This window comes from Tyto alba, unplaced genomic scaffold (assembly GCF_018691265.1).
Source record: "Tyto alba isolate M040663 unplaced genomic scaffold, T.alba_DEE_v4.0 Super-Scaffold_3, whole genome shotgun sequence".
Classification (NCBI taxonomy): domain Eukaryota; kingdom Metazoa; phylum Chordata; class Aves; order Strigiformes; family Tytonidae; genus Tyto; species Tyto alba.
Genome location: NW_024881304.1, coordinates 14,032,478 through 14,141,963, shown reverse-complemented (window position 1 = coordinate 14,141,963; position 109,486 = coordinate 14,032,478). Strand labels below are relative to the sequence as shown.

At 40.2% G+C, this 109,486-nt stretch overlaps 1 protein-coding gene across 1 annotated transcript; it reads left to right on the top strand.

Annotated features, from left to right (window-relative positions):
• The first annotated feature begins 8,030 nt into the window (after positions 1-8,030).
• TAFA4 (TAFA chemokine like family member 4) lies at positions 8,031-91,918 on the top strand. Its single transcript, XM_042799611.1, is given in 7 exon segments — positions 8,031-8,377; positions 33,918-34,016; positions 34,019-34,049; positions 37,144-37,259; positions 75,931-76,086; positions 85,521-85,645; positions 90,000-91,918. Coding segments are annotated over 7 exon segments (624 nt in total). The 5' UTR covers positions 8,031-8,292; the 3' UTR covers positions 90,012-91,918.
• The last annotated feature ends 17,568 nt before the right edge of the window (positions 91,919-109,486 follow it).

Genomic DNA, 109,486 nt, shown 5'->3' with positions numbered 1-109,486 from the left:
GTATCTTCTTCCTTGCTTTTATAGTAACTCCTGTTGCTGAATGTAGTGAATGCAATTGCTAAAATGATAGTGCCTGTATAAATTATTAAAATTACATAGAGTAATAAAAATGTGTATAAAAAGATACAGAACAAGGCAGTAGGATTTGAGCTTTTAAATTACTTCAGAAAATTATCTAGTATCTCTAATATGGACAAGCTATACATTAAAAACAGTTGGTTTTTTTTCTTTGCATGTTTTCTAAAGCAAAATGTTTGGATGCCATACTTCTAAGGCTTCCAGCTTTCTTTGAAGAAAATGAGATGGTGAGAGGTCTGCTCACAGGTTTTTGATAGTTTTGGAAAGCATCTTGGGTTGGATGCTTAAAAACATAGTGTCCAAAATCATAAGTCACTTCTGAAAACGTATGTGGGATATTTATAACAAGTAGCTCTGAAAAGTTTTAACTGCATGAAGTTCACTCTGTATCTAATACATACATTAATTAATTTAGTGCATAATGTCTGTTATCTTTTTATTAAAACACAGAATTTCTTGAGAATCAATGAAATAAGTAGAGCCTCTGTCACCTACTGGACCCTTGACCTCATAGTAACAAAAATAAACGGTTTGAGTTTTTCTTTTCTAGTAGCAGGCACTCAGAGACTGGGTATGGGAAATGCTATGGAAAGTTGGAAGGAGACACTAAACAGCACAGATGTAAGGTCGGTGTTATATGAAAAAAAGAGTACAGTGCATAATCTCGGCCCTTGATGGAGAAGACATGGTGAAATGTTAACTTTAATTGCCATGGGACGTAGATTAGCAGATGGTCCCATGGATAGACTGCTCTCCATATCTATAAATAGCATAAGTTAATTTATGCAAGATCTTTTTTTTCTTTTATAGCTATCTCCCAATGTGTCAATATCTTTCTGGCAAGGAAGTATCCAGCACTGGAGCTAGAATATAGGTCCTGTTTAAAGCCCTGGTATCATGCGATTATGTTACGGCAAAAAAGCATCTGATCAAGTAACTCGTGATTGAAAAGACAGGCTGTGACAGCCTGATCTGAACGCACCTTCATTTCAAAAATAACTATCGGATATCTGCAAGTCATCTGGAATAATAGCTGTGAGAAGTGGGGAAGGCAGCACGACTCCGAACGGGGTCAGGGAGCTTCGTGCAGTTCCCCATCTCAGCCCGGCTGAATGGCGTTTTGTTTTGCAGATCTCATCTGCCTTCAGCTTCCACCTCCCCACCGTTGGATGAATTTCTTTACTCGCAGACAAATCTTGTTGCTGCAACCTATTGTTTATAGCTGCTTTTTCTAGCCAGTCCCGCACAGCTTTGATTGCCTCCGTCCTCTTCCACTGCCAGCATGGTCAGGTTTTGGGTCTGGTCCCCGGGGAAGCTGCAGTGCTGGGGGATGTTTACCTAGTTTAGGGCAGGCAGGTTAACCGAACTCAGCCGGGGTCCTGCTGCTCCTGGCCAGCAGTCCGATGCTCAGCGGGCCCAGCGCCCGCTCCCGGCCGTCTCACGGGCCCGACTCTGGCTCTGGAGTGGCACCGTGGGACCAGCCACGATGGGAAGAGGTGAGGGGTCCTGCCGAAGCCGGTGGGAAACGCCACATCCCCAAGTTGCCTCCTTCGCTCAGGCTGAGCTCCGGGCTGGCCGTGCGGCCCCCGCTGCCGTCCCTGGGCCCAGCGGCAGCCAGCCTGCGCTCTCCCTGATTTGTGTCCCAGATTTCACCTCCCCGACACGTAGAGCCCGGGTGGTGCACGCAGCTGCCTCACAGCCCCTTCTTATAGCAAGAGCTCGTCTCCCTCGTTACGGGGCTTCCGCAGGCCTCCCTTTCAGTGTCTCTTTGTTGATATTTCTGTAATGGAAACCTCACTTTTTGGTTCATAGCTTTGGCTTCTCTGTTGTTCAGGAAACCTCACGTTAGCAGGCTTGGCTGCAACTGTTACCTAGCATTTGGGTACCAGATTTCCACTGATATTTATGCTTTGGTGTTTTTTTGTGCCAGTTGTGCCTCATCCAAAGAACTCTTAGGAAAAAACCCACTTTTAAGCAAATACTTCCACCATGGTGTAATATTTAACATAATGAATCCACCGAGTCCAAGCAATCTTTACATCCAGTTGTCCCTTGCTATTACATTGAGCTAATGAAGTACTAGTAAGCAAGAAATAAGCAAGGAATTTGCTAAGCTGCATGTGTAAGTACAAGGAACATTTTAAGAAAGAGCACTTTCTTTTCCCAACAGTAGCACAAGACTACTCAGCAGGAAGGCTGAGCCGTCCCTTTGCTCACTGCCTGAACAGGTAAATGAAAACCTAACAGAAGACCTGAAGAGAGAAGGACTTTGTGCCATCTCGAGCATGATGCCAGTCAAAATTGGCCACCAGAAACATGCATCGAATGGTCAAGGTCCGGATCCTGCTCCATGATAAATCTAATCCCCCTTTGGTTCAGTAGGGATAGTCTGGATTTACCTACATGTAATTTAGAGCAGATTTTGGATCCTGCTCATGAGCAGTATGCTTTTCCCTACAGGAAGGAAGATTGTTTCTGACCTTACTTAAACTAAGCAGCTTTAATCATTCAGTATGGAAACACCAAGACTGGGCTGGGGGCTGGGGACAGACATGGGAATCCTATAATCTTTGGTTAAGTTGTAATGAAATTGTCCAGGATGAGAAGGCAACAGATGGATTCTGATTAATTTCTCACAAGTGTAGACCTCAGCATCCAATGTAACATATGTGGTGAGCAAATGTCACTCATGCCTCCAAAGTGCAGAAAATATCACTATTGTCAGGATATATTCATTGGCATATTGGCTGCTGAACTCCCAAGGGTGTAAGGATGCTGTGCATTACATTTAGCCCTGAATTAAATATTCAGAGGCAGAGATACCCTACCCTTTCCTGTATGCCTCACTGGTTATCACAGTTGAACTTAATGAATTGGAAGAGGGAGGGGAAGGGAGATTTTCCCCTTCCTTTGTAAATTGTTATTTACTGTGAAAGGAATATCAAGATGGCTTGATATTTCTGCTTTACAGAGTTCAGTTGACTAGTAATACAGCATGAGTTAGGGAAAATAATGCAGCTTTGAGCTGCAAATGAGCAACTACACTACTTTGATCTCATACTGATAGAAATCAGAGCCCAGCTCTGTGTTTGTGGAGTTGTTCTGGATTTTGTCACTTCTATAATCTATTTCATGTAATTGCATATTTAAAAAAGAATGAAGTTCATTTATTTTTTGCCACTATATTGTTTAAGGCAGGTAAAATAAGAGGCTAAGCAACTTGCTTCTTGTCTCCATATAGTCTTAGGATGTGGAAGAAGCTATGCACGTGAGTAAAGTCAGGCCCCATCTGCGCCAAGGTAAGAGATTCATTACAGCTGACTTGTCCTGTTAGAATTACTGCCCCAGACTGTTTCTCGGAAAAGGATGTCACTAAGATAGCTATTAGAGTATTTCATCACCAAACTGGGCTAACGAATACTGAGCAATGGGGCTCCCGTGTAGCTCAGGCTCTGCCCCTAGTTCCCCCCTTTCAGTCAATCCCTCCGCAAAATCAAGCAAGGTGTATCTTAGTAAATTCTCTTCTAAAAATGAATTCCTCATTAGAAAAATGGGAAAAAATAAGCATGTTGCTCTCTGCTTCTCTGTATGCTGAAATTATATCTGTCTTAACTTGTACATTTCCTTCTGCCCCTTTGGCAAACACTCCTCCAGCTCACATTACGGGCTGGTTAGTTTGTCTTAGTGATCTCTTTTTCAATAAAAGAATGTACATCACCCTTTGGGAAAGCTGAATCACCTCAAAAGGAGCTTTATTTCTGATTGAGGAAGATGTAGCTGATAGGTCTAGGGAAAGTTTGAGACACCCACACATTAGCCACTGTCATAAACAGGCTGAAGCATGCTCGCTTGCTTTCTCATGCAGCATTTTGTTTTGTTCTAAACTGAAGATGCAGCAAATCTCAGTAATAGCTGGGACTATGCTAAACAGCACCCATCTGCTAGAGTCATAACCTTCATTTTAATTAAGACCCCTAGTTTTGGAACACTTGACCCAAGCTTCTTGTTTCGCTTTTTTACTGTTTAATGTTGCAACCTCTATTGGCCTACAGGTTCCTCTCAGCTTGTGAAGTACAGAAGTATTTTGTTTGACTTCTTTGCTCATTAGAGCCAACTAGTAGTCTCTATGCTTAGACCTTTAAAAGTTCTAATAAGACAATGAGACTGATTCCTCAGGAAGCTGATATGCAACTGAGTGTTGGTTTTGCAGAAATTCCCGATTTTTTAATGAAATTAATTGTTTCCAACAGTTTTCACCTGTCGCCTTAATTATGTGTCAGAACGCAGGTAACATTGTGCATCTGCAAACTTTTTGAACAACCGTGCTATCCTTTGTCAGTTGGAAACTTCTGTTCACTTTTTCTGTTTTTCCCATGGTTCCTGACAATGCGTCGGTTGTAGTTCCCTCCGTGAAGCTGTGATCAGTGCCGATAGGACTGGGTTTGATCATTGCTTATTGCATCAAGACTGCACAAGGCAAAATCACGTCAATTCTCTGCTGAACTCCAAATTCACTGAACAAGACCAGACTGCCTCTTTTTCCCTTGTTTTATCACATGGCACTGGAATTTCCTTGAAATGTATAGTCCTGTCCTCTGCCATCTCAGAGACTAGAAGCTGTGCTGGGACTCCTTGGCCCATAATGTTGGTGACATTGCAAAGCTACCTCAGGATTTTTTGACCCACTTTGTGCTGCCTGAAAAACTCAGAGGCTCACGATGCCATCCCAGCTAAATACGTGTTTTGCTGAATGAACCTACCCGCTGCTTTGCTTGGCGGAGGTTTTTGTGGATAACCAGGAAAGCCTGAAGCCAAGGAGAGACATGGGAGATGGGTTTATAGGGAAGATAAAATGGTGGGTGTGGAGATTTGTATTAATTAATTGCAAATATGGAGAAAATGAATATAGAACCAATACAGAAATAGCTTGTGGCTGAAAATAGCTCCCTACATCAGATAACTGAGAATATTCTCAGTCAAATGAAGCCATTTTCAAGGTGCAGCATGATGGGAGCGGGACGCGAGCGCACGTTGCCTTTGTCTCTTCAGCTGAGGCATCGCACACGAAAGTCCCAATTGCTGCTTCCTGTGAACAGCAAACCAGTATAGATATTAAATTGGGGCATAATGATGAATGAAACTGTGGGATGTGTCTTGATTATCCCAGGTTTCTAATGTATAATTGAATTATTTTGGTAAGTATATTTCAAGCCCTTTGATTTCTGGCCTCTGTTTTTAATTACTCAGCCCCATCTTGCCCTTGTGCATTATTATGCTACTCATTAGCATTCAGTGAGACTACAGAAGTTTGACTTCTGAATAAAGTAACATACAAAAGAGAAGAGATGCTTTTTATCTTACCACTTAATAATTTAAATAGAACCCTTTTCTTTAATCAATGTTTAATAGTACAATAGTTGTTTATTTAAACTGCACATTGCCTAATATTGCAAACAAAAAAGAGAGGAAGGATAAACACATTTAGAAATAATAAGCTTTGTAACCATTGTAATCTTCAAAAGATTTAAAATATCTACAGCACTTATAATGTCAGTTCATCTTGACAAGACAGTAACATGGGCCTTGAATGTATCTGTATCATTTATGCAGCATTAAGTAGTACAAGCCTATTTTTTTTATTTGAGGGAAGCAGAAAACATTGCTAATTGCAAAACTGAAAGCTACTCAGCAGCGTTAATATTGTTGGCATGACCGCCAGCTGTGATGATTAGGATGTGTGACAGAGGGAGAGATAATTTGATCACAGGCCTGGGGACTAGAAGCTCCTGTGTCCTGCTCCTTCCTAGTACACCTACAAAGGCAAGGAAAATACAGGAGGAGATTCAGTTCAGCTCCACAACACCCACGTTTTCTGGTGGAGTTCTGCAGGGCCCAGCAGATGCTAGAAATACATGTGTTAACACCAGGTTGCAGGAGGGGATGGGAGCTCAAACCGAGGCATTAACTTGTCAAAGGAAATAGCTTTATAGGGGGTTGGTAATCAGGTGTGGAGGCGCTGCATGTATAATGCTTGTTCTATGGCATCAGCAAAATGTGGCTTTGGATGTGACTCGATCACTGTGGGCCAGCAACTGGGAGCCTGAGCCGTGGCAAGGTCAGGGGGACCCGCAGAACCCAACATAAAAGAGATGGACTAAAGCATCCGTCACTCTGCTCGGCTTCCTCATCTGTAAAACAGGAATTGATCAGGGATATCTTGAGGATTTAGAGATATCTGGAGACCGCTTTGGAGGCATTAAAACTAGTGAGCGTAATATCTGCATTTCAAAGTGCTCTTTGGACATCACTTAATTCATTTTGACAGCAACCCTGCGCAAGTAATGTGCCTGTCTCCGTCGTCTGGATGGGAAAACTGAGTCTAAGAGTCAGGCCCAAGACAGAGGTGGCTGGGGAGGGGAATGTGGGCGCAGGACTGCACCAGGTCAGGGAGAGCTGTGAACTCCTGTCTCCGGCAGCAAAGCAGCCCGGTTGCGAGAGCACCCCTGGCAAGAGAACTGCTCCGACCACACGTGCTGGGGGGTGTTGATCCTACATAATCCATGTCTGATGCGTTGGCTAGCCTGCTTCCAACAAATTGTTCCCCAGGCAGCAAGACCAGACCTTTTTCCTGCTGATTTGTGTCTCCTGTCCTCTAAATCTGTCCCCTTTCCCACCAGTACACCCAGCCCTTTCCCTTTTCCCCAGATCTACTTTTCACAATCCTTTGTGCAAGCTTGGAGCTCCTTTCTTTCTCTGCCTTTTCTCTGTTCCCTTTTCTAGGCTCACTAGAAGTCTGGAGGGGCGTTAAGTGTCAGGAGCACTAGGCAAGAAGATGGTAGCTCCACATGTGAGGAATGAGATAGAGATGTGTTCTGATGCTGTGGGCCTGTTCCCCCCTATTTTTGTATCATAGCTCCTGTTGATTAAAAGAGCAGAGTTATGCTAACATGAGAGGAGGGAGAGCTAAAGCTGGGGGTTTGGACTCTTTCTTTCATGCTAAATGAATTTTTCCAAGATGTGAGTCTGCTACTGTATCATTAATTTACAATGAACCGTGGTGTGAAAGCTACTGAGATTTTTTACTGTTTTTCACACGTGCACTAAAAATGTTGCACATGGACAACTGGAAAAGCAAGATGCAGTTCCACATCAGTAGCCGATGAGTGATTTCCTGTGATAAAAGTAACCTTCCCTGTTCCACAAGGCATATTTTCAGTGGTTCTTCCAGTTTGAGGAACGTTTGTCCACACTGATGGTGATTTGTATCACAATAGCTTCCAGGGAAGGTAGCCAAGAGCAGCCTACCCCTGCACTGAGCTCTGTGGTCACTTAATGGTGAGACATTGCCCTCTTGCACAGAAATGGGACTAATATCTATAGATACTTAAATGACTGACTCCCCCTGAAGCACATATTTGGACATCACTGTTTAAGCAGGCACCAGAGCTACAGCAGAAACTGAGGGTGTAAGGCGAGGTGATAAATGTTGTACAGAAAGTCAGTGTCAGAGCAAGAAACAGAATCCGTTTCCCAGTGGCTGCTGGAAAGCCTCTCGAAGTGACCCTGGAGTGAAACACCATCTTTCACATTTTCCATTTAAACTAAATTTTTGAAGGTGATAATTTATTGATAACTCGTAGGCTGGTGGTGTGCGGGGCAGCAGCGATCAGCTCTGCGATAAGAAGCGGGGGGAGGCTGTGGCCCTGACCCTCCGCGCCCTTCTCAAGTTGCGGCTGTCTCCAAAAGATGCTGCAAACTCCGGCCCGGCTCCCAGCTGAAGAACCAGCTCCTTTCTCTTCCCTCGCCTGAGCGGCGACCGCTCGGATGCTGAAATAAGGTCAGGGCTCTGTTAGGCGGTTAAAAGCCCGGGCGGAGCGGGGCGTGGGGCTCTGCGATCTTCTCGGTGCAATCTCCCCTGCAGCATCCTCGCTGCCCGGGGCGGAGGGAGAGGGCACTTGAGCTCCGCGCTTAACGCGCGCGGAGGAGCCACGCAGTAGGGGGGAAAGCGGAGGGAGGGAGAGGGGGGAGCCCCGCGGAGGTGGCGGAGAAAGAAAAGCCGTAACACTGTGCTTCCTCCCCCCCCCGTCTCTGAAGAGGAGGAGTGGGAGGGGAGCTCCAAAGCCACTTTGGGCGATGCGCCGCTCCGCGCGGGAGCCTGTGCGGAGCATCCTCCCGGCAGCTTGAAAGCCAGGTGCGCTCCCCGCTCGCCCGTGGATGGTTTCCCCCCCTTTCCCGACACGCGTGTTCCTGCCTCCGTCGCGCTTCGGCGCAGCTTCTCCTCGTCGGAACCGGCGGGCAGGTAAGCGGTGCCGGGGGGGGGGGGGGGGTGGGGGGGCGAGCCGGGGCTCCCCTCGGGCGGGCTTGGGGGGGGGCGGGGGGCGATCCGCGCCGGGGTGGGGGGGAGGCAGCTGGAGCTTGTCTTTAGGAGCGCAGCTGCGGGGAGCGCGGTGGGTAGCAGTGACTTCTCCGGGCCCGAAGTGGGCGGCCGCGGGTGGGAGGCAGTGGGCTCCCCTCCGCGCAGCCCGGCGCCGGGCAGACCCCCCTCGCCGGCAAGTGCCTGGGATATTTGTGCTTTTAAGTACGTTTTTGGGCAGTACCGCGGGCTGGGCAAGCTCTGGGAGCATGGCTGTGTGAGTGTCAGTCCGTAATACTTCAAGTATTTATGTTATAGGTAAATCTATCTATGGACGAGTGTGCTTGTCCGTAATTAATTTCTTGCCATAGTTATCCCAGTGATGAGGATGTCACTAGCAAACGGTCAAGCTTGCTTTGTAGATATCACTCTTATATTTTTTTTTTCCTTTAAAAAAATGTTTTTAATTTCAGTTACAGATTTTGCAGCTCCTGAAATACTTTTATTTCCCAGATCAGGTGGTTTCTCACCACTGGCACTTTGATCTTTTTGAGTGGGAGATCTTGAAGATTTACTTTCTTTAAAATAAAGCTACAACAATACCCACTCCTTTCAGTGAGGCATGTGTTATTTCCTGACCCCACCAACTTCACTTTGACAAAAAAAAGCTGGAAATAATCACTTAAGAGATGTGACTTTCCCTGTTTCAACAAGTTGCTTTATTCTCTGCTCTGGTAATTTCCTCTAAGACTCGCGTTCATTGTCGTTATGTAGATGATGCGGTGATATGTGTGATGTTAAACCTGCAGTCACTGGGGATTAATGCCTGGGCATGACATCATCGACAGCCAATGAGGTGATGGTTTTGGACACGTACTGACCCAAACTATCTTCCAAACTGATGTGGTGATCCTGCCGTGATCCTAAGGAATAACACAAGTTTGGACAGGCGGGGTGGTTTCCTAGCACGCTTTCATTGTGTTTCTGTCCTGTGCCCTCCTCTGAGATAGGCATGGTTCGTTAAAGGGCTGCATGCGTGTGGTTAGTCTGGTTGATGAAAGGTTTCACTTCTCGGGAAGAAATTATTGAAAAAGGACTTCTTAATTTCCTGATATAGAGAGAGGTGATGTGACCGGGCTGGTTGCTGGCAGAATATAAACAGCCAAAGAGTTCTCAGCCCTTGTGGCAGGAAAGCTGCCTGAGCAACCTGTTTTAGCACACAGTGGATTTACCTGTAGTAGATTGCCTCCTCTGCCTTATTGCTTGGAGTAGAGCTGCTCACGTGGAGGTGGGTGCGGAGTGTGTGTCAGGGGAGCGAGGAGGGAAACCGAGCAGCCAGGTGGATGCTGCCGTAGCTGGCGAGGCAGGAAGGGGCGCGTTCCCCCGCTGTGCTGACGGCTCCTGCTGCGCGCCTGCCTTCACCCCAGGACCTCGGTGCCTCCGTGCTGCCAAGGTCTAGCAGGTTTGAAGTCCTTGGCCTCAGATCCTGTTACATTGCTGTAGGGTTACTCAACAACTCAGCTGTCTTGGGTAGCTTTTGCAGAATCACAACAGATGTTGCCAAGCACGGTCTGGCTCCTGAAATGTGCATTTCTGAGTTCAGGCTGCCTCTGCTGTCTAATGCTTCCTTAACCTTCATCGTTTTGCAGCAGACTCATTCAAGACCCCCGCAGGTCACTCGGGGGCTTTCCCACAGGCTCTGTGAGACCCTTTGTGTCACTCTCACAAATATTTGCACACGGATCACTTACATTAGCTTAACCATTTTCTGTTTGCTAGAGTTCTTAGTGTTGAATGTAAATGCTTGGGTCCAGAGCTCATCCCTGAAGTATTTTAATATTTTTGTTTGTAATTTATATGTGCGTACACACACACACTCCTTTATCAGCACCATTGCATCGATAGCCACTTAGATGGAGGGAACCACATAGGATATTAGCAGTACAACTGACATGCCCCAGAGGTGTGTATGATTCTTACGCACTCGATGCCAATAAGACGTGACAGGATACATCTAATGAATTACCTTTAAATTAGAAAGCAGTAAACAAGCCATTATTGGATTAGAGGAATATTAAAATTAGAAGAACGTTACCATCTTTTGATATCCTGTGGCACATTTTTACTAGCTAGGAAATGACACGGGTTACTGCAGAGAGAGAGAAGGTCTCTAGAGAACTGTAATGATTTTCATCTGTGTGAAATAGATTTTTTTTTTAATGCTATTACTTACTGTCTTATGTTTAGATGATGCTGTAGCAGAATGTTTTTTTTCTTGCCTTCTAGTTTCACATTGATGTTTGCTGTATTTTTTTCTGAGTGACTTCAGTGCTTGTGGAAGGTACAGGTTTGATGTATTCTGATAGATAAAAGTTCCTAATTACTGAAGAAAAAACACACGCAAAATGATACAAGAGGCTTGTTGATAGATTTCAGCCCAATACTGAAGAGCTTTCTGCCTTGCCAGGGTGCAGAGACAGTCTGGGTCCATGCCATTCATTCCATGGACCCTTTGCTCGGCTGCCTAGAAGGCTGCTCCAGCTCTGGTAATTCTGGGATATAATTTAAATTGCACAAAAAGATTCCCATTGACTTCACTTAGATTTATATAATTTCCTAAGAACTAGATTACATCCACCGGTTGTCCTGGTTATACGTCTCACTGTGCAGGCGTTACCTGGTATTGCCTGCCAGATGTGACTGCTCTGGATTCGATCTGAATTGGCAACCCGGCGGTGGTACTTGTGTGGAGCAGCTCCTGGTCTCCCCATGCCAATCTTTTATTAACCCAAGGCCAACACCTGCTGTCCCCTCTTGGGCAAGCTGCCCAGTTAAGGACTGGGCTTTGAGTGAAAAGGAGAGAATTTGGCCAGTACTCCTCAAGTGTTAGAAAAAAAGTCCATTTAAGAGGTAAACAGTAAAATATTTGATGGAAAGCAGTTAATTCTCAGGTTCATGTAAAATAAAGTTTCTTATGAAATCTTGAAGTTACTGCACTCTTGCAGTGCCACGTACCTCTGTTGGCCAATGAAAAATTAAACTCTTACTCTAGAAGTAAACTTGAATTTGTGGGTGCAAAAAATTGTTTTGTTTGGAGTATTGATCTTTAATCACACTCTAGGACAAATATTTTATTCTTTTAAACTCACTATCAATATGAATATGGAGCAACAAGATACCTTGGAGTGCTAAGCCTAATTCCAGTCTCCTGAGGAAGGTCTTGATGATACTGTTTTGGCCTGGATTTTGGAAGCATATTCAGAATAAAGAGCTCTCCTATATATATACTTTTCATCCAAGATATTGGATTTTCCTTGTCTCACTCTCACAGTTTATGGCCCTGGGACTCCTTGCCCCGTCTCAAGGTCTAGTAGGAGAACTCCCTCAGCATCTCTTTTTGCCTTTGAAAAATTTGATAGCCATCATGCAAGCGGTTGTTTTGAAGCTAGTGCCAACCCTGCAGATCAGAAGATCACAGCACACTTTCACCTGAGGTTAGGCAGTGTGATGTGAGCTGCTTTGCAGCGGCAAAGCATCCTGAATACTTGCAAGCTGTGGGGATTTCTATTGGTCTATGAGTCACTGAAGCCTCTTTGCTATTCTAAAGAGGCTTATAAGGAAGAACAAAGGACTGCAGATTTCACCAATTTTGCTTTATTTTATATTTTCCAGCAATTATTTTGGAAAGGCTGTGAGCTGAAAGGCTGATTTTCTCAGACTTGGTACAACTACGCCAGAGTAAATCTCAGATGAAGGAAACTAGTATCAGGTATCTCAGTGACTCAAAAGGTGACCTGTTGTTTTTATTGCCCCTTCTGCTGTGTTTCAATTTCAGTTACACTTTACAGGGAACATCTATGGAATAAAAACTCTGGTGGGGTCAGGCCTTTTTCCTTGGACGATATTTCCCTCTGCACAGCGTCTGTACAAGTTTTTTCCCTCCCTCTCTCCATCCCTTCCTCCTTCCTCTAAAACAACACTTGTGTCACAAGCGCTGCGAGATATAACAACCAAGGATAAATGCATTAATGGGCAGCAATCCCAGCGTTGGTGTTATATGTGGTAAAGTCTGGATAAAGAACTTAATCCCCAAGCCTCGATGCAGAGCTCTTGCCCTTTTCTGTTCTCCAGCCAGCCACTCGCCAAGCAGGACCCAGTCGTGCGTTACGTCCTTCTGAACCAAGGGACATGGTCTAACTGGAGTCAGCCCGGACTTGCTGGTCCTGGAAGCAGCCAACCCCTTCGAAGGAGAAGAGCAGGACTGTGATGCTCTTAAAGCATTTGTAGGCTTTTTTTTTTTTTTCCTAGAAGCATCTGATTAATGCCTGGACATGGATAAACCAGTTAACATTAGCTCTTTTAGCTTTTTAAAACAAATTGCATATCTCAGGTTCATATTTACATAATTCAAGTTATTAATTAATGAGATTGCTTTTCCTAAACTGTGCCAAATTCCCATTTGGTGCAAATTTCAGAGTGTTAATCTCAGTGTAATGGGGGAAAAGGAGGAAATTTAGTTGTCGTGGGCAGCACTGAATGGTGAGTGATTTTTCTTTTCAACAAAATTAAATGAGATTCTTTTTCTCTGAGTCATTTCAGTGCCACCTCAGGTATTCAGTGGGAAATCTGAAAATTCTTAATTGATAGGGTACCCCGTCTTTCATATGTGCATCTCTGGGATTTATACATATTCCAAGTTAATAAAGCTTCCAGCATACATTCTGTGCATGTGTAATTAAGGAATGACTATACTTCGATGTCATTTGCTGTGTTATCTAGATTCCAGTTACAGGAATGATGGCTTTTTATGTTGTTGTATGCAAGCAGGAACATCCCTGCATGAGTGAATCTGTTTGAAGAACCAGGCTGTGGCTGTTTTAGTCTAGAGAACATAGTTACTCTCAGATTTCTTTGCTGCTTCCATTATTCAATAAGAATTATGTGTGTTATGATAGTCCGATCAGCAAATAGAAGTGCCTTGCAGATGTAGATATATTGTGAATTACAGCGGTTTACATTAATAGGAAGGATTTATCTTGTTGCAGTATTGAATTTATGATGCTAAGCTGTGATATTTTCCTGTTTCAGAAATTTTATATTGTAGTGAGCTGATATCAGGGTGATAAAATAAATGTTTCTTTAATTTAAGCCACTGTAACATGCTAATAATTTTGGAGACAGGAAGAGAAATGCTTTATTTCAGAAATGAATATAATGCATCCGTATTACAATTTCCTAGCAAAATTAATTTAACTTGGACTCCTAAATGAAACTTCTTGTTTCGTTTAAACTACTAAACAAATGTGATTGAGGTCTTTAATGGAAGTATGTTTTCGGACACAAGCTGTGGGGTTAATATGCCCTGCTTAAATTAGTCTTTGGGACTCTTTGTTCCCTGTAATTCGGAAAAGGAAATAGAGAAGCCATAGCTGTTGGTGACGGTCCTTTATCTGGGCACTCAGGCAGCCCACACTCCTCACTCATTTCTTTCCAATTTCCTGGCAAATGCTCAGCAGAAAGAGTTACTAGAAAGAAAGGAGGGGTTGTCTCTTCCCCTTTACTGTCTTGTCTTCTGGCCATTGCCGGGGACCGTGGCAATGCCAGAGCTGTATTCAGGATATCCGTTTGCCCTATTCCTAGAACATGCGATTGAGTGTGAGCGAAATCTTCGCGATGCCCCACAACTCTCTTCCACTGCCACCTGCCCGCTCCACGCATCAGCCCCTGAGGGGGAGTGGGTGAGCCCTCCCCGCACGGCTCAGGTACGCTGCCCGGGTCCTGCCTTGTCGAGGACGCAGGGAAGGGGCTTCTCCTCCGCCACGCTCGTGCGTCTGAGGGGAGAGAGAAGGTGGTTGTGGCTGGCCTGCTCTGAAACCCGGCTCTGGGGCCACAGCACTGCTTCCTCCCCAAGGGAGAAGCGGGGATGCAGCGAGCCAGTGAACTTCATGTTGGTCAGCTGGTGGTGCTGCTATGAGGCTAAACCTTTTCCTCTTTGTCTGTACGCAGCTGTGCCTCACTCCACGAGTGTTTTATGGGTTTCACTGGAATTGGCCCAGCATGAATATGGGTAGCTGTAGAAGACTGATCCTGCCTGCGTGGTGGGCTCGTGTTGACTGCATTACAATTTGTACTGAGCGCTGTCAGTTTAATGACTGTGAAGCACCATGGTTAGAAGTCAAGTGCTATAAAATTTTCCCCAAACACACATCTACAGCAGTGAGTGGACTTGCGCATAAAAGAGGCCATTGAACCTGAAAGAAGATTAGTAATTTTGTGGAATATAGAAATATTATCAAATGTGTGTATTCCTGTTACATTACTCAGTTAAACAGTGTCTCTGAACCTTTGAGTTAATATTCATTATTTGGAAGATATCAGAGAGTATTTGACATTGTCTTCTTTAGCTGAAAGGTACTACTGGAGTAACAGTTTAACTGTGGAAATACTTACCAATTATAGGGTATATAGGCTTAACTGGGGCTGAAGGGGAAAAAATCAATTATTTTGATACTAAATTGTTGCCATATTTTTCATGTGCTGCTAAAATGATTCTTTTTGCTTTTGTTTAATAATAGATCTGTTTCTGTTCAGGCACCATTAAAAGAGCAAAATTTTGCTAGAAAAAATTACTTTTAAAAGCCTGCACTGATTCTCTTAATTTAAGAGAGTACTGGGTGAAAAAGATTCTCCCTCCTTTTCTACACCACATTGATGTGGAGGGATGGATCTGAGGTGAAGCAGGGCAATTCCTGACAGAATTAGTGTAACCTTCCACCTGAGAAATGAATAGGTTCATCTGGTTCTTTAAGTCTTAGAAATTAATTGGTATTGAGCTTATCCACATACTTAATAACATTTCCCTCCAGAACATTTCCTTCCTATAGATGTTTCTAATGTATTTTTGTGATATATATTGTGGTTTAACAATAGAGACAGAATCCCTACACCTTTAAGAATAATTACTAAGTCTGAAAAAGGCGCAGCAACTTTAAATGCAATTACTTACTCTGCCAACGTGCATCATTCCCCTGTGACACGTTTCAGGTCATGCTTGCTCTCTTGCTGTGCCCTAGGCCGAGGTGAGCTGTGGTGATGGGGGGATGAAGGGGTACCTGCATGCAGGTGGCTGTAGGAGTGAGAAGGAAACCAAGATATTTTCAGGAAAACTCTTGTTTTTTGCATGTGTTACATGTTCTTCTTCTTAAACAGAATCTTCAGCAGTGAATAAACTATTACTGTTGCTTCTTGCTTGGAAATGTAGTGGAGACTGGCAGCTATTTGTAATTAGCACATTTGGAATATACATAATAGTATTACGGCTGAAAACTTGATACACCTTCTGTGTTTTCCTCATCTAGGAGGAAAAATAAAGGCTGAATAAAGCCAAACTGGTTTTGCTTTAAATGCTTCTTTTCTACAGAAGTAACATCTTCTGTTACAGTTAATAAGCACTGTTGTCTTTTGTTTAAATTCTTTGTTACAGAGGCTTAGAGAAAGAGGGCTTTAATAATAAAAAGACCTTCTCTGGAATGTCTGTCTGATAATAGCCTGTAAGATTTAAGAATAATACTGTAAAATAATTGGTTTTCAAATGAATAATTATGTATAACTAATTGGAGGGCAAATGGAAAATGCGCATCCTCCAGACAAACGTAGTGTGTCTCTTTAAATACCAAACAATGTTTTCTTCTATTTTTCCCATACTCAAAGACAAAAATAATATCAAATCTTGTTCAGGTTGTACTTAAATATGACCAAACTGATAACTGCATTATTATAGAGAAGGGCAGGATAGCTGGAGGATATGTACAAGGTGCATTAGTACCACAAATAGAAGCTGATTTACTTATTGATAGTAGAGACACGTTTTAGTCACTTTATAGAATTAACAATTGATCAGCTTGTTAGGTTCTAGTTCTTCATAAGCACAGCATGTTTATTCATTATTGTCATTACATGGTGCAAGCAGCTGAGGTCATGATTAGTAAGGTAAAATCTAAAAATATTTGAACTTGCCTAAATTCAACTTTTACAACAGGCAGTTTTTGAGCAGTGCACTGATTCTCACTTTTCAGAAATAAATATGACTTATACCTGCCTGGTTATTTTGCATTTCATTTACATTTTTCAGAACCATCAGGTCTATTTGTTTTCCAAATGCCAGGGATTCAGTCTTGTAAAAGTGTAATAAGATGGGAAACATAAAAGCATTACTTTCAGATTGCCTTGGTCACTGTAAATATATATCGATATATAGTATTGCAACTGATAAACATGCTGCTGGAGGAGAATGGAAAGCTGTTATTCCAATAAATATATTCATGATTGTTTGTTACTAAGTGTAAGTTATATTTTCTAAATCAGCATTGACTTAAGCTTGAGTAAACTCGATAGCAAAAATTCCCACAGAGGCTTCTCCTGCTACATAAGACTAATATATTAAAGAAGATAAATAGTCATTTTTAAAATTTATTACACAGTAGGATTGAACACAAGAGGAAACCATTTTACAAATCTGAAAGTTAAGGTCACCCTGAGAAGAAAAGGACACTTAAGATGACTAGAAAAAGTCTGCTTCCTCAAGAAATTGAGATTCAAAGTTTACTTTTTTCACTGTGTCTTTTATAAAGCTTTAGGATCCCAAGTGTAAAACCAGAGTCTGTTTTGATGTGCAAATATTTCAAAACTGTATAGTGCATAGGCATTTAGACCCTCGCATCTAACCAGTGTTAGAGCTTCCAGTCTCTTAGTTCATTATGTACTATGAAGCTTTTTGATAGTGTTTTTTATAATATAATTCAGTATTAGGGATGGACTCTCTAAAACATTTAATTGAACTTTTCTAATAGTTTTTAGTATTTTTTTCCCTTTTCTTTTTCTATTTATAAGCTTTTTTAAAAAAAATCCATTATGTATATTTTAGTCATACTGAACACCACTAAGCTTTTGGTTCATAATTCAGACTTCTAGGAGTATGATGATGTGTTCAATAGTATTTTCTTAGGACTTGTTAATAAAATTAATGAATTATTTTTCTATTAGGCTGTCTTATCTTAGCTAATACTGCTCACTTGTTTGAGCTGTAGAGAATCAGGACAACATTGATTTTCTTTAAGAGATGAATAATGAAAGATCTACATTCTTAAATATGTAGATAAAGATAAGTGACTTAATTAAAAAATTATCAGTGGAAGGTAGTAAGGTGAATTAGCTGTTTCAATTTGTTATATATGTCAATATGCTGTAACATAACCTGGAGTATTACATAAAATCCATTTATGATATCTTTTTCTTTAACTTTCAGTGTGATTTCATAGTGTCTTCAGTTGATTATTCTTCTGAAAATTGCTCATGTGTTGGGAATGTTAAATTCTTGGAACTATCTGCCCCAACTTCAGCTTATGTAGGCCTTGACTCTGCAGATGTTTAATGTCCAGTGCAGTGCAGCCTGATGAAAATAGTTCCACTCTGATCAATAGTAATGTTTATGGGCTTTGTCTTTAGTGGTGGAAGTCAGGTTGCAAGCCTGATTGTTTTTCCAGTGACTGGCAAATTCTGCTTTTTGATCACATGTGCTATGAATATCAGAGTTGGCAAAATTCCAGGCTAAATTGCTTGCTATTTTTTGACTAGCTTTACAAATTATCCGTGATGAAAAAAGGACATCTTGAGGCCTCCATCTTTCATTCAGTGTTGCTTTTTATATCATATAGATCTTGTCTAGAGTATAGAGGAGGAGCTGTTAGGAGGAGCTGCTCTATTAAGACATGGTAGTTGATATTATTAAAGGAGGAGATAAACAGCCTTCTGCTGGAAGGGCTGTTGTGTGTCACAAATTCTTTGGGGTTTTTTTGGTCTCACGTAATAGAGCAAGCACCCACACAAGTTCCATTGGTGGATTCCCTGCTGGGAATAATTATGTATATAGTACCGTGCCTTGAATAAGACTTTCACAATTCTCATGCTTAAATTCTAAGTGCCTCTCAAGTCATGCTGGTTTTCAAGCTTGAAGATCCTGTTTTTCAGAATATATTTTTTCCAATCTCAGTGCAGCTACAAATACATCATGTGACAAGCATATCTGAGCTTCTGCTTCAGGCCCTTGGGTCACTGCCTTTCTCTTGCAAATGCATTGTCCAACAGTTGTTTTGAAGGATAGATATTCCTATCTTTTCTAAAAATCTCTGATAGTTTTCTAGGGTAAGACAACAGCTGGTTCAGAAAGATTTTTATATTTTGCCTTTTCCTAATGCTAGACTCATGGCTGTCCTGTTTGAAGTAATTCAGTTGGGTCATGAGAAAGAGGGGCATGTTGTTGGTAGGTCATACTTACAGTGGGAGGGAATTGGAAATAGACTAGAAAATCTCTGGGAAAGGTATTGGTTGGTAGATAGGACATGAGCTAAGAAGTCTGTTAGGATGTCTCTGTAGAGCTTCCATGGGATGGTTTGACAATACAGTGTGTGATTTGAGCAGACAAATTTAACTCTTTGAGATTCTACCAGGAAACGCCCTGCCAAACTGTGAAACATTGAGAATAGACCCGTGCTTCAGGCTGTACTTTGTTTTGTCTTGGTTTTATTCATTTTGTCTTGCTTCAGCTTTTGATTAAACATAATACTTGTGTCAATGAAATGAGTAGCAAACACCTGCCATGTTATGGATTTTGCTATGTTAGGAGTAACGGACGGGAGCCAGTGTTTCTTGTTTAGAAGAGGAAGACTGCCAGAATCAAAGATGTAAATAAGAGCCAAGGAAAATTAATTGCAAACCTGTCAAGTCTGGTCTGTCTTTATTTTTATTACATGGTGCTCAGCAGATCTTTTGTAGAGATGTTTTTTTTTTTTTTTTAAATAAACCTGCTCCTTGTGCGAATTCAGCTGAAACTTAACCAGTCACAGCAAAGATTCTGTTACTGGTCTTCTGTGCCAGGGGAACAATATCCGGAATTTTGTTTTCACTCTGAAACATATTTGCTCTACACTGTGCAGCACACGGACAGGATGTGGCTGTGGTTCTGTACTCTGGGACACGAGACTCAGGAGGCAGGTGGGCCAGAGGTGTCTGGTGGATGAAAGCTCCAAGGGGTCCCAGATAGCTTACAGCTGTGTCTAGACTGTTGCAATGGGGTTTAAGCCAGGCTTGAGCACCATATTCAGAGAGCTCTGCTAACATAACATAGATCCAAGCATAGAGCAACAATGACAGCACCAAACCCAGCCTACTATCTCCTCAGTGCAACACTTCTGCCTCTAGCCTGAATGCTGACAAATAATACGCGGGTCTTGGCTCTTCACGCGACAGCCAGCCTGCTCTTGATCTCTCCCTGCACTTCTGGGTGTCTGCTGGAAGAAGTTGCACTGTCGTTGAATGATCTATTTGACACTAAATCCTCCTGAGTGGAGAACAGGAAGCTTCAGAAAGTAATACTTTCCAGTTAGGGCGACTATCATAGGAATATTCCATGATTAAATTAGAAATTTTTCATATTCTTGAAGACCAGATATTGAGACCTTCAGGTTAAAGAGGCAATAGATTATTTATGCAATATGGCTATTCTCAGGTAATAAGTTGTATGGTGCTATTGCAAGCAGAGAAATAATTAGGAATTATTGTACAATTGAGTAGTCAAATTAAAAAGGACAAAATCACGGTTTAAGAAACCAGCTGTCTTTGGCTGGAGTGCAAAAATAATTTAAAATGATAAACCACACCCTTCACTGGGCCATTTATTCTGTTTTATGCAGTAGTGTCAGTATACCAGGCAAGTTACGCTGTCTTTCTGACATATAGATGTTATAATACACTTCATACTCACAAATACCTTCTCAAAATCATACACTCTGAATGAAGCTGAACAGATAAATATCCAAATATTTATTCTATTTGTTCAAAGCCATCATCTTAGAAAAAGATAAAGGACCAAGAGGGTAAAATAAGGATGGTTGCACCCTCTTGAAAATGTCCTTTGGGTGCCCACCAGTGTCTGTGAGCAGAGAAGGGAATTTTGACCATTGTCTGTGAATTCCAGGGCAGGATAGAGGTGGGCAGAACTTCATCCCTGGTTGAAAAGCAAAGTACTCAATTGGCAGTAGATAGCTATGTGAAAATAAGTGGGGTTTGCCTGAATTAGTGTGAGGCACAGCTCTAAATTAAAAGTCTGTATATTTCTTTTTGGATGCAGTGGTACCCTCTGGTGAGTGAAAGTTTGGTTATCTGCAGCCTCTCTTGCTAATCTTGGCCAAAATGCTTGTTGTCTGCAAGGAAGGGGTTTCACTTGGAGGGAGGAAAATATAAACCCAGCAAGAGATTTTTTTCATGCCCCACCTTTGTTTTTTTTCTTCTTTTTAAAATTAATGTTGCTATTTTTCATTTAATTAGTGACAAGTATTAAAGTAAAAGACCTAGCAAATTCCTGCTATGGTCCCTGAGATATAGTGCATTTTTAATAACAGCAGTTTTTAATCTAAAACAGTCCTGTCATTGTCTCTGCTAATAGCCGGGTTTTTTTCAGTCTCTGTGGCTGTCTTGCCTAATGCCAGGCTAAGGAAATGCTTTGTGCAAAACCCCTAGAATTTGAATCCGTGATGCAACCACTCCATAGACCTCTTTAAAAATGTATCTCACAGTGCAGGAGGCTCAGATGGGAACAGTTAAAGTGAGAGAGTTTCACTTTGTGTTCCAGTTCATCAATCTTTAAAAAGACACTAGTAGGTCAAATGGGTCTAACACTAATCGATTTACAAGAAAAATACCTTTTTAAAGCGAATAACAATTCATCTCCAATGGGCAACTGAAAAAAACAATAAAAAGATAAAATTCGGCCACGGGGGTCCTGGTGGGGGGTACTTAATTAGCTCAGCCCCTCACACACTCTTTAGTTAGTCATCCACTAGAATCCATAATCCAGTCTGATATATTTTTTATAGTCCGTTACATTTTTGTTCAGTTATCTCTTACTGAATCTGAGTACTTGACATTTCACTAATGCCTACCCTCAAGAAGGGCATCCCTCCTTGGCTTTGAGGACAGGATCCCTGCAACGTGATAACCACAAAGCGTGTCTGTCTTACAGTCTGCTTACCTAAGGCTGCTTGCTATTTAACTGCACCTTAAGAGCACACATCAGGTATTGCCTGGTCACCACCCCAAAATGCAAATATCTGTTGAACAGCACTTCAACAACAGCACAACAGAACATCAGCAGTTGTCTCAGGATCTAGCAAAGTGCTCATGACTGATTTTGTTTTCCTGTAAGGATGGGTGACTGCATTTGAGTTACAACCAGCCCACTGGCAAAGGTGTATGTGGTAACAGGGTGGAAGTAAATGAGGCATGTTGAGGGTATATTTTCATGCGATTATCACTGGGGAAGACTTCTGGAAAGTTTTATGTGAGATGGAGGGTCTGTAGTTGCCTATCAGAAATCACAGAGAGGTAGTATTGACTGAGACATTTAATACCTGCTGCTAATTCTAATATGATTGAAATTTGGAGGTTGCTCTCTTTATTATAGTTAAGTTTGACTATTGTTTCCCCCAGGACAGTATTTACTGTTCATTTACTATGAAATGAAAAAAATGGGTATTGTGGAGATCTGAAAGACAAGATTCTGTGAATAGTCAGAGATATGGAAGACTCTTGCAATGTGTTTCATTTAAAAAAAAAAAAAAAAGTTCCACAGAAATAACTGAGTGTCCACCCCAACGTAGCTGAAAATACTAGTTCTTACTCAGATTCCAATATCCATAACATCATACAAGCTCAAGAAGCACAATCTACAGAAAGAGAAATGGTGGTTATTTTCTTTAACTCTGCCATTGTGAACATGAGTGAAGACAAATTATATCTGGGAGACGTGAGGGGAAACAACTGTCAATATGGGAGTAAAACTGGAGGCTGTTGTAAAAGGACAGTGCTCTAGGAAACAGAAGGTGGAGAAAATCTTCAGAGAGAGATTTGTAAGGGGGGGAGAGCAGGCCAGTGTTGGCTGTGACAAGGTGTACGAGTCAATCGACACTCAGCTTAGTGGGTGACTACCTGTGGCAGGCTTTGTGAAAAAATACCAAATATGGTTCCGTTTTTCATGTTTTGTTTCCTCACCTCTCTGGCAAACAGTATCTCATTATTGTAAGAGTGAACTAACTGTGCCACTAAGTTAACATTTTTTCTGTGAATCTTGAGATTTCTTTTCACGAAGTCCCAGTTTCCTGGATGAAAATAATTGGAGGATATTTTCCTTTTATGTTTTCTAATTATTTTTAAGAGAGCTAATAGCTCTCTAGTGGTGATGAAAAGATTATTAAAAGCTGATTCTTGTCTACCCTGAAAATAAACAAACAATCAACAATTTATTACTTTCAACAGATCTCACGTCTTTAAGGCAATCATAATTGCCTTCAAGTGAGGCAGGGAAAGTGTGTGTGGGGGTTCCATACCTCATTTCCAACCCTGAGCATTTCAAAGTCTAATCAAAATTATGCCATGTACTCTGCCCCCAGCTCCTCCCATCAATCATGTACATGCTTATGTGATCATGAACTGGCTCGTGCATGAATGAAGGAGCAATAGAAAAACAAAAATCCATCCTAGCCAGATTGGGAAATGGAAGCCTAAAGTTCAGCCTTTTCTGACCTTTGTGAAAAAGAAAATTTTTATTATTATTACTATTTTTTAAACAAATAATGAATAAAGTTTCTAACTTTAGCCATGAAGAAGACATGTTCTTACTTATTCGAAGCGTGGCTGTGGTCTTATTTGAGTCAGAGTAACTGATTGATCATCCTGTATGGAAACATGTCATTACTTCAGCTGTGGCAGATACTGGAAGGAGGACCCTCTGACATTTCAGGTGTCTGAGGGAGAAATACCATGCCAACACCTTCTCTTACAGTTTCTGAAGAGCAGTTATCAGCTTGCTGTGACTGCTGCTGACCTGTCTGGGTAGTGCAGGGACAGGAAGGTGCCTAGGACTAGTCTCATTTCCAATCCCTCAGCACCTTTTGAGGTTTGCTCCTTTGTCACTGCAACAGAATCCAGAGCTCAATCGGGCTTCTTCATGCCTGTGAAGGGATGAAAACAGCAGGCAGCAGACAATTAACCTGCTCTAAATAGGGAGACTTTATTTCACCATTGATCACTATGTAACTTAGGTGGGGTCTCTTTCTCTACTTCCCAGCCATTCTCTCGATGCTCACACACATGCTGCTGCCAAGCTGCTGAACTTCCCAGAAGAGGCAGGGAGAGATGTTGTGCAAACAAGAAACAGAGAGGGCTGAGAAGGGTTGGGGAAGGAGGCCTGAAGAATTGGGCTGGAAGAGAAAAGTATGAAGGAAATCCCTTCTGGAGGTGAGGAAGCAAATTGTAATTTATGGGACTTCTGAAATTCTTTTGCATCAGAGCATGCGGTAACTGGTACTGCTGAAAATTAAAATACCTGAGAGAGGGTGTTTCCTTATGTATTCATATTGGAATTTTGAATTTCTCTAGTTACAAGGAGAAAGACAAGGGTCTACAGGAGAAAGGTAGAGTCCCTGGTCAGTGGTCGTCCAGGGCAACTAAATCAGCTAGGGCATGCTGCTTACACATCACAAATGTTGCATCTTTGAGATCTGTCCAAGTTTTGAATTTGCCTTTTCTTCTGGCAGTCTAATATTGATTAGGCCACAGGACTGGTGACTCAGGAAATAATCAACAGATATATCTATCTGCTCATTTTTCTTCTTGACTCAGTAGTAGGCTGCTGTCAGGAATTAGAAAACCTTCTATGACTCCTGGTACCTGCACAATACAAGCAGTGCATGGCTACAGGCTCACCCCGATCTCTCAAACTCAATGAGAGCTAAATGCCCATACCGTGATTGTGGGGCTCCAGTTAGCTCCAAACAAGCAGATACTTCTCCATGGTGCAATTCTGAGCAGAGATCAGAGTTCAGGACTCAAGACCAGTGCTGTCAGCGCTGGAATAGGAATTAAGTTATCCCTAGCTCAGAGAGTGCTGTGTACGTCAGTGCAGGTGCACTGTGGGATGGTCAGTACTTCCATTCAGCATGATGTTTTAAAACCAAAGACAAGCAAATACAACTTTGGGATTGGTTCTGAATATGCTTTTTTTCCTTTAACTAGGATCAGGATTGAACAACATTGGGTTCTCCTTTAAAGTGCAATTGTTTATTGACCCAACTCCAAGTGTTCATGCCATACGAATGCCTTGCTAGCTTATTAGCAGTATTTTGCCTCTGCCATTCAATTATAGAAAATGAGGAATGATATTATGCTTTATTTAGTAACAGTTCCTGAACTGATGGGCCAGGAACCTGGTTCTGGAATTTTCCTATTCAGTAGAGCAATGATTTTTTAAAGTAACTTGAGGAACAGGCTCTGATAAGCAAACAGTGTTTTCTAACATTGAGAAAAGATCTCCTCTCACAGCATGAAAGTCAAGTGACAAAACAAGATCGAGAAGCTGGATTACAGCTCTTTGGTCTGTGTCTCATCCTCCCTGTGCAAGTTTTGTTCTTCTATATTGCCACAATAAATTCTGTATGCTGGGGGCAGAATTTTCAACCAATCCCCAAGATGACTGTGTTGTCTTTGTACAAAAATGGGAATATCAAAAATGTTACCTTTCAATTTGTTAGTAGTTATCCTATGTACTACCCTGAGACCGACAGAGCGAAGAGAGATAGCACGCTACAAGATATTTTGTTATTGGCTTATGTAGTTGATAACACAGGTATTAAAAATGTGCATTCAGTGCATAATTACACTTCTGGAAATTTAGTGCTGTATTTATGAAATGCTTTTCCTTAGAATACTTTAATAATTGGCTAATGAGTCCCAAGTGGAACAATTATCCCATATACTCAGACAGTTGGGATTCTTCATCAGCCCATGTGCATCCACTGCTCATAAAGCATGTTTCTGTTCTAAAAACAAAACTAGCTATTCTGTGCTTTCCTCTTGGATTGTTTCATGAATTGAAACAAAAGTGGATACCAGATTACATTGGTGACACAGAAATGGACAGACCTGGTTGCAGTCAGGGCCTAATACAGCTTAGGGAAGGGTGAGTGGACATGCTATAACTATTTACTGTGAATGAGGTGTTTTGAGGAATAATAAGAGAATATAGTATTCTAATGCAGTAGAGTTGGAAAGAACCAGATTTGGATGCATAAGGACCCTGAGAACCACCAGAAAGGTATCTAAATATAACACAAGCTGACCCTGTCTGCATGAGAAAAAAATCAATGTGTGTAGGAGGTATTTTCAGTTTCTTTCTGCCACAGTTTTCCTTCACTAACCTCTGACTTGTTGACTGTCTGTGACAGGATACTGAGGATGACATTGTGAACAGTGACTACCTTGCATTTATATTCCAGTTTGTTTTTTTTTTTTTTTTTTTTTCTCCAAGCCGTAAAGAAGATGTAGCCCTGTTACAGACCCTGAGCAAACATGCCATCCAGTCCTATGGCTGGAGAAGGGAACCTTGACCATCCCATAGGTGCTCAGCCAATTTTAAAAAAGAGCCTCCATCGAAGCAGGCTCCATGAGTTTTCTGAGCAGCTTGTACCACTAGTTTCCCACACTTAGATACAGAAAGTTTCTCCTCGTGCATACACCAAATTATCTTTGCAGGGCACTTAGTTTATTTTTATGCTATTTGCAGTAGCTATAGTGAACCACTTAGTCAGTGATGATCTACTACTTGCATGTGAGCCCTGGGCTGGCCACCAGGCACCCAGAACAGGTCTGGGACCTCCCAGTGCATTATCCAGAGGCACAAACTGACATGAGGTCCCCTCCTTGATCCCTTCCCTCCCTCCATCCTTCCTTCCCCTGAGCAATCTCTGCAAAATAACCTACCACTTCACCTGGATCCCTGGTGAGTGGGAAGAAAGTTGAGTGACCTGCTCTATAGCATGTCAGTTATGTTTTTCTTCCATGGGAGAAATTAAATTCCTCCATCAACTCAGGGTATAAAAACCAGTGTCTTACTGCTCGAGATGATCTGTGCAACAACTTTACTGCTTTGGTACCTGGCAGGCAAATTTTGCAGTAGGGGAAAATGGTTATTTGCCTTGTCTGAAACATCCTGCTGAAGAGATTTCCTTCAAAGATGCTTCTTTCCATATTTTTTAACGTGCTGCCTGCTTTGTGCAAGTACTGCTCTGCTTCTGGGAGGTCAGGTGGGAGTGGAGTGGGGCACTGTTTCCACTCTGCCTCCTCTTTGAACAGGGTTGAAGCAATTCTTGTGCTTCCTTGAACACAGTGGTTGCAAGTCTGCCCATCTCTTAAGCAGGCCATACACGAGGGGGTGGGGAAGATTCTGAGCAGTAGTGAGGGACTGAAAGAACCTGGATAATCACAATGAAAAATTCTCTCTGATAAATGTAGTTGAAAGAGTTGAAACGCTGGGCTGTAATGAGGAGATACGCTACGTTGGCTGACCAAGTTGGGAAGTCTGTTTGTGCAATCTTAAAAAATGAAACCTTGATAGCAATATTTACCTCTTCAGGCGTTTACTTTGGCAGAAGAGTTCTTTGTAGGATGGTGATGAATAATAAATAATGCTGCATGGAGAAAAGGGTCTATTCTGACTCTACTTTACAGCTAGAATAGCTGTACTTTACTCTGGGCAGTCTTGTTGGTCTAGGCTGAATTTTTCCTGGAGAGATGTGGACTCAGTTTGAGTTGAGAGAGCAGGTGCTAAACATTTTCCTAAAATTGAATTTTCTAAATGAGATTCTATTTAATTTAGGTGATCCTCTCATACACAGAGATTATACTTCTGAACTGTAAGTGATCAATTATTTGTGCCAGCATAACTCATATCCTTCATTTGCAATGTGACTACTTCTTGTCATGTAAATACATTTGAAAACTGTGAGTTCTGGTGACTACAGGTCCCCAGAATATACACTGGAGTTACTGTATATGAAGAACCTATCATTCTCTTGCCTGGAGGAGACCTGAACTAGCCCCTGTAGTTTGCATTGCATCAGGTTCTGAGTAGACAACTGACTCGTTCTGCCCCAGTAGAGAAGACAACAGCTTCAGTTTCAAACTCTTCCTTACATTGTGTGAACTTGAGATCTTCTGGCAGTCTTCTAGTTATCACATTCAGTTCCTTGCTTGGATTTTTTTTCTGATTCTGTGCACTGTTGTTATTGCTTCTGTGTGACCTGAACTCCACAGGATTAAACTTGGTGGCCATAAACTTTCACTTAAAATGAGTCCAACTGAAAAAGGCTTTCCAACAGAGCATACACTCAGCTCACTATTCTCACACTGGCAGAATTACCTGAAGAATGCTACAGTGACTGGGGCAGAGAATTAGGGTAGCTTAGGCATATTTCACAGTCCTTCCAGCACATCCTCTTAACATGCCCACAATGGAAGGTTTGTCCTCATCTCCGAAGGAGACAGTGAAGACAGATACACCCTAGAGAACTCCAAATGCTGGTGAAGACAGACACATTTCCCCCAAAACACATGGCACATAAGATGTCTCTGTGTGTGGATGGTCCAGCTGCTGATGTGTTCAATACCTCATGCTATGTGGATATAATAGCAGTTCAGTACTCCCTTCTTAGGAGGCTGTGGGTTTTATTTCCTTTAGCTCTCATTGGCATTATTTTCTTTTCTTCCCCACCTCCTCCATTTGCCTTTAAATGAGATTTTGAAATATTCCTGTGGAAGGGACTGACTAATGGTGACAGACTTGGTGGCCATCAGTGGAGACCGATGTCATAAATGGGAAGTGGTATTATTGAGAAGCACTTACAAAATTGCAGATGAATCATGTTGGGAGTCTGCTGGGGTCTGAGAGGTGCTGGAAACTGCTGCAGCCCCTCTGTGGTTTTTAGGCTACATGCCTGTCTTAAAAGTGAGGAAGCAGTCTTGCAGTTTGGTAATACCTCGTTTAGCCAACTTTCTTGCTGTCTGAAGAGCCTTCTCACTTCAGTTTGCCTTATGCTGTGGAGCTTGGTGTGATTTGGCCTCCCTCAGTGATAACTGTGGAAGAGTAAATGCAGCAGAAATGTTGATGTTGCTTCTGGGAGTAAAGGGTAGAGGAAATGGGCTCAATAAGTTTTGCTTTCTTGCACTGTGAGAATACTCTTAATGTTACTACATGCAAAATTTTGTGTCCTTTCTCAGTTTGCCGAGTGCCTTCCTACCTGGTGTACCTGTTACTTTTTGTGAGCAATGATGGGCGGAACTGAGATGTTTAAGTGCTTTACTTGTCCCCATGTGATGTGTCAGCCAGGTAGACAAGCAGGATATATGAGGAAGGAACACGAGGTACAAGCTAGAAGGTTTGTTACCTCTGCTTGTTGTATTGATAAAGATCATCTTTGGTTACTGTACCTTCTGAGGTTCACTTCAGAATACCTGATGTTAAGAAATTGGCAGTTGTGATAAATAATAGAAGAATTTTGCTTTCGCTAAAAGTAATTAAACAATTGCTTCTTAGGCTAAAGCTATTATTAGTACAGTGATCCAAATTTTAAGAAAAATAAAAGACTTTACTACTGGGAAAAGAAAAGGGGGGAATTGATCTGAGGAAACACCAACCCAACAGCCCCCCCCCCTTGGGATGCTCACCAGATGATCCATATCAAAGGGTGGTAACTCCGTTGCAATGGAATGAGAAAGAACAGAATGGGCCATCTCTGGTATCCCTTGTCCTTGAGATAAGAGAGGAGCTGAAATCACTGAGCCATAAAAGACAAAGGAGCTGCAAATTGGCCCAGGCTTGAAGGACAAGGTGTATGTTACCACAGGACTGAAGAAAGAAGAAGATAAGATTGTAGAAGAAGCCAGGAGGCGTGCCGAAGGTGTTGAAACCGGTAGCTGTGTGGAGAAAAGGGGGTTTGAAAGTTAAACAATTTGGTGAGCCTGGACGGAGCTGCGACTCCTCGGCCACCCCAGCACTGCATTTGGTCTCTTACCTTGATAAAGATTCATTAATCCATATTTGGATGTGATTTTCCTTAATCTACCTATAACAGCAGTGATGCAGAGAAGAGCTGCATGATGGATTTAATAGTGCAAAGCCTTCCAAGGAGAGGCTTCCTCCATCCCACGGATGTGGAAGTTGGGGACGTGATGGTGGGCTGTGAGCAGCGAGTGTGGGCAGTGATACTGGAGAGCGGAGGGCGCTTTCTTCTCTCAGCAAGAAACCTAATGAGATCAGATGCCTAGAAGCAGAAGCTGGACAAACTCAGATTAGAAATCAGGTGCAGTGTTTGAAGTGAGGTTAATTAACTGTTGGAATAATTTAGCTGTGGTGAATTTACTGCCACTTGAAGTCTTCAGATCAAGCTAAAGTTACGTGACCTGATGCAGAGATTTCTGGGTGAGGGCTGAGGGACTGAATTCAGACTCTAAACCCCATTATTTCCCTCTGGCCCGTTTCTTTAGGCTCACCCTGAGGAGGCAGGGACTGGCCGTTGAGATGGAGCGGGAGGCCACCAGCCCAGCACCACCTCCTGTGGAGGGTGAATGAAGGAATCCTGCGACAGCAATGTGTTAATATGATTAATGACAAAACTTAATTTGCATGGACAGTTCATTCCTGCACAAAGGAGCTCTGGCAAATTAAAGGCTTCGCGGCAGGCGGGGCGGGGGGGGGTGCCTCGTCGGGGATCACTCTGAGGGCCAGGCTGGCTCCGGCGGGGAACAATGAGAGGGGTTCGGCGGAGAAACTGGTGCACGTTGTACAGAGGAGATTTAATGAGATTCCCGGGTAGTGACAAAAGTTGGAAGTGTTTAATATCTCGCCGCTGAATTATGCATGCGGCCTGGGCCGGGGGCAGCTCCGCCGGGCTGTGGGGCTAGAGCGGGCGGAGGCGGCGGGCTGCCGCCAGGGGGCAGCAGCGCCACGCCGCAGGGCCGGCGGCCGCCCGCCGCCTTCAGGGAGGCCGGGCCCGCGCCGCCGCCTCGGCGCGCTTCGGAAACAACGAAAATAAAGTTACTGCCCACGGGCAAAACGATTTCCCCACGCACACCCGCGGCCTCTAAACTGCTGTGGGACTGCCAGGCCGGGCCGAGGAGTGTCACTTTTCATGTATCGGCTGTACCGTGAGGGGCAGCGCCTGCCCACCAGCCTGCGGGCCAGGGGCGAACTGTGGGATAAAGGGGCTTTTGGAGGGATATCACGAAATATACGTCCTGTTTATAGTCATATAGCCCCGGTGTGGGCGGTCTGCGTTAGTTCGCTGGTGTGTAACAGGTGGAACTGGCCAAGCAGGTGTTGGCTCTAGCTCGTCTCTTGATTTTTGTCTATTTCCCCTCAAACTCAAACAGTGGCACTTTTCAAACACACACAGTGAACAGACTAGATCTCTTTTTTAAACTCTGCTAAGAAATTTCAGATATTACTCTGTTTTCTCTCAGTTCTTTATTCAGTAGGATGTATGAGTTTAACAGGTGGTGTTAAACTCACTCTCAGGCAGGCAAATCGCCCTGTGAGCTATGTGGTACCCATACTTGCTTACATTGTTTTACAGAAGAGTCTTTTAAGGGATGCGCTGCCTTTATTTTCAGTGAGGAATTATTGAGAATGGAGAAATTAAGGCCTTTTAAATATTTAATGGATGAAGGTTTTCTAAATTATTTAATAGCTTATTATAAAAGATGGCATAAAATGGTTTTGTAATTTATTCTTTACAGAAAGTAGCTGTAAGAAGAATTTTACAACATGTAAATATTGGTAGGAAAAGTACCTAATTTAAAATGCTATCTTATTCCAGCTGTCAAAGGAATTATACAGTGCCCATACACTTTTAAAATAACTTTAGACCTTTATTGTTTCTGTTCTTGAAATGCTTCTCTGGTGTAGGGAAATGCAATTTATACCCATTTTACTGGAGTGCAGAGGCACAGAGGCAGGTTGTGCTGGGACTGAGGCGCAGCAGATCTGACTATTGCAATTCTCTTTAGAATCCACAGTCGTGGTTTGGACACGTGGATGCCTTAAATACTGACACAGCAGAGTTGTGGGGTCTGGGGCAATTTAAATGCAGAGCAGGGATTATTCATGGTCAGCCCATGCATAAATACTGAGCGTGGAGCCCTTTGCCTCTCCCCCTTCCCCCATCCTCCATTTATTTTCTATAGCTTTGCTAGAGATGGAGGTGGGCATTCAGTTGCCTCCTGGCTAGAGCTTGTATAAAAACAACCCCTTTCTTCATAAGACTGCTTTCCTTGGGTAATTTCTCTTGTGTAAATTAGCCCTGCTGCACTGAAGTCAAGGACTTCAAAAAAAATCCAGTTGTCGTCAGACATATTGTAGTCTCTTAGAAGGTGACGCTGCTGTTTATTCTGTCTAAAGCGGCGCTCAGCTTGCTCATAGGTGGCCAGTTGAGGGGACTGGTGGCCAGTTGGGAGGGCTGGTGGCCAGTTGGGAGGGCTGGTGACCGCTGGTGGGAGCAGCTGCCCTCGAAGGCCATGCTGTCTCAGCAGAGCTCCTGGCACAGAAGGTCAGGAGTGATTTGCTTGTTTGTGCAGCCTGCACAGAAGCAGCTCTGCTCTCCAAAGTAACGCTGTGCCCTGAGATGAGGCAGGGACTGGCAGTGAAACCACTGATCACAAAATACACACAAAAACATGGTTTCACCCTGAGAAGCCTGGATTTCCTTTTACCATTATTAATCAGGTGAGCCTCTCGCTTCTGTTCTGATCTGCCTCCTTTATTGATGTAAAACAGCTGAATCTCTGACTTAAAGTAGCACTTAGGAGTTCACCTTGCAGTCCCCTCAAACAATCCTATTTTCTTAAGAGATATCACTGCCAGGAAAGCACCAGAAATCCCCAAGATGTGCTGGTGGCTGTATAATCTGCCACTTTTGCTGTATCCATTTAACTAGAATGAGTTAGAATAATCAATGCTTCCTTGTCTTTTACCAGTGTTTAACATGTGTTTACAGAACAGGTTACACTAAAGTTAGTATTTACCTGTAATTGCATCTTTTTTTCCTCTCTAATAAAAATTATGGAACAGATAAGCAAGAAAACCTGAGTTACTGTATTGCAATATTGATTTCTACAAGAGCATTGTAAGAATATATTTATTTATCTGTCCAATTATGAAATGGATAAAAATGTCCCACACAACCATTTCAGTCATTATTATATTGAAAAACCTGTTTGTTTGTTTTTTCTCAATAGGCCTTTCGAGGCAAACTGATTTTTTTTTTTTTTTATTATTTTATTTTATGTGTATTTGTGGAAGAAAAGACTAATACAGGATCATAGCACTGTGTACTAAGACATCTCTTTACCCACATTCTGTTTTGATTAGAACTGCTGCATTGCAATTCGGCTCACTCTCAAACTCTCCACAATGGAAAGAGAAGACAAAGTAAAATGTGATTAATTATAGATTGCTGGCCTGGTACCTCTTTAATTCCAGCAATTACTCTATTTTCTCATGGTGTTCTGAACATAAAGGAGCTGACTGTGTTGAGCCAGGGGCTTTCCAGTCCTAAGCTTCTGAAAGGTGTCTGCCTATGTGCTTTTATGACCCCAGAGATGCTTTGCCCTCCAATGCGATAGTGTAATTTTGTGTTTCTTAAAAGCAAATTTCTAATTGGTAAAAGGAAGAGTGTAATGAAGAGAGTGGTGGGAGAAGATGAGAAAAGTTTATTGTGATCACTCTGTAGGTAAAGATCACATTATTATTACTCTCACAAATTGCACTGTGCCATGTTTTCAATAGCAGAAGGTCAAGTTGAGCCCAGGGATAGAAGTAAGAGAACAAATATAAACAATAAAAGCAAAGCGACTTGAATGTCTATGAAATGGAGTGTTTGAGCTCATTATTCTGTGGAACGTGTCAGTATTGCTGCAAAAGTGTTTCCATACAGTGATTTCAAAGTGTAGCTTCTGGGTATAGGTGGGCTGGGTGTGAGTTGTGGTACTGGAACCAAGTAGAGACAAAAGTGTCAGAGGGTGCTATGATGCAGTAATCACACAGATATGATCCTATGGATGTGACCCTACAGAGCCCCTGCTCCTGAGGCAGCCAGGATCCAAGGGCCTTGACCAAATCTTAATGAAGATAATGAAAGATGTTTTCCCCTGTCTTTTAATAATCTCTGGTTCAAACTGTTGGAGGTTTCACATAATCATGTGGAAATCTGTTTGCACTATGGTGGTGTCTTAGACCTTACAGCTTTCACCGCATTAGGGTGGCGAGAGGGCACATGGTTATAAGGATACAGTGAGCTGTGCACATTATATTTATAATTTCTAGTATAGCAAATTCTGCCTTTAGTTAATGTAGTGATATTTCAGAGCTGCCTTATCACAGCTTCTCTGTGTTTTCGGAAATAAGTGAAAAGAGCAGTATGACTGCTGCCTTCTGCCTTGGATTGCACTGTAGATGGCACTGTGAAACAATGATTTTGGTAACAAAGATCTATTTCACAGCACCATTCCAGACGTTAATTGCAGTGTAATATGGCTTTCTTTCTAGGTCCCCAAAGCAAAGGAAAAATTCTGAAATGCAGAAAGGCTTATTTGCTGCCGCAAATGGGAATCTGGAATAACTATGAAAAACACACTGAAATAATTGTGTTTGGAACAAAATTCTTGCAAAGTCCCCAAGGTAAGAGCACTTTTTATCTTTCAAATGACACTGAAGATTTGCTGTGCTGGTTAGCAACAATATCCACTTGAATCCAACAGAGAATGAAGGCTTGACATTTCTGAAAGCAGCAGCCCACTGATGCTGAAGGACTCAGCACCCTTTGCTGCATGTGTCAGCCCAATTTCATTTTTCCCCCTGCCTTTTTAAAGATCCTTTTGTACTTATTTATATTAGCCAGCTGAAGACTTGTGTCCTGTCTACCTTCAAGGCAGACTAAAGTCCGCAAATGTTGTATCATTTTAATTGTACCGGATACTTTTAGCAGCCTTTCGGTTTGGGTATAACTAAGTTGATGCTTTGTAGTGATATGCTTATTCCTGGACTTGAATATCCTTACAAAGGGGTAAGGTCACCCTATTAACCTGATCAAACCTGGTTGCACATTCCTTGTCTGATATCAGGGCCATGTCTTCAAAAGAGTCAAACTCATAATCTGGGAAAGGTTTTGACATTAGATCATCACACAACCATCTCCACTGAGGCCAGCTTTGTTCCTGCACTGGGAATGGTGGGAACACCTGGGTTCACTTACATGCTGATATAGCAGCTGTTGAGCATGTGCTGCATGATTTGGGACCAAATACCTGTCCCTTCCATCAACTCACACCAGAAAAGGCATGCTCACAATGTCTGCTCTGTGGTATTTAACTCCAAGGGTTAAATCCTGCTCAGTCACACCTCAGGAAACCTGAAGGAAGATCCCTGTCTTCATTATGATATTACAGAGTGGCACCAGAGCTGGGGTCTCCACTGATATTTGGATCAGAGTCCTGTGTTTGCATTTAGAGCAACAGGGACGGTGTTGCAAGATGAGCAAATGATGACTTCCTATTTAGTGGTAACGGGTGCATGAGTTGTAAGCCATGTGTTTCTCATGGAGAGAGCAAGAAAACTAAGGTTAAATTTAACTCTCTCCTCAAGAAAATAAGGTTCAGTTACCTGGGGAAGATTTGGGTGACTAAAATCTCTAATGGTAGATTGATTTCAGAGTTTACTGGGCAGTTTCCTTAGGCTAATATTAGATCAACAGCAATAATAACATTTATGCCGGTTTCACAGTGATTCAATCCCATTAGCTGCAGTAGCATTATGTGGTTCAGCTGGGTGCAAGAGGTGAATTAGGTCCATGCTTATTTAGCTGAAGTGTAGCAGCTCTGAATTAGCCTGGGAGTGCTCCGTAAGAGGATACTTGTAAGGTAGGCAAGGACCAGTGATACCTTTATCTCCTGGGTTTGATTCACACTTGCCAGACTCCTACATACTGCTGCAAAAGACCCTTAGTGTGCTTCTTCCTGTACTGTGCCATTTGCATTCAGGGTAACAGCATATTGGGCTAGAAACAGAGCACCTCCTTAAAGCAAGAAAAGGATACATTTTTGCCAAATCAGTCCTTAAAATGTGGCTTCTTTACATGTAATTTTTTTTTTTTATTAATTCTGTATACATAGTGAGTAATTTTTTAGCAATATTTGTGTAGCTTTTTAAAAAAGTTTGTAGGCTGGAGTAAAATCTACAGGGACAGCTAAAGGTATTGTTTTTTCACCAATGTATTTTTTTCTCAAGTGTAAAATAGTGTTTGTTGGTAAAATATATTTACATAAAACAAGCTTTTGGTTTCTTAACTTTTGATAGTAATAAGTGCATTTGTGATTTGTTTGGGCTTTATCAACATTCCGATTTATACATAATGAGAGAACAAAATTGTGATCTGAAAGAGGGAAAATTTTTTAAGCACTTTTAAATGAGAAAACATGGCATCTGTTTTGGTTTCATTTGTAGATGGTTATCAAATTTAAAACAGGTTCAAGTGCTTAACCTGACTTTGACAGTAGATGTGTCTAAGGTGTGTGTTATGGGTTTTTTAAAAAAACCCCAACAATCAGTTTATTTGGCACTTGAATATTGCACTGGCTGAATAGTGTCAGGTATTTTAAAGATACACTGATAAACAAATTATTTAGAAATTACTTGGAAGAATCAGAACTGGAATCTGCAGAGGAAAGAGGTTCCCAAAGGACTTTGTGGTGCAAATAAGCATGCTTATGATAGACTTGGCCAAATCCCAGTGTGCTGATCAACTGCAGACTAACGTCACTGCTATGAAAGCAGTATTTAGTTCAATTTATGCAAATCTATAAATTGCCTTTACTTAATTTGATGTATTCCTGCTTACTGCATTTGCTGAAAGTGTGGAACATTGTATCTAAGGGTTCAATTGCATAATGCCCATTTATGTATAGCATGAGTAATAAATCATCATAACTGAGTTTAAGAAAATGATTAGATTACCTTTCTATATGATGAATGGCATAACATAAACTATTGAGGGATTTAATTGTAGATATTTGCTGCAAAATTACTGAGGATTTGTGGTCTTAGTTCTAAAGCTAACATGAATAAGACTAACAACATCCACCTTCTTCAGAACAAATGTTTTCTGAAAGGCAATTTCTAACAGCCTGGCAGTACAGCAAGTCCTCATGTATTTGACTGAGGTGCTGGTTTCATGAGTGTTTAACCCTCAGCAAACTTGCTGATCTCCGGGAAAGCTAGCAGATGTGTGCTTGGGAGATGCAGCCAAGTCATGTGCATGGCTACATGGGAGTTAGTAGCTTTAGCAAGTATGTCCTGAAAAGTATTAAGCAAAAAGGACGTTTTTCTGTGATGTTTCTATGACTTTGAGGCAGGTGCAGTTTAAAAATAGTAACATAACTTCCAAATATGTATATTTAAACTTGAGTGCAGACGGACCTTAATCCCACCTCTTATCTCAGTTTCATAGAAATATATTGCACTCATAATGTGTTGTTATAAATGTGGGTTTGGGCAATACAATATGTGATAACCATTACATTACTTCTAATTATAAAACATGCTTAACAAAGAATTGATCCCAACTAAACCATGAATATGATTTTGTTGGTGTTGCCTTGTAATGAGCCATGTTAGTTAATCTCCAGCATCTTTTCAGCTTTTCCTTCCCCACATCAATTTTATGTTATTCCTTACTCACATTGTTCTTTCACTCATCTGCTTCCTTTTCTGCCTCCAGGATGAGATTCTGTGCCAAATCAATGCTTCTATCTGACTGGCTCTTTCTGGTCTATGTGTTAATGGTCTGCTGTAAATTGTTGTCTGCCTCTAGCCACCATCCCCGGGGGCACACAGGTAGGAGCTTTTAAACTCATTATGTGCTACTGAGACCAATTAATACCACTCACAGAATGTTAAAGCTCACTTTTTAGCAATGGATAATTGATGAGGCTGTTGACAGCATGTTATAATCAGTGCAATGGGTTAAAAATCTAACAACAATAAGAAAAAATGAGTTATTGTAAATTTTCATGTTTTTTTCTCTAGTAATGTTATGTACTGAAGCTCACCAGACAGTTTTTGGAGTGACTTCATGACTGCTAGGACCTTGGGATTTGCTTGTGTCATTTTGCTTTATCCTTATCGAAAGATACTCTAAAATGTATCTTTATCTTCTCCCTCTTAATCCAGTTGTTATCAAGAGACTTTACAATGGTATCATTGGCGTTAGTGGGCAATAGATCAAAGCCCGCAGACTTACAGTAGCTAGCTCTTTCACAAAGTAACACAAATACTGAACTGTGGTTTAGTTCAGCTTGTGGTATGCTCCTTCTTTTCCTAACTTACATAGTGAGGCAAACAGTAAGATATCGCATTTAAGGGGATGTACTATCGTAGTAGGATATATCTTCCAGGAAAAATATAGTATCTTCTTATAAACGTGTCCTGGCTTGAGTGAGTGGTGGATGACGTGCGGAAATAGACTCCACAATCTGATAGATTGTAAAGTAGGTATGTTTATTCAGCGCTGAGGTACACAGGGGATAACTCCTCCTATTGTGTACCCAACGTATGGTGCTGTTACCTAAGATTTATAGAGCAAATGATTACATATTCATAATATTTCGCAATACGCCTATACATATGCAACACCTATCCCCGCTTCGTATTATAATTAGCATTTCCATAATCTCCTCCTAGTTGAGTCTGCGCAGTGTCTTCTGGTGGTGGTCGTGGGGGTCTTTGGGGATGAAGTCAAGCTCCTCTTCCTCCTGTCCGCTCTGTGACCCCAGGTTTTGCGCAGACTCAGTTTCTTACTGGCTGTTGTCCAAACCGCGGGTCTAGTTCCAACCGGCTTAGTACTGATAAAGCCTAGAGAGCTCACCGTGTTTTACAAACTGTCTGTTCACTAAGCAGAACTGTTAACCGTTATCTAAACTATTTCCCTTGAACTATTTTCTTTTGTTATCCCCTTCTTGCTATTATCCCCTTCTTGCTATTCTCATGTTAACCCTTACATCCCCTGTTCCTATCTTGGCCCTGTATCAGTGGAGTTTTTTGGTGGCAGGGGAGGGGGCTATCAGGGCAGCCCCCTGTGAGAAGCTTCTCGAAGCTCCCCCAGCTCCACGTCAGCTCCACTTCTGTTTGGGAAATTGAGCCCATCAGCTGCGCCTCTGCGATAACGTATTTAAGAAGGGACGTGGTGACGTGCAGTGGGACTTGTGAGGAGGAGTTGCTGCAGCTGCATGAACACCAAGGTCAGTGGAGGAACGGAGGAAGAAAGGAGGGGGGAGGTGTGCTGGAGCAGAGACCCCCCTGTATCCTGTGATGAGATGGCAGGGCGGCCCCCCCTGCCACCCATGAAGATCTACGGTGGAGCAGACATTGATTTGTGGCCTGTTGCTCCTGCTTGGATTACCAAGGTTCTGTGCCCGAAGAAGGCCGGGGTCTCATGGGAAAAGGTAGCCCCGCTGCTGTAATTCAGCGCTGGGAGGATTGCAGCATGCGGGGGAGTCCCACGCCGGAGCAGCTCGGGAAGGGCTGCAGCCGTGGGAGGGAATCCAGTTGGAGGAAGTTAGTGACCCATGACGGAGCAGTGTGGGGAACGCTGCGGCCCGTGGGAGGAACTCATGTCGGAGAAAGTTTGTGGAGGACTGTCTCCTGTGAGAGGGGGACCACGATGGAGCAGGAGGAACAAGTTCCGGACACTCCCCTCACCGAAGATGAAGAAAGTGGCAGCACTGACTGCACCCCCCATTCCCTGCCCCTGCGCCACTGGGGGAGGAGGTAGAGATATCGGGAGCAGAGCTGAGCCCGGGAAGAAGGGAGGGGTGGGGGGAAGGTGTTCTCAAGATGTGGCAATGCTTCTCACTGTCCTACTCTGTTATGTGTGGTTAGTGTCTGTAATAAATGTATGTTCTTTTTCTTCCCCTAACGAGTCTGCCTCTTGCTCGTGATCATAAAGGGGAAATTTTTCCCCATCCCAGTCCTATCTCGGACCCCAAGCCTGGCTCTCTGTCCCTTCTCATTGCCGGAGGGGAAGGGAGAGAGAGCTGCTGCGTTGTGGTTGGCTGCCAACCAGGCCTAAACCACGACAAAACGACAGAAATAGCTCAGAATAAGCTGGGTTGGCTTCGTGAAGAGATACCATACTGGATCTTTGAGGAAACATCTCTGTGCTAGTATCATGCACACACATCAGTTTGAAAGCAGAAAGAAATATAGATGTATTGATGCTAATGCAAAGATATCAGTGCAAGTCCTAAAACTGGATAGCTGAGTTAGCCCATGTCACCTTTGATCCCAAAAGAGAGAGAGGTAAGTTAACAAAATACAAACTGTGAGCTCTGCTTCTTAGAAGAGGACAAAGGCCTGGCTGCAACACCACGATGAAGTGACTGCATTCTCAGTACTTGGTTAGCTTCATGCTGGCTTGGGGATTTCTACAAGTGTTGCTATTTGTGATGCGTTCTCATTCTTAAATTAGTTGTAATGCCTTAAATCCATATGCAATGTTCTTAGCTCTGAGCCAGACTCTTGTGGGTCCAGGTCTAATGTTAGCATCCACTTCAGCTTGGCACTAGGAAGTGGGGATGCATTTGTTAGGGGCTCCATCCTCCAGATGAGACGACCTATTGATTTCTTTCCCGGCTGCTTCCGGTGACTGTCTAGGTAGGAGCTGAAGGCTCCTCATGTGCTCACCAAAATCTCTTCAGGCCTGGCAAGCAAGACTGACTGTGCACATAACTGCTGTGTCTGTCTATGTGCTCATAGCACAGCAGCAGTGGTGTATCTAAGAGCTATACAAGCTATCTCCTTGCCCTACCCCATCACCAGCTCTGTGTTCCCCCGTGCTGTGCAGCGCTCATAAGTGTTTGCCATAAAACACAGTCCCAGGTTATGGAGAATAACCGACATCTTGCAGCAAAAGCCCATAAAGTGATTCCGGTGAACACAGTGTTAGAGGATCATCCTTATTACCATTTTTCAGGTAGCTGTTATGGAAACTAGTTGAATCACTTCAATGAGGAAGGGGATCTATGCACAATGACAAGTTAATTAGGCTCTCTTGACCTTTCCGGTAAACAACTGCTGCTTAGCAGAGCATTTCAGAGCTGACTATGCAGCAAAACCTGGAGAACAGCCTTCTGCAGCTTTTGACATTCAGGGAAGAGTCTTGTAAAAAGAAACATTATTTTTGTCTTTTAAAGGTGTACTTTGCTTGTATACCTAAGGGAAATACCTGTAATAAGGCAGTAGTGATCCTGTGTTGTGGGCTCGTGTGATGAACACTCATTATGTGTTATGTAAATTATGACAATCTTTCTAACATAACATTTCAGAATGCTTGACTGCATACTTTTAATTGACACCAAGAATTCTTTCCCCCATATCAAAGAGGCAGTGTAAAACACAATCAAGCTGTTCGGCTGTTAAGCAGATTTGTGTACCATGCTTTCTCTGGTAGGCTAAAGAAATGTTCTTCTCTTCATGAATAGTTTGGTCAGACTATGGAGCTCTTTTTCAGACACCCTTGAATCCGGAGCCTTCATGCAACTTTTTAAACTATGGTGTTACATTCTTCCCCAGACATGAGTTTCTTCTATGTGTTCACTGATGTGACCCCCTATCCCACTTTGATTCTGTGTAGCAGATGAAACAGTTACTGCATTTTTGATTCTCCATCTCCTCATGTCTGACATGTGGCACTATAGAGTATTTAGAGCACTTGGGGGACTCTCCTCAAGGGGCATGTGTTTCCCAGCCTCATCTTATCTTTGCTGTTTGATAGAATACCTAGATTGTCCTTCTAATGTATGATCACATCTGTGATGGAATCTGATATGTGAGCAAGACAGTGCTTTGTTCATCAGGAAAGCAAATAATTTAGAGCGCTTAGTGTCGCCTGTTTTGTGGAAAGCAAATAATTAACTTAATTTGTTTAATACAGATTATCATGTTCTTAGATGGCAGTTGAGAGAATTTTTGAAATCAATAGACACTGTTAACATTTTTCAAAGTAAAATGTCCTGAAGCACATTAGAGGAATGAGTTCAAGCTTTGGGTTTGGGAAAGGCTTTGTCTGGTGTCTGTCAGGTCAAGCAGCTGTAACCTGAGAGATATGTATTGAGGTGTGAAATAAATGCTGTTTATGAGGTGCCTAGCCTGGGATACTTCAGGAGGGAGTTGGATTTTAAGAACAAGTGTCTGCTCCTGAAAAATGGTGTGTTTCAAGCTGTGCACTTGACATCACTAGTCGCTTTTCAAAAAATGTTTGCTCATTAAAGGTAAGAAAGTTTATTAACCAAGAGCAGACACTAGAATTTAAGATGAAAAGTGGGGATTGACTTTTTTCTTTTCAACATACTGCCATTTTTAAGGAGCCTAATAAGGGAAAAGACAATTATTGACTTTGGTCACGTTAGATGGTACCTGCATTCAACAGCTGTCTCTGCAATATTCAGACAGGAACAGAGACTAGATCTTTAAGGACCCAATAACTATCCTGTTTCTGAAAAGTGGGAGAGAGTGCCATTGAGCAATCTCTTTGACAAGAAGGGCCTCTTCACTGTAATAAAGTATAAGACAGACTTGGTTCTTTCTTTTGTTCTGCAAAATATTCACCACCATCAAATAACTGTTAGTGGAGAAAGAGACTGTTCAATCTAGAAAACCCATCCTGCCATTGCTTTGAAGCAGCTTGGATCTTGAGCCCAGCTTGGAGGCCACAGCCTATTTTTCATTCAAACGGTGTAATTGCTTTGACTGGCAGAGATAACTAGGCAAAAGGTAGAGGAGAAATGTTCCTTCTCATTACTGTTAGATCACTGAAGATGCTGCTTATGCAGATTATTTCATCAGGCTCCCTCTACATCTATGTAGAGAAGACATGTCAGAATATTCACCTGACTTTGCTGCTCTGAATTACCCTTCTGAAGAATTTTTCTTTTGCACTGACAATAGCTGAGGGAAGCATAAGCACCAACCTTACTACAGCTATTTAAAATTGGGCAGTATTTCAGGCTCCCAGAGTACCTAGCTGATACCAATATAACTATCAATTCCATGCTGTGCTGAATGAAGCAACGTACATTTAGTACCAGAAATGATTTGTTTCCACCTCACTGCTATAAGTCAGGATCCACAAATGATGAAGCAATGAAAAGACACTTCCTCAGGTCACTTCATGTGGGGGCTGGACTTGCAGACCATTAATTGGTATAGCCAGTTGAGCAGTTTCTGTCATGAATTACTGGTGCAGCTTGGCTTTTTTGAGACTGCTGTGTTTTATTTTTATGTGATGGTGATCACCTGAAATGCTTCCAGCCTCCTTCTGCTTGCTGAAGAGTCTAGATTTTTGGAAAGTCCATTATTATGGATATCTCTGGAATCCATATATTCAACGAACATCTGCAGCTTAAAGCAGAGCCAAATTTGTTTCTGAATTGTCTTACTCAGTTCACAATTTCTCATTTCTTTGTGATTTCAAGTGAAGACTTTGGTGGTAGCCCTAATAGTAGCCACACCTGCAGGATGATGCAGATCATAGGGATACGTGACTGTGTTTGAACACACTGGGAGAGCTTGGTCTTTTAGCTAACTGGAGGAATAAGTAGCAAATTCTCTTCATGGAATTTATTCCTGTTTGCACCGCAGACAGGGTTATCAAAGGTTAAATGGGAGAAGTCTTGTTAAAAATGGCAGTGGCAAACAAATATGCATGACCTTAGAGACTGGGAAGTGAGTTCAGGAGACAATTATCACCAGCCTGAGCTGTTGTAAACTCTACATCTTTGCTTAGTGAAATCCAACTGAAAATTTTTAATTTGCTGCTCAGCATCTTGGATGTGATCTCCAGAAACCATAACGCTGTCCTAGCTGATTTTCAGCAGACTGGTGATTTCCATCATGTGTGAAAGACAAGCTTTTTTTGTAGACTCTGCTGAGCAGGGCCTGAACTGGGACCTGAGATAATTTTCTGTGATTCCACAAGTGTTCTCCTTTGTTTTCTTCTGATTGATGCTTGAAGAGGGAGAGACAGATGTATGGAAAGGCTTGGCTTGTGTAGGAGTAATCTGAGGGAAAAATGTAGCAGTGTGCTTGACGCAGAAGACAAAGGCTCTCCTCCCTGCTGCTGCCGTTCTGCCTTTGCCATGGCTCACAGAAAGCAGTATTTTTCTGAACATGTCTATTTGGATTTTTTCTGGTCCTTCTTTGGTTACTTTCTGAAGAGGTGCTGGTCTAACCTATCAGTGGGTTGGCCAAAGTCACTTGTTTGTCACAGAAACAGACCTCCTGTCATTTGATAGTGGCAAGTGTTGTATGTACATGGACCTGAGGCAAAGTTTTACCCTTGATGGACAGCAAACCAGAAGGCAGTACAAGGATGCGTGTTGAACTCAGCATTTAATAATTCTTCTCTGTGTCCCAAACAGCAAAGAGAAGTCAGTACCCTGGAGGAGTTGAATAATCTCCCGCCAAACCTAGAGACCACTGTGACACACTGGGAAAGTACATGCTTCGTTTCCCTCTGTTAGGTAGAGAGGGAGGATTAGCAGCCTGTGATAGGTAAAACCTTGAGTTGTCAGCATGGGGTGTGTTATCAGTAAAGCAGGCATCAGGTGGAGGAGAAATGAACATTACAGTTCATCTGAAGGATGAATACAGGATTCAGTGATGCTGTTGGACTGGGCTTGGGGGCTGAGTGGCAGGTGGGCAATAATGATTCTGGGAACATCCCAGCAGAAGGTTACTCCTCTGTACACAAAACAGCAATTCATGTGTTGAGGCATGTATCAGACATTGTTTTGGTCTGCAGGACCCTCCAAGCCTGCTTTTTTTTAAAACTCTGAATGTGAAATGTTACTGTCAGCTTTAATTCAGGGCTGTTAATACCTCTTGATCATGCTTTTGGTTTCAGGCGGTCTGGTAGCAACCTGGATTGTTCTGCATCAGTTGCAGGTTTTCAGAACTCTAAGGTCTTTGTGGGCAGAATCCTGTCCTCACTGGAGTCAGAAGAAAAATTCCTCACTTACACAGGCTCCAGGACTTCATCTACTTAAGTGAGGGCTGTGTGTTTGAAAAATGCAGCTTTGTATTAGAAATATTGCTGTTTTCAAGGAAAAAGGGAAAACCCAGGCTTCTTGTTCTCCCCTTATTTTTGAGCTGGAGCATCATTGTTCCTTGCAGTGCTGTGGGGTTGCCACAGGCAGGGGTCCCTGTTCCACCAGAGGGCCCTGCAAGGCTGCGAAAGGGGCTCCAGCGCACAGCTGCAGACAGGCACCACACTCGCTTTCTCGTGATTTAAATCATAACTGCATTTTACTAATTAGAATTATGAGTCCTTTTGTGTTTCAATAGGTCAGACATGGTTAGTGCACAATAAGCTTTAGCCCTTTGTTCTATTTAACTCCTTTTATGTCTTAATGTTTTATTCAGTGTGTTATTTATGTGTTTTATTATCCAGCTTCTAAATATAGGGCAGCTACAATATACAGCTCTAGCAGTAATCTCTTCAAGTAATAAGGTAGGGAAAGCAATTCAGTTGAGCAATGGGTTCCCTTTAAGACAGAAAGGAGCAGAGTTCACTGCGTGAAGTTTGCTGGTGTATTTATTTTTGAGAAGAAAAAAAAGGAAGAGTTTTTCTCTTCCCCCCCCCCCCCCATAACAATGGGAAATTTTAATGTATTAGACAGATTGGACAACTTCAATTTTTATACTTAGCTATGCTACCAGCAAGGAGCAATTCAGTGTTAATTTAGTCTTTATAAGGTAAAACATACCTTCTAGTATCGTTTTCCATGAATGTGCACTTTAACTGCATGGAATGTGATTGTATATGAAAAGATTTGAGTATTCCAGGGAGCTGGGTTGGGGGGAGAAATTACAGACAAACCAGTGAATGTGCAGGTTTTGCATATAATATTTCACTGTGTCTCAAAAGGAGGGGGAGGAAAGTTTAGTAACAAAAAGAAGATGGAGTCTCATTTAACACACAAATGGCCAAGTCCAGTGTATCAAGCAGGAGGCTGAAACCAAGCTCTTACCCACCATAGCAAAGTGACCTTATTTTAAAGCTACTGGGGAAAGCTTGTGATAATACTGTCTTTATTTTATTAATTTTACATCGACAGAATATTTTTTTATATAGCTGTGATCTGCAATAGATGATAATCTTTGTATCCCATTGACCAAAATTCTAACCAAGAAAGCTTTGTTTGCTCTTTGTCTTTTTTTTGAATCTACTTCTCTCAAACTGAGAACTTATAGAAAAGTATTATATTGCAAATGTGTAGGCTTGTGCTAATGTGGGGAGAAAGAAATGGTTGAATAAGTGAAAATCCACAAATAAGATGGAAACTGTCTTGTCCTCAGTGTTCATTTGGGTGAAGTGATGCAACAAAAAGTGGAACATGCTCTACTCAGGAGCTCTGCTCTGGGTTTATATGGAGGTCAACACACTGAGTTCTTGGGAGAATGGATGCTTGAGTGATGAAGGCAATAGATTGAAATGTAAAGGACTTGCATTGATTTCCTTGCTCTGAAATGATTAAAAGACCTGCCTAAGATGAAGTCCTGACCCCACTGAAGTGGGAGTTTGTGATTCTTCTGTGATTTAGTTTCCAGTCTGCTCCGGATATGTCATATGGCTTTTGGTCCCAGCAGAAAAGTTAGACTTCATAGTTATGATTTTATTAACGCTTAAGCCAGTCATTCTTACAAAATTCATCATTCAGTGTTTTGCAAATCACTGCCATTTTGAGAGATGGAAATTGCTTTAGGGCCTGTTCTGCTATTGATCGACGTGTCTGTGCTTACTGCATGGGCTGCATTGCCACAGCCTTGCAATTACATCAATTGTAATAGCAGCACAGAGCCTGTCCCAAACTTAAAGTCCGATTTTAATGTAATTGTAAGGCCTTGTGCTACTGGAGAGTTTTATCCCAAATGAGTGACTGCACAGACTTGAATAAAAGCCCATGGAAATGGATAGCAGTTTCTGTTGATTTGGTGATTCAGACTTGGTGTCTATTTTTGTCTGTGCTGATTCAGAAATGGGCTAGGACATGCTGACCTTCCATGTTACCTTCCATTTGCCCATGGTTTTGGCTGTAGGTGGGTACAAAGTATTCAGCCTGTATTTAAGAGCAGGGAATTAGCTGCAATACTTGGCTGTAGCATCAAACATGCCCCACCTGTGCCTTGTCCACTCAGACTGCATGAAGAAGTCCTCAACTCTTCTCTCATGCCAATCATGGTATTTTGCCCCACCAGAGAGCTGCCCCTTGATGTTAGTTTGAAAGTTTACTGTGTTGATGTCTCTGGTTTCAAGGACATGTTTGAGCAAGCACTTTTTTCTTGGAAACCAGAAAATGTTTAATTAATAATGGAAGAACCTGGAGATAGAATTTTTTTTTCTATTTACATTTAAGTGTTTTGTTGGCGGAGCACCTCCAGATTGCTGCCGATAGCCCTTTGCTGCAGCTGTCTGTTTTTTAGTGTTTGGCTGCATTCTTGCATTCCTTCAGGAGAGTGACAACTGGTAGAGGACAATGGATTCTAAATCAGGAGATTAAAGATGTCTTGTAGGGTTCAGCAGGGTAATCTCTCATCATCAGACTGGAGATGCTATCCATCAGCACAGGAGTGGCGATTACACCTGACATTTATTACCTTCCAGGGCGGCAATCTTTAACCATGTCCCGCAAATGACAGAAGTTATGAGTGGAAAATTCTAGGATCAACTTTTCTATTGCTTAGTATTTGGCCTGCCTTTATTTTTTTTATTTTTTTCTTCCTTTATTTCTACATTTGTTTCCGTGATGGACAGCATCCATATACCTTGTGGACCAGTGATGGTAACTCTTCTTTGTTTTATATTGTTGTTTAAAGAAATAATAATCAGATAAGTGCGGGACAGGATTTCTCTTAGCATTATTTACTGCTTGCATCTTCCAGATATCAGTTTTTCCATTAGTTTTTCACCTGTGTTTCCTTAAAGTAGTATCCTAAGATACAGTGAATATTTTGGAGTAAACAGTTTTCTTTTACTATCTGTTTTTGCACAGAGACAAATTGTTGCAAATTAGCTTGGTGTGTTGTATTTCTGGGGTGGAATGGCAGGATCTGTGTAACAGGTCATGATTGTGTTAACAGGTGTTTGTAGAGTGTTGCATATAGCTGATTTTAGTTTCATCTTGGCCATTGATGCTTGATAGCAAAAATGAAATTGTAAGCAATTGTAAAACAGATTTAAATGTATCAAGGTAGTCTTTCCTATGCATCTTATTTTCAGGTTGGGTGAAAAAGCTTAGAGTATCTCTCGTGCTCTGTATATCCTTTCTTCTATGGCTCCCTTTTTCCTTGGGAGATTTCCTACTATGTAGCAGAAAATAGAGAGCATGTTGACCTTCCTCCTTTGTGCTGCCCCTGGATTGTCACTGGATGAAACATGAAGATGAGGGGGTTCAAGGGCTCTAAGGTGGCATTATAGCCTACTTGATTAGGGCACAAGTGTTCTTCAGCAACAAACAGCCCAAAAGGGGTGAGAAGAACATTGTGCAAGTCCCTCAATCAGCTTTGACCTTTGTAAGGTACCAGACTGGATTCAGTGCTCTTCTTAATCCAACGTGCAACACAATGAAAGATAAAATATCTTGAAAAAGAGCATGGAAATATGTTTTCCCTATAAATATGTATTTGCAGCTCTTGTATGCTATCCTACATGCCATGCAATTTGTAACAAGGCTTTCTGACACATTCCCCTCCCCATGCCAATGATGTCATTTGCAGAGTCTGATGGTATAACAGAAAGTATATCGAGGCACTGGAAGTTATGGAACCAGGTTATTGCATTTCATGAATAAGCAATAATTGTGCAAACACTCTGCACTCCCCTCCCCCTGCCCCCCTTTTATTTTTATTTTTTTTTTGTTAATGAGGTGCAATAATTAACTGGGCACCCAAAAGGATGGTGCCTATGCTCTTATGACATACCATTTTGAGGAGATGCCCTCTTCAGAGGAGATCAGACAGGAAGATCTTAGACTGTATATTATCACTGATTTTCCTGAAACTATGAAAATCAAGTCAGAGTATAATTTGAAAAAAGTGCAAATTATGTCAGTTGGCATAAATCACCCTAGTAACATGAGTGTCTGGCCCAAATTGTGTATATGCTAATGATTTCTGTCTATTGAGTCCTTTCACCAGATGCTGGTATTCTTCCAGCTGAAAAAAACAAGCCAAAATAAAAAACCCCAAACTAAATAGACTGAAATTTTTCATCTCAACCAGTTTGACTGTAGAAAGATGTCTCCACTGTTCTCTGGGTGCACCCTGTTGGAGTTAGCACTGTTGGGTCACTGAGGAATTTAAATGTAACTGATAATGTTATTTTTAGTGTTTATAAATGCATCTTGCTTAAAAAGAAAAAAGAAGCCTGGTTGCCCTGGAAGTTGCCTTTTAGGACTGACTTGTTTGACTCTGTGTCCAAATGAGTTATCTGATTTTGGGAGTGCCCACTCATAATAGAGTTTATTAATTTACTTGCATTGAATTAGTTTTTCAGATTTTGTTCTCCTTCCAAGGTTTCAGAAATGGGGAGGGAACAATATAATGGATTTTACTATCAGACTTATGCTCATTTTTTTTGTTGTTGTTGCCATTTGAACTACACAGGTAAAAGACATTCAATCTGGAAATACTGTGACAGGTGTGCTATTTTTCTCCCCCCATCATACACTACCTTTACTGGGAATACAAAAAACCAACAACTTTGTGTTGACATTCTTTAGAAATGGAATAAAATTGCTGTCCTGAGCAAAATGCAATTTACTGCACTGGATGCCACAGTCCCAAAACAAGGAGCCAAGATAATTAGTGTACAACTGACAAATAAGTCTGCTATGCTAATGTAAAGAAACATCCTTTTATCAGACTGTATCACATGGTAGTTTGTGCCAAGCTAGAGAGAAAAGAGAGTTTACTCTGAAAACATGTCCTCTTCTAGAGGAACAAATCTAACCCAACAGTGACTATAGAAAGCATTTTTCTGACCCTTTCCCAGTATCAAGGCATTTGGATTAACTGAATTCTGGATCAGAACCAAGGCCTGAGTAGGGTTTTTTGCAAAATCATTTCAATTTTTCTTTCAGCTGTAGCAAGAACTGTGTCAAAGCAGCATTAAAAAGAACTATGGCTGCAGAACGACCGGTTTACTGGAGGGATAAAGGTGATCCAGCATTCTCTCTGTATTACCTCTCAACAAGAGAGAAGGGTCTTTGCCCCAGGTGCTGCAGTCAAAATAAACAGTGATATGCTGGAGTAACTCTACTCTGGCAGCCAGACACACTGAAATCAAAGCAATACAAGGTGTTTGTCAGTAGAACATGAAGTGCTTTACAAATTAAGTGTGATTATTCTCATTTGACAGATGGAGGGCTGAAACACACATGTGTGCATGGTGAATGCTTCCAGGTCTTGGGAACAAATTGGTCTCAGTTGCAGAATAGTGCCAGAGGTCATATTTAGATTGCCTTGCCTGGGACTTGGTGGCTGGGTTACTATTTATGCAAACAACAGAACAGTACTTAAATACCATCACTGCACTGTGCTGGCCAGCTACAGCAAAGGTATACACCTATCAAAGCTGACAAGTGACCGATAAGCTCCTTCCCAAACTTATTTCCAATATTTCCTAGTTCAGAGACTGTTAGCTGAGTTGGTCAAAAGGCCATGCAATGAAATATCATTTTTAAATTATTATTAACATTTTGCATCGAGTATTAAATACCTTATTCTTACAGTTAAGTTTTGCTCACTATATTTTTTTTTATGAAGTGTGACACTGGCTTTCAGTTTGAGATCTATTAGATAATAAACAGTATTAGCAAGGAAACAGTATTGACCAAGGAAAAACTGTGTGTTGTGAAATGATAAATTCAGTCAGGGGACAAGCAATGGAAAGATGTCTGTTTTGTGGCAGCCTCAGCAGATGGCTGTAATGAGACAATGGATATTGCTAATTTCCACTGCTTTTACATTAGCATGTTCTCTAAGAACTGGTTTGCCACTTGCCTGTGGGGATGGGGGAGAGAAGAAGTGGGGTCCTTCTGTCTCAGGTGAGTGAGGTGATGAAACAGTCACTGCATACCAATAGGCTGATACTCATTTCATGCAGTCAGTGCGAAGCACAGGTAACATCTAAGGTAACTAGAGTTGAGATGCAGTATGTGTTGACCTTCTGCAGAGAAGGGTATGACCACCTCTTCAATAATGTCACAACGGCTCCTTGATAAATCACAAATAATGCTAGCTGACTGAGGAGGAGGAGTGGGGGGAGGAAGCATTGTTATGTCCTGCTCAGATCCCCTGTGAGAGATGTGGTGACTGTGACACTTAAGTGACAAGACTGTCTCTCCATTCACTACGTAAAAAGCCAGAATGCCAGGAGCCCTCTTAGACTTTGGTCCTTCAGCAGTTGTGATAGCTCAGGTAGCACCCATCTTAGGAGGTGCCAACAGCACTCTGGCACTGCCCTGTTGAAATAACTGGTTGATAGCATCACTCTTCAGGGCATGCAGACCTCCAAGCTTCTCCAGGGACAAGGGCAGTGCCATTCCCCACCACTGTTTGGCCAACCTTAGTGGTAGAAACCTTAAAAATACAATAAAGTCCTAAGACAGAACCAAGATGTGTAACTTTCTGGTTCCCACAAAACAGTAAGCTGTTTTTAGCGAGACACCATTCGTTCCCTGTGAAGTTGGAGTGACTGCTTAGTTGAAGAACAGGATTACAGGCTGAAATGAAAGTATAGGTACTTTTGATCTATACTGAAGATACACAGGGTGACAATCATCAAAGGAAGATGCTGATGACTGGAGTTATCTGGGTGCTGTGGTGTGTTTAGAGGCCTGTGTTTTAACAGATGAGTTACATTAGCATATGAGTATGTATTGCAGATCTTAATTCTATTTTTGTGTTAATTGATTTCTTGAATACCCTTGTCTTTCCATTTCCTCTTTACAGTTTTTTCCATATCTGCTTGAAAATCGGTATTTTTTTTTAAAAGGTCATTAATGTTATACTGTAAATAAAGCACTAAGCAAAGGACTGATGGATATAAAAAGAAGATGGTGTGAAATACAGAAGGATAAACACTGTGCTGCAATAAGAGTGTGTGTAAAGAACAACATCCAATTGCAAAGTGCTCTCTGGGGCAATGAGAGCTCCTTGTTATTTTTTGCATAAATCTGATGACTTAAGCGATCTGCTCTGTGAAAGGAAGATAATGTCAGGCTGATTGATAGAGTGAACAGGACATGACAGTCTTCAAGGAAGAAGAAAGGCAGAAATCACTTTCAGTGGAGACAGGTCCTCATGATGTTGTTGAGCACTTGATAAGCCAACTGAAATTCAAAAATCACATTTAAATAACTGAATGATGAAATGAGAGGGAGATAAGTAGGTCTGCACTGATGATTACATACCCTCTCGACTAAAATTAGAGATTAAATAGTATTTTGTACATTTTCAGTTAATTCTGCTGTCCTGTATCCAAACAAGCGTTAAAGTTTAAAACATGGTTAAGCAGTAACCTCATAGAAACTTGCAAAAGCTCAGGTTATTCTTTATGTTATGTGCTATACAAGTCTTGTCTATACAATGTTTGTATGGGTGTGCAAATTACCAGGGCTTCAGTGCTGCTGTTATTTTTTTTTTAAAGGTAAATGGGCTATTTGTGTTTTGGTATAGAAGCAAATCAAGGACATCAGTTTATTGAGAAAACATAATTATTTTAAATTAATCCCTCTGAAATAAGCATTGAGAGTGTCCTGGGCTTTGTGTCTTGCTCAGCCAGAGCTGAACTGAACATATGGCACTAAATAAGGGCAGATATACTTGCAGATTCTCTATAGAAATCTGACGTGGTGCCTGGTGCAACGTAAAGCAAGTAATCCCAGGGCAGCTCTATGTTTTGTCTATGACTCCAGTTGAATATTATTTATAGCACCCAGGATTTGCTGGAGAGAAGAGGGGTTCTGATTATATCCGGGCTTTTCATGAAGATTGACAAGGAGGACGACATGTGTCTGTCTTTCCAACTGCTGTGCAAATCCCAAGGTAATCAAAGAGTTAGGCTGATGTGGCTAAGTCTGCAGTAGTCAAAACAGGTGAAATGTGAATTATGATTCTTCCATTCTGCTGGTGGTGTAGTTGAATGTCAGTACCGGTAAATGGTGTTTATTGGGCCACAGTTCACCTGCTTCCTCCCATACACCAAAAAGGAGGCATCATCCCCTTCTTTGTTGTCTGCTACACTACTACTGCTGTTTGGGAGAGCTCTGTGTAGTAGGATTTGATGCTGTGGGTTAAATGATAATTTTATGTTGCTTGTAGTAATTTTACAGGAGATATTATGAAAGTATGAAATACATGGACGTAGAGAAACAAGAATGAGTCTCAGAAGCATCTCACAAAACAGAGTGCTGATTGTGCAGTTAGGCTGCTGCTGAAAGCTTTGTCTTTTCCTCTCTCCTAGTCCCAAACCAGTCTACTTCCCCCTGCTTCCCTCCCATTCTCCTTGAGTTGCTGGAGGAGTTCTTGGCTATTGATGTCTTCCTGTAGAGTCCTATTAGCATCAGAAATTTATCTTCTTCATAAATTGCCCTGTAGACTGTACCCTGACAATTTGAGTTGGCTTTAAATTGTTGTCACAGCCCCTACTTCATCATCATTCACAAGTAATGATCTTGGTAATGAAAATGTTATGCTATCATTTACCAATTCTGAGGCCCTCTGTTATCTATGATGGGATGCTAACTAGATAGCAGAATATCACAGTCTTATTTTGCTTTACACATCTATATTCTGAGCTCCCAAGTGCTGAAACAAGGTAGATATAGGCTTTTAAAGGTAGATTTAACAAGGTGTTTAGATACTTATCACTTCAGATTAGCAACCAGTAGGATTTTTCAAATGTGTGTATGCAAGGTAGTTGCTGAACTTCCATTTTAACTGCAACGAAATGTGTAGATTTGAAGACTTGAAGTTTGTGATGGTATAAGCTGAGATCCTGCATGTTACAAAGCTCTGTGTCACCATCTCTCTGTCAGCTCCAGCATCTTAAACCAGCTAAACAGCTGCAGGATCAAAGCAGATCAAGTCCATACAGTGATTTTATAGGCAGCACCAGGAATGAGCTGGAGAAGCAGAGTGCCTCTTTTGTCCTTGCACAGAAGGATCAGACTGTTAAAAAGAATGTTTTTCATTCAGCACCTGTTTTATTTTACCTTCTCTGAAAACTTTTGTCTTGGATGGCATTGATAGCAAGGTGCAGAATAAGCATCAGCCTGACAGTGACTCAGACTAAGCCCTTGTTAGCCATCGATTTTTGCGCAAGCGCTTTCTACTCAACCTGCCCACTGGATGGCAGCAGCAGAACATATCCATATATTCCTATTTTTGTCTGAGGAAGTAGCGGAACTGTCCAAGTTAGAACATACTCTCCCAGCTTTCATGCGACTTTCCATCTACTTAATCTTCTGTTGTTTGCCCCTCTGTATCCAGGAGAGGCACAGCTTGGTCTTCGATTTCCTTTTCTCACAGTGTCCAAGAATGTCTATTGCTATACTAGATCTTCAAAGAGCTGGGGGGCTGAGTCAGCCGGCGAGTGCCTGTGTACCTGGAGTGGGTCAGAATGCAACAATGACCAGGTAGAACTTTACCTGGAATAGGAACTGAAACTGAGCATGAGCATTTCCCTTCCAATTTTTATTAGGCTATATCAACGGCAATTAAAATAGGCAGGTATTTACTGCCAGATAGCGTGGACAAATAATTTAATTTCCCACTGCTTAAAAAATGGTCCTCATCTTAGCAGGCTTTGTAATTAGATTTGACCTTGAGTAATCCCACATTCCTCATGTTACTTGAAGCAGTATCTGAATTTTTGAGTCTATTTAAAATGTAAATTATGTTATTAAAAATTTGTAGCAACATCTTCTGTAGTATTGTACATTTATAACATAACATGTTTCTTAACTAAATGTCACAATTTTATTCTGAGTGTTCGAACCTACAATACTTTATATGTGTGCCAGCATTTAAATGGGATCCAGCTCACCTCTGAGGCAAACAATCCATTAGAATGAAAGTGTGGGCAGTTCACTTCAGTGTCAGTGTTGTATTTTTTAGCTATTTCTGTGCTGACTCTGTACAGTGAAAGAAAAGAGATTTGTACACCTAAGGGTCTCTCTGCAGTATGAGAAAGTCCCACAAAAATTAAAATTCTAATGATGCTAATGTTTTTGGGTATCTAGACAGAGACCGAACTTCAATCAACAAAACAATGACTTTTTTTATTTGTGGTCTCTTGCAACTAAATGTTGAGAGTTTATATATATATATATATATATATATATGTAAATAAATAAATAAATATAAAAATTAGTAAATACTGTAGCTGAAATGGCAGCAAGATATATTTTGAAAAAGATCACACCTGCTTTTTTTGGAGGTGGTTCTAAGTTTGAGAGGAAATACTTGTATTTACTAGGGGGTGAATATGGTATTAAGCAGATAGAATAAAGATAGTGATGTTTGTTTCAAGCAGGAAATAAGAGATCAAAACATAGACTGTTTCCCCAGAACAGCAGGGCCTATAAATGCTGTAACAGTGACACCCAGTGACTGGATTGTTAACAGTAATTCCACAGTAATTCTTCCTGGATATGTAGAAGAGACTTAATCCCAGCCACAGGTCCTATTGATGGTGCTAGACAAGAATGTGGAGGTAACGAAGTAAGGAAAACTATGTGGGGAAAAATGCAAGCTTGGAGCTGGTATGGGCTTGACCTCTGTTACGGCTCTTAATCTTGGAATGGAAGAAGATTTTGGCAATGTGTTCACCTCCCCCTGAACTTGCTTGCAGATACAGTGACGCTAACCTGTTTGAAACTTATTGACACAAACTGTGTGCACTAGCTGAATGTATCATCTGATTCTGCGCTAAGGAAATTGGGGCTGTTTGACTTATGGGACTGTCCCAGCTGTTGAATTTATCTGGTTGGCTTAAAAGCCTAAAGGAAAAATTGCTTAGAAATAAAGAGATTTCCTAATTAGGGTTAATTGTGTCATTCAGAGAAGGTAACTGGTTAGCATTATTAATCTAGCTCTGTGACTGACCCTTTGGGAGTGATGCTGTCTATGCCCCAGGTGACAGATGATGGAAGATCCACAGAGAGGACAGAACTTCTCTAGTTGGCAGACACATGAAATAATCCATATGAAATTGGGGAGTTTAGGGAGAATTGGGGAGTTTTAAGGGCACAGAATAGATGTGTACTGGGATTCTTTTCTGTACATTCATTAGGAAATGATGCAGTATAATCAAGATAGATTTAAGTAGTTGTAATAGTTATGTAAAAAGGCTGCTGTTAAGTAGATCCCTATGTTTGTGTCTTGTTCCAACTACTGGGATTAGCTACAGGTGGCAAGAACAACTCTTTGTTTTTTTTTTTCCTGAGCAGGTTGTTTCTTCCTTCTCTTTGGTCTGTTCCATTTTGATTGCTCTTGGGTATTCTGATGCCTGTCGATCCAGTAGTCCAGCATGTTCTGAATTCATTATGAAATGCTTCTGAGTAAACGGAACTGGGACTGTTGGAGAGAACAAGAGATGGCTGAGCCTTACTGTGTTTAGTGAAACTCTTTAATTCAGTGCTTTCACAAAGGGGAACCATGTATACATCTTGCTTTTCAAGCACCTCTTACCCTTGAAGGACTAAAAGTTCCTAAAGGAGCAGGACATACATAATTTTACAGTCCTTCTAACTGTCATTGACTCTTCAATAATTTTTTTAAACTCCTTGGCCAAATCCAACCAAGTGAAGATCTTAGATGCGGTAGGGTTTCTAGGAGTGTGAAGAAAACCAAGAGTGGGGTACATTATTGCCCCCACTAAGAAAAAGCTATGCTGTAATTGTGAGGGTTACCTGCCCTGTGTGTCCTGGCAGCTTGCTGATTAAGACATCTCTACACTGGTACCAGTGCTTGCCTTGAGGCAGTTAAGGGGCACAGAAGATGCCTAAGCACTGTGAAGTGGATGAGAATGGAAGCCATTGCAGTTATGTAAGATGGGGACAGAAAATAGACACGTTGCCATGGATATAACTTAGTGGAACAGGACAGTCAATGAGGGATTATTGCTTACAGTCACCCCAAGAAGCGATGGTTGCCTCTGAAATGGGATTTGGCTTGTGTAATGTCAGAAAAAATGGCTTATTCTGATGGGAGATGATGGCAGTGATTTGAATGCTGGTTTTCATGGCATTGAAGCTATGAAGTGGACCAGATGTAAGATTGTTTGTGGGGCAATTCCACCTAGCAGTGGTGATAGAGGAGCAGGTATTACACTAGCTTGAAAAACCCAGTAAACGCTTACATGGGCAGTTGCTTATGGCTGTGACCTGTAGATGTTGTGTCAGTGTGAACTGTGATCCCAGCACTGGGGTCCAGCCCTCCCAGCACAACCATTGCCACTCTCACGTGTGACGGTCCAACTCACACATGATTTCTGTTCCATTAGATTTTGTTATTAGATACCATGCATCTGAGTTACCAGCAATAAATGCTGAGCTGGAGAGGTCATTGTTTTCAACGCTCCTGGGTCACCTTTTAGACACTTCTGAAACTCCTATCTGTAAAGTTTAATTCTTAATAGCCACTTTTATTATATGAGCAATGTCACTCCTCATCCTGAGTGACAAGGAAACACCAATGGCAGCTTGCCTAACGTGTCTCTTTAATCTTTTTTCATGTTCAGTGCCAAAGTTATAAAATGTTTTTAGCAGGATCCCCTAAACAATTGCAAGGTGCGAATGGATTAATGATGGAAAGTAACTGTTTAGTTTGCCAGATCATATAACTACAATGCTATCTGTTGCCAGGAAGGACTTACTCCAGGTTGCTTGCAGAGTTGCCGTTTTGAACCTCCATGAAACCTGGAGGAAGTCTAATTTGAGAAATTTTATGGATTTCTTTATGTAATAGTTCTAAGAAGCCTTGCCCCCAGTGACCTAATTATGTCACCTGCTTGCTGCACAACTTTGTGCTCAAGCAAGATTGCCACAAGGCATGTGAGCTTTGTAGTGACATTTTTTTTGCAAACTGGATTTCATCTTCACCACCCCTTCCCCTGCCCCCAGTACAAGCTGCTGACTTCAACATTTTACCTGAGGTTGGAAGCTCCACTGGTTTTTGTTTTGTCTTGGGTTGATTTTTTTTTTCCTTTCCAAAAGGCCAAGGATGCAATGGTAAAACTCATTTGTCTTTTTAATCTTTCCCTTGTAATTAGAGCTAAGAGAATCTGGAAAGAGATGCCAGGCAAATAAGCTCTTTTCCTTTAAAAGCTCTCCAGGCACATAACTGAGTCTTGGGAGAGCTTTAAAGGAATGCAGTAATGAAAATCCTGCAGAAAAGAAAAAATAAGCCAACAAAATTAAGACTTAAGTGTGCTATTTTTATTCAGGACTGGGGGTAAATAAGACTCTGGTACCTCCTGGGTTCATTCTCAGATAAAACATTTGAATCACTAATTATTTTTAAATGTTCTTTTTGTACGGATGTGCTTCCCTCTTTGCTTCTGCCCCGCTGATTTCCCCACTACTGAGATTTTAGGTGATTGAAGATTATGTTGATTTTACTTGGAGGTTTTGGAATCATTTTACCTCAGCTTTGTTTGAAAATCAGGTTGTTCTTACTGTGAGATCTGTAATTTTCATAAAGTTTTGTTTTTCTAGAAGACATAGCCCCCAAACACAAACCCCAACTTATTTAAATGCTGGAAATTGAATAGCTGTGGAATTTAAGCACCTGGATCTCAGAAAGTGTTTTAAAATGCTACACCTTTCACTTGGGCAGAGCACTGAGAAACAAAGCACAGTCACAGTCACCTGTGTATAACTGCAGAGGTGGTGATGGTGGTGGTGAGAGACCCTGAATGGTGAAGGGTCAGATGCCAGTACTGGTCTCTTGAGAAACTGAAAGAGCAGTGTTTATCATGCCTTTGGGCAGGATCCTGTGGTTTAAGTCAGTAGATCTCCAACTGTAGAGCAATGCAAAGCTGTGTTCGTGCTTGGATCTGCTGATAGGATTGCTCTAACACAGCAGATTCGTTGTTTCTAGGATACGTGGATGCAAAATTTCCATTATTTGTTCCCTTCTGAATGCATCTAAAGCAGTGAACTCCAAAGCCTTTCTTTTACCAGCTGATCCTCTACGAGTCCCATGACTTCTGCTCTCAGTGGCTTTTTCCTTAGTCTTCAACAACCTTTGTTGTATAATTACTAGTTTGTACAATCAGCATGATGACTCTAAACATTGCTCTGAAATAGTCAGAGATGTTGCAGAACTAAACTACGTTTTTCACTGGCACATCATGCTGTGTGTGAGACTTATGGTTTTACGTTCCATGCATGAGAAGAAACATAAGCCTTATTTTGTGCTTGCATTCACGAGGATAAATGAGAACAAATGTTTTTAAACAAGATTTCTGTTGATAAACCAAATACCCAGTTAAAAATGAAACTCAAGCCCATTTTATGTATGCAAGGCTAGCTTTTAGTCTTTTTAAAGAGATGTTCAGATGAATACACTGGACCTTAGCTTATATTGCTTAAAACTGGATTATTTCCCCCCTGCCATCCCCGGTGGGTCCATGACATGTTACCTTTCCCTTATTTCTCTCCTTTTGATTGGATGTGGAAGATTGCAGAAGTGGTTTTCTCCTCTTGTTATTTAATAAATATCCTTTGGGTTTTTTGAAGTGGTTTGGGTTTTTTCATTGTTTTCACCAGCTTAGTGAAAGCTGCTTTCTCCACTGTTTTAGCTGGAGGACAAGGCTGAAGATCAAAGTGGCATGTCATCCATGGTCGGAAGAGAGAGGACAGTTAGTTATGATTTGTGAGCTGAATGGTAAATGATGGGGATTTTTTTATTTCTAAAGCTAAATTTTGGAAACTAGCAATATCCCCTATCATCAAGGGTGTTCTCAACTATGTGCCTAACTTACATGTATTAGTTTTTCCAGTGATGTCAACAAAGTCAATGGGCCTGACTTTGTTATTACCTGTGCCTTCTTGCAGTCACTGCCCTGGTATAAATGCTATCATTTGAATGTTAGCAAGCAGCTGTAAACCTCTATTCCTTATTGCTCCCTTGTAACACTGTGCTATGATGCAGCTCAGCATGCAGATTTTTGAGTAAGGAGAGGCAATAGCTTTCAACATAAACAAGTCCGCTGGGTCACATTAACCTCCTTCAGTCTCTGTGTTAAATAATTAAAATAAACTAGGTAGTGTTTAACTATACATATTTAGAGGCTTACTGGAGGAGCTTATTAGTTCAATAACGTAACACAGTGTCTTAAACCTTTCTGAGCTCCAGGATCCCTTATTAAATATTTAGTGCATATTGCTGAAAAAGTCAAGATTTGCTTTATTTTTTAGAGGCAATTGCTATTCTCAAAATTCTTTTAGCCTTCATAATACTGGCCATCTATAAATAGTCTTTTCTCAAGTTGTCATTTCTTGCCACCAAGGAGTAGATTTCATTTGTACCGATCTTAATAGTAGCGCAAGAATTAATACTTGTGGAAGGCTCTGCAATGCATCGTTGTTGTATTCTATAGAAGCACCTAAAATACCTTTTTAAGCAATTCATTTGACAGCAGCTCCTTCAGATAGAAAGAAGATGTGTATCAGCTGCTGCCTGTTTTTTTGAGACATCAATATTTCTCCTCTTCTGTTTCCAAAACTGTCAAAATGAAATTAGTTAATTGGCAAGTACTTTTGTGTAGTTGCTGTGGGATAGTAATTATTGGTGACAAGAGCTGCTGGATGTGCACTAATACAGTACAGCAAAACCTAAAATGTGAAAATATCTGGCATTATCCTGCGCTACTATTATGACTAGTGATTTTGCCATAGTCTGACTTGCTATAGATTCAAAACTTCAAGTTCAAGGTCTTCTTACCAGGAGAGAGAAGATTTAGCTTTGTACACAGCAGAGTTTTATAAGACTTGCCATATAGCTGAGCAAAGGCAGCTTAGTGGATTAAAATAGCATCAGTGATATCTCTTGTCTCTAGGGTAATGAGTTATGAGCAAAGCAAAGACCGCCAGGAAGGGATTTTGTTTCTGTGGAGTCTCTATCAGATGATAATGTATAGTAAACAAATAACAAATTGTTTCACTGAGCCCATTCTCATTTTGCCTAATTGCCTTTCTTGCTTCAGTACTGGTGTAGATAAGACATAAGCCACGTTGTGTTTACTTTTACACCCAAGGACTGATTGCTTACTAAAAGAAGCTAGACTACATGTTTTCTCTCTACTTGTAGCTGGAAACTGGTCGCTCCTTGCTACAGGCTCTTATTTAAAGATTTTAATTCAGCACTTTCCATTTTGTTTCATGGTCTGATGTGGCAGCTGAGAGAGAGTCCCTGTTCAGCTTCAGTAAAAGCATCAACTTTGTAGTGTGAAAGTATCTGGGCAAGCCATTTACAGAATCCTGCAAACAAAGATGTTTTCCACTTCTAACAGTAAGCCTCCATAAATTATCTGCGTGCCTTGAAACATAAACTATCTAATAATCCACCTCTATCCAAATGCCTAAAATTACTTAAAAGCTGACAAAGGATAATGTGTTGGACTTGGAAGCATGTTGAATCTCTAATACAGGATCTATTCATCCCAGTAATTGCCATCCACCTCTCGTCTGAAACTTACCCGTTCTTTAAGCAGTGAATCATGATCAGTCATAACACTTTTCTTGCTAATATTAGGAAGGATGTGTGAGAAATTCTTTTAAAGAAGGTAGTCCCAATTTTGACAAGATATATATGCTTTTTCACTGTAGTATTTTCAGGGTTTATGGGGGATCTAGATTAACAGACTTTTCCTCTTCTCTATTGGAATTTTACTGAAATTTGATGGACATGTAAAAAGTTAATTTAAAGGGAAAAAAATCCCTCTGGTTTAACCTAGCAGGAACATTAAAAGAAATAGAAATCTATTCTCTCTTACTCAATTTCAGTGTTTTTTTAATAATGATATATTACCAAAGTTCCTGAGAAAATGTCAGTTATTATAAATAAATAAAAAAAAGGAAAACCGAGTTATGATTTTCAGAAGACTGCACCTTTTAATTTCAGAATGCAAAATGCATTCCTGCAGGAGATAAATGATACCATTTTTTCTAGTCCATTGAAAGTAGCTGTCAAGTTTGTTGCCAAATAACATGTCTGATTTCATGTCTAATAGTTAGCAAAATTTAATGAGTACAAGCTGAAAAATGAAATAGTTCTCAGTAGGAGGGTAGCTGAGTTCTTCTTTCGACACACCCTGTTGTTCATTTGATTGTAAAAGATACCTATGGGTGGCCATTCAGTGTTCTCAAAGCATTGCCTGTGTTAAAGAATGAATGTGAAGCCAGGGCACCTTGGAAATTAAACCACTCCAGCCCACAGTCTGAATAGAGTTCACAAGGGGGGAAAAAGGGCAGCCTTTGTAGCTAACAAGAGGGCGTTGGTGGTCTGAGATCTTTCCTTTTGATATTAATGTACTTTATATTTAAGGTACTTGTACCTAAATCTCAGGAAGGGAATGAAATTTATACTAAATACAGTGATTCAGTCCTTCAGGTGCCTAACTGTTGCAGTCAGTTTGAAAGCCATACTTGAAAACTTCTCCAAGTTTTTCTGCGGGGAATCATCTGCCAGCTGGGATCATCAAAACACAGTGTCCTGTGGTCTGAGTGGGCTCTGTGGAGAGGCAGCAGAGAAGTCCTTGTGAGAACTATCACACTTTTCTTCGAGTGCCTCATTCACAACCGATGCAGAACACATGGCTCAGGGAGTCTCTTGTGGACGTTATCTTTCTTGGAGTTGTCATAGTACTTGGGGGAATTGCATTTGCCTGCATCACTGTGATGGTTCAGTTGTTCAGCTCTTGTTGCTAGGATGTGTTAGAGTTAAAACAGTGTCTGAGGAAAGGTGATGCTGAGATGTGTCATTTAGCTACCCCGTGTGGAACTGTAAGTGTTAGGAATGGAGGTATATTCTGGTGCTTCCCTACTTTTTTTAGTGAACTTGCATGGCAAATTTACTTCAGTAAAAGTAGGATATTCTAAGTGAAGTGTCAGATGTTTTTAAAGGACCTATCTGAAGGTCTAAGTCTCTGGTGCTGAGCCTTGTAAACTAACACTTTGTGTAAATTGGAGTTAGGGATACATGACCATATCAAATTCTGAATGTGTTGACTGTCAGTTCATTGCTCTAGCTTGCTATGTAGTTTTGAGTTGTTGTGGTTAAAGATAGATCATTATTTTTCAGCTTCTTGGAGCACAGGATGCTTGGGACTTGATAGTGTAAAACCTGCTTTCTTGTTTATAAGTGAACTCTTTTGGGGTCATGTTGTTGAAGACAGATACCTTTTCAGCTAAGGCCACCTCCAAAGTGTACATATTTATGATAACCTCAGGCCATCTACCGTCAATTTCAGAATGAATAAAAAAATTCGTCCTAGGTGCATCCTTCCTTATCACAGCCAGTGATTCACAGCAGAATGTATCTTTTGCTGTATTTTATTGTTTTAAACCCAATAACTATTTTATACTCATTCTCGAACCTTTTAAATCTTCCTCTTCTTTTGCTTCTTCCTTAACATTTGCTCAAAAATAAAAGGAAATTTTGCCTTCTGTACTGCCATTTTTACATTCTCAGAAGAAACTTGTTGGACACCTCAATTAAAAATTTTTCTTATTTCATATGTACTACACGAGTAAAAGGTAAATGACTTGTTTAGAAGTGTTTAAACAGGAAACTTACAGGCAATAAATCATATATAAAGTGACAGAAGGACTTTTGAAAAGCCATTTGTCAGCATTTTTATGCTGAATACTGCCATGCCTGTTGTCTAACAATAACATTTTGTAATATTTTTAAAGCAAAACTCAGATTTTTATTAATGCAGAAATGTAGGTATTTTCATATTACAAAATTCAGCCTATTTCATTAAAGAAGTTATGTCATGGCAGTCTAGGTGTGTGAATTTGCCAAGGTAGAATTGACTAGCCATGACTGTCAGTGTGCTGACAATTGAGTTCTCTTCACAGAAGTGGTAATGCAGAAACAAATATGGTAATTGTATTGCTTAATCTCAGATGGTCAGGTTTGCATGTTCCAAAGGTGTATAGTCAATATAAAGAAAGTACCATCATTTCTTATGCTCAAAAGAGACACTTGTAAATAATTACAAGATGCTATCACATGAGAACAGGAAGCCTCAATGGATTAAGAATGAGATACAGAGCCTTCCACCTCAAGGTCACTGTTTCTAATCCAGATCTACTTGGTAGTGTTTGGAAGTGCCATCAGAGGGGTAGTTAGTGTGAAATCAGTTGGAGATCTCAGGGTTGTTAGTAAGTACATATCCATATAAAAAAAAATGCTGTGGTTGTGGTTTTCTTTCTGGCTGTGTCTCTACCTAGATAGGAGACAGAATTTCTGCTGTTTTCTTGTATTGAACTAACTGGGTAAGGTTAATGTGGTTCTGGCCAGTTCCACTGCTGCTGAGATCAACCTGCTGGGCAGCAATGATGCTGTCAGACACGAGTCCTCTGCTGTGGGCCTGGAGGGATGTCAGCAGAGGAGGCAGTAGAGTAGTTCATATTTTAAGGGGAGGCTAGTCGAAGAACAATGTGAGGGAGGCACTCCAACCACACATGGAGTCCTAGAAGGCTCTGAAAATAACTGCAGTTGAACAGGCGTGAGTAGAAGAGATGTCTTTTTCCATGGCCTTGTCAGCCAATGCGCAAGTATGTTGTATAGACTATGAAGGACTTCACAACTCATTAATGACAGTGGAACTAATGCAGTTGTGACTAACTTCTGCTGTTGTGATTCACTACAGATTAGACTGACCTTTTCTTGTGTTCCCAGGAACTTGAAGCAAGGGGTCTTGCCGAAGAATCTGTCTTTATGAAACTTGCTGCGCTGTAGAAAGCTATCGCAAGCAATGCCTGTTGGTCCTTCCCATTGTGTCTCTAGTGGGACACAGAGTTAAAGGAAGTACCAGAAATACACTATATATAATCTGACGATGTCCACAGACTTTCAAAGTTAGATACCATTCTAACAACTTATGCATTGCCTTGCTGTCAAGATCTTTTAAGATGAAGAAAAGCCAACCACATGAGCAGAAACTGTTTTCTAAAGAGTTAAAGTCAACAGAGTTTTTAAAGATAAGAAAAATAAGCAGTGTAACTGTTGATTTGACTTTTTTTTTGGAGAATATGATCAGAAGAAACATTTTAAAAGTTTTCCCTTTGTAATGTGCACACTGCAAGAGAAGAAACCCAACCGTTTTAATTAGAGTACCATCTTTGAGGAAAGATAGTGGAATTAATGACAACTGTACCAGGTCACCTTTAATCTTACTCAGACAGGGGACATGGTGGAGCATTGCTGTTAAAGTCAATGGCTCTTGGGGGAGTCTAACCAGCATTGTGTAAGTTAATGGTGTGCCCTCTCCTGACACCTATGGCTGCTCCATTATCCTTGAAAGCAGCCGTCAAATTTGCACAGCTTTAACAGGAACATCTGCTTCTCTCCCCTGGTTGTTTTCTCCACATCTGCAGTGGTTGTGACAGGGCATGTGCTCTTCTTCATTCACCCTTGTTGCTCTGACCTTTCCTGTGGTTCATTTTTTATGCTCTGCCTCCTTAATGACTATTCTAATTCATCTCTGCGTTTGCTGATAGTCTCATTAGGGCCAAGGGAAAACTCATCAGGTGAGGAAGCCTGTTGTTTTCTGGTAAGAATAAAAGTTTGTCAAATCTGACAAGCTAGCTGCGATATTTTAGAAAGACAATCTCACTACACTGTTTCTGCAAGTTGCCCAGTTTTGACAAGTGTTCCTGCTAAAAAGGGCAGTGCCTCTCTTCTGCAGTGAATGAAGTTTGTTCATCTTTTCTGGCTGACATGGGAGTTTTTTTGGCCAAGATCTAGGAAGAAATTCAAGTGTCTTCCTGCTATTTAAACATCTCATTTCCATTGATTTCAGTAGATTTCATTGCCAACATGAGAACTGGACATCTAAGAGCCCTTGGGAATTTGAGACTTCCCATTCAATTCTACCTCCTTTGAGCCTCCAATCCAAATGTGTTGCCAAGTGTCCTGGGACCGAGCCAGTGACTATCCTGCTACATACAGGTGTAGGAAAGCAGTATTTCATCTGCTATATCACAAAATAAATGCACTCAGTTATCAGGGAGCAAATTTCCATCTCATGGTAGAAACCCTCCTTCCAAATACAATAATTTGCAAGAGTCAAGAGCCGCCTTAGTCCTTTGACGGTGAGGCTTGAATATCATTCGAGGAATAAGCTGTCAGACTGTCTCCCAGAGTTGTAGTCTCTTTCTGTCAAAGCTAAGACATGGTGTGGAGAGAGGCTTTTGATGTTATTCTCCAGTTTGTTCTTGCTGTACAGGATACAGTAGCTTCTGTACCATTTTAAAGTTATATATTAATTTTTCACTTTAAGCTGAATGGCTTAATTAAAATGGAAAATCTATCTAGCTGTTGTCAAGGCCTGTCCATTTCAACAAGAATGGAAGAAGGGTTGAGCTCTTGGGTACTTGGAAGGGTGTCTGTGGAACAGGAAAAGAATGTTTTAGCCTTTAGTCCTTCCGTTTCTGAGAAGGGTCTGTTAACACTCCATTTTGACTGATCCATATAGCTTTTTCATAGCAACTCACATTGTAAGCCTGGGTGAGGTATCTTTGTTGTTGCTAGCTGCCAAATGAAAAGAGCTGTATTTGGGTAGAACAAGTAGTATATTGACTGCAAAAAGACCTTTTACTTTGTAAGATCATAGGGTTAATAACATAAATAACATGGAGGAAATAAGGTGAAAGGTCAGCATAGGATGTGTGTTGTGGTAGCACCAATTTTTGCATGCACCTAGTTATTGAGCACAGATCTCCAGATTTAGCTCTCCAAACTGCACCTCTCTGGGATTTTCTTGGGTTATAGCCTGCAACTGAAATGTCAGAATTTTAGATTTGTGCCTTTATTCTTAAGTAAAGAAGATTAAAAAGTGAAAGTTGAGAGGCTTAAGAGATCTGCAGAACCTTGAAAATAAAGAGAAGTATTAATGGTGAAGCTTTGAAAAAGGGTCATCAGCATGAAATAGGGAATGTACAGACCCTCAGAACTTCTGAATTCTGACCTTCTTTTAATTATTGTTTTATTGTTAGCAGTATAAGTCAGGATCATGAGTTATAATGTGGGCCTATGGGAAATTCTTATCAGGTTCTGATTCTCATTTTATTTGATTGTGACTATATTTGATTGTTGTCTCTTTCACTGTTACAGAGTAGCATAAAATGGTGGGCACTCTGCAGGGTTTTTTTTTTTTCCATATAAGGAAAAAACACATCATTCAATAATACTGACTAAAAAAAGTTTGTTGGCATTCTGGAAACCTCACTTATGCTTTGCACTTATGGAGGTAATAGTTAAAATAGCTTAAGTTCGATTAGCTTTTCAACCAGGTTGGATACATTCTGCACATGCTGAAACCATTTAAAAGTCCTCATGCCACTCAGAATTAAAAATGCATTTGTGCAATTTAGTTTTATTGCTTAACTGGCAGCTGGATCTTATACTTGGACTGCTGTGGTGCTTTCCTTGTCTGTTCCATCAGAATAAACCCAAGATAACCATTACAGGTATATAAAGCCTGATATAAAATGAGGCAAACTATGAAAATAATTAATCAGTGTTGATCAAGACAGAGGGGCTTTTCCAGGGATTAAAGACCAGCTGAGGAGCTGATGGCCTGGTGCCCAGTGCATTAACTGATCTGATTGCTTGTAACGTTCCTCGAAATTCCATTTGCCTGGTTTGTCTATCGCATGAAAATTTCATCTCACTTCAGCAATGAAATGTATCATTCCAATTTGCAGTCTTATCCACTGGTTCTGGTTTTTTGCAAAAGACAATTCTTCTAGTAGCATCAAATACTGCTGCATGATTTTAATAAACACAGATCAATTAATGGAAAGAGAGACTCACTGCTAAAGTTAGCCTTTTAAATTAAGACTATCAAACAGGACAACCAGGAAAAAAAAAAATCATAAGCCATACCATTTAATGACAACAGTTATATCTGGATCTTTCTTAAGCAGATTCTCAGGATTAATTAATGAATAATGATTCATTTGCTTACCTCTAAGTGCCAAATTCAGGCTCAGTTTTCTTACTTTACAGTCCCATAAAAGTAATTTCATTTAAGGAAGGAAATGCACCTTTGCATTTAAAAACTAAGAACTAGAAAAACAGAAAGTTTTTGTGCCTTGTAAATTTGAGCTGTTTTGAGTACTGAAATGGAACAGAGTACAAGTTTCCTTGGTTGCCTTCCTCAGTTTTACCCATTATATTTGGACATGAGAATAAAGATTCAATTTTCACTTGAAATTAAGAAAATGCTTCTTTCTCAAACACCTACTTTTCTTTCTGGCAACAGCTATTTTCTTAATCTGCAGAGCCTAATGACTTAGATGACAATTGATGTTTCATATTCTCTAAACAAATATCATCCTTCTCTGATGAATGACCTTGAACTGGGTTAAAAATACCTCTTGTATTTAGTAGACTACAAAATATTTTTTTTTTTTTTTTTTTAAACACAGCTAGGCCCCAAATGGTCATTTGATATTTTGGTGAGGAAGGAATGCTCAGAAGGGCACAAAGCCTAATTTATTTTGTTGCATAGGTGTCAGAATTTATTTTGTTGCATACATGAGGCAGACTTAAGAATTTTTCTTTCTTAAACTTTATGAGAATATTAAAGGAACTTCTGGCATGCCGTATATGTGAAGTGATAAGTTTTACAAGCCCCATAGTGAGTTTGGGTGTGGTGAGCAGTTGCAAATGGCAGCATGCCCCTGGGGACAGCCAGGTCCCCTGAGCCTGCTGTGGCTGCACTGATGGCATCTCCGTCAGGATGGCTCCTGCCATTGAAGAGCTAGTTATGGATGTGCAGGGGGATAGTCCTTCCCAGTCTGTGGCCCCAGGTATGTTACTTTTGCTTTCCTATGGCAAGAGTGACCCTGTTTTTAGAGGCCGTCAGCCCTCGCAATTGGGGCAGGAAATTTAATTTTTCTTACAAACTGGTGAATAACCATCAGCCTCACCTATGCGGATGTGTGTGTACCTAGTTTCTTCAGGCAAGCAGAAATCTCTCTAGGGAACTAGTTTCATTCTTTTTCCCTTTGTCTCATAACAAATTGGTGAAGGAAGGAACAAATGAGAAAAGAGTGGTCTGCATGTAATAGCGAGAGTGCATGTTAACGGGACATGTGGGAAATACTTCTATATTACAGACCATAATGTTGCTCATTTGCTACAGGTTATGATGGAAAACCAAATCTTTCCCTTGTATTTTCTTCTCTGCCTCACTTAAAATAGCCACGCTGTAGAAAGTTTCCTGCAGGAAATGATTAGCGCCACTTTACTCTGAGGTACTTTATGAAGCTTTATGCTCTTAGATTTCACTTATACAAGTGATATGTGTGCTTAAACCAGGACGAATATTACTGCCTGGCTGAAAGGCAGTCCTTATTGATTAACGTCAGCGTAGCACCCTGGCAGGTAGAGAGGCTCATGTTTTAATTTGTTTTTGCTTCCAGGTCACTCTTCATCCACCTTTCTTTTCATTTGCAGCAACTTTTCCCTCCTCCCTCCCTCACTTACAGCACCTACTCTGGTCTTGGCTGTTTTGATTTATCGACCACTCAGATTTAATCCTTTGTTCCTTGGAGAAGTCTCAGTGCTTGTGTCTGATCTAAGGTCACCTATGCTACTTATTCCAGGGGACTTTAATCTCCATATGGATGTGACCTCTGGCACTTGCCAAAGAATTCACTGTGTTACATGATTCTCTCCAGCTGTGTCAGCATGTTCCTCTACCTGCACTGAAAGGTTATGTTTTTGATTTCATTAACTTTTTGGGTCTCATTATCAGGGTTTGAGGTCACTCACCTTTTTTTTCAAATACACATCTAGATCTACTGTACCCCTAGGGTTCCTCTCAAATTGGTTGCTCCTTTTGAGAGGTGTTGTTGTCCTTGGGTGTCACTTCTTGTCCAAAACAAGTTAAAGGGTTCAGTGCTGATTCCCTGGATATCCAGTTAAAAAGCTGATTGTGATTTTGCATATGTCATATAACTGGCTTCCACGACTTATGAAGCACAGGTGTCTTGATTGGAACAAAGGCTGTAACTTTATCAACTGTGAGAAACTCTCTGGTTTGAAACCTGCACATTGTTCGAGCATCAACCTCAATTCCTTCATCTGAGAGATCATTGTATCTTTGCTTACTTGTTTAGTTACAGACGTTAATTCTAGTAATTACAATACTGCTACGTGTTAGAGGAATGTGAGAGTAATGGAGAGCAAACAGGATTCTTTGATCCCTTTTTTTTTTTTTTTTTTGATGTATGTGCTACATCTTACTTTGCCTGTTACCATGGACAGGTGATTATGCGAAGATATTTCTTGTCTATTTATCCATAGAGCAGTTGAACTGGTCTTTTGTGGCAGTTTTGGACTATCTCTGAACAGTCCCTTACTGCCAGCAAGTGAAAAGGTAAAACTTTAGAAGTGAAACTGGACCGAATTGTATATGCAGAGACAATTTATGAGAATGTGTATATATATAAATATTGTATATGCTTGTGGAAGGAGAGCATCTAAGTCAGGATCTTGTGACCTTAATGTGAAATTATTATGAAAAAATACAGTGGCTGATGGAATGGTAGTAGAGAAAAATTCTACTGAAATTCTCAGCCTAGAAGATGGTGTGTTAATTTTATCTTCCAAATGACTTCTAGCTTCCTCTCTTAAGAAGAGCTGTCATATTTAGAAACACCCCTTCTCCCCTTTCCCGCCAAAAAACACCCCATGAGCTGGAGAGGCTCTTGTAAATATGCTTGGTAAAAAAAATGTGAAAAATAGAAAATGTTATTTCCTTTAATATATGTGTTTTCCTGAGAATATTTGCCTCTTGGTGTGTGCTTCTGTGTGTTCATATACTTGTAAGCAAAAGCCAGCATGAACTGAAGGCAGAACAGATGATGAACTGGCACCAATCTTTTTAGAGTGCTTTTCTCTTCCAAACAGCATCAGTGCTGACTTCTAAACTCACTTGTTTCTCTTACTGTTGTCTGCAATATTAGGTTCCACAGCCATTCATCTTCCTATTGACAGACATCCTCTTACCCTTTAAATAAATGATGCAGCTGATTTTGTGCAGACCAAGCTTGCTGGTTTTGAGGCTTACTCAAGATGTGATGAGCTGGGGTTAGATTGTCCTACTGTCTAGATGCACTGTTCTCCACAGCACTGGTTGCATTCTTTGTCGAAGAGGGGAGCTTATGAAACAGATAAAATCTCCATTTAAATGTGTATTTTCCATATGTTTCTTAGCTAAGAAATCAGAAAAAGAGGAAGTTATTCAGGATTTCTGATAAAGACAGGCTGCCTGGCTGTATACTGCACTGAAAGATTACTTCTTGGGAGTGATTAGAATTAGTCACAGAGGTGAAATGGATGTGGACAGAATTGGCTAGCAACCTTCTGAAAGCCTGCCTCTTGCTTTGATATTTTCCTTGTAGTTTTGAAGTACATCACTATGATGTTTGATATTTTATTAACAATAATTGTATTTCCCTCTTTTAATTTGAGGATTTCAAAGAGTTTTAGAAGCATTAATTGCATATTTGCCCCCTGACTTCTATGAAGAAAGTGAAAATAAGGTCTTGTCAAATATGTTAGTTGAAAAAAGTATTAAACTGAGAATAAACATTTCGGTGATGATTATGCAGTCATTTCTATTCACAACACTTGTGCTGGCTTGTAATGTGCAAACCTAATAACTTCCTAGTTTGTACTTTCTTGTTCTTCAGAGGTGATGACTGCCTTCTCTGAAAACTGTGAAGGTTGCCCAGCAGCTCTACACAGTATCATTTTCTGGAATGGAAAGCCCACAGATAACAAAGAAATGGCCACAGAGCCTTTGCGTGGCTAGTCTATGAGGTCATTAAGAGGCATTCTGGACTTTGCCACCTGAGAGCTGTTGTTATTTGTATCTCATTATGGAAGGCAGCAAAATTCATATCAGGGACTGTCCTGGAGGTTGCTTCCATTAGCGAGCCCTATCGCATTATGTCTGTGCCCTGTAAGGAGAGATAGGGAAAGTGTCCTTAGTGAACTTGAATAGCATTGGTGCTTCTAGGGAAGCTAAACTGTAAAGAAATTGGGATATGGAGAGCAATAAATGTGCCAAACCCCTGATCAGAGTTAACCCAGGGCTCCACAGTTTTCAAGATTCATCCTCTGTCCTCCACAGTGCCTGACTGGCAGACCTTCCCTCTTCGGTATGCAGAAGGTGTTCTATGACAGGAACCTTTCTCTGGTACTGTTGCTGATAAAATGTATCTCTCCTTGGAGAGTTTTCTTATTTAAATGTGAAGATGTAACTGAATTTCAACTGCAAATATTGACAGCCCTTAAGTTGCAGATCTGAATAGGTTTACAGGTGAAGAGCTATGAATTTATGGGCTTTTTATAAGTGAGCCCAAAGGGGCTTTGCTCTCCACAGCCTGGCTTTCTCCCTATCTCTCTTTGCAGTTCTCCCTGAAATGGCTTTCCTGATGTGGCTGGTGTAGAATTCACTTACTGTGATCTTCACACTTTAAAAATTCTTCAGTCCCTGCTCCTCTAAAGCCTTGGCTTCATGAGAATCCATTGAGTATAAAATATTTTATGGCTGTTCTTGAGTTTTTCTGTCATTATGCTCTCAGCTTGTACTTTAAACCTGAGATGAAGGTTTATCTAATGCATGATGGAGATTAAAATGTGCAGGAGAGTATTCTTATATTTTTGCTTTTTGCTGCCTTTGGGCACCTGAATGCAGATACAACAGGTTTCAGTAGATCTGGGCAGAGGATAGACTGAGTTTATAGTTAGTTTTTAGGATATTCTGTGAGGTTTTTTTAAATGCAAAAGCCATTCTGCAAACTGAGTGCTTGTCCTCTAGATGGCTGAACACTGACAAAAACTGGACAGAAAGCTAGCATGGTAACATTTAGCATTTGTTCAGCATCTGTTCACAGATGTGCCTGAATATTAAGAAGTAATGTGTATGGTGTTCAACAGAATAAAAACTGTTAAGATGTGCGTGAACAAGCAGGAGGAAATATAGACGTGAACTCGTAGGAGGGGAAAGACTGTTACAAGGGCAATCCAATTAATGCAAATGATGCATGCAGATGTCTTTGGCTTTTTAGTACCTTTCACTGCTATACTCCTTAAGAGCTGCACACTAGGGACAAGGGAGGAGAGCACTGTCTGCTTTTGCATGGCAGCAGTACTTTCAACCCTTAGCATCCTACCCCTGCCAGCAGATGAAGAGGGGACACCTGCTCTTAACTGCTTGTGTAGCTGCAAAGCATGAATAAGTGTACAGTAAAACAGCTTCTAAACCAAGGGATGCACTCATGAAGTAACTTAATTTTGCCTTCTGCAAACATCTGCGTGCCTGTTGACTCCTGGCACTTCAGGCGAGCACTGTCACTACTTTAAATTCGAACAAGATAATTGAAAGCGAGCACCAGGTTTTTTGGGCTGCATGCTCAGGGCCAACCTGTTTGATTTATTTTGGTATTGACCTAACAGGAGTGTTCACCTAAAGGAAGCAGGATTTGAGCTTGAAAATAGACATTCTTTCAGCTACATATTGATCATTGGAGCTGGATCTAGTCCATCCTTATGATGTACTTTCTGAAAAAATGGCTTCTACTCTTATCTTGGCATCTGATGTTTGGTGAGTAATGACTTTAATTAAAAAGACCTGGCCACTTGGTCTTTCAGATGAGATACATGGCAAACTCAAGTTTGCGGCCTGAGCAGTTCCAAATTTTTGCCTTTCCTTACCTCTCATAAAATCGCCTTTTCAAGAGGCATTCCAGACTGTGACCTTGCTCTCCTGAAGTCAATGAAAATTTTATTGTTGACACCAGTGAATGCAGGACCACCACTGTAAGCACTGTAGGAAACCAATGGAAATTTTCCCTGTTTACTCCAAAGAATTTTGTCTCAGGCTGTAGAGCTAATAAATTAATAAAGAAATAAATATAGTCTCTTAAATTAACAACCTCATTTTACTCTTTTCTATCAGAACCCTTGACCATCTACTTATTATCTGCAAACATTGTCATGTAAGGTGTTTTGTAGAACAATACTTTGGAATGAAGTGGCATGGCCAATTTAATTTCTCTATTTGTGTATTTATTTTCCATATTGATTTACAGAGAAGTCACTGTCTTACAAGCTGGTAGCTGTTTTCATATTTTTTCATGTTTATTATGATATAGGTATTAGGTAGTTGCCTGAAAATTCAGTCTGCCAATAAACTTATTACAGTAGATATGTAAGATACTTTTATGCTGTCTTCAACATTTTTCCAACTTTCTGTAAAATACCTTATGCATTTTTCTGCTGTAGCATATTTTGCTTAAAAATACAGTGTAGCTTTTTCCTCAGAAAAAAAAACAAAACAAAACATCTCTGTATATATAATTTCTTTTTACATGTTGAATGCACAAATAGAAGACTAAATTTCCTCTCCAGGATTGCATATACATAATTTCTTGTCCACTGAGGTGGTTGTGAATACAAATTTGGCAACAAAAGTCATGCAGCCCTTTAGCTGTGCTTGAAATACTTGCAAAACCAAAACACACACAGAAAAGGAATGTTGCCAAGCCAACCTTTTAAAAAGTTATATATATAATTTGAATATTATTTGAATACTCTCTTTTTTTTTTTTAAAAAAAAAAACTTCCTTAGAAGCCTAAATTATGTTGCTAACTCTTTTGAAGGTTAAGATTTTCCACTTAATCAACTCATAAAAATTTCTGCCCCCAAAATACAGTGATTTTAATCACTCAATAAGATTTCATCTATAAGGATGTAAGCCTGGCCATATTATATTAGATCGGGGTGCTCTCTATCTTAAAATTCTGTGTCTGGTATTAGTTAGTAACAGATACTGTTAAAAAATAAAATAAAAAAAAAACAAACAAAAAAACCAAACAAAAACAAACAAACAAACAAAACAAAACAGGGCAAACATGGAGTAAGTAGGAAACAGGACAATAGTCTGCGTTTGCCACTTGGAGGATTGCCTGTTTCTGAAGAGTGCTCTCCCTTTCACCTTTCTTTAGTCTGCTGTGCCTTTGATATTACCCACACCTACACCAATATCTCTACTATAGTCTCTTGAGCCTGTACTGCTTTGATGGTGAATATTTTTATTATTCTCAGTGTTGTCTCTCTGTCTAGCTCACTTAATAAAAAACTCACCCTGTTCTGTAGTGCTGTTAATTTACAAGGTGCTTTACAAACATAGATAAGAGCCATTCAAGGCTCTACTCTAAATAAGACAAGACAAATGCAAGATGAAGCACTTGAAGGCTCTTCAGGAAAGTGAGAACATGGAAATGACTTATGCAAAGAGGAGAGGAGTTTTGTGAAGTGGAGTTTCTGATAAAGGGTTTTAGGCAGAGCAGAGAGTGAGTTTGATAGTGGAGGAAAATAGGTGCAAGGAGCAGTGGAGTTAAGATGTGAAGGTAGGGGCAAGGAAAAGAGACGAAGGGAAAAATAAACTCAGAGAAATAGAATATTTATTACAGGATTCTTCAAAATGGTCTGTGAGGGAAGTTGAGAAATCCATATAGCTTGTGGGCAGTTTTTTGGTTTGGGGGTTGGTTGGCTTGTTTGGTTGGTTGGTTTTGTGTGTGTGTGTTTTTTTTTTTTTGTTGTTGTTGTTGCTGCTGCTGCTGCTTTTTTTGACAAAACTTAACTATCTATGACAACTTTTCAGCTTACCTTGTTCTTAGCCTACCTGCAATGATAGGCATAGCAAGCCGTGCTTGCATGTTGTTATGCTAGAAAGTTTCCCTACTATTTAAGATAAGTCTCCCTTGCATTAAGTATTATCCTGTCCATTGTGTCCATTTATGAAGGGAAAGAATTAAATATAAAATCTAATGCAAGACAGGAAGCCAAAGGAAGGAGGAGTGTGCTCTGTCTCTGCGTGTCTTCTTATCTAATCCATCTAATTGACTACTCCAATCTCCTTTTGTCCCTATGGCTTTGTAAGGGCCATGGAAGATAGCTTGAAAAATTGACTTGTTACAATGAACTAATCTTTAGTAGTAAGAACAGGATTAATTTGGGGAATGAGCCAGATCCTACAAGATACTTTGCCCCTTCTTCTTCCTGGGATTTAAACTGGCATTCAAGAGATTCAGTATCTTGTAGGACTGTATGAACTGGCTTTTTCTTTATGCACTGATGTTTTGGTTTGCTCTTCATCACTTACCTCTGCAATTATTAGGCCAGCACCAAGTCAAGCAAGGGACATGCGAAGTTGTGGCAGTGCATCGTTGCTGCAATAAGAACCGGATTGAAGAACGATCGCAAACAGTCAAGTGTTCCTGCTTCCCAGGGCAGGTGGCTGGTACGACAAGGGCTCAGCCCTCATGTGTGGAAGGTAAGCAGTCTCCTGCTCACTCATGGTTCATTAAGATTGTTTGAGAAGTTTAGTCTCCTTGATTGTTTGACTTCCCACTGCCTCAAAAGCATAATCCTTCTTTTTGTTAATTTTGGAAGCATCTCTGTTCATTGATGATAATGAGTCTGTGCATAAATCTGGGTGTAATTAATCCCCTTAATATATGTACTTGTCCATTTCATGTCTGTGCCAGTAAAACTTCTTAATTTTTTTACACAAGAATTCTCTTTTAAAACTAGTCTGAAAACAGCAAAAGCTGAGAAATTCAAACTTACGATATTAACCCTTCCAGCTGTCTTTTGACTTAGTAGCATGGCTAAAAATTCACTGGATAATAAATGCAGCCTTAAGACTGGGCATGTGGAGAGTGCCAAGACATGTGATTTTGAGAACTGTTCTCTAGATGAATATTTCACCATTTTATGTGTTTTTTTGCTGGACAGCAGTGCTATAATGATGCCCCATGTCTATTCGGTTTCATGTGTTGTAATCCCAAACACATTAGAGTTTGGAATGCAGAGCAAGCATACTGCTGCACAGGACACAGTGTCTGAGCTAGGACACCTACCTGATAAAGGAAAAATGTAGTGCAGTTGCCTTAGTTCAACACCTTCCTGGGTAGATGTTGAAATCCTCACAGAGTTCAGTGTTACCATCCTTATGCTTGTAGCAGTATAACTTGTTTGAAATTAAATTGATTATATACGCTACAGCTAAAATCCTACCTTGATTTTGATGTTGACCAGGCATTCTGAGGCTATATAAAACTTGCCTCTCTGAGGTTCACTCTGCATCTCACCCCCACCATTTTCCTCTCAGTTTTACCAGCAGTTCAGAAACTGGGGGTTACCCTTCTTCATTTTCCATAAGCAGTTTATTTCCTGGAGAGGCAGCTGCGCTTCTTAGCTTAGTAAACAGTTACTCCAAGACAATTTTATTTTTTTTGGAAAAATTTAAAAGTAACCAAATCCCTCATTTCATGAATTCATAAACAAAGACCCTTCTGTTTTCATTATTTTTTACACAAAATTGTAACCATTTCAAGTTAAATATAAAACAAAAGCTTAAAAATACAGTTTTCAATCTAATATTCAGAGATATTTAGTTTTAAACTCTAAATACATGTGATGTCAGATTTTTTTTTAACCTGTTATCTGTTTTGAGAGTCTCTTATTTAATAAATTAGATTTTTTTTTTTTTTTTTTTTTAGATGCTTGGTCTTTTCATGCCTTGTAATTAAGGAACACAATTAACTTTAACTGTGCAATTTGTTAGGTAGCTTTCTTGTCAAATCAGAAGTACCTTCTGTATTTTTAGGTGACACATCAAACAGCAGAAATACTTTTACACACATAGTAAAAGTCAGGTATTCTTTTAAACTCACATGAGGTTTGCAAAGGTGAAACTGTCATTCTATGATAGAAAGATATAAATGTACAATACCATAGAAGCTTAATTCAATCAATGCAAATAGTTGCTGAAAGAATTTAGTAGCTCTTTTTCAAGTATAGCTGAAGTTAAATATGACAAAATATTATGAATGTAAGATTTTGGTTTCTAAAGTGGAAGCCTTTGATTCCCCTTCACCCCTTAGGGTAATGCTTTAGCATGCTTCGCTTATTTTTGCAAGCATCTGGGACTACAGTCAGTGTTAGTCAGTTGCTGTAGCATGGAAACTATAACTATCTTTCCTTAGCCTCAGGATTAGATGTGTTTTCTCCCACTCTACATATATCCTTCAGTAGGCTTCTACACTGTGGAAACCAGGAACAGTTTGTGTCCTGAATTTGCATATTTCAGTCTGATATATTTCGTTTTCTTTTCCAGAACCTTTTTACTGAATGCAGAGCTGTTTAATTTGCCTATATTTTGCCTTGAGCTTGAAGGAAAGGACATGCCCAAAACACAGAGTTACTTTTCTAACAAAAAGAAAAGATTTTATAGAGCAATTGGCTTGTAGTAGTCTTTTGAAGTACTTTCTTTGAACTCCAGTCCTTGTTCAGTAGTAGTTACCATTTACATTAGAGTAGCAATTGTCTCTGTGTTGTTGATCATGCATGGCATGCACATGGTGGTTGGTACCTGTAGTTCCTACCTCAAATCATAGAATCATACAATATCTCAAGTTGTAAGGGACCCATAAGGGTCATCAAATCCAACTCCTTGCTCGTCGCAGGACTACCTAAAACTAAATCATATGACTAAGACTAAGAACATTGTCCAGATGATCCTTGAACTCTGACAGGCTTGGTGCTGTGACCACTTCTCTGGGGAGCCTGTTCCAGTGACTGACCACCCTCAAATTACTTACATGCTAAACTGTCTTTGGGCAAAATAAGAAAACCATGTCATTCATATTCATTGAGCATGTGTACAGAAAGTACCACCTACCTGTTGTGTCAGACTACACATTTTTTAGTCATACACAGAGAGAGGCTTTTACCTACTGGAGTTCTTGGTAAAAGCAGCTTAGTGCTTAGTAGTTTTTATAGCAGATGCGATTAAGTATGTTATATTTTGATTTAGAAAATACGTTCTGTTTGGATTTTAGCCTCTTTGCACACACTCAAAAGGAAAATAAGTCTGTTCAAGTCATTCTGGGAAAACAGTAGTAAATAGGATGGAATCAGTGTCTCATGTTGATGTTGCTTGTAAACTTTTCAGGGTTTGCCTGTTCCAGCTGTCTTGGGCAGCACCAAAAGGATGATTGGAGCAGAGTAAATGGGATCTTATTTAATGTTCTATGCAGAGTAGCAGCCTTTATAAGGCTATTGGAAAGTAATTATATTTTCCTTTCTTGACCAGACAAATAGATGGTTACATAATTAAATAATTACACTTAATTTTGTTAAGATCTGAATGATGATTTTACAGAAGTCTCCTGCTCCTTGCTAATTTTATATGAAGGTCCGATTTCTCTTTTAGTGTTAACAATCCAGGAAACAATGAGTTGATTCTAGCTTTCCTTTAGGCCAGGCAAGCATATCACTGGTTATAGATCATAGATGCTCCATGAGAAATTAAGACTACTGCAAGAAATAGGTTCTCACAGAATATGGAAGACTGAAAAGGTCTGGGACTTTAACTAAGTCTAAACAAAGTGTACTTGCCATTCTATTCTGGACTTGAACTTGACATTTGAACAGCTTTCTGCTATAACCTATTTGGGTTTATTTTTTAACTAAAAATTCAAAAAATAAAATAAGCCTTCCTGATTTGACATTTGCACATCTGGTTTTAGTATTTTACAGGCTTTTAATTTACTTGGGTATTTTTCCTTAGTTTTCTCAGTCTTGCAGCATATGGGTTTCCTGACCTAGATCCCACTGGGATTCAGTGACAGCTTGTTTGTTAATTTGGGTGGGGGTAGAGCCTAGTCATCAGACAGAGATCCTTGTTGATGAGTATTGGACATTGAGCCTTTTTTTATATATAGGCCATGAGATAGACATATAAAGCCCATCATCATATTCTTTTACCATACAATCACTAGCCAGCTGGATATTTACAGTTTGAAATGGGATGACAGATGCTAAAGAATTTTACACAAGGTTAGATTTACAACAGCAATTTATTGGAGCAGCACTGTATGTTAAGGCTAAGCCCTGCTCAAAGTGGTAGCGAATAGGTGTACCAATATTCACAGCTACCAAAATTTCAGGAAGGCCCCCTATTTGAATCAAGTCAGAAGGGATGTTTGCATAATTACATTCAGGCATGCACCTACATATAGAAGTGACATTTTTTCTCATGATATGTGCTAAGGAGGAAACTAAATACTTGTGTTACAGAAGAAATTATAGATATCCAGGTGACTTCCAAGGAAAAGGTGTTGAAGTGGTACAAAAAAAGAAAGTAAAAGCTAGCTAAATCTTGCAAATACATTAAGTGAAAGTCTTAAGTGCCTTGATTGCTACAAATCAGTCCTTTTCCATGTTGTGCAGTAGTACTGTGTTGTGGGGTCTAACTGACGTTTATAGAGTGCTTTGCATTTCTACAGTGTCTTTCATCTCAGAAACTTTAAATGTTGGTAGTAGGAGAAGTCAAAGTACTTCATTTAAAAGGAACGATATGAAGGTGAAAATCAATGTTTGTTATAGACCGAGATCTCCCTAGCATTTTTACAAGCACAGTAAAATCACTCATCATATCCTAGATGAGAGTACAGGGCAAGAACTCCTTGGGTCAGGATATTTTTTTATCCTTTGCCCATGATAACACGCTTTACTTAGATAATTGATTTTGCATGGATCCCACAAGAAACTCTGTCATTTGTGTATTTGCACTTGGTTGTGAAAGCTATTGACACGCATTGGCAAACAAAAAAGGCAAGGCAAGTTCTTCTGTACCCATGCACGCCTCATTTTTCTGGAGGTTATTTGAGCTTCCAAGCACAGGCCCATCTGATATTTTGAGAAATATTGCTGTAGATAAATTGAGATGCTGAACTCAGAAAAAAGCAGAACATGTGAAAGAAAGCATTTAAATATGCAGAGAGGACATACCATACTGCCTGTGTACCCTGCCGTGAGTTGTAGCTATACTACTTGATTGCAGTTATAGAAAATTTCACTTAGGTCAACCCATTCTTCTGTCAATGACTAAATTGCATTTAAAGTAGTCATGAGATTTTGTTTATACCTATTTTCTTTATGGAAATAAACATTCTTGAGTAAGTACCTCCAGCTTGTCTAACAGCTATTGCCAAGAAGATAAAACATTAATAACTTTTGTCTGTAGAGTAGCTATCTTGGCTAAGTGCGTTAAATGCCTCTAAGTAAATCATCACTAGCCAAATCATCTTCCATCCAGGCAATTCTATTAGTACTAGAATTTCTGGGAAGGAAACACTCAGATTGGAAAAACTGTGAATGGGATTAAAGCATTGGTTAAGAATTTTCTGTAGGGCCAGAGAGCTGCAATGAAGAATAAACCAATTTTGGCTGAAAGCCTATCTGGGTTATAGACTGAAAGGAAGAGAGCATATAGGAACAAGAAAACAAAAAATCAATGCATAAGAAATAGATAAAAGAAGAAATAGCTGAGAAGATTTCCCTCCCACTGTTTTTGAATGGATTTCAGAACCTTTGAGAATTCAAAATGGATGCTAATTCTGTGTCAGTATTCAAAGGATAAAAGGAAATATACAGTAGAATGAATAGTGTACTGAAAGTTTATATGGAAGAAAGGTTAATCCAGTGGAGTATGAAAGACATCTGTATTTGTCCAGACTAAGGACAGTATGAATTTGCTTGTTCGAGTAGAACACACAGAAATCCTTAAAAAAAAAAAAAAAAAAAAATTGGCCCATAATACATGAAATATTGAAGTTCTTAATTCTGAGACGCATCAGTACCACGGTTCTTTGGGTAAACAACAGGATGGGGAGGTATTTTCTAATTTATTGTTAACTAAAGAAGGTGCTAACCAACATCTATTGGGATTAAACCTTTTATTTTTTAAATTTGAATTCTGACTAAAAAGCTGACTAATAGATCTCTGGTCAGTTGTAATTCAAAACGTATTTCAGAATACTTGTGGTATTCTAGGAAAAGCACTAGTATTGACTGTGCCATTTTTGAGAGGGTAGACAGCAATTTCTAGATACTTAGGGACAACTGAGGCTGATCTCAGTCCTGTGTGAATAACTGAGAAGCTGATATCGTATCCAATTAGCAAGGAATTCTGGGTGTACAGATCACAAGAGTTTATGTGGCTTTCTGAAAAAAAGATTTGCCAGACACAACTGATTTCATTTGCTAAGGAGTTTTCAAAACGAATACAGATAGTTTCTAGGTTTAATACATGTAAGTCGGTTTTTCAAGTTACCTCCGAAGATAATATATAATTGATTCAACTAAAGATTTGGTTACCAAATACTTCTGAGAATTCAAGTCTTATTTTTTGTAAGCTATTTAATTGTAAACCATATACAATTGTGTGCACTGCTCAGGGTCACTTACTTAGCATACCTCAAACCCACATCTCTCCCCAGAGTCATCAGTAGGAAGTGGTAGTCAAATGGCACATACCTACTGGGATTTCACAGTACTTCACTCTACACCCAACACTCTGCAACGTTTTCAGCAGTGACCCGAAAGCAAATAGAGAATCTCTCCTGACAAAAAAATGTATATGTTTCACCCACTGGGGCAAAGGAGTAATTAATGACAAGCCTAAGGCAGTTACATGGCCTAAACCTACTCACAAGAAGTGGAACCTGTTTGAAATAACTGTGTTAATAAATACAAATGCATTGTGGTGTGAAAGTGAAGAAGTTCAATCAGCTCAGTTTATCAGGCAGAAGATTGAAAAGTCACTGGATTACTGCATGTTTGGTACCTTCACAGGGAGAAAATGTTTGTTAATAGGTGCTGTAATGTAGGAGAAGAAAGCACAGAAGAGGTGGGAAGAGGAAGAAAACTAAGTCTGTGTGTTTTATGCTGAGGTTGCTTAACCATCAGAAAAAAATGACAGTGGGAGAAGTTTCTTTCTTCACCTGTTCCGGATTGGCTTGGAAGATACTGTGCAGCCAAACACAACTGGGGAGCACAAAACAGTGAATAGTGTGAGGCAAGATAAGATGATATATTGACACCTTTTGGCTTTACACTCTATGACCCTACTATTTCTGTGGAGTCCTGTTATCTAGGGAGTGATGTTGGCAGAAGATTTATTTCTGGCAGGGTTTCTGGCTGGTTTCTGGCTGATTTTCAGCAAATCAACTTGCTAATGTCAAACGAAAGCAGTCTCCTTGCTCTTCATGAGTGTGGTTGTGTATGAGAGCGACATAGCTGCTCTCATTTCTTAGAAAAGTCATCTGTTGAAATGTCTCCAAGGGTGCCTCAATCTGAAAAGAAGAGGGAGCCTTTATATCATCCAGTGAGTCGCACAGTTACAATGATAGTTAAAGGACTCTAGCTATGAAGTTGAATTTTAATGGACTAGTCTCAATGGTGTGTATGTCACAAGCAGCCACAGCTAGTTAGGTCATATAGATCAGCAGAGTGGACAACTACAAAGAAAATGGACATAAAATGAGTGTAAGAATTAGTGGATTGCTACAGCAAAGAATTGGGGATTTGCTGGAAGCTAATGGAATTAGATCTGTATTAAGTATTTCAAAGTGTTGCCATACCTCTGAGGAGAGGTATCTGCACAGAATAGAAATCAGTCAACAGAAGGGTAGGAGTCACTTTCTATGAAAATGTCTAAACAAGAGGTGAATAGAAGGTGAAATATGCAATTTATTGAAGAGCTTGTAGATCTTGTTTGAGTTACAGATTGACTCAGCAATGTATCCCATTCATATCTATGCTTGTCTTAGTGGAAGATGGTAGTGCTGGAGATGATGGGCCAGTTTCACTATCTTCAGTTCCACATGGACCAGGAAGTTGCATGGGCACAATCGGTCAAAAATGCTGTGTGAACCTGCTCCTGTGCTGCACTTTTGGCCAGTCAACTAATGCCTTTTTTAATTTTAATCAGGTGTTAGGAGCAGGTTGATGCAGGTTGCATAGATGAAAAAAACCCGAATATTTGCTGCATTTTCTGGGGTCCTAAAATATATTCCACCCAAACCAATATGGAAAAGGTTGGATCTAAGGAGTTATCAGAGTAACCAAGGCACAAGGGATTCTAGTTGTCTTCAGGAGATAGGTGAGTGAGAGGTGGTTTTCAAGGTCTGAAGCTGAACTCATGTTTTTAAGGTAGCACTAAATATATGAGAACGTGGTCACATGTCAGAGTGCAGGCGAAGCCTCAGCATGCCACCGCATCCACACGCACAACAGCGCTGTGCAGAGCTGTGCAATGCAGCTCCCAGGCCTCCCAGGAGAACTCGCTGGCTTTGAAGCAGAGCTCTGAAGACACAGCCAGCTTGCTACCAGGATCTCCTGCTTGCTTAGAGACCTCGGCACATGCCCTCAATCTTCTTGTATTTTGACTGCTAGACTTGCTCGTGTTTACCTGAAATAAATGTGATATAGAAATTGAAACAAATTTAGAAAGTAACAGAGATAAAATAGATAAAATATGACTGGACCATATGTCTGGAGTGGAAGTGATTGCTCACATCCTAGCAAGCACAGTTAAGGTTCACCTGTTTTGTCAACAATCAATCAGCATCAATGCAAATGATCTAAGATCCAAATGACTGGTGAAAGGAATCATGTATTTATTTTATAATTTTATGAGATTGAAAGAAGAGTTTATAAAGGCCAAACTGGTATTCCAGAAGTATATTTTTCATGGTGCTTTTCACATAGGCTTAGAGTGAAAATGCAAAACAAAAGTAATAGAATGAACATTGCAGTAATATCCTGATGTCAGCTTGTCTGCTTGCCACCCTAATTTGAAGGTTACAGAAGTACGAATATACCTTGAAATTAAAAGGGAAAAAAGTGCTTTACAAGAAGTAGACTAAATTATTTTTGTTTATAGCTTTTGGATGTGGTATTTTTTAAAGCATACAATTCAAAATTTTGTGCACATATTAGCATAATGCAGACTACATCAACATTTTAAACCATATTTTATCTTGAAATCCAATTTAAATTGTGTAAGATTGTGAACTGACTTATTTCATTATAATTTTCTGGGATTTGATGAATCACATGAACAAAACTGAGATATGCATGCAGATGTTTACAGCTGTTTGTGGGAAGTTATATCTGTTATTAACAGCAGTGTTACAAAGTCATGACTACATTTGTAAAAATAACAAGCACGATCTTATTGATGGAAATTGTCTTAAGGGTAGAAAATTAATACATTTGCACAGTTAAGGTGTATTACTGTAGCCTTCCAAAACATACTGCAAAACTGGCAGTGTAACTGCAAGTAGAATTTCAGTTAATTATCTAATGCTTTCCAGTGGTTTCTACATTCTTATCTGCACTATTTGCTGACAGATGTCACATGCTTACATCTCTGTGCAATTCTATTTTCTCACCCAGTGAAGGGAGAAACTGGCATTTCTTCATCCAGTCTCACATATGCATATCCAGGTTAAACAAGAAACCTTAATTTCATTCCACCTTATAGGAGGTACTTGACTGAAGCATGTAAATGAAGGAGGCAAGTCATCTTTGTATACAGTGGAGATGTAAAGGCACTTCCAGAGGTTAATTCAAATGTTGGAGTCAGTCTCTGGTGGTGCTTACCTGTCGTCACCATTTGCATATGGCATTTACCCTTCTGTGTGCTGGTGAAGTTTTAAAGCCACATATTTAGCTCAAACATGGTGTTATTAGCTATTAAAACAGTAACTGTTGATTCTACCTTTTGAAATCAAACAATTGAACATCACACAGACAACCACCCTGCTAAACCTAAGAGTGTTAAAAAAAAAAAAAAAAAAAAAAACAAACACCAAACTGTATTCTGTTTCCCTTTCCTATTTCTTTTTCTAGCTTCCATTGTCCTACAGAAGTGGTGGTGTCATATGAACCCCTGTTTGGATGGAGAGGACTGTAAAGTATTACCAGACTATTCAGGTTGGTCTTGCAGCAGTGGAAATAAAGTCAAAACCACAAAGGCAAGTACAGAGATCACCTATATTTAAAGGTGGCAGTCTGCTGATAGCACTTGCTTATTGCATTGCATCTGCGGGTATGAACACCAGTACTGGACTTGTCAGTGTTTTGGGAAGTAGTGATTAATGCAATTGTTCTCAGAGAGGGAAATGTTGGGTCAGAACTGTCCTTTCACTGACAGCCTAGTTAAGTCATTGGGTGCTAGAGTCAAAGTGAAGAAGGCCCAGTCCTTAGTGACCAAACTATTCAATTCTGACCAGTACTATAGGGATAACCATGTTCCAGGATCAATTCTTCAGTTTGCAGACTGAGTACATGGATCCAAGGTCTTTACCAATGTCACCTAAAGTTAGATTTCTGTGCTACTGGAAAGCCCTTTTAGCTTTTGAAAGAAGTAGCGTGCATTGGGAGTTTTGAGAATCTGCACTGATGTCAGTGGGAACTGTGGCACACGGAGCACCACTGGAAATCAGGCTGGTTCAGGTCATTTCTAATTGCAGGCCATCCTGTAGACAGCCTGATTTTAAAAATAAAACTTTTCTATGCCATCCTGTTTCTTTAATTATTGGCCAGCGGAGAGAAAATATCATGTCCTCTGTCTGCTTAACAATCTAAAATGAGTTCAGTGCATTGAAGTTCAACAAATCTTAGCAAACTGAATATCTAAATATATCATAAAACAGGAGTCCTTAGCAGGCAATAGCAAGGAAAGACATATGCTTAGCTTTTCCTTTTACAGCCTCTTCTAGTTGGGAATGAATGTTGTTGATTAGGTTACAGTCTGAGTTAATAAGCAAATGCTGACACCAAATGTTTAATAATGGCTGTTCTAAAGAGTGAAAACTATACTAATTTCTGGATGAGGGAGAGAAAATTAGATGGTTTGGGTAACTGTGGTATGATATTGGTGGTCTAATGCCCAGCTACAGACATTGCACAGTGACAGGCTCACTGGAAAAATCTGACCAAGCCAACCAGTCTGAAAAACCCTATTCCTGTTTTTAAGATCAGAGGAATTGTTGTAAATTCATTGAATTATTTATCAAATGCTAAAGATGTAGTCTATAGTGTGCCTAGGTTGTGCTGTCCTCCTGTGATGGATACCACACTTGAAAGTTGACCTGCACACTCTAGAATCAGTATTGGTAACTGGCAGTCAGGTGTTGCATGATATGATTACCTTCAGCGTTTACATTTTTTCATAGGCACTGACTTTACACAAAAAGGACCTTATTGGAAAAGAGTAAGCCAGGGTTAAATACACATGATGCCTTCAGTAGATACTAGAAGGGTGAAGGGTAGAAGAAAAAACTTTGTTGGCATTGATGACTTAAGGCCTGAGGCATCAAGTCCTCATTCATGCAGTTGTGCCTGCCTTCCCATGAACAGTTGCCTTTTAGTTCATTGAGGTCAAGTGACCACATGAGTCATATGGCCTGTGTTCATGACTCTTGCCCTTAAACAGTGAAAAGAGGCAACCTGAATCAGTGGGAGTTTACTAATAGAAGGGCAAATTTGGCATGGATCATTTATTTTATTATCCATGACAAATATTGCAACCAGCAAACTGCAGAATACGGTAATGCATTCTGATGAGTTTGGGGATGTCTTTATAATGCTAGAGTGGGACAAATCATCCTGCCTGCAATTAGACCTGTGCAAATTCATCAACTCCAGTGAGTTTCTGTGGGTCTAACAGAGGGCAGAGTGTAGCAATATGAGTGCAAATGTTGTTTAATTAAACTCTTCCTCTACTTTACTGGTATGTGGAGTAATGCATTTTGCATTGATTTTTATCACCATAGGAGATTTCTTTGAGGGGTGTTTAATTGAAAGGATAAGAAAACAACTGGCACTTGTCCTTAGATGTGAATCACTCTACTGTATTACTGACATGAGAACTGTTCATTTTCCTTGCATGGTTTTGTTTTTCTTTCAATGCCCTGTGTTGTTTTAGATTTGAGCATGTTAAGGTAGGACTGTATTTTCTTGTGCATGTGGTTAGCAACAGCATAAGGGAGATCCTGATTCTGATTGGGGTCTTGCAGTATGACAACAATATAAATGTAGATATGAATAATGAAGTTAGTGGTTAAACATTACATTGAAATAGCACAAGAGAGTCCTAACCTTTAACTAGCGATCGGCCATGTTATAGAAGGGAACGGGCAAACTTCCTTAAATGGCAGATCCCTTAAAAAGGTGTCCCTCCCTTTTTATTTACTCTTTGCTAGAAATTCTTCCACTGTTTGCTGTATGTGTTTTATGTATGGATACTTCAGGGAAATAATTACTTTCATGCCTTTAAATACTTTGGTTTTGACCCATAAAAGCTTTTCCCATGCATTTACCTGTGTTGTTAGCCAGTGGACCTTGAAGAGTTACTTTTGGAGGCTGAGATTTAACATAACTGTTTCCTCAGTAGTAGTGACATTTCTAAAAGCTGAGGATTTGTCATACTATCACCAAGTTGTTGTACTCCCGTAGTTAGCTTTTAGTACTGTACCTTTTGAGAATCAGTCTGAAATCAGGAAGTTTATCTTCTTTATTGGTCCAAGTAAGAAAGGACATGATTTCTCCAGTGGTTTGTGGATGGGATTCATTGTGTCCAGCTGCAGGCATGTTTCCATCGAAGCCTAGTTTTTTAGAATTCTCCAAAGTCATGTGGGGAGAAATGGGTGATCTCACAGCATGACTGTGCCCATCCACAAGAAAGTTCCCACAAGTACTTCTTTCTCCCTCCTGTACCTTAAGGAAGCCCTGGATGACGAGCTTACATGTAGATGCCTGCTTGCTAGACAGCAAAATCTGTCCTACAGAATCTATCTTGGCATCCGTATTTCCTCTGTAGGTATTTTGCCTGTTTTGTGGGTCTTTTCATCTGTTGACCAAGATATAGTTATTGCAGAAATATAATCAGTAATGGTAACTCTGGATTCTAAATAGAAGGCACAGGTAATATTGAACTGGAAGGCAAACAGAATGGAAAGAAAATTTCCCTTGTTATAGGGGAAAGGGGGAAGTATACTGTAAGTTGTTTTTTTATTTTAGAAATGAACCAAAGATTTGTCCAAACTCAGCTCAGTCAACAAAATATGTATTAAGTATGTTATTAAAACTTCATGTAAAGAGGCCTGTATGAACTGTCAGACCCTTAGTCCAAACCGTATAGCAGCCTCTGTGTCTCATCACTGGAATACTTAAATCAGACACACCAGAACCCTTGTGGACAATTATAGAAAATGTGCACATACATAAAATTCTTCCAATTTAATAGCTAGCTTATGTCAAAAACACGAGAGTTGAGATCCATTCCATACTAATTTTATTTTTCTGTTATGTACGAAAGAAGTTCTCATTACCATTTAAATTTCTAATCAATTTTTAAAGCTTTCTAAGGCCCTGGGATCAGTGCTAGTTGGGACAATGACTTCCACAGGTTAATTATACACTGAAAGAGGAAATGCCATTTAATCAATTTTAAGTCCTCTATCTTTTCATTTTGTGGAAATATTAGAGTAACTTGAAGTATATGAAGCACAGGAGACTCCTGGCACTACTCAGTATTTAGATGACAGGTTAGTAGCTGAGTGGAACAGTTAAAATGTTAAAAGCCAAAGAGCTCATATCTTACATCAGTTACCTCAGGGAAAGAAATAAAAACTTCTCTATGCTGAGTGTCTGTTTAGTTTTGTAACATGTCTAGACACTACAGAGCAGAGCTGACAAAGCTTTCCTCCTTGGAGGCTGCCTATTCTGATCCACTTCCCATGACCCCTCCTCGCCTGGGTTTGCGCATTCTCTGTGTGCATTAAGGCTTGCACGTACATCCCTGAAGCACCCGACTGAGCGTGCATGTGGTTTTAAGGGGAAGAGGCCACAGGGTCCTGTGGGAGAAGTGTTATCTGGGAGTGGCTTCTGCTGCCAGAACGATTCATCCCCTCTGCAGACCATGTTCTGTCTGATCCCTATTTCCCTCCCATAAAATGGACCGCTGGGAATGGATAGCAGTTTGCATGAATGGTCTTTTGGGATGTAACTTACACACTTGTGCTGTAGGCATTGGTGTTGAAAATGATGTTAAGCAAGATAAAGTTTAAGGAGATTTCCATGAGATGTTGCTGGCAAATTTAATCGTGAACGGCCATTTCTTTATCTGCAAATCTCCCTTATACTTTTGAATAGTAGTGTAGTTAACATTTGCATATAGATTCTGTTTCTCTGCAAGGTAAGTAGGTATGGCTGGGGCAAGTTCGTTCACGATGTATCAGTGTGTACAGTTCCTTTACAGCAACAAAACACGTTATCTTTGTTTGATCGATTCTGTGTAGGTAACTCTTTCCTCTTCTTTTATAGGTAACACGGTAGCAATGAATAAACCTGTGGGTCACTAACAGAACAATGGCATGTGCAACTGTTGCTTGGCTGTTACACAGAGACCCTTTTTTGTGATGATGCTATTGACTTAATGCGTTGAACTTGCAAAACTTGTCAGCAAAAAGGACAATACTTCACCTTTCAACTGTGGCTGCAGTTCCTGAACCTGGATTTTGCTATACAGAATGGTACATTTTAATTTCACAAGAAAAAGCAAGGAGATTTGGTTATACCTGAAATGCACCTTGGATTCCCAAGGATCTAGCGCCTGGCAGAAGTTAGTGGAAGCACACACCTGTACTTCTGCAGTACATCAAGGATAAGACTTTCTTAATGACACTAAGATATGTAAAATTGTTTCAAATGAATTTAGATCATGACTGTAACCTACGGCGTCATGGAAAGAAAATGCTTATGTTAGAACTGATACAGATGATCTTCAAGATCCTTTCCAACCTAAATGATTCTATGACTCTATGGATTTGTCTGAGGTACCTCTCATATACAGTACAACATAAAAATACAAATCTGATCCCAATGATAAGTGAGTTGAAAGCACAGTGTTAGTAAGTTATGTCTTAGTGTATTTTCAGCTGTGATTTAGTAACTATCAAGGTTGTATGAAGGTGAAAAGATGGAACTTATAAATCAGTAGCAATTATTGTAGGACATACTTTGGTTATATCTGTGCAATTAGATTTATTTCCTTAGATAGTTCTAGGTATTTTAACATGTACATTCATAAGTGATGGCAGGAAAGCATGAGGAAGAGACAAAATGTGAAAGTAGACATAGTTTTTCTCCTCCTAAAATAAATCCATTCTCCAGGGGAATAGCAAAGCATACATATTCTTTGCCTCTTTGAATCTAGATATGGAAAAGAATTCAGCCATTAGCTAGAAATATTCATTCAGATACCTCAAAAAAAAAAGAAGAGAGCATGCTTGTACTGCATAAGGAAGGCTTACTGGAAGGAGAGTAATTTGTTTGGATTTTCATAGCTTTGGTTATATCCTAATAGGTAATATACTTAAAATTCATACAAAATTCTAGATAAAAGTGAATCTTTGGTTTCAATTAGTTCTTGTTTAGAATTATTATAATAACTAAATGTCCAGTTCCTCGACAGACTGAATTTCCAAGTGGTTACATTTTGTGACACATAATTGTTCCATACTATTGTAGATGCATTTCATACTATTTTTCTTATTTGCCTGTTACATTTTCTTTGTCATTAGTCTTCATAAATAGAACAGTAAGTAGAGATAAAGCTGTAGCCAGTCTGTTCCCCATTACATAATTTTGTGGCTTCAGATGCATTGAAACAGACTAAAATGCAACGATGCAGATGGCTATCATGCAGATGAACTGCTGCTGACCCAGCTACCGAATTCATGATTATGCTTTATGTAAATATTAGGGTAACAATGTACAACTCATTTTTATATAGACAGAAAAACAAAAAAAAACCCACCAAACAACAACAACAAAAAAAAGTGTGTTGTACTAATTTAGGTCATAGTGCATAAGCTTTCTAGTTTATGGGAAAGATGCCATCAGCAGTGTGAAGCTGTTCAGAATAATAATTGTTAGCTTTTGATTTGCTGGAGTGAGTGGGAGTATTCAGCCAGGTAATTCCACTGAAGTCAGTGGTGGGAAGATCTGGCCCTGTGTTTTTTAGTTTTGATTTCTCTGGTTAGTTCACTTCCAATTATGTATTTGATTACAGCTGGGATCATAGTGGTCATTGTACTTGGTGATAAGTAAATAAGAGATTTTTCTGCTCTGTGCTTGGACAGCTGAACAGTTAATAGACTCTGCTTGCCCTAATGAGCTCTACATTCCTAATATTTTTCCATTGTTTTGATTTTTCTGATTAAATTTAAAAATTACCTTTACTATTTCTACTGTTTCTGTGTGTATGCATTCGACAATGTCATCAGTGAAGATAATTTTTATTGACTATTTGTACAATGTTGACCCATAACTGATATTTATTTATTTATTTATTTATTTTGGTAAGTGCTCTACAGAGGCATAATCAAAACCATTGCTGAGATGTTCTAAGTGGATAAACAAGAGTTTTGGAGAGAATGTATTATTTTTCTCCTTTTTGAAGATAAATTCAAAGTAGATACTTTATTTGCCAGTGATCATACACTGGTTTTGTGGTGTAATTGAGAACAGACCCAAAACTGCTTACATCTAATTAAGTCTTTTCTATTTAAGGCTTGTATTTTAATACTTACCCAAAAGGGATACAACATGTTATGTGCCTTGCAATAGCCTCCTGGAAGGTGCTTTTGCTGCCACTGAGGAAGGGGGAAACTACAACTAAATTCAATAGCATGGGATTATGAAATACAGTCCAAATGAATGACTTGTCTTCCTAGATCATCAGCCCATGACAGATTTTATATTCCTAAAGTAGCTTCGTTCCAGAGGATCTTGGGTTGATTTGCAGCTTTTTCTGACTCATTGCACAAATGCTGTAATATATGCCTGTCTCTTTTTGGAGGATTGCTGCTGCTTCTAATGCTGTTGTCTGGCATCTGACACCGGCATTGCCCTTCTGCTGAGCAATATCAAAATTAAAGTCTTTGCCAGCAGCTCTGTTAGTATAAGAGATCAGCATCCCAGGTTCTTGGTGTATTCTCTATGTAAATAACTTAGTTTATGTTTACCTACTTGTTCTAGAAGATCAGTTTTTGTAACCAGCATACTTGCAATCTCTTAGAAACCTTGGTTTACATCCCACTGTTAAGCTTCAACGGCACTAAAACCTGTGGGGTCATCGTGTCCAGACTTTTGTCTGGGCAGGCACTGTCTCCTAGTCTGCTTCACAAAGTAATCCTCTTGGTCTTAAAGTGGCAATATTTTGCTATACAATTTCTAACTAAAGTTGTTGCAGACCCTCACTTCTCTGATGAGATACTATTCTAATATCCAAACTGAACTGATTCATGTCCTGATTACACCTATATTTTCTTCACTGTGTTCTTTTCTCCCCTCATTAGGATGACCCTGATGTATTTTCTTTCACCCAGGTGACATTTCAGTAGACATTTAAATAACCATGGCCTCTTCATCACCTTTTTTTATTCTGCCTACCTTTGTCACCCTCTTTGCATCTCTTGCAATTTATGTGAATCTGTTTTTGAACAAGGATTGCCAGAATTATGCACTTTGTTTGACATCTGCTATTGCCAGTTTTCTAGAGTGTCATTAGCACTTCCCCATCCCTGCTGCAAATACTTCACTTTCTACAGCCTATGTTGCTTTTGCCTTTTTCATAGCTGCATCACACTAGCAACTCAGTCAGCAAGTGTATGACTAATATTCCAGGCTTGCTTTTTTCAGCTCATGCCTTCTTGCTGATAGCGTATGTTCTTACTGATTCTACCTCGGAGAGTGGCCTTGAAGTTTGTGCTGCTGAATGTCACCTGCTGTTACTCTCCCAGGCTGAAGTCATGAGGTGCTGCTTGTTTGCTGTGTTGAGGTTTTCCGTGTGCCTCTTTGCAAGGCCACGTTTGAACACTACCGAGATTGACTGGTGAGGAACTCCACCTTATCTCATTTTGAACAGAAAGTGCTATTGTTCACTCTTTAGCCATTTCCTTACCACTATCCTTATCTTCTCCAATTAGATAAGGAAATATCTGTGGTATCAAAATAAATGCTTTGATATATAGATTAAACTAGATACATGGAATTTTCTTTATCTAGAAAATAAATTATCTTAATAGAAATCCCTGTAAGGTTTCTCTTGCATCCTACAACTCTGTTAAATCCATGATGGATTTTATTCCATTTTCCATTTACCTCTAAGTCTCTTATCTTCAAGGATTTGTGTTAGAATTTGTACCTAAAGAGCATGAATAAAATTTTTACATTTGCAGTAAATTTTCTCAAGGGTTAGTTCATAACAAACCTACAACAATAGAAACTGTCTTTGAAGAGTAACAATGTGCTTGCAGACTGAACAGACCCTGAGGTAAGAGAACAGTTAAGACTTCTGTCATAACAATAGATGCTTCTGTATCTATTGAAATATAGATGATTCTGTGAGAAACTTTTAACTATTTAGGATAAATAAATGCCTCTAAACTGTAGTAATGTCATATAAAGGACTTCTTTTTGTAGCACAGTCGCCAAGCACTGCATTGTGGTAATAATTCTGGGCAGACTCAGAATGGATCTGCTCACCTTGGAACTTGGAATATGCTGCTCATGTTGAGTTTGTGGTTTTTTTGAAGGTTATGGCTTGCAGGGATTCTCACTGCATGGAAATGAGACTCCTACACCTGAAAACGTGGAGTATGTATTATTTTCCACTTCAGTTACCTTACTGTTTAGTTGAGCAACTAGATCCCCTTTGCAAAAGCAGGATTATCTAGACAGTGATAAATTTGGAGGTTTTTTCCAAATTATGCTTTTATGAATAAGCAACATACCTCCTTTTGATTTTCTTTCTATTGCTTGTTAAAGAGTTACTCTTAAAAAAGAAAAAAAAAAAAAAATAGAACCTAGGCAGTGGTTGCAGCTTGTACTTTAAAGTTTAGAACCTTGTATAAATGTCTCAGTTACCAGATTTTTCTGATTTGGATGAAAATTCACAAAGGTAGTAGTTTCAAATAACAGCCTGTATCAACCTTCAAGAGACTTTTTGCATTTATAAAGTACTGTAGCTTTATTATTGTTATGAGGACAAAGTCACCCACCAGGAGAAATTAATATTGCTGTTAGAACACTTCAGGGGCCATTCTACCCTGCTCTGTGTGTGTGTGTATGTGTGACATTCCCATTAATACTAATAGAAATTACATGCGCTAAAAAGAAGAGCAGTTTTGGAAGCATAGATTAAAACGTTTGTTATTACAATCATTTATACAAAATGAGAGTCAATGAAATTTTGCCAGAAAAATCACTATGGACTGTGCTGAACATGGAGGCTTGAGCCTGTGAAATGCCACTTGCATTTTACCAGCCCAAGATGGGCCCTAGAAATTAGTATGGCTTTCTGGTCCTCTGAGATGTAATGCCTTGTAAAAGGTGCAGACATGGGGGAGACTAAGGGGTAAGTCATCTCTGGCTTCACTCTTCTTCCCCATACCATACAATGAATAAAGAAGGTTGTGTAGTCCATCTTTGTACACCTTTCTGGGACTGACATTCAAAGGCTTATAATCTCTTCTAGCCAATATACGTTTTTCATTTTGGAAGGTGTCTAAGGGCATGGTCATATCACAAGTGGTTAAGCAGTGCATCTTAACAAGATACTGGTCTTTAGCTGAAATGCAGGTACCAAACATACTCGTGGTCTATGGAGATATGAAGTAAAGTGAAGTAGCTTAAATTACTATGAAGGTTGAAGGTGTAGGGCAATAACTTTTAAAGGTATATTAACTGTCATGTATAGTTGTCTGCCTCGGATGTAACCTGCATTGTACCTGCCAAGTAGTGGTTATTTAGGGACATTGTATAATCCAGCACTATCAGTGAGTTCTTCATTTAGGATATAAAAGGGTTTTATGTTTGTAAGTGAAATTTTGCAGAATTGACTCTATTTAGATCCTGGTATTTAGTCATTGAAGACTTCTTAGCAGAGGAATAGGAACACAAATGTTTTGTTCACTCACTAGTTATATTTCACTTCATGACAGTCTATACTGACACGAGGTTGCATGGATTGGTAAGGGCATTTACACAAAAATTTATAAATTGTAGGAATCCAGTATCCTTTGTGCTCTTTACTATATGCATTGAGTGAAGGTTTGGTAATCCCACTCATGTCTCTTGGCTATCGAGTCCTTATTTGTATATTTGTATTCTCTGCAATTGAATATTGTGGGTGGATGAACTTTCTTCACTTTTTTTTTTTTTTTTAATTTGAATCATTAGGGAGATTTTTTACAGAAATGCCTTCCAGTCAGGAAACTTCTTGCTGAGTCTTCTGAGTAGAGGGAAAGTTTTGTTCAGACATGAAAAGAAAGCTAAGGAGGGACAAGGTTCATCCAATCCCACAAATGATCTCTACAGGGAGCCAGAAGAATAACAAAGTAATATCAGTAAGGTAACTTTACCTCAGGATACTCCGTATTATTTATACAAAGGTTTATTCAATAGACTTTTCAAGGACAGTTGACCCGTGGCCTTCATGTGCCTGAGACCTCAGAGATCCACAATAAAAGGAAAAATAATTTTCATGCACCTTAAAGGAACATCTACAATACTATCCACCAGCCACCGTGAGACTCAGATGAGGAACATTGCAACAGTGGAAAAGCAGCCTAAAAGATAACAAAAAATTAGGTACAGAATCTGTTTGTCTGCTGTCTAGTAGTATGCAGATCCACCTAAGCTCACGTGCTGAACGATTTTCCAGTTTACAAAAACATGATAATTTTTTTTTCTTTACCACATTTTTCCACGCATATTCCTATATCTTACAATTCACTAGACTAAGTGATTTGCAAGCAAAACTGTCAGCTGTTTGCTTACCCTTTAAATTAAGTGGCCCACAAATTAGTCTACTACAGTGGTAAAATCAATGTAAAATGCATTACTTTAAGTCCCATCAAAATAAAATAGGTGCTTTGTAAAACAGCACTGGTATTCGCTGGATTAAATTCTGCTGTCATTTGGATTCATATGAAATTCCTGGAGTTGATGAGTTCACGCAGGTCCAGATGAATGCACAACGATGTTCTGTAGCCTGTCTTTTGAAGATGTACCCACAGACAGCAGGAGGCATTAGCAAATCCACGAGGAATATTGTAGGAAGAGTAAACAAATGGTACTGCTGCTTTCAAAACTTTTACACAGTTTTTGGAAAGTAATGGGAAAACTACTTCATTATACTTTAGACCATGGCTTTCACAGCGTATGGATTAGGTCCTACCCATATAGAGAGCATAAATATCTAACAGTGGCCAGCAGTAAGATGATGGCTTGTTGGCAGTAGTTAACGCACATTTATTTGACAGAGACTGTGCAAGTTGTAATGTGACTGTGCTGAGAGTCTAAACATATATTCCATATCCCATAGAGAAGAGGCTGGGCTGGGTACTCTGCACCCTTAGGACCCCAGATTGATTGGGGTGTGTGTGTGTGTGTGAAGGAATTGAATTTTCTTTCCCCATGGTGTGCTGTCCCTAGACATTTTCTCTGTATGCTATGTGTGCTATGAATTCGTTTCAATCTCCTGACAGTAGGAAAATACAAACAGTTGAGAAGGGGACGTGAATTCTCACAGCAAGGGCTAAAAAGAACATTTTTTTTTGTCACTTAAAGTAAAGCAGACAAGGTAGTATATCCCACAGGACACTAATGAGCCACCTGATAACACCAAGTGCACACTTGACCTCTTGACACATGAAGCGAAGATGACAGATGTACTGTCAAAATACAAATCTATCAACTTCATCATGTAAATCTACCCACAGATGCTTTACAGTAGTGATCTGAGGGGAAACAAACATTTTAACTTACAGAGTAACCTTGTAAACAGGAACTTTTTACAAAAGACTCCAGTTAATAATTTATTAACTGTAACAGTGTCATGAGAAAAAGATACCAAGCATTGATTTTTGGCATTGAATGACAACAAAGCCAGTCCCCCAGTTTCCACAGTAATGATGCACTCGCTGTTCTAGTGTTGGGGTGCATTGCTATTCATAATGCATTTGCATAAAATCCTGCGTCTCATCTTTTATATTATTCATTTTGTGCTTTCCATCTCCCAAATGTGCTGAGTTGCTCCCTTAAACACACAGACTTCTATTCTGCAGGTGGAAAGGATCTCAGTGTCACTTCAGGACGCTGATTTTTGCTCTTTAATTAGGTTTGTAAAGAGTTTAGTACTTAGAGAAGGAATTAATTTTTTCTTGTTTGCTTGTTTATAAGTAATTTATCATGACCTCTCCAAATGTTAGCATTTGCCCTGTGTGAAGACAATTTTCCGAGATGTGACATAGGTTTTAATTAGGCTGGGGTAATCATGTCAAAAAGGAATTTCCTTTTACGAAGCACACAGATATTTGCATTCCTTTAGCAAAATCTTTTGGTTTTTTTTTTTTTTTTTTGTTTGTTTTGGTTTTTTTTTTTTTTTGGGGGGGGGGTTGGTTGTTTTTTTTGTTTTGTTTTGTTTTTTTTTTTTCATGATTAAAGATTAAGCCTAGAAACAAAATATATTGGGACTGCTGGAGTTTATGCAAGACAAAAATTTTTGAGCTGTTTATAATATCTTTCAGGACTCTACTCACAGAGCTGCATTTGTGGTACGATATGTTGATGGTGAATGTATCAATATGTTAGCTTTCATTTTAGAAAGGTTCTATCAAAATATCTGTAAATATTTTTGCAGAAAAAAAACTCAAAATGTGAGTTGGATATATCTCTGATTGTCATTGCTCTGTCTTTTCTCCCTTGTGCCCTTGCTCTTTCTTCATTTACTCACCCACTGGGTTATCTTCCTCACCACAACAGATTGTCTTCCACGAAGGTCATAAAGACCTTCATAAAATTCCTCACCCTGGGTTCTTTTCCTGATAAACATTGATGGGGAATGGAGATCTGTGAATCAGCAGAGGGCAAGTGGCTGACTGCTGAGACAGAAGTCTTTTTAGTGCAACTGCTGTGACTGCCAGTGCACCAAGGTGAGTTCAGCACGTTGACTGCTCAGGGGTCTGGTCACTCCTCCTTTCCCAAGGTTTTGACTCCGAAGCTTTGCTCCTCTCCTCCATCCACCGAGAACATCACGCATCGTCAAGGGTGGAGGAGAGAAGAGAAAAAGTGTTTGGGAAAGGAGGGATAAAAGGAGAAGCTGCAGAAATTGATGGTCTTGACCTGGGTGAAAATGGAAAGCTGTAGCTGTTGGTCTTTTCTCTTTGCTCAGGAAAGAGCCTCAGCCACACAAAAACCAGCTGGCCACCACATCAAAGCAAGGATCTGGCACTGAGCAATGATGTGACAAGTTCAGTCCCTTTTGGACATCCTCACTTTGGGAAAAGGCCCTGATATTCATGAATTAGGAAGGCTGGCTGGGCTGTGTGGGGAGGTTGTGCTGTGGCGTGTTGATGTGATTTCATAAAAGAAATCTTGGTTTATTCATTCAAGCATTCTTCTGGAATTCTGTAGTCATGTCGTGTAAAAGAAGTGTGGTTTTCAATATGATCTAAAGCCCCCATAAGCACCTCTGAAGATATTTTAGTTAATAGTTCTGATGAGGCTATTTCAGTCTGTCAAATCAAATCAGACTTTGCTCCTCCTTTAGAGAGATGTACTTTTGTAGACCTATGGTTTAAAGGACTGCTGACAATTTTAGAGATGCTACAGTCTGCTGAATTGCTGCAGGTGCATTGATGGGTTAGACCCTATAGGCCTATTCTAAGTCTTTAATGTTCACCATATCAAGAATATTTCAGCAGAGTTATATTCCTGGGTCATTGATCTGGTGATCCATAGGTATGCAGAATTACGCTCTGTCAGACAAACTTTGAAACAGGTAGGAATGTATTCTGTACCCTCCAACAATACTTTTTTACCTTAGGAGAGTCTAAATTCAAGGATTTTTTGGAGATTCCAGAGGGTTTTTTAATGAAAGTATGATGTTATTGAGCCTGCCAAAGGTGTTCTCCCTGATCAATAAGTAGGAATATAAATTGATAAGTAGCCTCTGAAATTATAAACTAAATTATTTCCTTTCTTAATATTTTCTACCACCACACAATACTTTCTGGGGTATGATTCATTATATCCTTAAATCTAGGAAAAATCAATATTTGATGAATAACAAAGTCAATCCTTTATAACTATTTTCTCTGTCAAGTTCATAAATGTCCTGATCCGCACCATGGAGATCAGCTCTCAGTTGATTTCAGGGAGCGGCCAAGCAGAAGACTAGGAGAGAGGGTCACCTGCTTGAGAGAAATGCCAGATTTGGTTCTGCTATTAACTGTAGTCATGCAGACTGTGGAGGTTGCATTTGAGATCCAGTTGCAGGCTGTTACACACAAAGAATGACAAGATGGCTGAATAAATGCAGATAGTCTTTTAAATGCAATGGATATCCTAGTGTGCATGTTTATCAGTAGAAATTTTGCGTGAATGATGAAGCCCAAAGGTGTTCAATCAATGTCTGAAAGCGATTGTATCCCTCTCTGCTTTATTGCCTATGACAGTGAGGGCTAAGAAGCTGAGTCTGTTCCCGTTCTGTCCCTGAGGCACGGGTCCAAGGGAGAAGCCAGACTGTAGTGTTTGCCTAGTGTGGATTCCTGTAGCCCGCCTGACTACAACTGTCAGTCTGCTGTGTAGTAAGTAGGTAATGTAAGATGTAAGAAGCTTTGCCAACTTGTCTATCAAATATTGACTGTGTGCAGCTACCGTGAGGCATTACAGGATATGCAGTGGAAAACTTGGCTGTGTGGTTAAAGCTACATCTATATTCATTCAACCCATGATGTAGATCCAAATTTTTCTCACTTCTGTTATCCTTTCCCTTCCCTTTCTTATATCCAAACTGTGTATAAACACACATTCAAAAGGCAGTGGAGAGATATTTGTTAAAATCTCCTGCACTGCTGTTGCATGGACAGAATATGATGAAAGCTATTTTTCCTTTCAAAATAGCATATTTTATTCTTCAAAAACATTTACGGTATTGTGCACTGGGGAGAGCTCTTCATAACAGCATTTGGTTCTTACAGGCAGGTGCTGCAGCATGGTTTCCCATAAAGGACGGGTTTAAGCTTTGCCAACTGCTCCACAGCTGCAACCAGATGCTGTATGGACACAACATAGCCATCCTGAGAGCGTAGGGGAAGCTGGTAGCTTGCTGATGCTGCTCTCATTTATTTGTGACTGTAGAGATCGCATCAAGTCACTGTGGAAATCCATAAAAGGATTTCCTTTTATGAAGCTGGAAAGGCTTTTACGTTCTAATGCTGCAGCATGCATGGCACAGCATAACTTGTGTTATCGCTTTTGCTGTTTGCTCTGTTTATAGTCCCTGTTGGGACTGATTTGGATCAGTGATTAATGCATGCTGAAGGCAGGCAGACTGGTATATAACGGTGAGCCCAGTGTCAGGAGGGAGGCAGAGGTGGAGATTTTCCAATGGCAGAGTGATCAGCCGCTGGCTTTAATCAGTCTCCAGCACTGGCTTAGCCAGTTGGATGCTGCAAAGCAATAAGGAGCATCCCATATTTACCAGTACTTTGTTTATTTGCATGGCAGGGAAGTACTGAATGCACAATGCTGTGCTGACATCAGGTTGCAGGAAGGAAGAGACAGATAATGCCAGATGAGAAGCTATGAAACTAAATGCTTCTTATTTCTTTTATCCACCTTCCCATGTTTCTAAATTAGCTTGATATTCAGTGGTGGATTGAAGTTGTGTTAACTGAAGGCAAAATGTAATGTTTTATTACCTATTATGAGCAACAACTTTTTTATTTTCATTCCTTTACTAAATAAAATGTTAGATTTGCAGAGGTGCTAATTTAAGGCATATTTCTAAAAATCTGTAATTCATTTATTTAGCTTTATAGACCAACATGAACTTTTCTTACTTTGGTGGTTTTTTTTTTGTGGAGGGTTTGTTTTTTTGTTTTTTGTTTTTTTTTTTTTTTTTGTTTGTTTGTTTGTTTTTGGTTTCTGCAGGCCAAGGAGACTGTCTTCTGTGGCCCTGCAGGTGTGTCTGTCAATCTTAATAAATCCTTAAACTTCAGTTAATATCTTATGCATATTAGTCACATGTGAATTTAATCACCATTGTGAGTGCCTACTGTGGGTCATGGTCGCAAAACCCATTTCCCTTGGAAATAATTACCCTCAGCTGTGTATAATGTGTTAATAGAATTGCTTTAAAGCAGGATAGCAGCCCTATTAACACTTGCCACTGCTCTGTGTATTTTCAGTATGTCTTTCTCTTTTATTGTGTACCATTAGAATGGAAATGGCTTGGATGCAGTAAATAGTCTGGTACTGACTGGCAGCTGTGAGCAATGAACTGACAAGTGATTTATTCAAAAGGAGACATCTAACACTCCAAAGGCAGTTGTTTCCTAGCCATCCTTGGAGATGAAAGGTCCAGCTCTGCTGCTGTGAATACTCAGGTGAAGTGGTCTGTTTAACTGCTCTTTTGCTGGCTGCTACCTGGTGTTTCTAAGAGCTGCTGAACCAGACTGTATAGCTGCACATGCCAATAATGGTCTCTGGTGAACTTTTCTTAGTTAAAATGACCTCAAAACCAGCAAATGGAACAGAAGGGTGAGCAGGAGACTTCTAAGACCTTTATGAGATTGTGCAGGGCTGTCTCGGTCTGCCCCAGTAATCTTGGATCTGCCTGTGTGATGTGGAGCTGCTTTAGCTGGTTGGAGCGAGGGTGTCTGTCCCATGCCTACACCAAATGGCAAAGGGCTGTGCTGGTGAGCTCTGGGTTGAACTCCTTCAGGTGGAAAAAGCAATTGGCTCCTGTGTCCCACACCCTGGGAAAGATGTAAGCAATGAGCAGTACCAGTGGTGTAAGCAAAGGGGAGAATTTGCAAATCATTTCGCTGGGTGGTAGTTACACTTAGAAACAACATTTATTTTTCATGGCATCTGCAATCTTCCTTCGCAAAGCACTGTTCATTACTTTAAATTTGAAGGAATTGCAGAAAATACGTGACTGTAGTTCAGTATATATTTGCATTGCTTTGCTTTTGCAATTAACTTGTTGGCATAAAAGTCATTATCTGATGACATCTGGGAACAAAAAAAATATGTTGTCTGGGGCAAAGGAATTCTGCCCATCTTTGAAACAGCCATTAAGACAAACACTTATCTGGTTTCGTGCAAACAACCTGATCACTTTTTTGGCAATTTAAATCAGCTGGCATCATCACTGTGCTTCAGGCTCCATCCCAGCATCAGAGGTTGATAAGTAATAAATGTTCAAGTCAAACCTGACCTAATGCAGGCCTCCCAGAGCTTAGGAAAATCTTACAATATTTCAGCCACAGCAGGTGCAGTCTGTAATCCTTTATTAAAAACTCCTGCCACACACACCCCCAACATGTGGTGGGGTCTTATGCAGATTAAATCTGACATGTTATGAAGTCACTACAACCTTTTTCTTACTCCTAATTAAAGGAAAGAAAGCCAAAAAAAGGATGAAGTACTTCTAAATAGAAATGTGAGGCAGGTGGGCAGAAATGATTGTGTTGTGTTTGGCAATCACTAGGCCTGAAGTTCACAAGATGCGGAGGGTGCTTGACCTACTGTTCTTCCTGTGTGTGCGCTTAAATTAAATCGTAGGCTTTCTGTGAAAGGTAACTGACATTATTTAATTAAAAGCCTCTCTTCTGTTCTACCTGGACTTCTAATTCCAGTGCAGTGTGTAGGCACACGGTGCTTTGTCTTTCCAGGGTATAATTAGACTTAGTAATGCAGCTGTCCCGTTTACAGTGTAAATCCCCCTAATGATAAATGGAGTAGACTTATGGAGAAACCCTGACGGTACTTCAGACAGGGAGAGTGGATGATCTTTGCAAATAGCTGGTGGGTAGAAAGTAAATCATTATCTGCTAATAAGCCTCTGATTGCCGGGTGGTTTATACTGTGGAAGATTAGAAAACTTGACTTTGCTTTTTATTAGTCCTGGCTGCAGAGCTGGAGCACAAACAGGGAGTAACTGGTTTGTTTATGGGCAAGATTCTGACCTTCCATCTTGAGAATCTCTCTGAGAGTTCCTGCTATGTTAGAAGTTTTTGGTGATTAAAAAAAAAAAAAAAATCTTTGTAAATACCTAGTCGCAGGTAGTACAGGGGGCAGGTTTGGCTATCTCTTTTCTGAAAGCATCCAGCAACCTTGGTCAGATGCAAGACAGAGCCTAAATTCTCCATAGTCAAATAACAGGAGACCTCTGTGTCCCCAAAAGCCCACAGAATCAGGAGGTGGAGTAGATCAAAACTGGCAATGAGGACATGCTTTTACCCTCCTTTGTAGGTGTGAATCTAGTTCCTGAGAAGAGCAGAGTACGCCAACTGCAGTCACTGACTTCTGCTGAGACAGAGCTGGGGGCCAAGGAGGGGGAGGTCACTTCAGCTGTCAGATTTCAGAGACCAGAGACTGCTCAGCGGGGAAGAGATAAGGAACATATGGTGCGGTGGGAGGAGGTGACAGTGGCACTGAAGAGCAAGAAATGTAATGAGAAGTAAACTTTTGGTAGGGTGCCGACTTTAGGAAATGCTGTGGCAGAGTGCAGGAACTGGTGAGAGCATGGCTGTGTGTGCAAAGGAGAATAAGTCATGTAAGGTTGGGAACTGTGAACAGGGGGTGGGTTTTGGGAGAGCAGTTATATCATGCATGTACTTCTCATGACGTATGTCAGCCTGGAGGCCACTGGGGCTATGATGTGAATTAGAGCAGCATTTTGAAAGATGGACAATCTATGTCCATACGTTGCTCTCCAGAGGAATAAAACCGGGGCCTCTGCTGATTACTCTCTAGCTCCAATTTTGATTCAGGAGGGGACAGGAGCTGTTTGTCTGGCACACGTGATTGTGAAAGTACAGTCCTAGAAGGAGAGACAGGCCGTGGGAGATGTGCCACCAGCCCTTCCCTTCCCCACCATGCCTGGGGTGGCTCACTGGGGCCACGGGAGCAAGACAGAAGTGGCAAACAGAGGAAGCAACTGGTGAGGAGTTCCTTCACCTGGACGAAATCCCATTTCTCCTTGCTCCATGCTGCTTCAGCTACATGGGATCTGTTGGATTGTATTACCTTTGTTATGTAGTCATACCGTACTGTCATTGTCACTGGTACAGCTGTTGCACAAAAAAGTTTTCTCTGAAATGTCTGCTGCTGCTCCCAGGTGTGTTTAGCTCACCAAGGAGACAATCTGAGAAGCTGTTTATCAGCACGTTCCCTGGCCACGGCTGCGAACTTCTGGATGCCCGAAGATCTGCTGAAGGAATTGTTCCAAGTGGGTTTATGGCTTCTCATAGAGTTTGTGTGTCTGTTACAGCTCAATAAGCATTGTTTTCCTAATCTATGAGGAATTCAAGATTTAAAAAATATTTTTATCTCAAATTAAGGCAGAAAACCAAAATCTCAACAAATTTCATTCATCAGCTAGGGGAATTTTAGAAGAGGGAATTGGCTCAGTTGAAAAGATGCATTTCATTAAATTGCGATTACTGCAGTTTCTGTTCAGACTTTTTCAAATTTAAAAGAAGTATTTACTGATCATTATAAATTTCAAAGGAATAAAGTGGGTCTATATGAAATGCAGTCTCTTTCAAATAAAAATGCATATTACAAAAGTAGATTAGATTAGATTTTATTTTTTTTCCTAAATACCAAAATTTTGAACCATCCTTTATCTACAAAATGTTTTGATTTAGGTGAAATGACATTTTCTGATATGTTTCCTCAAAAAATTCCCAGCCTGTTGTCCTCATGATCTAATTAACAACATTCTTCAGTGGCTTTTTGCCAATATGTTGTTTAAATATAATTATGCTGGAATTATGTTCAAAATTTTTTTTTCATAATGAAAATAACTTCGAGAGATAAAAATGTATATAGAGTTGTAAATGAAGCACTCTGCAAAAAGTAAAAGTTGCACTGCAAGTAAATCCATGCTCCACTTTCAGATCTGAGGTGGTAATAAATTGAACACAAAGCATTACACAGACAGTGTCAGATATAAAATATATTAATCTTGTCAGAGAGTGTACTAACTCTCCCAGATTTATGATCAGGTGCACTTAAGTGCTGCTGTTCTCATTAATCTTTATTTACAAACAGTAGCCTTCAGAACAAGGGGTCAGAAGAGACAAGAGAATCATAGATATGTCACTTGGATAGCTCACCCTTCGCAGCTACCCTGTACCTTTCAATGACATCCTTCCATCTTTAATTACTGAGAGGTCTTTAATCTTGTCTGCGTAAGGGCAGAATATGATGAATGTGAGGTGTTGCCTGTGCTACTCTGAGTGTGTTTTTAACAATGGATGCCATGGACGTTGGTGGGAGCAATCACATCTACCGCTAGTGGGACTTGATGCTGAGAAAGTTCATCAGGAGAGGGATGTTCTGGGAAGTGGAACAAAACAGGAGGAGGATGGTTGAGGTTAGTGAAAGCAGCCTTGTGAAAAAATGCAGTTCCTGAAGAGACTGCATTTTGAAGTTGGCTTAACGCACGCACCGTGTATAAGACCATGCCGGTCTGCAAAAGACTGTCCCTTTGCAATTCTTAAAAGTATGGAAACACAAACTTCTTTCAATGCAAATAAACCCGGTACTTCCATTAGTTGACCCTGCACACTGGTATACTAGGTTGGATGACATCACCTTGGACACTTGTCAAGGTGGTTGAGCTGGAGGAGGAGTAAATAACAAGCCTCCTGAATTGACTTATATTTCATAAGAGGAATGAACAAAAGAATTAACGAGGAAGCTGCAAAACCTCCAGATGTGAGAAGGTAGGTGTATACCAAATGAAAATTGTTTTTAACTTCCAATCTGATAAAGTGTGTCATCAAAAAAATTGTCAAGGATGTATTGAAGCACAGACTAAATTGTGTTCAGCACATTCTTCCTTCCCACTCTTGCTTTTCCATACTTTCTCTAGGGGTATTAAACTGCTGGAGCATCTGTACATTGCGGGCAAGTTCAGTGGCAGCATTAAGTGTCTCATGGACTTTGTAGAGCCTTTCCCGGTTCTTCACAAAGGGAATAGAAACTCATGACAGTTGATATGATGAGGAAGTTGAGAAGAATTTTGGAATGAAACAGTTAGCATAGTTGTGCATTCAAGTTAAGTAAATCCACCTTAAAGAAATTATGCCTGAGGTATACTAGAATCTGGATTTACCTGATCTCTACTAGAAAAATATTCCACAGCTATTGATAAAAGAGGCCTGTTTTCTTCACAGCTCTGTTTTGAGCTTAAGACCTCTCAAAGGAGCACAGTTGCCATGGGAGTTCATGGATGAAAATTCAGACTTTGATGTGGTTGGGTCTTGAGACACTAATTGCTTTGAAAAATAGGACCAGGGCCTTAAGTTGGCATCAGATGCTGACTGGGAGCTGTGGGAAAGACTTGAGCGCAAAGCAAATATGCCTTTGGCAACATAAGCCATAGAAAAAGCAGTTCTCCATTCCCAACCAGCTGGAGCTGGTGTACAGTTCCCACACTGAGCTTCAAAACACGTTGAGTTATTATAATCCAGCCCAGAGGTGACAAATTCATGGATTACTGATGCCACCTAAGCAGCCAGACTTTGCAAGGTGTCAGACCCAAGGCACAGCTTTGACAAATGTGGGCAGCATGCTTTTCCACAGAGGGGGAGATGATGTTTCCACGAGCTGTTTAAAGAAATCCTTCTTCTCATCCTGCATTTTGGCTGTGCTTGGATTCATTCACTTCAGCCTTCCTGGATTCAGTTCAAGCCATCTGTTCCTCTCCAAGAGCTATTTTCCTGGAGGTGTTCTGGCATGCTGTTAGTGTCAATGGTTGTATCCATGGAGAATGAGGACACTGATTGTCATCTGCAGACTGCTGGTAACCAAGCCTGCAGCACTTCTCCATCTCTCCTCATCATCGTGCATAATTAATGGAGGGAAGGAAGGATTATGTGGATGCCTGTGGGCTGTTCAAGGAAGGGAGAACAAAGCCTATCTCCACTCAGGTTTTCTAGGCAGCAGTGATATCAGCTATTTTGAGGATAACAGTCTATTTCTGGTCCATATTTTTATTAACGGTTTCTTCAAACTTTGTATCAAAGGCTGTAGACTGAGTCAAGAGGCTAAAGATGGTGGTGACCAGAAGAACATCCTTGAGTGTCAGCAGAGCTCTCTGTGTTGTTTCATAGGTTATATCCCTCTGTGTAATATACAGGACATTGGCCAATGTGATACAGTTGGCAGGTAGCATGGGGGGTGGTAGGAGAGGTACGCGTGTAAGAATCTTCCACATCAAGGATCAGCTTTTGCAAAGCTCAAAAAAACTATTTATTGTTGAAAGAAAGGCTTTGAAGACTTGTTTTTTTGAATATTTATTTTTTATCTTGGCTTTTTTTTTTTTTTTTAAAAGATATTATTTACTTTTGTTTATAGTAGGGCATTTTTATTCTTTACTTTTATCAGGCAGGGAATATGTACATGATTAATAAGGTGACGCTTCTCCACAACTATTTGTTTTGCTGGCTTACAGAGTTATAGAGTGACCTTCTTGTAGGTGTAAAGGGACTAGATGGGGTGAGGCTACCTAAACAGTAGCAGATACTATGCAATGAATTTCTCTCTGTCTGGTTTGCTCGTCTAAGACAAGTTGAGGCTTCTTTGCAAGACAAGCCAGTTTCAGTTGTTCTCAACTATGCTGGTGTATAATTTAACCTCTGATCTCTTTTTGCATTAGCTGGTAATTATTCCAATGGTGTTCTACATTTGTAGTGCTTCCAGAATACAAGATTTCTGATTTTGTATTGAAAATATGATGCAAAATATGTCTGCCTCGTAAGAAAATCCAGATAATAACACAGTTTTCAAAATAGGAATGAGTTTATTCATTTTCTTGTAGCTGAATGTCTCTATATGAAGTTTCCACATGGTGGTAGGAAATGAATCTGTAATTTTTTGAAAGTCAGAAGGCTTTCTATTTGGAGGAGAATATGCTGTTGATAATCTTATTTTCCAGCTTGTTTTCTGTTTGTTTCTTTTTTTTTTTTTTTTTTTTTTTTTTTTTTTTTTTTTTATTATTTCTAGTTCTGCTTATTCAATGCAGGAATGTTTTCTGCATCTGAAACTGAGAAAAAACTAACATTTTCTCTTAATTTCTTTGGTACATACTAAAATATATCCTGGAGTGTGAATTAAGACTTTCTGATGAGAAGGAGCAAAGAGCTATCTTTTCAAGAGTCAAACCCATCATTGAATCATGCATCAGTGACGCAGTTGCAACTAGTGAAACAACCAAACTGATATGCTCTCTAATCTGACTGGTTTTATTGTCGTCTGATCTTGCAGGCAGCTGCTAGAGCATTAGGTTCCCCCCCTCCCCCAACTTTTCTTTTTCTTAATGGTGTTGCAGAATAAGCAACTGGCTTCAGAACTGATACAACATATGGCACGGTTGGAAGAAATACTTTCTGTGGATTTAGAAGGTTTAGGGCAATGGTATTCCAGAAACTTCATCCTGATGGTTTCCAGTTCCTGAACCCTGGAGGGAACTGGCTTTACTCTACTGGACTCTACATAAGGAGATTTGCATTTGTTCCTTAGCTGGCTGCAAATGGTTTAACGAACTAAAGTACACTTCAAGGGGTTGGATGTTCTTGTAAGGTGACAGAGCCAAATGCCCCAAGACTTTCCTCCCACTGTTGTCAACAAGGCCAGAGCTGTGGTTGGGAAGGAGATGGCTATCTGTAGGTAGGGAAAAAAATTATTCAGCAAAGCACCATCCCATGCTAAACTAG